Raw genomic sequence first — 144179 nt, forward strand, 5'->3', positions numbered from 1 at the left:
GGACTAAGTTCTATTGACTGACAGTTGCTTAATGGAAAGTATTTGAGAAAGACTAGAGGCCTAGGGCACTTTAATTGGATTAGTGACCCAAATTTTTGCCCCTCTCTCTAAGTATACTCTTTGCCCTAACATATTGCAGTGTCCTCCTACTCTTGAGGGAGCATTCTGCCCAATAGCATACTGGTAAATGTTTCTTAAAAAACTACTTTGTATATTATGTTATAAATTTTATTGAAAATATGTGTAGCACACATTGACAAATAAGAAAATATGCAATATTCTTTACTGTAAGTTCTATATAGCCAATTGATTCTTATCGAATGTTTTATTTGACTGTCACTAAATTTTCTTATCCATAGCCAATCTACAGTTGTAGTTCATGAGCAAGTGTAGTTCTGACATGAATGTTCATTGATATTCTCATAGTCAGTAAGAGGAAAGTGAAACAATAAAGAGGTAGTTGAAACTTCAGTTGTTTGTAAATGAGGTGACATCTTTGCAGAATTAGATAATAGTTTTCAAAAAACATTTCCTCATTTTTTTTTTTGTATTTGCAATGTAATGGCCGCAGATACAACATGCTTTTAGTTTAATCTGCATTAATGTTTTCTCTACCACTTTCTTAAGCCAGACAATTAACAAATCAACAAGCAACACTTCATTTGTAACTTCTATCAATTTCTATGGTACAAACACTCCAACAGTGACTGATTTCAAGCTGCTGGTTTGACACAACTGAAGCATGCGGTAGTGTTTCTACCAGAGACACTAGAAACAAACACCTTAAGAGGACAGACGATAGTAAAATGTAATAAAATAACTAGAAAGTCATGAGTTTTGAGTACCTATTATCTTTGTTTTAATGTACATTATTTGATTGCAAGTACATAATTTAATATTAAACAATGGCTGTGTTAGCAATCAGCTTGCCAAATTCCTGAAAATTAAAGAGTAGACCCATGGGCTGGTATGAGTTGCTTCCTAACACCACAGGTTCTACCCACCCCTTCACCTTAGGCTTGGAAAAGTGGTTGCATATTATTCTTTCTTGCTTGCTCTTATGCTGTAAACATGGGAACATTTCTGGGCTGGCCAGCTGAAGGATGAGACAGTGGAGAGCTGAGTAGTCCACCTGTCTCAGTCAAGACCATCCTAGACTAGTAGAGCAGCTGATCCTAGACATGTGCGAGATCCCAGCCAGGATAAGAAGAGCTAGACCCTGCAGCTGACTGGGTACAGGTGAGCCCAGCCAAGACCAGTAGAAATACTCACCTAACCCGCAGATTCATGAGCTAAACAAATGTTTATTTTTTGAAATCACTGGGTTGTAGGGTGTGTGTACATGTGTGTATCTACACACACATATAAATATATACACATATATATACACATACATACACACATATATGCTATATATGATGGTTAATATAGTTTCATCCCATAAGATTACCTCCTTGCAGTCACTGCTGGTAACTACTTCAGGGGTGTATGAGCACTTGTATTCTTTACTCTTTCAAAGCTCAAATACAGGACCTAGTCAAACTTGACTGCAGGCCACAGACAGAGTACTTCCTTAGTACGGCTATGTTTCCTTCCAAGTGTACCTGTAGACTTGCTTAATGTAGCCTCAGTTTGTCCTTCTTTTAAGATTGGCAAGAAGGGGTTACAAAACATGAACATTTTGGATTTTCCTTACCATTTCCCCAATCCTACATTCTCATCATTTGCCTCCCAAGACACAGCACATGAAAATGTGATCCATTGTTTTGCCATCACCTAATAAAGACCAACAGCTTTCTAGCCTCAACAAAGCCTGCAGCACCTACTGCTTGACTGTCTTCAACAAAGCAATGCCACATTTAAAATTTTTAAACATTTACCTTCCCAGTCCAAGTACCATGCTTTGTGTTACTTGTAGTCTCTCTCTCTCTCTCTCTCTCTCACACACACACACACACACACACAGAGGTAGGTAGTCCAGGGCTGGTATTGTCATTCCACATCTAGAATCCCGCTTTCAGGTCCACCCTCCCTGAGGAGTGGCTCTCATCTTCATAAACTAAAACGGCTGCTAGGGTGTTAGCCATCACATTTGCATTCCAGGCAGAAAAATGGAGAAAGAGGAAAAAGAAGGTAAAGGCAATGTTCTTACTATCTTTAATAGAATAGCTTCCTAACACTGCCACAGAAGATATCTGCTTGTATCTCACTGTTGAAAGTTCAGTCATCTGGCCACAATCTCAAGGAAGATTGGGGTACTTTAATCTTTATTGAGGGCAGTCATGTGCCCAGCTAAAAACCAGGGGTTCTATTACTAAGAAAGAGAGAATACAACTGCCCCCACCCCAAAACAATTCAATACAAATACAAATAAACAATATAGTGTAACAACTATTTTCATAGCATTTACACTACACTCATTATTATAAGTAATCTAGAGATGATTTGAAGTATATTGGAAGATGTGCAAAGGTTATATGCAAATACCGTAACAGTTTATATAAATGACCTGAACACCTGCAGATTTTGGTATTCCTGAGAGTTCTTGGAACCAATCCCCCTCAGATATTTGGTAGAGAACTAGTTGTCTCTGCCTAGTCTCCATTCTGGTCACTTCTTTAGTTTCCTAATTTCAGAGTAAAGGCCAGTCTCCTTCTGTGATGGTTGTGTCAACTTGAGTGAACTAAGGGATGCACAGATACCTGGTAAAACGTTATTTCCACATGTGTTGGTGAGGGTGTTTCTGGAAGTGATTGACATTTCTATTGGTAGACTGAGTAAAGATGATCCACCCTCACCAATGTGGATGGGCATCAGTCCATTCAGTGCCCCATATGAAACACAAAGGCAGAGGAAGGACAAAATCAGTCTCTGTGCTTATTCTGGGACATCTATTTTCTCCTGCTCTTGGATATTAGTACACTCGGTTCTCTGGCCATTGGACTTGACTGAATTACACCTCCAGCTTTCCTGATTCTCCAGCTTGCAGATGGCAGATCGTGGGACTTCTCAGCCTCCATAATCATATGAGCCAATTCCTACAATAAATCTCTCTGTCTCTCTCATTCTGTTTCTCTGGCAAACTCCAATATTCCCTCCTAGGGACAGGAATTTTATTACTCTGATACCTTATGTCTACTATTCATGGATATTTCTTATAGCTTTGATTTTCTTGCAGTGTATATCCTAGGTAAATACTTTTCTCTGCTATTGGAGTCCCCTTTCCTCCCCTTATTCTTGTTAACTTTTGGCTTGGATTGCATTTTATATGAAGTAGGCCTTACCAAAAAATTTGAAAAATGTCTGTCAGTGAGGAAAGGATAGGTCCAGTGTATAACTTAACAGATGCTATGAGGCAGAATTCTTTTTTTTTTTTTTTTTGAGACAGAGTCTCGCTCCATCGTCCAGGCTGGAATGCAGTGGCACCTCCTTGTTTCACTGCAACTTCTGCCTCCCGGGTTCAGGCGATTCTCTTGCCTCAGTCTCCCGAGTAGCTGGGATTGCAGGTGCGTACCACCATGCCCGGCTAATTTTGGTATTTTTAGTAGAGATGGGGTTTTTGCCATGTTGGCCAGGCTGGTCTTGAACTCCTGGCCTCGTGTGATCTGCCCACCTTGGCCTCCCAAAGTACTGGGATGTCAGGTGTGAGCCACTGTGCCCAGTCAGAATTCTTTTTTATTTTGATAGCTTTGACTGCTTTGATACTTCTTCATCAAGGAAACTGTTCAAAATGAAAAACAGAACATGTCTTATAGGAGGAATCTAAGTCCAATATTAGTGAAGACGATAAGGAGAATTTCTTCCTAGAAATAATGTATTTCTATCTTCAGCACAAGAGGAATGAATTCCACAGTGCTAATATAAACTGTTAATAGTGTAATATAAACTACATACAACAAAAATGAAAGCAAAACAGACTCCACAGGAGTATGTCAGAAATAAAAAAGAAATTCCTTAAACCCTCAAGCCACCATGCTTGATATAAATTTATACTTTTTTTTTTTTTTTTTTGAGATGGAGTTTTGCTCTTGTTGCCCAGGCTAGAGTGCAATGGCACAATCTCGGCTGACTGCACCCTCTGCCTCTGGGGTTCAAGCAATTCTCCTGCCTCAGCCTCCTGAATAGCTGGGATTACAGGCGTGCTCCACCATGCCCAGCTAAGTTTGTATTTTTAGTAGAGATGGGTTTATACATTTTTAAAAGATACTGATGCAGATGATTTGTGAGCATTTTGATGAGAAAGTGGTGATTAGAAGGATACAGCATAAATTTAATTGTAAATATGCTTATCTAGCTAACCTAATCTGTTTCTGTAGAATTACTGGCATGGGAGATTGGATAGATGCCTAATGTATCTCAATTTAAGTAATGTGAGCAAGTCTTTAAGGTATAACCAATGATAAAATGGAGAAACATGACCACATGATGATTAATTAGATGGATTTGTAGGTGGTTGAAATTGTATCCAAGCATAGCAATCTGGCCTCTGTCTACTCTTCAACAGCATCAATAATCATTCCACATCCCTCTGCTCCAACCATACTGAATTATTTGCAGTTCTCTAAAAACATCATATTCTTAAACCCCAGGGCTTTTGTACATACTATTCCTTTGCCTGAAGCAATGTTTTCCTCCTCCTTTACCTCATTCTTACTCATCCTTTGGATATCATCTTAAATTTCAGAAGTTGAAAATGCACTTAATACACCTACCCTACTGAACATTAGAGCTTAGTCTAACCTACCTTCAACCTGTTCAGAACACTTACATTAGCCTACAGTTAGCTGGGCAAAATTATATAACACAAAGTCTATAATAAAGAATAAGATATTAAATATCTTATATTCACTATGTAATTTCCTGAATATTATACTGAAAGTGAAAAGCCATGGTTTTGCACCATCATGAAGTCAAAAAATCATGTCATGGACTTTCTGTAGTTCTCAAGAGAAATTGGCAGCACCATTTGTCACACAGAGTTCACCCTAAATTCACCTGGTAATTTTAGTGACCCTCTGCTAGTTAGTTGCTTTGTTCAAGAGAAAAATAAATTTCTTGTATCTTTATGACAGAAGGTAGCTTTGTAATGGAGCAAGGTGCCTACTAAAGTTAGGCTTTTATGTTTCCAGGAAGCTGAAAGATAGGGCTACTATTTTTCTCAATGATTAAATTTCAGTGAGATAGCTCCCAGGTCCTTGAGGAATTCACATTCTTAGGTTGTAAAATTGGCAAAAGGCTAATTTAGTTTTTGGGAAGATTTACAGACATTTCAAAGAGGCACAGAGAAAGCTTACAATTAAGTTTCCTAAAGTAAATGACCAAAGAAAAGGATGTGGAGGGTAAAAGTCTCTTTCTCTCTTCTTTGCACCAGGCAGAATTAAATAGTTTTGTTTCTAATTTTTACTCACCGTTACACCAACAGTGTCAGCATCACCTAGAAACTTTTGTTAGAGATGCAAATCCTCAGATCACAATGTAGACTTACTCGATAAGAAACTCTGGGGACAGGGCCCAGAAATTTGAGTTTTTACATAAGCTCCCTAGGTGATGCTGAGAATCACTGTAGAGGATTTTTGATAGTAGGCCATGTGCAAAGCATCTGGGGAAGGCAAAGGATTTAATTTTGCTTTTTTTTTTGGGTAGTTTTTCAAATTTGTTTTTTAATTTGTAGTTATCTGAGGTTTGCATAAGTAGTTATCTGGTCTGCTAGTATGTTACCTTCAATTAATTGGCAAGAAATTAGGATATCAAAAATAAAGATATTAGATGAGCCTTAGTTTAGCCAAGACAGTCAAACCTCAATCATTTACACAATAGAGAACTAAAACAAAATGATTATTTTTAAACTGTGCTAATTTGGCTCTAGAGTTCATTCCCTAATTTACAAAGAGTCACCTGATCAAAATCATTAGAAAATCATTTGATTACTAAATCAAGTAAAGCCATAAAAGCCAAACCCAAGTGAAACTAGATAATTGTGCAATTTTCTTAGATGGACTCCTTAAGTTCATCTGGCTCTCTACTGGGGACCAAATCTTGTATTTCTCAATTATGTATGCAAACTGGTATCACCTGAAGATATGTTTAAAGACAAAAATTGCAGCAGAGAGGCTGAGAGCAGCCAGGGAAGGGGTACAGTGGATTCTTCCAGCGCATGAATTCACATGACTGCTTCCCCTTCTCAATAGGGGCCAGAGCCTGCCAGGACCTCAAAGAGGAGAGCTTCAGAGGCCCAGCTGACATACTAGACATAGGGGCCAAAGGGTCTACCTTGAGAAAGGTTTTTATATCTCAAATGTGACCCACTCTTGAATGACAGCTCTAAGAAATTGATTTCTCAGGCAACTGAGACAAACAGCATTTGTGATGCTACCACGCCTTCCTTAGGAAGTTGGCTTGAAGCAAAGCTGGTGGAATCTGATTTCCAGCGACTCCGGGTGTTCCTGTGATAGGACCTCCCTCATGTGTCCATTGGCCCCATTGTGGATATGCTGCAGTTTGGCCAGAAAGACCTGGATGTGGAGGTTAAAGTCACACAAATGGATAATCTGGAATTAAAAAGCATGGGGAGCTTTCCATGAAAAATGCCTGGAGATGGGGAAAATCATGAATGGGACTGTACCCCAGGTGATGGAGGTGGCTCAGAAACAGAGGAAGCTTGCCAAAGCTGAAATCCAGAAGGTTCTGAAAAAAAAAAAAATCACGATCAACTTACTAGACATGAACTCCATGAAAATAAAAAATCTCATCTTTTCAAGGGATTTGAGAAGCAGGAAGCTAGTGAAGGCTACTGCAAAAATGAATAATGGCTAAAATTATTATGCTGAGCATTACATATTAAGAATTAAAAAGGAAGACCAGAGATACCAAGCAATAAAAGCCTACACATTAAAATATAAACAGGTATGGATCCGTTCCCTTGAGGGCATTCAGCAGAAAATAAAAGACTAAAGGAAATGATAAACTGATCAAAATCTGTAATTACCTGTTTTCAGAAGTATAAAAACCTAAAATCACTGACCAGTGACCTTCTGTCCCTCCATGTAACTCCGTATCTATAAGCAAGCCTTGTGTACCTTCTCAAAAAAACAAACAAAAGACATCTCTATGAGATACTGACTTTCATGTTCTTACTTATAAAATGGTGAAGATCTTTCATTAGAAAATCCTTGTATTCTACCAAATGTATGCTCTTGTGAGGTTTATTGAAATTTTTTTTTTTTTTTTTTTTTTTTTTTTTTTTTTGGTGGTGGTATCCTGTAGGTTTTTTACTATGGGAAAAAAAAACGCTGCTTCGAAACTGTCAGCAAATAGGATCAAGACTTAATTTAAAAACAGGACTCAAGTGTTGTCCATATAAGGTCAAGTTAATGGGGAGTTCCTCAGGAACTTTTGTAATACTAACTGGCAATACCATAACTGCTACAACATGTCTTTATTTCGTCTTTGAAAAACAGTGTTTTTCCCCATCGTCTTTAGGTAGATAAACTGTCCACGAAGGGAAGAGTCATCAGTTTATCTTAACATAAAGATTTCTAACTAGGAATTCAAGAAGATATTTCAGTGGGACGATATCGATCATCAGAATGACAAACCCGTGAACATTTTAGGAAAGGAGGTTTCAGATTTTTCTCTTTCGAGGGTTTCAAGAAACCCCTTGAGAGGAGGGCACATATCCTCTTCTTACCTTCTTTGTTCCCATGAGAGACTCAAAGAATTGTGAACCAAACTTTAGTAATATAATGTCTCTAATTACATGAGAAAACTGCAGCCCAAAAATGTAAAGTGGCTTACCCAAAGCGAGGAAGTTAATACTATTCCTTTTAGTACAAGAGAATAATGCCAACTAGACATAGCTCAAAGACTGCACCATTCCCATTATTTTTTGCCATTAGTTATGTTTAATTTTAAATATACCAACTTTGGCAGCGAACATCAAAACTGCTCAAGCTGGGCTTTCTGTCTCCTTTCTAAATTGCATATATTAACATATATTAATACTTTAAAACTGTGGGGTGGAAAGTTTAAAATGCCGTAAGAATCATACATGCATTCTTTACACTCTAAAGCATTTTACATTAGAATCTGTATTCAGAATTCTTTCTCAGAACGTAAGTGTTCTTGAAGACATACATATTTCTCTTAATCTGTTTCTTCCAAGGACTACTGTATTGGGCATATGGTAAAGATACAGATTCAAGTTTTAAAAGTACTTTTTCCTGGTAGTGGCTAGGGCCTGGGTTCCTCAGACCAAAAGGCGCAAACTGACACTGCTGTGATTTCAGGAGAGAAGTGAAATGTATAAAACGAAGTAGTTTTGGGGAAGGAAAATGTCACAATTTTTCATCAGTGTTCTCTGGAACACTAACCCGGAAGCTGTCTCTGGGCCTAAACTATCCAAATCAGTGTCCGAGCTGTGCCAAATGCAAGCCCTTCCAAGTTTGACCCTGATTCTCAAAGGTGGTCAAAAGCCGTCTCTAGAAACGGCGGTGGCAGGAGCGTGATTCTGGGAGGTCCATTCCATTTTTAACAGGTCCTGGGCAGTGGCCGGGTTGCTGGGCAGTGCAAAGGCATAGAGACTGGCGAGAACAGGCGGCGATCAAGCTTCCCAGCGAGGGTCAGAGTCCAGCAGCTTGGAACTGGTGAGCCGGGCTTGTGGGAGTGAAGTGGCTCGCGCGGGCTCAGGCCGTAGCCGCTCCCCGGACCCTGGGGATCCAGCCCGACTCTTTCCTACCTATAACGGCCAGGGCCCGCTACAGCGCGTCCCCGAAGCCCTCGTACTGAGCCAGGAGGGGGCTCTGCCTCTCGATTTGGGGACTACCCACTGCTCCGCCAGCCGGTGAGGCAGCCAATTAAGAAAGCCGCCTTCAGGATGTCTTTCGAGAATCTAGCCTCGAAGAAAGTCATGTAAGAGAAAGCCTGCATCAAAAAGTTGGGAGGCAAGGCAGAGTCGCCGTTAAACGTCTCGGGAAAGCCCCCAGGTGGGCCGGCGAACGTCCCCGGGCCAGCAGGTAGGCTTTCTCGCACAGCAGCCGCCGGACCCGGTCCGCGAGCTCGTTGTTCTCCCTGCGCTGGGCATGGTTCTGGGTCAGCAGGTCCTGCATCATGACAGCCAACGCGTCCATCCCGCCCCGCACCGCAGGCCTCGCTCCCCGCCCGCTCCTTCCTGGCCGCGGGGTTGCCGGAAGTGCGTGTCAGCGCGGGGGCGGATCCCGGTGGCGGCGAGGGACCGACCCTGCGGACAAGGCCAGGCCTAGCTTCGAGCGCCGTCGGGCGGATGTGCCGGGATTGGATTAGTGGCCAGGAGAGCGAGAGCCCAGCGGGCTGGAGTCCGCGAGCGGGAGTGAAAGGAGAAAAGCTGGGGAGCGAAGGCAAAGCCGGAAGAGAGAGGGCTGCGCTCGGCGTAGGAATCTGCCTTTGCGGTGGCTGCGCCCACTTCCGGAGGGCTCCCTCCGCGGGGCGGGCCCGCAGGTGGTTAAAGGCAAAGCGTTCCGCTGCGCTGTGCATGAAGTTGGCTTTCTCCCCGCTAGGCCTCGCTCTCTTCCCCAAAATACCTCCTAGTCGTATGTTTCCATAGCCCCAGTTCTTATCTGTTTTGCCCAAGGTCTCATAGCTACAAGAAGGCGATTTCTAACGAAGCCCTCCGTGCCTTCCAAATGGATTATTTTGGCCACCTTCCACCCGGACAGGATGCCCACCGAATGGCTGGACCAGTGCACGGGAGCGGCTGTCATTTGCGGAGTGCCCCGTTGCGAGCTAGGCGCCTCACAGCGCAAATTATCCAGTAATTTGTCTGAAATCGATGCTGGTTTGTTTTCCGAAGGCAAATCAGCAGCTTATACAGACACTGGGGCCAGCAAGCCGGTGGAACAATGGGAGACAGCTTGCTGAGTGTCAGGTCTTCCAAGATGAGCTTAAACTTCGGGTGGTGGGCAGGCTCGGTAGGTGGCAAAGGCCCGTGTCCAGATGAATGCAGTCCATGTTTGTATTGATGAAAGGCATGCATACCATTTGGTCCAGCTCAGCCACTCTTACAGGTGCTGGCTGTGAGCACTGGTGTGTGTGTGCCTGCGTACAACCAGCAATGTGAGTGATGAGCAGCTGCGTGATACCTTAATTTGAGTGGACAAAGTCTGTCAAGAACCACTTTCAGGCTTCTGGGTCTCCAAGTCTTTGTCTCCCTGTATCCAAACGAGGCATTCAGAAGTTGACAGCATGGATCATTGCATGTCAGAAATACCCACGGTGAAACTGGGTAAGAAGCTTCAGGAGGTGACATTGATGTGTACAGTTTAGGAAATAAAACCCAACATTTACTTCAAAGAATGTAATTTGTGGCTTTTTAGAGATAAGGATACTTTGACAGAAGTTTTCATTTGTCGTTTACGTGTATATGGTACGTTTCATTCTGACTTAATTAATTTGTTATTTTACTATGGAAACAACTTTGTATTAATAAAATAATGTATTTCCAATGTTATAAATTGTGTTATAACAGTTTCAAAAGCCCAATAAACAAGATGCATTTTGGTATCAATTATTTAAAACGTGTATTTTGAAAAAGAACAAAGTCATACGCAAAAAAGTAGTTATCTTTGGATGGGGGATTGTGGAAAATTTTTACTTTACACATTTCTAGGTTTTTGAAGTGACTGTATTCGTTTTATAATTATAGAAACAAGACATTAAATCCAGAAAACAAAACTTAAGCTTAACCAACTAGAAACTGTCAACCAGCTTCTCACTAGGGGCTTTCCAATTTAACCAAATATTTTATTTGTTTTGTGTCTGCAAACACCTTAGAAAAGTTGTCCCTTTTTGCCTCCACAGTGGAGCCCTGAACTGCTTGTGGTGTAGTGCTGACTGATTCATGAATCACTAGATGCTCAAATAAGCTCTTTAAATTAAAAAAGACATTAAATGAAAGAAAAACTTAAGAAAATAGAAATGCTTTCAATTTTTTAACAAATGTTTAAATGGAAGAAAGGATACATGCAGAGGTTAAATAAGACTGCGCTTCAGATCCGAGGCTCCATCTGAAGAACATGTAGTATATGCTTGTTCCTTTATAGCTAGATGTTATTTTCTTTGCTGAGGAAAAAGGAACATGTCATTATATTCAACTCTTCTAAAAAAGGAAAGCCATCTACCGAGTCAGTATAGTTTATGGAATTTATCTCGAGCTAAAGGTAGTATCAAAATGCCATTTAAAGTTTCAAAGCCAAAATGAACTCTTACTTTGTCCTTTATAATTTATATGAATTTTATGAACCCAAATACAAGACTAGGCAGTCGTGCTCAAAACACTCAGGATGTGCCTGCCGTTGACTAATGATAGCTACATATATTATTTTGTAGGTATATATTAGAAAATAAAATTTTAAAACATGTTGCCAGATATATGACAGATCTTCAATAGATATGAAATGTCTGTTTTTAAGTAATGAAACATAATCAAACACTCCTGAATCTATGACCTATATGAAGACCTAGATTGTTGAACTTACTGTTATTCCCTTATCCCATCTTTACAGAGTTAACCACTAACCTGAGATTTGGGTTAATCATTATCATGTCTGTTTTATTTTTTAAGTGTAGTTTTATATCTGTTGATCAAGATACATACTTTTAAAAGTATGGTTTACATATAAATATAGCACATACACGTATGTGTGCTTAATGTTGCTTATTTCTGAGCTTTATAAAACTATGACTTTAAGATTTCCGCAGCTTGCTTCACTAATTCAAGATTGTTTCTATCATTCCTCCAAGTTATGCCATGTAGAATTAGTTCATTTCTTCTCACTGATATAATACTACTATGAATATACCATAGTTTATGTGCCTATTTTCCTGGTGTTTGTACTGTCTTTAACCTTTTGCTATTACAATGATATGATTATTCTTTATATGTCTCCTGGTGCACGTGTTAAGAATTTCTGTAGGGCATATATTTAGGAGTGGAATTGCTGGGTTAGGGGGCATGTGGCGATGCTACAGTGTTGTCTAAAATAGTTGTAGGAGTTTATACTTTTACCAACACTTGGTATTTTCAGAACTCTTAAATTTGCCAATCTAGTGGGAATAAAGCTATATCTAATGAGTTGTTTTAATTTGTACTTTCTTGATTATTAGTGTGGCTGAGCAGCTTTTCGTATGTCTTCATGTACTTCTTTTTTGTGCCATGCTTGTTCATGCATTTTATCTGTTTCATGGAGGTTTTTTGCCCCTAATCCATTTTCAAGAGTTCTTGGACATATCTTGGACATGAAACTTTTGTCAGTTTTATGGATTGAATATATGTTCTCCAGGGTTGTGGCTTTCCTTTCATATCTTTTGATGAGTAGAAATTACTTTGATTTAGTTGTATTTATCTATCTTCTCTTGTGTTTACCATTTTAAAAATGCCTTTAAACTCTTCCAACCTCAAAGTAAAAAAAAAAAAAATTCTGCATTTTTTAAAAGTTTTGAGGTATTGCCTTTTTAAGTCTTGGAATTAACATTTTGTGAGATCAGATCCAATTATTTTTTTTTTCTTCTTGTTTATTTTTGGAGACAGGGTCTCACTCTGTCACCTAGGCTGGAGGGCAATGGTGTGACCATGGCTTAATGCAGCCTTGACCTCTCAGGCTCAAATGATCCTGCCACCTGAACCTCCCAAGTAGCTGGGACTACAAGCATGTGCCACCACATCCAGATAATTTTTTCATTTGTGGAGACAGGGGTCTCACTATGTTGCCACGGCTGGTCTTGAATTCCTGGGTTCAAGTAATCCTCCCACCTTTGTCTTCCAAAGTATTGGGATTACAAGCATAAACCACCATGCCCCACCCAATTATTTTTTCCTTATGACTGAACATTTGTTCCAAGAATACTTATAAATAGTCTCTTCTTTATTCATTGATTGCTATGCCATCTTTCTCATGTATCAAGTTTCTATGTGTGTGTGAGTCTGAGGTTTCTATTCTGTTCTATTTATTTGCTTGTATTTCTATAAATACCAGGTTGTCTTAATTTATAGAGCTTTATGATAAATTAAGCAGAACAGTCTTCTGTCTTATTTGTCTCTTCAGGAGTGTCTTGGCTATTCTCAGGTCTTTGTTCTTCCATATACATTTTAGAATCAACTTGTTGAACTATTAGTCTAATTGTTTTATCCCCTTGCCTTTAAAAAAATATTTTCCTTGCCTTTGGGCTAAGTTTCACTACAAAGTGTCTAGAAGAGGATTTATTTGTATTTAGCTTGTTTAGTACATTTGTGTTTCCTGTATCTGTGGGTTTATGACTTTGCTTCTGAAAATATCCCAGCTGTTATATCTTCAAACGTAGCTTCTCTTTCATTCTTTCTATTTTCTCTGGCTGAAGCTCATATTAGCAGTACATTAGATCTTATTATTATTCCAGTCTGTCTTTCTGTTAATCTCCCACAGTTACTAGATCCTTATCTCTCTGCTGCTTTTGGGTAAATTATTTGAGCTATCTTTCATTTCAGTGATATTATCTATAGTTGCTTTAAATTTGCTGTTTGACCTATACATTGCATTCTTAATTTCAATAGTTATGTCTTTTATTTCTAGAAGCTTATGTATTTATTTTTAAAGTAAGTCTATCTGTTTTGTTAATCCTATGTCTCTTGCTCATTTATTTTTTTCATTTTATTAAACTTTTCACAGATAGTTATTTTATATTCTGCATCTGATCATTCTGAATCCTTGAGAATCAAAATCTATTGTTTCTGATGGCTCTCATAATGGCATGTTTCTTTGTGTGTATCACAAGTTTATATATATGAACAATTGTCTACTAAGTCTTTCACTGATATGGTATACACAAGTTATAATGATCAGCCATCCTCAGTTGCCTGGTCCATGTCACAGTTATTAAGTGGTAGAGCTCAGAATTAAATTCAGGTCCATCTGACTTCAAAAACAATTTTTACTCTCTTGGCCTTAGCACCATCTTCTTGAAAACCTCTGCACCATGAGAGCCAAGTGAAGAAAAAAGTGAATGCACAGGCTGAAACACAAAAGAAGAAAGGTGAGGCAGAGGTCCAAGTAAACTGCTAGCTTGTGTACCCGTGGAGGCCACAGCAGCAGAAACATGGAATGCCAGAGGCTGGGGATGCTGGCACAAGTTGTTGGACTGCATGCTACTATCTAGAGCTTGTCTCAGTGGATCTAGAACTTTCATTGCCATCTGATTGCTGAGACCACCTCTGAGACCCACCTTGCTCATAATCAAAACTGTCCGTCTTGGTCCTTTGCCCTGAACTGTGACATTCGGTACTACTTCTGTATTCACTTGTGGCCGAGTGTAACAACCATACAATAAATCACCTCTTCTGCTGCGTTAGCTGAAGAATTAGAAAAAAAAAAGAATACTTACCCAGGTGTCCCAAGGGCAAGTTTGCAACCTCCCTATAGGGCCACGCTGATATACTCTTGAAAGCACTACCTCCTGGCTGGAGGCCAACCAACACAAAACCAGTGCACTCAACAAAATCATAACCAAAGACCCTCATGGAGTCCACCTCACTCCCCTTTTACCTCTACCAGAGCAGGTGCTGGCATCCACAGCTGCGGGACCTGAAATTGGATCACATCACAGGCCTCTGCAGACATTCCCCAGTACCAGCCTAGAGCCTGGTAGCTCTGCTGGGTGGCTAGACCCAGAAGAGAAAAAAAACAGTCACTGCAGTTCGACTCTCAGGAAGTCCATTTCTAGGGGAAGCAGGAGAATACCACATCAAGGGAGCTCTTCATGGGACAAAAGAATCTGAATCAGCCCTGAATCCCAGATCTTCCCTCTAACATAGTCTACCCAAATGAGAAGGAACCAGAAAAACAATTATGGTAATATGACAGAACAAGGGTTTTTTTGGTTGTTGTTTGTTTTTTTACCACCCCCAAAACATCATACCAACTCACCAGCGTGGATCCAAACCAAGACTAAACCTCTTAATTGCCAGAAAAAGAATTCAGAGGGTAGATTATTAAGCTAATTAAGGAGGCACCAAAGGGTGAAGTCCAACTTAGGGTAATCAAAAACATGATACAGGATACGAAAGGAAAATTCTTTAGTGAAACAGTGAAACATAATTCTTCAGTGAAACAGTGAAACATAAATAAAAAACAATCACAACTTCTGGAAATCAAGGACACACTTAGGGAAATGCAAAATGCAATGGAAAGTCTCAGCAATCAAATTGAACAAGCAGAAGAAAACTTCAGAACTCGAAGACAAGCCTTTTGAATTAACCCAATCCAAGACAAAGAGGAAAGAATTTATAAAAAGGAACAAAGCCTCCAAGAAGTTTGAGACTATGTTAAACATCCAAACCTAAGAATAATTGGTGTTCCCAAGGAAGAAGAGAAATCTCAAAGTTTGGAAAACATATTTGAGGGAATAATTGAGGAAAACTTCTCCAACTTTGTTGAAGATCTACACATCCAAATACAAAAAGCTCAAAGAACACCTGGGAAATTCATCACAAAAAGATCATTGCCTAGGCAAATAGTCATCGCGTTATCTAAAGTCAAGACAAAAGAAAGAATCTTAAGAGCTGTGAGGCAAAAACATCAAGTAACCTATAAAGGAAAACCTATCAGATTAAGAGCAGATTCCTCAGCAGAAAACCTACAAGCTAGAGGGGAATGGGTACATATTTTTAGACTCCTTAAACAAATTAGTGAAGAATTTTCTATCCAGTGAAACTAAGCTTCATAAATGAAGGGAAGATACAGTATTTTCCAGACAAAGAAATGACGAGAGAATTTACCACACTGAGCCAGCACTACAAGAACTGCTAAAAGGAGATCTAAATCTTGAAACAAATCTTTGGAATACACCAAAATATAAACTCCTTAAAGTAGAAATCTCATAGGACCTATATAAAAATAACATGATGGAAAAACCCCAAGGTATTTGGGCAACAAGTAGCATGATGAATAGAATAGTACTTCACCTCTCAATATTAACATTGAATGTAAATGGACTAAATGCTCCACTTAAAAGATACAGAATGACAGAACAGACAAGAATTAAGGAACCAAGTTTCTGCTGTCTTCAGGAGACTTCCCTAACACATAAGGACTCACGTAAACTTAAGATAAAGGGCTGGAAAAACATATCCCATGCAAATGCACACCAAAAGCAGTAAGCAGGAGTAGTTATTCTTCTATCAGACAAAACAAACTTTAAAGCTACAACAGTTAAAATAGACAAAGAGGGACATTATATAATGGTAAAAGGGGGCTGGGCGCGGTGGCTTACGCCTATAATCCCAGCACTTTGGGAGGCTGAGGCGGGTGGATCACAAGGTCAGGAGATCGAGACCATCCTGGCAAACATGGTGAAACCCTGTCTCTACTAAAAATACAAAAAAATTAGCTGGGCGTGGTGGCAGGCACCTGTAGTCCCAGCTTCTTGGGAGACTGAGGCAGAAGAATGGTGTGAACCCGGGAGGCAGCGCTTGCAGTGAGCGGAGATTGCGCCACTGCACTCCAACCTGGGTGACAGAGCAAGACTCTGTCTCAAAAAAAAAAAAAAAAAAAAAAAATGGTAAAAGGACTAGTCCCGGCCGGGAAGGGACATTTCTTTCTGAAGTCTTCAATTTCTCTGAGAAGAAGGCAAGACCACTTGAGAGTGAGGAAGGCTTCTAGAACTCAAAGCAGTTAGAAGAACGTGAAAGTCGCTGACTAAAGAAACAATGGTCAGGGTTCTTTTGAGGTTAGCTATTATGAATCATCAGTAGGCATTTCTTCAGTTACCCAGGTAATTTCAGGAAGTAATAGGCTTTTTCTTTGATCAAGTAAAAATCACCAAGCAAAAGGTATTTAAGAGTGGCATTACTCAAGTGGCTAAATATCCAGTTCTCTCTCTTTCTCTTTTTTTCTGTTTTCTTTTTCTTTTTTTCTTTTTGTTTTCTTTTCTTTTCTTTTTTTTTTTTTTTTTTTCTTTTTAATTGGTCAACATTTGTTTTTTTTTTTTTTTTTTTGCTATATAATGGGTCAACAGATGCATGTGAAGAAAACAGAGGGGATAGTTTGGAGACAAACACTCTGGAAGACAGCTTAATGCTTTGTTTTGTTTCTTTTTCAGGAATGGATGAGACTGAATACCTTCTTCTCATAGATAAAGTCCTTCTTGGACTGCATGGGAATCAAGAGATCTCAGTCATAGTTCTGGTTCTGCCACTTGTTAGGTTTCTTTCTCTGGGTCTTAGTTTCCTCTTCACAAAGCTGTGGACAGATGGTCTTATTCTTCTTCCACTTTTAACGTCTCTGAGTCGATGGCATTCCGTCTCTTTTTTGGCTTCTGAGTGACAGGCAGGAATGTAAATCGTGGACTTCTTTTTAAAGTTGAAAGTATTCTTGCAGACCACAGGTATCTGAATTCATGCTCTAATATAGTGGGTTTTGAGGCAGCCTGATGAACTGTTGTCCTTGCTGGCCAGAGTTTTGAGCCAATCAGGAGATAAGGCAAAGGAGTCAGGCAGACAGGTGAAAACACTGTCTTTACTACTGGTAAATCTGATATTGGCGAATGTGTCTTAGAGCTGCAGACAAATGGGCTTTATAATACTGAATTCCAGAATGAGGCAGACTTACCCAGCAGAGTCACAGGCAGCACAGAAAATCAGAGGATTTGTTGCGCTATCTCTGGTAACTTTCACATAGGGAAGCAGAACAGAACACAGGCTTTCTGTAGGCAGCCATCTCCCTAAAGGCAAGGAGAGAAGAAGGAGTGGGGCAATCCATGATCAGGTTTTCCTCAAAACTTATCAGTGAATTAAGGTACTCCTTCTCAGGGCAGAAATAAGAAAGAAGCAGAGAGACAGAGAAATAAAAAAGAGACAGTAGTATTAAGCTACTTCATTGACTGCTTCTCCTGTCTCCTTTATTGGTTTCTCCTCATCTTCCTAATTTTCAAACACTGGAATATTTCAGATTCAATCCTTAAAACTCTTATTTGTCTTATTCTCTTCCCATTTGCTCTCCTGCAGTCTCATGGCCTTGTCTGTGATGATCCTCAAAGTTATATCTCCAGACTGAAATACTTCTTTGAACTCCAGAACTTCATATTCTTTTAGTTCTTTGCTCAAATGTCCTTTTCTCAGCTTTCCCTAACTATCTTATATAAAATATCTGGAACCCTCTACCCAGCACAGTGTATCTCTTTACTCTATTTTCCTCCATAGTACTCTTCACCCCCTGCCATAATATATGCCTACTACTTATTTATCCTCCATAGACAATGTCTGTATAATGAAAGTTTCATGAAGACAGGGTGTAGAATGTGCCTGGCATATGGTAGTCATTCAATTAATATTGGTTGGTTGACTAGATTAGTAAATGAAAGCTATGGTGCTTCTCCAACTATGAAGGAAACGTTAAGATTAGGGAAGATACATCCTCCCTCCCAACATCATACCCACAGGAGCCTAGGCTGCAAGGAAGTGACTGGGGTCTGGTTTGAATTGGGCATTGGGGTTGGGGAGAGACTTGTCCCAGGGGGAAGACAGCTGAGCACCAAGTGTTCAGGGGTGAGACTGAAGTTGAAAATCAGGTAATGGAAGGAGACTTCCGCTCAGGCTGGATCCAGGTACAAGGAAACAAAACACAGAGGTGCCTCTAGACACTATGCTCAAAGACCACCAGCTAAGACATTTTGGAGAGTTTTCCTTTTTCCTCCTTTTTTGCTTGAAGGGAAAAAAAAAAGAAAAAGAAAGAGTGGAACTATCCATGCTCAGGTCCTCACCTAAATTTACGACTCAACAAGTAAGTCGTCCCTTCTCATTTTGATGCCTCTGCCTTTGGGCATAGTAAATTATTTCACCACTTTATTGTGCTTATTATGCTGACATCATCATTCCCTTAAAGTCGCTCTCCTCCACCATGGGGTGAACTTCTTGAGTGCAGAGACTGCCTTATTTGCATTATTATTTCCAAGATTTAGCACAGAGATATTCACAAATATTTAAATGAATGAATTTTGGGGATTGTATGCTGGAGGGAGAAAAGGAAGGTAAAGGGCAGGAATAGCTCAATCTTGGGCTCAAAGCCTCTATGTGGAAATTCCCAAGAACACAGTAGACCTTTGATTTCCGTAACAGCTTGGCTTGCAGTTTAAGACTTTAGTTAAATTGAAGCATGGGACTGTTTACACAGACAGAGGGCCTGCAGAAGAGATGAGATGCAAAGTCCTATTTTAAAGACAGAATCTCATTGGTCTTTGAAAAGAATTATTATTAATATTGTTCCTTATTATTTTACCTCAATACAGATTGATTATCCCTTGTTCAAAATGCTTGGAACCATAACTGTTTCAGATTTTGGAATATTTTCATGAAAAATAATGCAATATCTTTTCATGTACATAATGAGATATTTTCATGTACATAATGAGATATCATTGGTGATATAAGACCCCAATGTAAACACCAAATTCATTTGTATTTCATATATATCTTATATATATACACCATTAAGATAATTTTTATGCAATGTTTTAAATAATTTCATGCATGAATCAAAGTTTGTGCTAATTCTACTTATGTGGAATTTTCTACTTGTGATGTCATGTGATATGGTTTGGCTGTGTCCCCACCAAATCTCAACTTGAATTGTATCTCAACAGAATTCTCAACCAAATATCTCAAGAATATCTCAACCAAAGCTCAACAGAATTCCCACATGTTGTGGGAGGGAGCCAGGGGGAGGTACTTGAATCATGGGGGCCGGTCTTTCCTGTGCTATTTTCTTGATAGTGAATAAGTCTCATGAGATCTTATGGGTTTATCAGGGGTTTCTGCTTTTGTGTATTCCTCATTTTCTCTTGCTGCCACCATGTAAGAAGACCCTTTCACCCCCCGCCCCCCACATCATGATTCTGAGGCCTCCCCAGCCATATGGAACTGTAAGTCCCATTTAACATCTTTTTCTTCTCAGTCTCAAGTATGTCTTTATCAGCAGCATGAAAATGGACTAACACCTCCTGTCAGTGCTCCGAAAGTTTCCATTTTAGAGCATTTTGGATTTTGAATTTTTGGATTAGGGATCATCAACCAGTAGTAGTTTTGGTAAATAGAGAATCTCCTTGATTGGGGGCTAGGATATGTTGTAGCTACAATAAGACATTGCTTGTAACGAGAATTTATTATCTCAAGAGTTCCAGTTGGGGGCCGGGGAGTGGATAATCAATGATGTACATACGTCTAACTCTAGGGATCCAGAGAGGTAGAAGACATTTAAAAGTTCTGTTATCAAAACACAGTGTCATCACAGCAAGATTATGGGAATGGACACTATCCTTTCCAAGATGGGCTAAAGATGAAGGTTGTGGTGGTGTAAATGTGAACTCCAAGCAATTGCTGTTCTCTGCCTGGCATCGCAAGACAGTCTTAAAAATATAACATATACTCATATAAGTATGTGTAGACCTGTGAGTTACAATATAGACTCAATAGAAAATAAAATTATGTTGTTCAAAACAAATACATGAAAAAGTTGGTGGTGTTCAGCTTTTCCTCTATGTTGGGCCGCTGTTCATTCAAAATCTTGAATATCAGGACCAGAGTCAAATCAAAAATTTTCCATGGACAAAGGCACATGTATCTATGGATATTTGTCTATTAAAGTAAACCTCTACACTTTTTTTTTTTTTTTTGCCTGTGATTCTCTAACTTAACTTATGTAAAACTCATTTGTATAAAATTGAAAGTAACCTGTCCATTGTTTGAATTCTATGGTCTTTCTTTACATGGTTATATGGCGTTTAATTCTATTGTGCCCTGCAACGTAGTGATTTATATGTATTTCTCTCTCCTTTATTAGATTTTAGTAGCCTTGAGGTCAGGGATCCTGTGATCCTGTGTTATTTTTGTATCTCATACAGCAATTAATCTTCTGCCCTGTATATAATAAATATTCAGTAAAGATGTGTCAAGTGAGTATTTAATGAATAATCCTAGACATCATTTATCCATACAATTTTAAAGTGATTACATATTCATTTAGGTTCAACTCATTTTTGTAAGAAGCAGAAAAAAACATTGCATAGATTTTTGGACTTGAGCCTGGTCATAAAACTTGATATTAAATAATAAAAACCACTACTATCTCTTCTATGCTACTAGTACTGCTGCCCCTAAGTGCTGTTCATTGAGTAAACACTATATTTTGTCATTTATTGCATCTTTTAATTTTCTTACAAACTCTATATGTTGGCTATTAATTTCCCAACTTTAGCATGTAGAAAATGGGGGCTCAGGAATATGCATTAATTCTCATAGCTAGATATTTAACCCTGTCTTACTCCAAAGTTCTCATTCTTCTATACTACATTGGCCTTTTCTAGTTTGTCATAAAACTAAAATTGTATTTTCAATGTGTGACTTCATAATGTGATAAATAATCAACAAATGCTCATTCAAAATGGAAATAAGGATAGTATCCTAAAGATAGGATAAAGTTCAGACCATAAGTATTGCTTTTCTTAAGCACAAAAACTATACTTATTAATATAAAAATATATATGTTATATTAAAATTTAGTTGAAACATATTTTAGGAAGTTACACAAAAACTTTGGTTTGGCATTTAAATGCTTAGATTAAAACCTGATCTTTGTTATACATTATATTAATTCAAAAGTAAACAAGTATTTCCTCATTGCCTAGAATGGTCTTGGAACCATGGCATCTGAGGAACATGAAAGAAGGTTCGTCAGATACTTTCTAGGAATTTATGATCTTGCCAAGGAGATGGGATTCAGACCCAAAAGCATGAGACAAGGAAGCATGAGACAAGGAATGGTGGTGTGATGGTTAGTTTCATGTGTCAACTTGACTGGGTTAAGGGATGCCTGGATAGCTGATGAAACATTGTTTCTGGGTGTGTCTGTGAGGGTGTTTCTGAAAGAGATGAACATTTGAATCAGTGGACTGAGTAAAGCAGATCCACCCTCACCAGCGTGGATGGGCATCATCCAGTCCACTGAGTTCCCAATAAAACAAAAAGGCAGAGGAAGGGAACACTGGTGCTCTGTATTTGAGCTGGGACATTCATCCACTCTTGCTTTTGGACATTGGCATTTCTGGTTCTCAGGCCTTGGAACTTGGACCAAGGCTTCACCATTGGCTCCCCTGGTTCTCAGGTCTTCAGGGCTGGACTGAATTATACCACTAGCTCTCCTGGGCCTCCAGCTTGCAGATAATAGATTGCAGGACTTCTCAACTTCTATAAGCATGTGAGAAAATTCCCTTAATAAACCTCTTTACATATATGCGTGTGTGTGTGTGTGTGTATATATAATTTTTCTTTTTCTCTGGAGAACCCTAATACATGGGGAGTAGTTAATCAAGTGCCCCAATGAGCCAATGTTCACAGGGCAATTACATTCTGGTCCCTGTTGGCAGGCAGCAATGTGGTCTGGAGTGTCTGCAAAAGGAATCTGAAGAACAGGTAGGATTGTAGTCCACTGGTTACCATGACTACTATTCCAATTCCTCTTGTTAAACATTTATTGTGTTTATTATATATATGTTTATATATTTTAGCACCTCATCATTTGGAGAGTCAGGGATAAAAGTATAAATATTCTAGGTAGTTAATTCTTACTTATACTTCAGATTTCAGACCAAATGTCAATTCTTCAGGTAAGACTTTTCAGTCCCATCTCTCTGTACCCTAGAACTAGGCCAGGTGTCTTGTAATAAGCTCTTATCAAATCCAGTGTATTTTCCTCCTACCACTTAATCATGATTTACATTGATATATCAAGATGTAAGCTCCCTTGATAGAATGCAAGTTCCACAAAGTCAGAGATCTTTACTTTCACTGATGAATACTAGATCAGTGCATATTACACAATAGGCACTCAAAAATGTTTGTAGAATAGAAAATAAAAGCACTGCTTACTCTCCAGATATCTTTCACCTTTGTATTGTTTTTATCTCAAATTGGCATGTTTTTATTAATAACTACACACTCTGGGGTTTTCAGACCAAGAAGAAAAAGAGACAAAGGCTCCTTTGGTACATGGGCCTTAAGCTAAGAAGTCACTCTTGGTTGTGTAAAAAGCCCTAGTAGTGAAGATGCTTTGTCCTGAGGCTTCATTCAGGACCAAGGCACTTTTCCTTCATCCCTTTCTTGTCCTCACTGTGAACCAAGGCCCCTTAAGCAACACATAGGGGAAAAGCAGATGAAACTAAGTGGCTGATGACTAAGGTAGGGCCAAGAAGTGGCAGGTCCTATTGAGAGACGAGGATACAATGTTCAGGACAGGAGTAATCCCTAAGTTGGGGATGAAGACTTTCAAAAGCAGGTGGTAAAAGGGTAATAGCATGGATAATCCATTCTCCTCACACTATTCAAGGTAGACACTGTATGGTTGCTAATAGGAAACTTGAACCTGAATTAACTGTTTTTCACATACTTCTGAATCATATGTGTGTAATAATCAGTCAGCTCACAGAAAACTTGTCCTCAGTAATGAATATGCCAGCCAAACTTCTGAAGTTAAAGGCAAGTTACAGGTGAAATCATACACTATCTTAGCTTTAAGCATACACTTCAATCTCTTTGTGCACTTCTGTCTTCGTTCGTCCTATGTTAGAGCATTGCATTAAGCAGTGAACAGTTTCATGCTGAATAGTCACAGCAAAGGTGCCAGATGCTTTGTGTCAGGGAAATGTGCATAGTCAGGATTTCCTATACAAATTTGAGAAACAAAGACACTCCAAATGTAAAAGCGTTAGAAGGTTTAGGAACTGACCAGTCTCGAACTATCCCCTATCTCTGCACATTACATGTGTGAATTGCTGACCAATCTGACATTTTTGGTTATTTTAGAGATAAAGAAGCAAGCATTAGAGGGTTGCACAAGCTGGCTCCCCAAGAGTACCAGAGACAGCTCTTGAGGCCCGTCCTTGTCTTCAAAGGGCCAGAATCCTATGACTGGTCTGCCAGCTCCTTGCACTATACACATTGTTCCCTGCATCAAGGGACCAGCCAGAGCTTTGAGCTTTTCTGGAGAGAAAACTCTCCCTAGGATGCAGGACAAAAAGGGAAGAGCATGTACAATTTTATCTTTGACCACTGTATCCCTGGACATACACTTCTGTTTCAAAAGCCTGGGTACTCGAAGTGTTTAATTTAACCAGGTATGTCTAAGTTAGGTAAGAAATGAGATACCAGTGATTGTTGAGAAAGCTAAGATTTTATCTGCCTGCTGGGCTTAGCCTGAGCCCATTCCGAGTGGAGAGAAGAATTCGTTCTACCTCTGCTGCTAGAGATGGCACGGATAGGAAGCATTCTGTCAAGGTTATCTGCAGGGTTTTTTTCCCCAGTGTAATCCATCCATGTCAAAAACCAAGAAACAGAGAAATGGTTGATGCATTAAGAAAAAATAACAACTCAATCTAGAAACCTGCTCAGTGAAACTGTTTTTCAAGAACAGTGGTGGAATAAAGACACTTTAGATAAACACAATCAAAGGATTTATTATGAAAGATCAAACTGAAGGAATTGTAAACGTGAGCTAGCTATTTGTATATAGGTTAATAAGCAAATGTTTATTCTATAAAAACTAGAATAATAACATCTAATTTGGGGGGAGAATAGCTAGAACTAAAATATTGGATACTAATATGTAAATGTTGAGAAGCGTGTGATCAGAGTTAAAGCATTTTGAGGACATGTTGTTGAGAAGAATAAAGACGCTAATGTTGATTACCTTTAGATACAATTAAGAATAATTTTTAGAGGCATGATAGTAGTGTGATTATATTTAAATATTTAAATCCTTAATTTTTAGAGATATGTACTGAAATAGTTTCAAGTGAAGTGGTGTAGTATCAGAGGTGCACTTCAAAATATCTGGGGGGTGGCAAGATTGGGTGTGGGTATGGGTATGGATGAAACAAGATTTGCCATAAAGTAGTAAATATCACCATTGTGTGAGTAGTCAATGGGGAGGGAGTTCATTATATTTTTTACTTTTGCTTATATTTGAAAATTTCCATAATAAAATTGTTTCAAATATACAATTTCTAATAATACATTGAAATATCACACATGCATGCACACATTATATATATAGATAATAAAACATGTGTTTCACAGAGACAATGCTATGTATTCACCAAGTCCTGTTTCATTTATATAAACTATCTTAAAAATAACTGTATTTAAATGGATTCATTAGAACATTCATGTATTCAATAAACATTTATTTTTAAAACATTTATAATTTTTATATGTGCTATAAAAAGTCCTGGGCATTGGATTGAAAAGACAAGACATAACAAACCTTTCCTTGAGGAACTCATAGTTTAATCAGGAAGGTAGCAGTTCATTATAGTCCAGTGCAGTATTCGCATAGACACGAACACAGGGATTCTTGCAAGACAGGGGAGGGACAGTTAACCCTGCATGGACCATGGAAAGCTTCCAGAAGGAGGCCTGGATCTTGCCTGGAGGAATAAGTAGGAATTAGCCAAGTGAAGAGGAAATGTGAGTAGGGAATTCCAGGCAGGAGGAAGATCATGGTTAAAGATACCAGACCAGGAACATCAGGTGCTGTGGAAACAGTCAGTGTTAGAGGAATATGACATGCAAGCAGGGAGTGGTGAGATGTAAAGTTAGACACGAGGCAGGGGCCAGATCAAATCTGTAGGGCATGTTTATGAGTCTGGATCTCTCATAGACAAGGATGGATATGACACTATAAATTTAGCAGGTGGTTTGGGCTTCCAGAAAAGGAGACTGTGGCTACATCCCAAACTTGGTCAGTTGCAGGAGAGGTGGGACCCTAAGGGGAAAATGACCAGAGACCCAGATGAATTTGGAGAAATCCCAAGACCTTCATCTCACTTCCAAGGATATATATAGCTCAGAAAGGCCTCTAACTTTTTGAAAAATGTCAAGTTGATGCTAGAGAGATAAAATGTCAGTAACAGAGTAGGATGTCTGGGCAGATGAACTGGAGGCCACCTTCTCGGTCCTTCTTAACTCCAGAGCAGAGCAAGAAAAGAATGCTCATAAACCTGGCAGGGCCTGGACTTGTGGCCAGTAGGGGTCTTGAGATCACAGTAGGAAGGGCTCTGAGGGATCAGGGACCAGGGTGAGATGTGGACATCTAGATGATAGAAAAGGAACCAAGTTCCACAAGCAAAGAACAGACAAAGTCACAGTCATACTGCAGTGAATGCCAGAGGAGAAAAGTGTCTCCAAATTGGTTGCTTCACCCCCTTGAGTTTAAATATAACCTCTGGGGAAAGGCATAAAGTGAAAAAAGAAAAAGAAAAAAAATAACTCTTGCCCTGAAGTACAGAATGAGTTTTCCAGCAAAATAAAACAGCAACAAAACATTTCCTTCCTCTATGGTAGAAAAACTGGCAATGCTTTTGTGACTTTTATCCCTTCACCTCTGCTTCTCTTTCACACTTTATATTTTGAGCTCTTGAGGTTAGGAATTAAAAAAACTTACCCACTCCTCCTATGGTCACACCACCTCTCACCCTGACTATTATGAAAAGCTTGCTGTTCAAGATTTTAGTCTGTGCTCCCGACTTCAAGCTCCTATTTTAAAATTCAGAAGCCAAAAATTTGAGTGTTTATTTTCTAAATCAAGCTCAGTCTCTTCCTGAAACAGTGCATTTCAACCTAGAAGTCTACTTGTCTACTATTGCTATGAAAACTGGTATGAAAAGGAGCTACTGATGATGAAAACCATCAATTTCAATTTCCAAACTTTATTGTGCTACATAAACATTGTTAGCTTATTCAAAACCCTTTTAACTATTTTTATCCTTAAATTTATCTGGCAGAAACTTAATATTTATAACTATCCTCCCCCACCTCCATTCATAGAAGAGGATGCTGTGTGTTTCACCATTCTCTCCTCCACCTCTGTGCCCACCCATTATTCGAGGTGACTCGACAGCTCCAACACTTCACTGTCATAGATCTTTTACTTCCAAGGCCACTCTCAAGACCTTATTGTCATCCAGAAGTGCTCTGCATCGGAAACTTTAAACTCAGAAATCCTGCGTGAAGTCCTGCCAGCCTTACTTCTTTGTTTTCATCAAGCTTAACTTTTGACATCACAACCTCTAGTCCAGAATGATCTTTTATTTTCTTCCTTTTTTAGAGCGTTCCTCTTGGCTGAATTTCCTTCTCTCCCAAGTTTGGATCTCTGTTACACTTTTCTTGCATTGTTATAAAGAAATACCTGAGACTGGGTAGTTTGTAAAGTAAAAAGGTTTAATTGGCTCACAGTTCTGCAGACTGTACAAGCATGGTGCCAGCATCTGCTGAGCTTCTGGGGAGGCCTCAGAGAGATGTTACTCATGGCAGAAGGTGAAACAGAAGCACCTCACATGGCAAAAGCAGGAGCAAGAGAGTTGAGGAGGTGCCACACACGTTTAAATAACCAGACTTCCTGAAAACTCACTCACCACCTTGAGGGCAATACCATGCCATGAGGGATCCATCCACCCCGTTGAACCAAATGCCTCCCTGCAGCCCCCATCTCCAACACTGGGGATGACAACTCAACATGAGATTTGGAGGGGACACAGATCCAAACTATATCAGGATCCCACGGGTTTAGTGGCATTCTCATCTGTACCCTGATTTCATGTGACCATGCCACCTGCCACCTCCGTAGATAAATATTTGCTGGCCTCAGCTGGGTCTCAGTGTTCTTCCCTCTCTGCTCTTCTCTCCTTCACTTTTTCTCCTGCCTGTTTTTTCCACTGGACTCAAAGCTACTTGAAAGTACATCTGCGTCTTATTCCTCCAAATCTTCAGTGTCTAATATTCTTTGTAGTATATAGTAGGGATCAATAAATGCTTGCTGAATAAATTAATGAAGGAAATGGTAATAATTAAGTTGCAACATATTATATCTATTTACTCATTTTCAATCATTCATATTGGCTAAATACAATAATTCAAAATGTTGAAGAGAAAATGCGAAATTATTTTAGATTAAAAAAATTTTTTTAATTAGGAAAAATCGAGTTAGCGTACCTTTACAATTAAGGTTAGCTCTCAAAATATTACGTTTTGGATATTTTCACCCGTATTTTTATTTCCAAAATATTATGCTGTTATAAACTTATTTTTAGATCAAATTCTATAGCAGTGTATTATATAAAGTAAAATGCTTCCATTATAAGTGTACAGTTCTATGAATTTTGATATATTTATACTCCCATATAACCACTAGTACAGTCAAGATATAGTACATTGCCATTATCTCAAAATGCTCCTTTATGTCTCTTTTTAATCAGTTCCAATATACCTTTCCAAATTTCCAAGCCCCAGATAATCAATGATTTGCTTTCTGTCAACAATAAGTTAGTTTTTCCTTTTGTAGAATGTCACATAAATTGAACTGTAGAACATGTACTGTACTCTGTTGTGTCTGGCTTCTTTTGCTCAGCATTCTTTCAATATTTATCTGTGTTGTTGCATGTATATGCCACAATATGAGTATCCATACACAGGTTGATGGACTTCCAAGTTGTTTTCACTTTTTGGCTCTAATGAATAGAGCTACTGTTACCCATTCATGTGTAAGTCTTTGTGTGGACATAGGTTTTCATTTCTCTTGGGTAACCACCCAGGAGTAGCACTAATGAGTCTTACGGGAAGTGTATATATAATGTTACAAGAAACTATAAACTTGTTTTCCAAAGTGCATGTAAACATTTTACATTCTTACCAGCAATGTAAATGACTTCTAGTTGCTCCATATCTCATCAACGCAACATTGTCGGTCTTTTTAACTCTTGCCATTCTCCTGAGTAGGTAGTTGATACTTTACTGTGGCTTTAATTTATATTTCTCTGATGGTTTATGATGTTGAGAAGTCTTCGTGTGCTTACAGGCCATTCATATTGTATTCCTCTTGTGAAGTGTTTGTTCAAATATTTTGGCAAGTTTTGATTTGGATTGTCATCTTATTGAGTTGCAAGAGTTACAAATATGTATGTCAGATATATGTATTGTGAATATTTCCTCCTAGTCTGTAGCTTGCCTTTTCACTTCCTTAGCAGCACTTTTCAAATAGCAGAAATTTTTAATTTTGATGAGGTTCAGTTTATCTATTATTTTCTTTTATGACCCATGCTATTTGTGTCTTATCTAGGAAATCTTTGCCTACCCCAAGGTTGCAAAGACTTTCAATGTTATCAGTTGATTTTTAATAGAAGCTTAAAAGTAACCAGTTAGTCACTATTACAATGATCTTAGCTATCATATTCTAAAGAACAATTCTTCTCCGACACTGAAATCCCTGTATAGAGTACCATGACCCTCACCAATTCTGAATGGAACCCTTGAATAAAGATGAAGAGCTTTCAACAATTGCTTTAAAATTAATAAGTGTTTCCAAAGGCAGTGATTAAATTTACTCTCAAACATACAGCCTAAGTGAGCAGGATATAAGAAGAGCATTCAGTTTCTCAATTTGGACTGTATTTAGGCTCTCCTCTTTGTGATATTTTAAAAAATTATCCTTTTTCTCTTTCTCCTATTTTTAAAAAATCTCTTCTGAGTGTCTCAATATGCATCTTTTCTGTCTTTTGTATATTTCTCCCTTATGTATGCTGTTCCTTATTTTTCTGTTTCCTGCCTCTTTTCATTCTCCTTTCCTTATTCCTTTTCCATCTTTTAATTTCTCTCTTTACTTCTTTTCTTTCCATTTTTCTCTTTCAATTTTTCCCATTGTTTCTTCTTAAATTGACTTAGTGTGGAAGCTATAAATAAACAGATAGATTTATACATTCAGAATTTATTGGATAAAAGTTTTATAATGTGTATTCACAATTTTGAATGTGAGTTGAAAGCTAAGTTAGTTGAATGCTTTATGCTTCTCCTTATAAACTAACCAAATAGGTTTTATTTTGAATGTTGTCTTCAACTAATCTTCCATCTCCTGTCATCTAATAGAATAAATAATATCATTTGGTGATTTGGGAAAAACTTTTCTACAGAAATGAACATGGATACATAGATCTTTGGTAGTGGAAAAGGTCTTCGAAGGCATTTTTTTTTTCAAGAAAATATTCATTTTGTGTAAACGTAATGCAAAATATTAACTATTCTAATGAAAATTTTTTCAATAAGAAAGTTTTGCTGATGTTTTACTTTCAGAAAATATAGCTGTTTTATATTCTCTTTTAAAGCATCCAGCAGGACTCATAAACTGCTTCATAAAATGCAAACCTACAGAGACATTGTCCTATATTCTTCAAGCCTGCAATATCCTTTAATATTTTCTATTTTTAATGTAGTAAGTTATTATTTTTATTCCCCATTCCTCTATATCCTACCTTCTATCTCTGTTTTTATTTTCTGTTCATGCCATTTCCCTCTCTATATATATTTTTACCTTACTTTCTTTAAGTCTTTATAGATTGAGTGGCACAAAGATTAGTTTTTCAATGTCTTCTTCCTTATTCAATTTTTCTATTTCCATCTCTCTGTATACCACATTCTCTCATTCGTTTTTTTATATTTCTGTTTTACTTCACTTCTGTGTCCTCCTTAGGCCCAATTCAACAACTTTCAGAAGCTTTTGGAAAAAGAAAATAGTTATTTTCGATCATTTTATTTCTGTAATCATTGAAACCTATAAGCCAAGACATTTTGGAAACAATTATAGTTTAATGCTTTATAATGAAAATGCCTCTTTTAAACCTATTTCAACTTCCTTAGGGATGCTAAAATTATTTTTAAATTTAGTAGATTGAATGATCTATTTAAAATAAGCATAAAGTGGAAAGTATCAGGGAATGGTTGGAGTCAAGGTATACTAAAAATAACTGGGGCAATTGGAATGTTTCAGGATGTGTTTTCAACATTTTTTATTTGCTTAAGCTCTAAAGAGAGAGTATAATAAATGAATGTTAGAGTGAATGGATACAGACTTGGGGAAATCTGAGAGTTATAGCTCTGATCTGCCTATGGTGATTTCTTTAGGGTCTCCAATTTAATGTTTATATATCATATGAATTTTTATTCTATTTTATAATGTATCCATGCTCACTTTTTAATTAAAAATTTTCCCAAATTTCCAAGTAAAATCATTAGTTCTACAGGAAACTTTTTCCTCCTGTGCCTTCTCATTCATTCAGTACCCTGTTAAGCATCTAGTGGATGCCCCAACTTTTTGTTTACTATCTTGCTTCCTATCACTATTCCCATAATTGACTAGATATGACAGTGCTAAAAGTCAGAATGGGGTACATGGTGATGGTAGCTGACTCTCTGACAAATGGCTGTCTTCAAATGCAATCAACTGTTTGAGTAGAGAGTGAGTCATTCTGAGTAGAGGTGTTTAAACAGAGAGCAAAATATTATTGAGAACCTCATTGTGGGGTAAAACTGGATAAATGGTCCATCAAAGAGAGTCTAGTTCTTATACTAGTAGAATAAAAGGAGGCTTTCATTTTCCTATCAGGCATTCTATTGTTAAACTGATCATTTACATTAAGATGTAAAGACATAAGAAAAAATCTAAGGCCTGGGGCAGTGGCTCACACTTGTAATCCCAGCACTTTGGGAGGCTGAGGCAGGTGGATGGCTTGAGCTCAGAAGTTCAAGACCATCCTGGGCAACATGGCAAAAGCCCATCTCTAAAAAATGCAAAAATTAGCTGGGCATGGTGGTGTGCACTTGTAGTCTCAGCTACTTGGGAGGCTGAGGTGGGAGGATCTCTTGAGCCTGGGAGGTGGAGGTTGCAGTGAGCCGAGATGGCACCACTGCACTCCAGCCTGGGCAATAGAATAAGAGCTTGTCTCAAAAAAAGTCTACTAGCATTATTGGGGTGTTTCAATAAAGCTAACAGAATAATGAGCCAAGTAGTAGTAAACATCGGAGATAGTATTGTTGACTGTAAAATTTACTGGTGAAATAAATGACAGTGCAAAATAGAAAAATCATTGAAGTGCCTTGGTTTTATTGGAAATAAAACAAAGGCTCTGACTAAAATATATGCACACAAAAACTGGATTGGGAATATATCATCCTCTGGCTAGTGGTGTTGGGTAGAAAAAAATGAAGGGATGATGGGAAGAAGAAGGGCAGGAAAGAGCTGAGGATGGGGCTGAGAAGAGTTGGGGTTTTTTTTCTCTGTTCTTGACCTCTTGAGCTGAATTCTTACTACCTCCTATTGCTGCTGAAGACTAATCACATAGCCCAAGGAGCCCCAGGACCATTTTCAGGCATTCTTTCTTTCTACTACCATCTTGGCTACTGTTTATCTTGGTAGTCTATGAGAATCCATCTGAGTTCCTTCTTTGTTTAAAACTCAAAAAGATAAGCTCTGAGGTTGGAAAGATACAAGTAATTTCCTTCCTTTTAAAAGACTGATGCCTCTGATACCTTGCTATCCAAGTTTACTCCATAGACCAGCAGCATGGACATTACCACGGAACTTGTTGGAAATTCAGAATCTCAGGACCTAACTGTTTGTATTAGTTTGTTTTCACTCTGCTGATAAAGACATACCTGAAACTGGAAACAAAATAAAGTTTAATTGGACTCACAGTTCCATATGGCTGAGGAGGCCTCAGAATCATGGCTGGAGGCGAAAGGTTCTTCTTACATGGCAGCGGCAAGGGAAAATGAGAGAGAAGCAAACGCGGAAACCCCTGATACTGATAAACCATCGTATCTCATGAGACTTATTTACTATCAGGAGATTAGCACAGGAAAGATCAGCCCCCATGATTGAATTACTTCGTCCTGGATTCCTCCCACAACACATGGGAATTCTGGGAGATACAATTCAAGTTGAGATTTCGTGAGGACACAGCCAAACCATATCACTGCTGAATCATAATCTTTTATTTTAAAAAGATCTCCATAGGATTCTTATGCACATTAATGTTTGAGAAACACTGATCTAACATATTTTGTTTGCTTTCCCATGGGGTGTACTCTACTCCCAGGGTGCCAGTGATTTCCTGGAATGAGTTTAATTGAGATTGTGCTCTCTCTTAATTAATCCATTAACCCATCTTACAGCTAATCCTTACAACAAATCTTCAAGATACCTTAATCCTTATATTGCAGATGAGATAGGACAGGTTAAGTAACTTATTTAATGTCATGCATCTAGTAAATGGTGAAGATGTGGTACCTGGGTCTCAGTCTGACTGATTCTCAAGTCTTTTGTTGTTGTGTTTCCTATACTATATTGCTTTTCCTTGAACTTGATCATGGGTAACTGTTTATGTATTGGGAGATGAAAGCCCATTTAAACATAAGGGCTAAAAGAGAGCACTTTTGAATGTGTTAAAAGAAAAACACCTTTCATCCAAAAATTATTTAAATACTGTTTTACACTTACCATGGGATGAAGAAGACAGAGTGAAGTATCACTGGAGAAACTTGGCAAAATGGGAGAACTCCATCCTGTCGTGCACACACTTCATCCTGCCCATCAGCTGACTTGCATCTTGTTGCTGCTGGGGTAGGACCCATATGTTCAAGCCTGTGTTGAGCCAGGTGCTAAAAGCAATACTGATTGTATTATGATGAGGCTGCCCATATGCCTCCATGCAAACTGTAGTTCAAAAGCTGTAAAACTATTTGCATTTTTAATCTATCAGATGGCTTTGAACAAAACCAGTGCCAATAAGGTTATTTGGATGCTTTACATTTGCCAAAAGACTCTAGAACTTATATCCATCAACCAATTATTAAGAGATACTTAATTTTCAGAATAGTTACATTTTCCAGGGATAGTTGCAAGTGAAGAAACCCCATAAAACACTGGGGATGACCTTGATTACCTTTGTTCTTGGAAAACCTTATTTAGCTGGAAAAATGGGGGAGAGGCTGGAGGATTCTGGGTGGCTTTAGCTTTGGGTTTGTAACCCACATGGACCTGTTTCAAGCTGGGTGACATCTAGTGTGGGCTGTTCACACTGCACAAACATTATTGGGGAATAGGTACCTAAAATGAGCAATGATTGGGAGCATGAAGTGAGCATAAGGCAGTCCCAGTACCTTTAAGGTAGAACTGGGTGTATGGGAGGGGGGATGCAGGCAGTTTTCAGCTGGGTGAGGATAGGAGAAGAACTGATGTTTCTTGATTGATCTCAGGGCTGTTCTCACACTTGCAGGGGGCTCTGTTGGCTCATCCTTGTAAAGGGTGTATGAGTTCTCTTTCCAGTGCCCTGGCAGGCCTTGCTTTTTCTAAAGTGATGACCTTGAGGACCTTCAAGCTTAGGAATTTTCAGAGCCGGATTTGCCACCTGGGAGCGGAACCTGACAGTGGCGCCCTCCTCGAGCGCTCCATAGTCACTCTGTCCTTCCCTCCTGCTCTCTTCTGACGTTAGCAGAGGACTGGGACTCGCAAGAGAGGACTCACGGACCTCTAGGACCTATTAACTTGACAGACCCGCCCCTCTGTTCAAGCCCAACTCGGAGAACTCAGCGTCATCCTCAAGAGTAAAGAAAGCTCTTAGAAGTGTTTTTTTTTTTCTTCTTTTTTTTCTTTTGACAAACCTGTCTTAAATGTCAGTCCAATATCCACGGGGGCGAGCCACAGCAGGTAATTAAAAGCAATTAGCTGTCCCCCTGCAGGGAAGTTTACCTCTCCCTCTCTTCGTCTTCCGTCCTTCCTCGTCGCGTGAAAGCGGTGGAAGTGCTTTGCTCTCTGAGCAGCAGTGTGCGCCGCCGAGCTGGCACAGGAATGAGGGATGGACTGAGCGGGGATTCACTCTCCTCCTCCCGCCGCCGCGGTGGCCGCGGGCGCAGCGGTGCATTGTGGAGGGAGAGCGCGCCGCGGCGGTTGGAGCTTCGGCCCCAGGAGCTAACGGCGGGAGCTGTCCGTGGTGCTGACCGTCCCGCCCGCCGTCCGCCCAGGGCGCCCTCCTGCGCCGGACCCCGCCAAGTCCGGCCTTCTTCCCATCCTCCGTCTGCCTGTCTTTCTCTCTTAACCTAGGGGCGTAGCGGCTGGAGGAAATCATGGTGTTCGCTCCAGGTACACCGCACCTTGCTTTTTCACCAGGTATCTAGTAGGGAAGGGGGGTAGAGGACGGAGAGGAGAGGGAGAAAAGGCCTCTTTACCTTGCGGCCCATCTGCGCCTGTTGGAGTTAACTGTCTGCGCTCAGGGGCCAGGGGAGTGCCTGGGCGCGTCGCCTTCGCTCCTCTCGCCAGTCCCGCCCCATCTGTCCTCTAACAATCTCCAGCCTTTCCTCGCCCCAGTCCCGCCGCTCCTCTTCCCACCTAGCTCCTCCACACCCATCCGAGCTCAGGCGCCTTAAGAACTGGGACTTTCGCCAGCAGCACCGGCACCTACACGGGCGAGAGAGTGGAGAGGTGTGGCGGAGAGTAGTGGGCTTCGGGCTACTTGCGTGGGAATCTCCTTCACTGCTACTTCCCCCTCCGCAGAATTGGCAAAGTGACCCGGGTCCTCCTGGCCTCCCGAGGAGAAGGAGGCGAAGTGGGCGAAGCCAAGGGGAGTAGGACGAAGGGCAGAGGAGCGATACTCCTTAAGGAATTAGACCTGAAACTCCGACCCGAGGCTGCAGCACAGAGGCAGCTACTGCGGCGCTGCTGGAGGTTGCAGTGTCTTTTTGGAGCAGGCGGTGAAGGACCTTGGTCCCTTTGCTGCTCTCCGTGGCTAATAGTTGGCGAAGAGTCAGATTTGTCTGCGGTTGACCGGCTTGCCGGCGTGTGCGTGCGTGTGCATTTGAGTCCGCCCCACTGGAGCAAGTGAGGCCGGGCTAAGCGAGGAAGCGGGGAAAAGCGTGGTCATTTTGAACGTCCGACGCTGTCTCTAGGGGTAGATCCAAAGTATTTCTCTCTCACACATTGTAGTGTCTGATTTCTTTAGAGACGGCCGTGGAAAACAGGGAGTGGGGAAGACTGGAGGGGCCTAGAACTCTAGCTTTGTTCCGAGGGTCTTTAACTTGAAAGACTGGTATGCATTTGCTGTGGTCATGGCTTCAGATGGCTGGGGAGAAAAGGCATAATGCATTTTTTTAAGGGAAGAATTGAGTCTTTTCTTCAGAAAATTCAATTAGCAAAACTTGAGAAGAGGAAGTCAGTCCCCTCCCCTTCCCCCTCAGAATGCTAGCTGGGAAGGGAGGGATGAGTTTCTGCAGGTTCTGGCTTTACCACAGGCAGTGGTTCTTAGAGGAAGGCCTTAAAGCAATGCCCAGGAGCTCTTCCTTTGCCCATCCTAAAAAACTCAAGGGAGGAAATTGTTCCATATAGTGAAGGACATTCAATCAATACTGGAGCAAGGAAGTTGGAAAACAGCTCTTTGCTGCATTTATACAGCACTTAACACTTTACAAAGCAGTTTCATGCTGCTATCTCATTTGATCTCCTAATTACCCTGAGAGTTAAGGAATACTACTCTACCTACTCTACCATCCCCAGGGAGGCTGGTTCCAGATAATCTTGCTAGTCTCAAATGGAGTTTTCTGACCTCACAATCTGTCTTTTTCTCCCACAATCTTTCTTCCCGACAAAATGTCTCGCTGGCTCCAGGGGTAGATGATTTTTGGTCCAAGGTCAGCTGTAGCCAGAGACTCAGCGTATCCTTTCCAAGGAGGGGAAGGACATGGTGTTGTCCAAGAGTTAGGGTTGTTGGATGATGTTAACTAGGCATTTTTCTAAAAGCGAGATCGTGAGTGATGGCTAGTGTAATGAACAGTGGGGAATTTCTGGAGTGGACTGGCTTGGTTTAAAGAGCCCACAATTTGGACAGAACTTTATTTTGCCATTTTGCTTTCAAGTTTTGTATTAGTGTTTTGTTCTGTGTGGAAAGTAGAAGTTATTCATAACTGTCCGAGATGGCATAAATTGACCTGGATAGGATAGATACAAAAACCTCTGGGGAAATATTGTTTGTTTGTTTGTTTGTTTTGTATCACTTCTTCAATTTTGGGGTTCTCTTGAAAAATCATAAGCATTTGGGACAATAAGAACAGGGTGCTAAAAATGTCAACTTACCTTCTCATTTATGGATCATTTGTTTTCTAATTCATATAGTGATGTGTATTATTCTGAAAGAAAAGCAGAACAATGAATTGCTTTTGAACTCCACCAGATTTTCAGCACTGCAACCTCATCTCTTGCCTATTGCTTTTCTAAATCTCTATAATAATCTGGGAATCCAGATGTTTTGTACTAGTTAAAGAAAATACACTCCCATCCCTTTTTTTCCAAGCTAACCTAACACTCAGAAAGGGAAGAAACAGGGTCATATGCTAAGATCACTCCAAAATTATTAAAAGCATGTTATGTAAGCCAAGATGAATATAACAATAAATTAACAAGGAGCTATTCATAAAATTGGGTCAGTGGGTACTGTGCCCTTCAAAGCACATTGTAGCTTTTTTGGATTTTAGCGCAGGAGGGCAAGAGCCCTGAGGTATAGTTCTGAACTTGCCTCAGCTGACTGGTCTGCCTTTGAATGATTCCCCTGGCTCTTTACCTTAAAGGCAAAGGTGAAAAGTGACAGATATTTGTAGAACAAGTTCTAGTCCAGAAGTACAATGGAATGAGGGAGAACTAGAATGAGACTTTATTAACCCCATTTAGGGTTCAGTTTTATATGCCATAAAATATTGTTATATTTTCTGGTTTCAGTTAGTCTATAGATTGTAAAGAGTATAGCTTAAGTTGAACAGGGTATTTGGGTTGTTTTTCACTTTGTGTGGGGCAGACAGTTCAATTCTATTTTATCCTCTCTCTCTTATTATTAATAGACTAACATTTAGGAGGGTTTTAATTTTGTGCATGTCAGTTTTCAAACCCCTTAAAGGTAAGGGGCATGACTACTAATTTTTTAAGGATTTAATTACTTGAAGCCCATCACTTATTTATGCTTCCCTCTAAAGGAAATATACAAAATTATTAACAGTTAAATGAGGTATAAAGTATACATATAAATTTCTCTGTAAGTACCATATATACCTAAATAGAAGTTGAGCTAGGCTACATGACTTAGGCTAAAGACCAAAATGAGGCCTCTTGCTTCCTTTTCCTAAATTGCTTTATTGCTCCCTCTCTCATCCCCATAAACTGAAGGTAGAAAATTTCAAGAGCAATATGAGAAAGCTAAGAAGCATACTACCAAGGCCAAAGGAAAGGGGATGACACAACCAATATGGAGAAATATATTTGTCCCATAATACTAAACTGATCCAGGTTATTTAGGCTGTGGCTATAGCAATATTTTACATTCGGGAGGAAAAACATTTATGGGAGGAGTTCTGTACTTCTAATACAGTGCTCTTCGTTTTGTGGGGAAATATCAAGGAATTATTACTAATTTGTAGACAAAGTCAAAGAGGAACAAGAAACAAAGACCACTGACCATTGGTATTAAATGTGACAAAGTACACAAGGGAATGTAGGATATTTCTGGCCTAATTCCAGGAAGAGAAAGAGGATATGTTCACAAATTCAAATGCCTTTTCAGTGCCATGGTTTCACCCAAAGAATTCCAGACTCTGAAAAATCAGGTTTCTTTTCCTAAATTGCTTCTTCCTTGAGGAAGAGCTAATAAGAAACAGAGGGTGAGGTAGAAAGTGAGGGCAGAAGTTACCTTATCCCTGGGCCATTCCCCACTTTCTTTCATGATTAGTATATAATTCAGGGATTAGTCTACCTTTCTTGTGAATAAGCCTAATATATACTTGATTTGCTTTAATTGCCTTCAAGTCAGGTGAATTGCCAACATAGAAATATTTCTTTTATTGCATAAAAAGTAGGCAAGGTTTGATAACAAGGATTTCATGGAGGAGTAAAAATGGTGTAATTGTAAGAAAAAGACAGCCAGTCTCTTGCCATCTAAGCTCCATCCGAAAAATATTTGGCACCAATATTTCTAGAAAGAACTTCCGAAGACATGTAAGAAAATATTTATTGCAGGGTATTTATAACTTTTATTAATTTATATAAACCTCTTAACAAATTCCCGACACATTGATAAATAAATAAATTATATATCTGACTGTCTTAACTGTGAGGCTTACAATCTGCCAACACAATAAATTCTTTTCTGTTAGCATAGTCTTTCAACTTCTATTTATGTATTATTTTAAAAATTTACATACAGTAAAATTGGCTTTTTTGGCATAGAGTTATATGAGTTTCAACATGTGTATAGATTCATGTAATGACCACATAACAGTTTCATTGCACCTAGTTTTTTCTTGTGCTACCCCTTTGTAGTCAAATCATTCCCCCTTCCCCCTCACCCCGCCTACCTCTGGTGACCACTGATCTCTTTTCTTTCCCCATGGATTTGCCTTCTCAGACTGTTGTATAAATGAAATCATACCAAGTTTTAGACCACTGGGACTGCTTCAACAAAATACCATAGACAGAATGGCTTATAAATGGCAGAAATTTATTTCTCACAGTTCCGGAGGCTGGAAGTCCAAGTCCAAGATGCTGGCAGATTCGGTGTGTGGAGAAGGCCCACTTTCTCACAGACAGCGCCTTCGGTAACCCCAGTACTTTGGGAGGCCAAGGCAGGAGAATTGTTTGAGGCCAGGGGTTGAGACCAGCCTAGAAAATTTAGAACATAGTGAGACCTTGTCTCTACCAAAAAAAAAGAAAGAAAGAAAGAGAAGAAAAATTGGCTGTATGTGGTTGTATATGCCTGTAGTTCCAGCTACTAGGGAGAATGAAGTGGGAGGATCCTTTTTGAGCTACGATTGAGCCACTGCACTCCAGACTGGAAGATAGAACAAGATCCTGTTTCTAAAAACAAACAAAAACAAAACCTAATTGACTATATTTATGAGCATCCATTTTAAAACCCTTTAGTCTGTTGAACTCATCCACATGTGTATCCTTTCATTAAGACCACACGGTCTTTGTCACTATAGGTTTACACATTTGGAGCATGCCTAATCCAAAAATCTGAAATCCCAAATACTCCAAAATCTGAAACTTTTTGAGCACTGACATAATGCCACAGATAGAAAACTCTACACATACTTAACATAGATTTTGTTTCATGCACAAAATTATTTAAAATATCATTTAAAGTTACCTTGTATGTGTATAAGATGTATATGAAATATATGTGTATAAGAAATATACGTGTATAGGCTATAGGCATAAGATAGATATATATGAAATGTGAATGAATTTTGTATTTAGACATGAGTCCCATTCACAAGATAGCTCATTATGTATGTGGAAAGATTCCAAAATCTGAAAAAAATCCCAAATCTAAAACACTTCTTGCTCTGAGCATTTTGGATAAGGGATACTCAACCTGCAGTAAGTCTTAAAACCAAATAGTGTAAATCCTCCAACTTTTCTTTTTTTTCAACATTGTTTTGGCTACTGTAGTTCCTTTACCTTTTCATCTAAATTTTAGAGTCAAGTTGCCTATATCTACATAAAATCCTGCCTAAATTTAGATGGAATTTCCTGAAATCTATGGATCAGTGTATGGAGAATGAACTTCTTGATTACGTTGAGCCCCAATTCATAAACAGATATGTCTCTTAATTTATTTAGCTCTTCCTTATTTCATCAGAATTTTGTAGCTTTCAGCATATAGATCTTGCATATTTTGCTATATTATACCTAAATGTATCTTTTGGGGGGTGCTATTGTACATGTAATTTAAAAACAATTTGATTTCCGCACATTCTTTGCTAGTATAAAGGTATGGTTCAGTTTCTCATGTTGACCTTTTCTATGTTCTTGCTTCACTGTCTTATTAGTTGTAAGAGATAAGTTGTAGATTCCTTAGGATTTTTAAATGTAGACAAGTACTTTGAAAAATGTTTTATTTTTTCTTTTCTAATTTTATGCCTTTTTGTAAACTAGTGCTTCTACTACAATACTAAATAGGAGTAATAAGAAGACATTATTTCCTTGTTTACAATCTTAGGGGAAAGCAAATTGACTATATTTGTCTTTTACCATTAAGCATTATATTAGCTATAGTTTTGTTTGTTGTAGACACTTTTTATTAGGTTAGAGAAGTTTCCTTCTATTCCTAGTTTGCTGAGAGATTTTATCATCAGTAGATGTTGAATATTTTCAAATGTTCCCTCATCACCAATTTACATATTGAAATCCTAACCTCCAATGTGATGGTAATTGCAATAGGGCCTTTGGAAGATAATTAGGGGTAAATGAGGTCATGGGGGTGGAACTCTCATAAATGGGACTAGTAACTTTATAGGAAGAAACATGAGAGATATTATCTCTTTCTCCACCATGTGGGAATACAGGAAGAAGGCATTCATATGCAAGTTAGGAAGAGAGCCACACACCAGGAACTGAATTGGCTGGCACCTTGATCTTGGACTTCCTACTTTCTAGAACTATGTAAAATAAATGTCTAAAGTTAAAGCTATCCAGTCTATGGTATTTTTCTTATAGTAGCACAGATTGGGCTACTATTCGAAAATGATGTGAATTTTTCAATTTTTTCTGCTCGTATAAGACAGATTGTATAATTTCTTCTTTAAATGTTTCCTTCACCAGTAAAACCATCTGGTTATAGAGTTTTGTTCATAGGGAGGTCATTAACCACGAATTCAATTTCTTTAATAGATATAGGACTATTTTGTTTATCTTGAGTGAACTTCGGTAGCTTTTTAGTAAATTGGCCTGTTTCATTTAATTTGTTGAATTTTCGTGAATAGTTGTTTGTAATGTTTTCTTATTTTCTATTTAATGTACATGGGTTCTATAGTAATAGCCCCTGCTATGATTTGAATGTCTCCTCCAAAACTCATGTTGAAATTTAGTTGCCATTATAACAATATTAAGAAGTGGACCTTTAAGAAGTGAAACCTTTAGGTCATTAGAATTCTCCCCGCGAGTGGAGTAATTCGTTATTGCAGAAGTGAGCTGATGACAAAGGGATGATTGCAGCCCCATTACTCCCTCTGTCTCACATACTTACTTTTGCCTTCCACCATGGGGTGACCCTTGCCAAATGTAAGCACCATACTCATGGGACTCCCTGGCATCCAGAATTGGGAGCCAAATAAACTTCTTTTCTGTATAAATCACTAAGTCTGTTGGATTTTGTTATGGCAACACAAAATGAACTAAGACAGAAAATTGATACTGAGAAGTCGGACTGTTGCTATAACAAATACCTGAAAATTTGGAAGCAACCTTGGAATTGAGTAATGAGTAGGAGCTTGGAGAATTTGGAGGAACAGACTAGAAAAGTCTCTATTGCTGTGAACAGAGCATTAAAGGTGATTCTTGCGGGGGCTCAGGAAAAAAAAGAGAGCTGTAGGAAAAGTCTGAAATTTCTGAGAAATTGTTTAAGTGGTTGTGACCAGAATGTTGGTAGAAATATGGATGATACAGGATAAGGCCTCAGATGAAAATGAAGAACAAGGGGTTGAAAAATTGGAGTAAAGGCTATCCTTGTTACAAAGTAGCAAGGACATTAACTGAATTGTGTCCGTGCCTGAGGGCTTTACAGAATACAGAGTTTAAGAGTGATGAATTAGGATATCTGGCATGGTTACTTTTAACGGCATGCAGTTAGACGTAAGAGGAAAGGAAAGACTTAAAGATAGAATTTATAATTAAAAGGGAAGCAGAGCAGAAAAATTTGAAACATTAAGAGCCTGGCTATATAAAGAGTGAAAAAATGTGTTTGTTAGAGAATGCTGAGGGCAGAATGCTGTGGCGAAGTCATCATTTGCTAAGGAGATTACAATGGATAGAAGGAAGCCAGGTGCTGTTCATAAAGACAATGGGAGAAAGATTACGAAGGCATTTCAAAGATCTTCCAGGTTGCCCCTCTTATCCCTGGCTCAGAACTTTAAGACGGCAGAATGGTTTTGGGGGATGGCGATGAGGTGCCCTCCAAAGGCTTGCTACCCAGAGTTGTCTTGGGTCTCTGCGCCCCGCATTTCAGCATAGCTCTCCTTGGCTGCTCCAGCCATGGCTCAAATGGGCTCAGGTGTAGCTCTACCTGCTGCTCTAAAAGGCACAAGTTGTAAGCCTTGGCGGCATCTACACGATGCTTATTCTGCGAGTGCCAGAATACAAAAGCTGTGAAGGCATGCCTTTTTCCACCTGGATTTCAAAGAAAGTCATAATTGTAAGGTCAGCCGAGAGAGAAAGGACAAGAGGGAGAGGAGACCCAAGTTCAGGCAAGCCTTTATTAAACTGCTGGCTGCCCTCTTAATAGTCAGAGGAGCAGTTCTGAGCTTATTAAATGACGGGTTTATATTGGGGAGGGGAGTTTGGGGGAGTTCTTGGGTATGGCCACATCCCGGGGTTGTTTGCTGGTTAATTTTGCCACGCATCAACTTGCAACATTTATGGTAGAATTTACAGGAGGCTGTAGGTAAAGTTTGTTTATGCTTCCCATGACATCCCCCTGTGCAGTGCTGATGGCTTGTAATTAGGGTTTGCTTATCACAGCAAGCCCTGATAGGTAAAGTCTGCTGGCTTCACTGTGGCACCTACATCAGAGCTTAGAAATGTAAAGGGGCTCAGTGGGGAGAGTAGGTGGCACAGGGAAGAGGTGCAGAGCATAATGGGGAGGGGTGGGCAGCACGGAGAGGTTTGGGGGAAGTGTCAGCAGTACCAAGAAGCTTTGTTGGGGCGATTCATCCCTAACAATAATCAGCCTTGGTGCCCAGGAAGAAACTTGCCTATGGGTGGAGCTACCATAGAATTCCTCAGTAGGGCAATGCCAAGTGGATCCATAGAAGTGAGGCCTCCCCTGAGACCACAGAACTGCAGAATTACCAGCGTAAAATGCCAGCCTGGGAAAGATGCAAGCAAAATACTTCAACCCAAGAGAGCTGACGCATGAACTGAGCCCACCAAAGCCATGAAGGAAAGGTTGTCCAAAGCCTTGAGGTCCAACTCTTGTCCCAGGGTACCTAGGATTCTGGACATTGAGTCAAAGAATATTATTCTTCAGCTTTAACATTCAATGTTGTTTTCTGTTGGGCTTTAGACTTACATGGGGGTCAGTTACCCCTTTTTTTCTGGCCTATTTCTCCCTTTTGGAATGGGAATGCCTATCCTATGCATGTCCCACCCTTGTATTTTAGAAGTAGGTAACTTGTTTTGATTTCACAGTTTCACAGCTAAAGGGAATTTGCCTCAGGGTAAATCACACCTTGAATCTCAGCTGTCTTTGATTTAGATGAGATGCTGGACTTTGAACTTTTGAATTGATGCTGGAATAAGTTAAAACTTTTGGGACTATTGGGATAAAATGAATATACTTTGCACTGTGAGAAGAACATGAGTTTTGAGGGGCTAGGGGTGGGATCCGGTAGTTTGGATGTCCCTCCAAAACTCATGTTTAAATTTAATTGCCATTGTAACAACCACATTAAGAGGCAGGACCTTTAACAGGTAATTAAGTTGTGAGGTTTCTGTCCTCACGAATAGGTTAATGCCATTATTGTAGGAGTGGGTTAGTTATTGCAGGAGTGGGCTCCTGACAAAAGAATAAGCTTGGCTCCATCTCTCTCTGTCTCATGTGCTTGCTTCTGCCTTCTGCCTTCCCACCACTGGATGATCCTCACCAGATGCCAGTGCCATGCTTTTGGACTTCCCAGCATCCAGAACCATAAACCAAATAATCTTATGTTCTTTGCAAATTACCAAGTCTGTAGATACTATGTTATAGCAGCAGAAAATGGACAAAGACATTTCCCTTTCATTCTGGATATTAGTAATTTGTGTCTTTTATTTAGTTTTGCTTGTCTGCTTGGCTACAGTTTTATTAGTTTTTAAAATCATTTCAAAGATACATCTTCTGGTTTCATTGATTTCTTTATTGTTTTTCCTGTTTTCAATTTTGTTGATTCCTGCTCTTTATTATTTCCTTTTTTCTTCTTGCTTTGACTTTGTTTTGCTCTTGTTTTTCTTGACTTAAGATAAAACTTATATTGTTTATATTAGATCATTCTGTTTTCTAAAATAAACATTTAATGCTATAAATTTCCAGCTAAGCATTGCTTTAGAGTATTCTAAAAATTTTGATATTGTATTTTCATTTTCATTCATTTCAAAATATTTTCTAATTTCCTTTGAAACCTCCTTATTGTTCTGTGGATTATTTAGAAGTGTATTCTTTAGCCCACAATAATTTGGGAATTCTCTGGGCATATTTTTGTTATTGATTTCTAGTTTCATTCTATTATGATCGGATAATAGACTTGCAGTTGTTTCAGTTGTTTTAAATTTGGTAAGGTATGTTTATAAGCCAGAATGTGGTCTGTCTTGGTGAATGTTTTACATGTCCTTTAAAACAATGTGTATTTTACTCTTTCAGGTGGAATGATCTATAAATGCCATTTTCATACAGTTAGTTGAAGGTGTTGTTTACATCTTTTATATCCTTACTGATATTCAGCCTACTTGGCCTATTAATTACTAGGAGAGGAGTACTAATGCCTATAGAAAAACTTGAGGATTTTTCCATTCCTCATTTTTGTTTACCACTTTTAGCTTTATATATTTTGAAGCTCTCTCATTAGATGCATGTACACTTGAGATTGTTATGTCTTCTTGGTTGAATTGGCCATTTTATTGTTACAGAGTGTCCCTCTTTGTTCCTAGTAACCTTATTCTGAAGGTTATTTAGACTGATAATAAATCCAGTGCTTTTTTTCAACTTTTATTTTAGGTTCAGGAGTACATGTTCAGGTTTGTTACATAGGTCAACTGCATTTCACGAGGCTTTGGTGTATAGATTATTTTGCCATCCAGGTAATAATCATAGTACTTGGTAAGCAGTTTTTTATACTCTCCCTCCTCCCACTCTCTACCCTCAAGTAGGCCCTGGTGTCTGTGGTTCCCTTCTTTGTGTCCACGTGTACTCAATGTTTAGCTCCCACTTATAACTGAGAACATGCAGTATTTGGTTTTCTGTTTCTGTGTTAGTTTGCTTATGATAATGGTCTCCAGCTCCATCCATGCATCTATGGAGTTCCAGCTCCTACAGCTCCAGCTGCATCCATGTTGCTGTACAGGACATGATGACATTCTTTTTTATGGCTGTGTAGTATTCCATGGTGTATATATACCATATTTTGTTTATCCAGTCTACTGTTGATGGGCATTTAGGTTGATTCCATGTCTTAGCTACTGTGAATAGTGCTGTAGTAAACATACACCTGCATGTGTCTTTATGGTAGAATGATTTATATTTCTTTGGGTATATACCCATCAATAGGATTGCTGGGTCGAATGGTAATTCTGTTTTAAGTTCTTTAAGAAATCACCAAACTACTTTCCACAATGGCTGAACTAATTTACACTCCTACCAGGAGTGTATGGGCATTCCCTTTTCTCTGAAACCTCACCAACAACTGTTATTTTTGTCTTTTTAAGAATAGTCACTTTGATTGTTGTGACATGGTATCTCACTGGTGTTTTAATTTTCATTTCTTTAGTGATTAGTGATGTTGAGCATTTTTTAATATGCTTATTGGCTACATGTATGTCTTCTTCTGAAAATTGTCTATTCATGTCCTTTGCCCACTTTTTAATGGGGTTGTTTATTTTTTGCTTGTGAATTTGTTTCAGTTCCTTGTAGATTCTGGATATTCGACCTTTTCATAGTTCGTAAGTATTTTTCTCCCATTTTGTAGGTTGTCTCTTTACTATGTTGATAGATTCTTTTGCTGTGTAGAAGCTCTTTAGTTTAATTAGGTCCTATTTGTCAGTTTTTGTTTTTTTTGCAATTGCTTTTGGCATCTTTTTCATGAAATCTTTGCCAGGGCCTATGTCCTGAATGGTATTTCCTAGGTTATTTTCCAGGGTTTTTATAGTTTTAAGTTTTACATTTAAGTCTTTAATCCATTTTGGGTTGATTTTTTATATAACACAAGGAAAGGGTCTGGTTTCAGTCTTCCACATATGACTAGCCAACTATCACAGCACCATTTATTGAATAGGAAGTACTTTCTCCCTGCTTGTTCTTGTCAACTTTGTTGAAGATCAGGTGGTGGTGCTGGGTGTGCAGTGATATTTCCGGGCTCTCTATTCTATTCCATTGGTCTATGTGTCTGTTTTGGTACCAGTATCATGCTGCTTTGATTACTGCAGCCTTGTATAGTTTGAAGTTGAGTAACTATACCTCCTGCTTTGTTCTTTTTGCTGAGGATTACCTTGGCTATTCAGGACCATTTTTTGGTTCCATATGAGTTTTAAAATAGTTTTTTCTAATTCTGTGAAGAATGTCGTTGGTAGTTTGATAGGAGTAGCGTTGAATCTGTAAATTGCTTTGGGCAATATGGCTATTTTAACAATATTGGTTCTTCCTATTCTTGAGCATGGAATGTTTTTCCATTTGTTTGTATCACCTTTGATTTCTTTGGGCAGTGTTTATGATTCTTATTGTAGAGATGTTTTATCTCCCTGGCTAGCTGTATTCCAAGGTATTTTATTCTTTTTTTGTGTCTATTGTGAATGGGATTGCATTCTCAATTTGGCTCTCGACTTCGAGGTTATTACTGTATAGAGATACTGCTGGTTTTCATACATGGATTTTGTATCCTGAACTTTGCTGAAGTTGTTTATCAGAACTAGAAGCATTTGGGCAGAGACTATGGGATTTTATAGGGATAGAATCATATTGTCTGCAAACAGAGAGAGTCCGACTTACTTTCCTCCTATTTGATGTCTTTTATTTCTTTCTCTTGCCTGCCTGTTCTGGCTGGGACTTCTAGTACTATGTTGACTAGGAGCAGCTTTCTTTTGATTAGTGTTTGAATGATATTGTAGATCCTTATTATTTGTGAATATCATATTTGCAAATTTGCCTACCCCCTAAAATTTATTTGTAACCCCCAAATCAGTGCAGCACTTTTGCTGTTATTGTGGGACATGTGCAGAGTGGCAAAAAAATTGAGCCACCTAACAGATTCCCAGCTAAGGTTGAACACTCTCTCTTCGTTCCAGCTCTGATACTATGAACAAATGTTCTTATGTGTTCTATTAGTGCCATGTGTTTCATATTTTTGTGCTTTTTGTTAGCGATTTCACTGTTTAAAATGACTCTTGAATGTAGTGCTGAAGTGCTCTATAGTGTTTCCAAGCACAAGAAGGTTGTGATGTGTCTTATAGAGAAAATACATGTGTTAGGTCAGCTTGATTCAGCTGTGAGTTATAGTATTATTGGTTGTGAAATCAATGTTAATGAATCAACAGCATATGTTAAGTAAGGTATCTTTAAACAGAAACACACATTAAACAAGGTTGTGTATTTACTGCTTAATTGTAAAACATGTTGTGATAGAGGCTCACAGGAAACTAACTCTGTATTTTTCCTAAGAGCAATGGTTTCATATGATCTAATTAAGTGTTTGCAGTAACTTTATAGGAAATAACTACTGTGAATAACAGGAATCAACATTGTAGCATTTTCCTTTGTTTTTACTTTTAAACTACCTTTTGCATTATATTCAACATCGGGGTTTTTTTTTTAAATCTTGCTTTTTAAATCAACTGCATAGAGTTTTAAAGGTGGTTTAAGTTGGCTACTGACTGCCTACACGTCTTTTTTCTCTAATTACTATATTTTCTGATTTCCCATTACCATTTAAAATTGAATTATATTTCATCATTTGAAAATTTTTGTTGTTACAGTTTCAGAAATTTTAGAAAGCATAACTAACCAAATTAAAAGACAAAAATCACTCATAGTATCATTCAACTAATCATTATTGATATGTTGAATATAATTTCCTATCCTTTGTCTGTATGAACATATCTTTTTCTTTTTGTAACAAAAATTTTATCCTGACATGCATATTATTTTTTGATGTGACTATTTACCCAGTGTACTCTTATCATTTTTTCATGTCACTCAGTTGTCTTTTATATATCATTTTTTAAAAAGACATAGAGCAAAAGGTGCCATTATTTATATTTTTCCTTTCAGATGATCAAAGTGAAGCTCTAAATGCCTGACCTATTTTAGGTTGCAGAACCAGGATTTGAAAGTTGGGCCACTTTTTTTATTCTGTGTACAACGCAGTTATTAAATAGGAGGCAACAAACAATTTGCATAATAGAGTTAGGGACAAAAAAAATATGTGCACTAGATAAAACTGGTCTCTTTAGAAAGAGTCTTCTGTATGTCCAGCACCTTTTCTTCAATGTTAGAGGATATAAGATGCTTTTCTCTCCTGCAGAGAAATGGACTCTGTCCTTGCACAGTTCCTAGGTTCTTCACGTACTCCTGGATGCTGCTGTCAGGGATGGAGAGTAAAAGAATAGACAGCCAGGACTGCCAAAACTTGTCTGGAAGATTAAGAAGACCTAATAAATTCACACCATGCCTTGTAGTTTTCAAAGCATTTATATTAACTAAGTGCCACATGCATGAGCTTTCTTGAGGTGAAAATCAGTGGAATTTGGCTAATTATAATCTCTCTTTCTCTATAAAACTGATCAGAATATTTCAGTTATTCCATAGCAATTCAAATATGAAGCAAAGTTGGTTGTTGCAGAAGCTTGGGTTTGGGGACAGATAGGTCAAGGTTCAAACAACTAATTTCTGTCACTTTCACATTTAGTGGCATTGGGTAAATTATCCAAGCTTGCTGATATGCCTATTTGAAAAACGAAGATGATAATATATGTTTTACAGAGTGGTAGTGAAAATAAAGATGAAATGCCTAGCCCACAGTAGGCTAAATGGAAGCTATTACTGATGTTATTGTTGTTTTAAAGAGGAATGAGTAATAATGTACATTTTACATACATTTGCATGTGGACGATCTCAACATTGGGCCATCAGTTGGGAGCTAAACAGTTGATTCTTTCTGTGGAAAAAGACTGATTTACTGAATCACAATGTTACCTGTGCAGACATTAAAACTTTAAAGCAAAATGCTACAGTAAGCCAGGCTGATGATCAAGCAGATGTCTGAGTGTATCCTGAGATGAATAAGTTATGAATCATGGAAAGTTGCTGTTTAAAGGCTAGCAGCTGCATGCTTGAAAGCAGATGGCCATCTTGCTGATCTGAATAATTTTGATCTCGTCTATATTTAAAAGCTGAATACGTTTAGGTATGAGGACGAACATGTAAGTACACTTGGTGGCCCTGAATGATGATTTTCTGGTGAGGGTATAGTGTATTATTTTTTTAAATACTTAACTACTTAGGTAGGGTCAATTTGTATTGTGAGGTATTAAGACCTACATTACCATCCTGTGGTCTTATGTCAGAGCCAGACACATATATTCCTGGATACTATTCTTTGACCATTATCTTTGGTCTTGAATGTTCTTAGGAAGAAGCCACAAACCTTGTTGACGAAACAACCATGCAGTCACTAGCTAGGCATTAGGAGAGGGTTGGAGTTTTCTTCAAAAGCACTGACTTGCTATGTGACTTTGAGTAAGTTAATATAACTGCTGTGCCTCTTTTAAAATCTTGTTCCACATCATCATCCTTAGCATCCTTGGAGGTTCAGCATCTTACTCTCACTAATGACCTTTACTGGGCAGATGAGATGAATGTAAGAAAAGGCAAGGGAGCTAACATTTGTAGAAGACCTACTCTGTGCCACATGTATCACATGCACTTATCAGCAAGGAACATCTTTATACAAGTAAATGCCAAACTAGAACTGTCTTTCTTTAACCTGTGACTAAAATGCTGTTCCATATTCCAAATAGTCACAGCTGATGGATTTGCTGCAATGAGCAGACAAAAGTAAAATGACTTCTCTCAATTCCTTTAAAAAATTTTATTTCTTTTATTTTCTTTTTGTGATGAGGTCTTACTTTGTCACCCAGGCTGGAGTGCAGTGGTGCAATCACAGTTTACTGCAGCCTCAACTTCCTAGTCTCAATCAGTCCTCTTACTTCAGTCTCCTGAGTAGCAGGGACTACAGCTACGTGCCACCATGCCCGGCTAAAGTTTACTTTTTTTTTTTTTAAGAGATGGGGTTTCACTCAGTGACCAGACTGGTCTTGAAGTCCTGGGCTTAAGGGATCCTCCCACTTCACCTTCCCAAATTGTTGCTATTATAGGCATGAGACACCGTACCTGGCTGTATTTTTTTTTTTTTTCAAACTTAGAGAAGTGTTGCTGTGGCACTCAAGAAATACAATGAAATTATGAATGTAGTATCTCTATTATGGACAAGTATGATGAGTTTGTTTGGCATTTAGACAGGAGGGCTCTATGGAAACCACATCTTGTGTTGCCTGAAAGAAGTTGTTAATTTTTATCTCCATGGAATTTATTTCTAACATTCTTGTGCACTTATTCCTGCCTTCCCATTTTATTTTTGCATTTTGGGGGGAATAAAAAAATGAAATTATGTGTTTATTGCCATACCGTAGATAAGATTTTAATCACTCTCCAACCAGGGAATTTAGAATAAAGTTCCCTACAGCCTTAATTGCAATCTGACTCATGCTTCAGAGTAGATTATTTCACCACCTACTTGATCAGGTCATGCTATACGAGTTAATAATTAATAGTTATTTTACTCTAAAAATAACTTACGTCAAGAAGGACAACATGTAAAGCTTCTCTTATCTTGCCATTCTTTGTTGTGCCTATAGGACAGTGCTAGTTGAGTGGAGCTGTTGGCCATCAGTAGAAAGAACCAGTATGACCACCCCTCCATGTACCTGCCTTAGACAGGGGCAGGTCTCTCCCCATGAATCTCTCAGTCACATGCACCTGGCCTGGGAAAAGAGAAAACAGCAGCCTTGGTGGGAATGGAGCTAAAGGTATCAGTTAAGGCCATAAATAGGTGGGCAGTATGGAGGATAAACACTTGTTATAATTTGATTCATTTATTTCACAAGCATTCGCTGCCTATCTTCTGTGAACTATGTGCTCTGCTAGGTAGTGGGCAGGACTTTAATATAAATAAGGACACTATAGTGTCAGAGTGCTGTGACTGAAGGGCAGAGAGCAAAGCAGGTTGGAGAGGAAGATGGGTCAATTCTTTTGGGAAGAAAGTGATTGTCTTGCTCTGGGTCTGAGTCCTCCTAGGAAACCTGCACTGGGGGTGGCTAAAGCTGTGCTCCAGTAAAGAAACCCTCTTCAACCGATAGTCCCTTAGCACCACTAGGCCAAGCATGGGGCTCCATTTGTGAGTGCTGGAGTGTGGGATGGGGACAGAGAAGCTACTGAGGGTGAAAGAGAGTCCTTTTGTCATGTACCTTATAAAGAAATGGTCTTTAGTGCCTTTAAACAATAAAGATGTCCTCGAGAGGAGGGAGCCTATTAAAGAACTGAAAAGAGACTTTCTAAGGGGAGCAGATGTATTTGATCTGGGTCCTAACTTGAGCCCATGAAGTTTATCTTCTACTTGACGTTATCTTCTTTCAATGACCACTGCCACCACCAGAACAGGATGAAGGTGTGCCAGGCTCCTGATTTCTCAAAGAACGAAAACTAGAACTACCATTAGTTCTAGCAATCCCACTACTGGGTATCTACCTGAAGGAAAATAAATCATTATAACAAAAAGATACCTGCATTCATATGTTTATTGCAGCACTATTCACAATAGCAAATATATGGAATCAACCTAAGTATCCATCAACAGATGATTGCATAAAGAAAATATGGTATACATATATATACACATATGTATACTCAACCATAAAAATGAATGAAATCATGTCTTTTGCGACAACGTGAATGGAACTAGAGGCCATTATCAAGTTAAACAACTCAGAAACAGAAAGTCAAATACCCCATGTTCTCACTTACAAATCAGAGCTAAATAATGTGTATGCATGGACACAAGGAGTGACGTAATAGATATTGGAGACTCACAAGGGTGGGAAGGCAGGAAGTGGGTGCAGGATAAGAAATTACTTAATGGGTACAATATACTATTCAGGTGATGGCTACACTCAAAGCCCAAACGTCACCACTAACCAATATATTCATGTAACAAAATTGCACTCTTATCCCCTTAGTCTATTAAAAAGATGGTGCTTTGAGCATGGTTGGACATATTTTTTTCCTTAGCGTCTCTAAGCATAGCTGAGGTTGACTTTTATTAAACGCGAAGGGAAAACCCAAAGAAAATTGGCATACCAATACCTTTAAAGGGTTAGGATTTTTATCTGATTGCAAATATATTTTACTTCTTAGTTCCTGTTCCAGCTCACCCCATTGCCATCTGTGCTTTGGCTCAGGGATTATCAGTGCTGGGTGCACCTGGGAAGCTCTGGGAAGCACCCAGGCTGGTCAAATAAAAATCTGTAGGAGAGTGTTCTAAGCATAAGGATTTTTAAAAGCTCTCCAGGCAGTTGATTGTGTGGTTGGGTTGAGAAGTTCAGATCTAACTTCTTAAGGACAGGCACAACAGGCAGGTGACTTGCCTGATTCTTTATTCTCCATCTCCTTGTGCATCTCCTCTTGGCACATACAAGTGCTCTGTACATGTAGTATAAATGAATGAGCAAATGATCATCTTTCTTTTTATCTCATAGTGTTCCAATTAAGTATAAACCAAGAGAAGATTCTAACTCTGCTGCTCACACAGGGGTCTTTCCCCTCAAGCCTAGCCCTGGTTTGAAGAATACACATTTCCGGTCATTGGCAGCTCTGCAGGATTGTCACTCTTTAGATACTGAGAGTGATCTTGATCTTGTCCCACTTCCTTTTTTTTTTTTTTGAGGTGGGGTCTTGCTATGTTGCCCAAGCTGGTATTGAACTCCTGGGCTCAAGGAATCCTCCTGCTTCAGCCTCCAGAATATTACAGGTTCCAGCCACCATCCATACCCGGGTTGACCCACTTCTTCATGGTGAAATCTTAATAATTCAATTACCATAGCATGCATATCAATAAGCAGGAGGGTCTGTCTGTCCTTAGGCAGATAAGTCCTACCATGGTTAGGCTAGGGGATGATGTACAGTTCTCCAAAACACAGGACAGAAAGCAGGAGCATGCAACCACCCAGAGCAACACCAACCTGGATGTGCACTGAGGACTTTAGGAACAGTCTTTCTTGCCTGGCTGTTTGCTTGCAGACGTGACTCTTAGATGGATAAAGAGTCACAGTTCAGGAAGGAATAAGACAGGGCCCACAACATTTGTGCTCAGGAATTCCTCAGGCAGTGTTGACACTATGTCTTTTCCAATGACGTTCTAAGCAACTTTTGATGTTCCTTCAGACAATCATCCAGGTCAAATGGAGAAATAGGGGCAGTGTTCTTAGTGCCACATTTCAGAAAGGCATGCCACTGCAAATTTCAAACAGAGGAAATTATTGAGGTAAGTATATTACCAAATTAGGTTCAAGGCTTCTATTTTTGTTATATGACTTAACTTAGAAGCAATTTATATATGGAAAATAAAAACAGCATTTTTATTATTTATAGAGTATTTATATAGTACATGAGTCTGAAAATAAATACTTAATGTTATTTAATGTGTTAAGTATCTTACTTTGTTTAGAGGGTTCTGGGATTGAATTGCCTAAATGTTTGTCAAACTTCTATGAAAAGTGATTATAGATATAGGTATATATATGTGTGTATATATATATGGAAAATAGAAAATACATAGGTAAAATGTCTTCATCTCTTAAAAAATAAGGTCAGTATACAGGAATCATGGCATAGGAAAACATTGCTTGACTTAAAATCAGAAACTCGGTTTTAATACAAGGTTTTTCTACTTACCTGCTATTTGATTTAAGGACAGTTACTTAGTCTTTCTGAATCTCAGTTTACTTAATTATAGAATAGTAATAATAATTTCTTTCTTATCATATAGGGTTACAATAATGATTTAAAGAGAAACATTATAAAATCTGCTTAGTAGACAATACATCACATATAAATTTGAGTTAAAATTTGCATTTAAGATTTTTAACTTTAATTGAAGGCTCACCTTGCATAAATCTGTAAGAAAGAGAATTCCATGATATCCTTAGGCGTTTTAATGAGCACTCTTACTGAGCCCACTGTTACCACTGAGCTAGCTGAGGTTGTGATTCCACTGGTTACTGGCCTTTGGGAACTGCTGTATTTCATTGCATCCCGAGACCTACATACGCTGAAGCCACAGTGGGTGTCTGAGTTAAACTATATGTACCCTTGGAAGTACACGAAGACTTTCCAAGCCGTATATAGGTGCAGGTAGAATTTTAAGGGAATTAGTTTTTCTTAGAATTAGAATTTCTTAGAATTAGAATTAGTTATTATCATGTTTTTTCTTAAAGTTGCTTGAGAAACACATACAGTTTTTACTATCTAGCCATTACTTTTCATAATTGCTCTTTTCTCTTTTTGTGAAAGAAAAAGACCATCGTTTTCTAATCTTACATTGTCCTAACAGAAAAACACCAAACACTGGGAGGCACCAAACATTCAGGAAATGATCTTAAATGTTGGCATTTTATCATAGAACTTGAATCCTACAGTGTCTACAGGATTTCAAACACTTGGCTTCCGTAACACTTTTTCATTTGAAGTTCTGTTGGTCTTTATTTACCAGTCTTTTCTTTTTTCTTTTTTCTTTTTTTTTTGAGACAGGGTCCCACTCTGTCACCCAGACTGGAGTGCAGTGTCACGATCTCAGCTCACTGCAATCTCCACCTCCCAGGCTCAAGCAATTCTCCTGACTCAGCCTGCTGATTAGCTGGAATTACAGGCATGTACCACTACCACCTGGCTAGTTTTTGCATTTTTAGTAGAGATGGGGTTTCACCATGTTGGCCAGGTTGGTCTTGAACTCCTGACCTCAAATGGTCCACCTGCCTCGACCTCCCGAAGTTCTGGGAGTACATGCGTGAGCCACCGTGCCCAACCTATTTACCAGTCTTTATTTGTCGGTTTGGTAAAGACTGTCTAGGGCAGTGGTTCTCAACCAGAGGTGATTTTGTTCCTCTCTCGCTTCCCCAGGGGACATTTGGCAATGCCATGACTAAGGAGTACTACTGGCAGGGCCAACTACATAATTTACAGGGCCCATTGCAAAATGGAAATGTGGGGCCTTTGTTCAAACAGCAGGACAAAATGTCATTAAATGCACTAAAATGTAAAGGTTTTCTTACTTCTGTTAATCTCTCTGTATCCTCTTATGGTGTTTTGAATTTGCTGTTTCATGTTTAACTAAGTTAAAAAAACTCTATAATTTAAAGTTATGAGCATGAATTTTATCATTCATTTTAATACTATGCAATGCTAGTTTCAAATATAAATTAAACTCATATGCTGAGTCAATAAAATTGTACAAGTTGAGTTTTATAGCTTGTACATGATTATGTATTTCTTACCAGAACAGTGGAAATGCTGCATAAACGTACTGAACTGTTTTTATTTTACTTCTGATATGCACATGTTCTACCAACATGCTCTACCTTTGGCTTACTGATGAGTTAGGAAGGGCTGAAAGGAAAAGGAACTAAGCGCTTCTCTGTCTTTCCCTTGCCTTCTATGTCACTGTTTTCAGTGTAAATTGTTGGCCAATACAGGGAAGTAACAAGAGCAAGAAAGAACATGATAGGGTCCCTTGGTTGTTTATGTTTCCTAGGATGCCATGATCTCTTTATGTGTTCTAAGCAAGATATAGTTCTAATAGAAAGCATGGCCTTCCACTTACCCACAACTCAGTTGTCGATGTCCTGTGCTTACCTTCTACTAACTTTGAGGCTTTAAGTCTCACTGAACTCACGTGCGTCCTGAGCCACCGTAATTCTGTGCTTGTGGGGCATTGCTAAGGCATTATGGGTATACAAACGGGGAGGCAAGGAATGACAAATTGTACGCATCTCTCTACAGGTGGGGTTCCATTGTTCCACTGAATTTCACTTACCAAATGCAGGCCTTGTGAAGATAAGATCATTAAGAATTTTAAGACAGCAATGGCAGAGCATTAAACCAAGCACAGAGTGCCTCTGAGTGTGAGGCCCTATGTGGCTACACTGGCTACCTACCCATGAAGCTGGCCCTGGCAATTGGTATCTAGTCAAAGGAGGCTAGGGATGCTGCTAAACCTCTTACAGCGCACAGGACAGTCCCTCAAATCAATGACAACCCTGGAAAGGTTAGTATTCTGTCTCTGGAGGGCATCTGAGGCCTGCACATGAGGCCAGTTTCCTCCTCATCAGTAGAGTTGTGTCCGTGGTGGAGTCTGCTCTGTTCTACAAATGTCACGGTCACTCCATCTGAGACAATTGCTTTCTGTCTTTTTTTTTTTTCTTTTTTTTTTTTTTGACAATCTCCCTCTGTTGCTCAGGCTGGAGTGGAGTAGCGTAGTCTCAGTTTACCGCAAACTTCACCTCCAGGCTTTAAGTGATTCTCGCGCCTCAGCCTCCCAGGTAGCTGGGACGATAGGAGCACACCGCCACGCTCGGCTAATTTTTGTATTTTTAGTACAGATAGAGTTTCGCCATGTTGGCCAGGTTGGTCTCGAACTCCTGGCCTCAAGTGATCCGCCCACCGCAGCCTCCCAAAGTTCTGGGATTACAGGGCTTTCTGCTCTTTGAGAGGCTGTTTACTCTGCAAAGTCAGGCCCATTCGGTGCTTTATACAAGTGGGCAATTTTGCTTATCACTCTTTGCCATCGATTTGCTGATAAGACCAGACAAGGTGGCCTAGCTTTCTAAGGTGCCCCTTGACTGCTCCTAGCTGAGGTAAGTGGTCCTCACAGTCCTTTAGGCACTATTCCCTTGAAAGGGAATTCTGTGAGCACTGCTCTTCCACAGCACAGGACTTAGGGAGATGCAGCCCTCAAGAGCTTGGACCTCCCTAGGCAATGGTCCTCCGGATTGTTATCACCAGCCTGGGTCATCTCCAACATCAAGTCCACAGCATGATGGCAACTTCCCTGCAAGTTTGAAAGTCTTAAAAAAGAATGCTGGCACAGGAGAAAAGCTGGCATAGGAAACCCAGGGCAGGGAGCAAAGAGCAGGTATGGAATGAATCCAAGGGGAGAGCTCTGGGGCAAGGGCTCAGAGCATCTTCCTTAGATTTTTGTTGTTACAAGCCAGAAAGAGTGCTGGAGTGGGTGAGCAAAGAGCCCAGCCAGCCCAGAGTTAATCTTCCACCCGCTTTTTGGGGCTTCGAATTCCATTTCTCGGTCTCTAATCGCGCACAGCAGATGGCCAAGGGGGGATCATGCCAAAGATGGCTCAGAGACAAGCACTTCCATAGCACTTAATGCTACGGGTGCTATCAATGCAATAGAGTGTTTAGAGATCACCAGCCCCACTGCACTTCTGCACTCCTAGAGGTCAAGATGATGCTTTGAACGTCATCTCCAAATTCTCAGCACTGAAACAGCTTGGTTCATATTAATTATTCATTAGGTAACCATTATGTGCCACACCTAGGCTAGTGCTAAACAGAGAGGACCCCTGCCCTCTGAGGCACTGAATGTATTCAGGCACAGACCCAAGAAAAACAACACCCCACCAGTTGTCTTGACTGTGTTTTTTCCTCCAAAGGAAAGCACATTATTTTATTCCAACTAGAATATAACAAAACTCAACCCCTGATTTCTGTTTTGGCTCCCGATAGAGCTGCCAGCTGTCTTTGTTGGGCTTTGAAGTCACTGATGGCTGTTCTTTTTGGACATGGGGAAAGTGTCAGTTTCTTGAATCAATGATTTGGAAAAAAATTACAGGAATTTGGAAGGTTATAAGATGTAACACACACAAAAAAACACCAATAGTGGCCCATGATTTGATATTTTTAAAGTTTCGTTTAATTCTACAAAAAGCTTTCAGCAATTGTGTTCAGTTAGTCGCGAGGAAATCTGCATATATTATGTAGCTGTGTGATGGTCAGTAAAAGCAAGTTATCTCCTGAGAAAGGATCTGAGCATTTTCATGGCCATTAGTAATTAGTACCGTTTATTAAGTTCTTTATTTTGCACATTACAATATCAGCTTGTGGGACTGCAACGATTCAATAATTTTTAACCAACTGTGAAATGAAATATTTCCCATGTATTGTAACTGAAACAATGTTTAAATAGAACTTTTAACCAAATCATTTATCTTGCTTCAAAGTATCTAATTATGCTGCAAACTTTAAAACAAAAAGTGTGTGATTTGGATTCCACACCTATTTTCTTCCACAATAATTCTTTTCTTCATTGGCAGAATGGTAATATTAAGTCTTAAAATGTTCCTTAGAGGGGGTTTTATAAATATGGTATAAATTAATTGAGTTAGGCTCCTTAGAAATTGCTTCCCCCAGCAGTAAAATTTCAATTTTTTAATATTTTTAATAAATATAAATAGCAGAGACCAAGAAACAAGTTATTTTCTGATATAGAACTTTATTCTTTCCTAAAATATGTTGTTAGCAATCATTTAGCCTTTGGTAACATAATTCTTAGAGACAAACACACATAGTTACATAAAAATTATGTAAAAATATATTTTAAGTCATTTGGTTAGATAAGATGCACATTGCAATGTCACAAGAAATCAATATGACTAATCATCAAAGATGAATCATTCTTTAAAATTTTTTTAAAAATTTTTAATTTTTGTGAGTACATAGCAGGTGCATATATTTATGGGGTACATGAGATATTTTGATACCAGCACACAATGGGTAATAATCACATCATGGGAAATGGGGTATCCATCCCTTAAGCATTTATCCTTTGTGTTTAAAACTTCTAAGTATACTCTTATTTTAAAATGTACAGATAAATTATTGCTGACTAAAGTCATCCTGTTTTAATTTTGTACCCATTAACCATCCCCACTTTCTCCCCACTCCCCACTCTCTTCCCAGCCTCTGGTAATGATCATTCTACTCTCTGTCTCCAAGAGTTCAACTGTTTTAATTTTTAGCTCTCCCAAATAAGTGAAAATACGTGAAGTTTGTCTTTCTGCGTCTGGCTTATTTCACTTAACACAATGTCCTCCAGTTCCATCCATGTTGTTGTAAATGACAGAATCTCATTCTTTTTGTGGCTGAATAGTACTCCATTATGTATGTGTACCACATTTTCTTTATCCATTCTTCTGTTGATGGACACTTAGGTTGCTTCCAAATCTTGGCTTTTGTGAATCGTGCTGTAATAAACATGGGAGTGCAGATATTTCTTCGATATACTGATTTTCTTTCTTTTGGGTATATAACCAGCAGTGGCATTGCTAAATCATGTGATACCTCTGTTTTTAGTTTTTTGAGGAACCTCCAAACTATTCTCCATAGTGGTTGTACTAACTTAATTCCCACCAAATATGAGAACAAAGGTTCCCTTTCTCCACATCCTCCTAGCATTTGTTATTGCCTGTCTTTTGGATCTAAACCATTTTAGCTTGGGTGAGATGATATTTCATTGTGGTTTTGATTTGCATTTCTCTGATGATCAGTGATATTGAGTACCTTTTCGTATGCCTGTTTGCAATTTGTATGTCTTCTTTTGAGAATTGTCTATTCAGATCTGTTGCCCATTTTTTATTGGATTATTAGATTTTTTTCCAGTAGTGTTATTTGAGCTCCTTATATATTAGGTATTAATCCATTGTCAGATTGCAAACATTTTCTTCCATTCTGTGGGTTGCCTCTTCACTTTGTTGATTGTTTCCTTTGCTGTGCAGAAACTTTTTAACTTGATGTAATTCCATTTGTCCATTTTTGTTTTGGTTGTCTGTGATTGTTGGGTATTACTCAAGAAATCCTTGCCCAGAATGTCTAATCACTCTTTTGATAATTACATATTAAATGGAAGTGTATAGCATATTGTTTAAGAGTTCAGCCTGTGGACTTTCTTTGTCTCAGTTTTCTCATGTGTAAAATGAAGAGAAAATACTACCAGTCTTGTTCTGTTACTGTATAGCAACCCACCACAAAACGTTGTGGCTTAACAACATGACCTCATTCTTTTGGGGTCATGAATCTTCAATTTGGAGGGCAGGGCTGGACAGGGATAGCTTGGTTCTGCTTCACTTGGCATCAGCTGGGATGACATGAATGCTGTGGTCTGGAGTCATCTGGAGGCTTGTTCACTCCTGTGACTGGTGGTTGATGCTGTTCATGAACCAGGATCTTAGCTGGGTTCTGTTGATGGGCACACTTGCATGTGGCATCCCCGTGTGGCCTAGGTCTCCTTGCATCTGTTGTCTGGCTTCTGAGGTAAGCCTCCCAAGGGAGAAAAAGCCAGGTATTTCTTTTTATGACGGATCCTTGTCATTTTTCTTGTACCGTATTCTATTGATTGAGGCAGTCACAAGTGCCCACACAGTTCAAGGCGAGGTGAAAGACACTTTGTTTCTTGATGAAGAATGGCAAGATTCTGAAGAAGATGGAGAAACAGACATATTTCTTTGGTCATTTTGAAAAACAATCTGCATACTATTGTTTTCATGAGAATTAAATGAGTCAACACACACATAAAATATAAGCGTCCTATTGTTATCAATGCAGATGTACAATGTGGTAGGGGACTGTACAATGTCTTTGCTTAGCAGAGACTCAAAATTCTAGGGTTTCCCCTTTATTTAAACATAAGGAAATTGGAATCCAGTGTTTAACTTGCTCAGTTATCCAATGAAAGAACTGGGGCCATGATATCAAAGTTGCGAATGCTTATTACAGGTCACATTATGGAATATGGAGGCATAGAGTTAGCAATCACATAAATAGACCCCTAAATAGTTAATTAAGACATGGAATGAAGGCCCTGTCTATGGAGATCCTTGGAACCTGATTCAAAGATAGATGTGAGTATAAAAGGATGAGTCTTTCCTCTTACTTGGAGTATATTTGTATTCTGTTGCAAAGTTGGTTTTTTGCCTTCATTTTGTGATTGATAGGATCTAATGAATTTCTGCCAAAATTTCTAGTGCCACATATTTTGCCACATCACAGATGATAGGCAGTATTTTTGTTAAAAATCAGAATATTTTTGAATATGCCAAATGTGTGAATTAGTAATACAGAAGGCATGCCAGTCTTACTGATAAGTATTATTGTACCCAGGGTAAAATTTCCAATGGTTATATTTATTAAAACTTTAGGCCATCACAGGCCTGAAAGGCTGCAGGTGAAGAGTAACTGCAACATGCCAGGCATTAGCTATAATGTTAGGTGTTTTATATAAACAGGTTTTAATGAGATAAGCATCATTTTGTTCCTAGACAATTATGTATGTAGATTATTATGAAGTTCTATCTTTTTGCACAGAAATATGTTAATTGGGACAAAATGCTTTTCTTGCTTTTAGTTTATCTAGATTTTCTAAAATCCATGTAAACCAGAAAACAGTAGTATTTTTTAAAATCCAGATAAACTAAGAGAGACTTCAGAGGAGACTGAGGCTGCCACATTAGTTGCTGGCCTCGTCAAACATGATCCGTGGTAATGGTACTGGACTACGTGGTCCAGACTATGGACAACTGGTAGATTTCAACTCCTCTTCCAATTGTGCTTGGATTTTTGGAGCTGAGCTGTGTAGAACTCACTGGAGAAGTGGGTCTTAGCTGATGAATGATGTCTGTTATGGTCTCAGGCAGAGAGGATGGATACATGTGCACGTGGTGTATTTGCTGTCCTTGCTGTGAATTTCACCTAACTTTCCTGTGATTGTGAATTTTGTGTCAACTTGGCTAGGCTCTGGTATCCAGTTGATTGGCCAAACACCTGTCTAGATGTTGCAGTAGGATATTTTTAAAGATATAATTCACATTAAAATTATTAGATCTTGAGTAAAGCATATGACTCTCCATAATGTGGGTGGTCTTATCCAGCCAGTTGTAGGCTTTAAGAGCAAAGACCGAGGTTTCCCAATAAAGAAGATTCTTTTAAGGCTGCAACATAGACTCTCTGCCTGATTTCCCAACGTGCTTCCCCGAGGAATTCAGACTCAAGACTGCAACATTAACTCTTCCCTGGGTATCCAGATGGCCAGCTGGCCCTGCATGTTTTAGACTTGCCATCCTTCACAAACACTTGAACCACTTCCATAAAACAAATATTTATCTCTCTATGCATTGATTCTGCTTTCCTGGTGAATCCTGACTAAAACACCTCCTTTAGGTCCCTTATGTAGCTCCCCCATCCCTTTTTGTTGTTGTTTTTGTTTGTTTGCTTGTTAGTTTTTTTTTTAAGGAAATGCCTTATATGAGGAGACAAGCACCTGTTTATTATGCATGTCATCCAAATGCCCCCGTTTATTATTATATTATGACCACTGTTGGGTAATGGTTTATGGGAGTCTGCCCTGTAAAACATCACCTCTGTTATAAACTTAAATGTTTTAAGCTCTTGAAGGGATGATATTACCTGGTGTATCTGCAAAGTTAACATTTGTGAGTCAAGATTTGGTGGCAGGATCCATAAAGAAGGGTTCACACTAAGACAAAGTTACAAAAAATTTATAGTAGGTTTGAAGGTAAAGCAACACTTTAAAACAGTATAAGGTATGGAAATATAAAGACATTGTGGTGCTGAGGAGGAAGGGGCATGAGTTTTGGATCTGAACTGTAATATGCAAATTAACTGGATATGTGACCTTTGGAAAGGTGTTTAGCTTTTCTGAGCTCCAGGTTTCTCCTTCTACAAAACAGTGGAAATAACATCCAACTTCTTTACAGGTAGTAGACAGTGTAGGTGCTCAAGCAATGGTAATGACTTTGGCTGTCCTTGTTATTAAGAAAGGTTACATTCAAGCCATGGCAAAATAATGAAGTAGTTATGTTTTTCTTTATCGCTTCCCTCTGCTGTGCTATAACTAGGTTTCCTTCAAGTTAACCTCCTCTCTTTACTTCACCCAATGCTGCTTGGAGACTATTCATTCACATCAAGATTTGTGATAAATAAAGTGTTCAGATGGGTTTGGGTGCAGGGAAAGGAAATGGTGGTTTCTTCCATAGCCAGCCCATGCACGTGTCTCATTCTACCACCTGCATGTAGGGGAAACAGCATGATTTCATAAGGCAATTTAGAGACATAGATGAGATAATTCATGAAAGAGTGTTAATCTGTGTCAGGAACATAGGAAGTGTTCAACAAAGGTTGCTTAGAAACATTAGCTCTTACGGCAGCAGCAAGGGCAGCACTAATTTTACTGCAAAGATTGGCATAGAGCACTGGAGGTGGGGTGAAAGTATGAAAAAAGGCTAGAGGAAAAAGTAAACATGGTGTCTATACTGGCACCAACTAGACTAGACTAGTGAAAAATAAAATATTTAAGATAGGGCCAGGATAATATCATAAAACTCAAAGCACTGTTACATAGCTATTATTACCATTGTTTGGTAATGGCTCATGAGAATCTGCCCTATTAAACATCACCTCTGTTATAAACTCAATTGTTTTAAGCTCTTGAGGGGATGATGTTACCCAGTATTTCTGCAAAGTTACCTGCATTGCTGTGGCATACACTAATGCTTGCTTTAACAACAGTCACTCCTCCTTTATTCATGTAGAAGAGTCCTGATTTTGTTTCATATCTACCTTTTGCCCATGTGACTCAGGCAGATGCTCACAGTCTAGGTTATAATGATGGTTACATTTCCATTGCCAGTGATTGGTTCAAGGGTGGCCGTACGATGGGAAGGGATATGAAAGGAAGCCTGCCGGCTGGGATGTGTATGTATTGGGGTCATTTCACATTTCACCATTCCCTGCTCCCTATCTGCAGTTAGAGATTTAACAATTTAAAAAAAAATCTATCTGACTCTTTTACATTTCTCTGCTCACTTGAACTGCCATATTTACCATATATCAAGTATCAGGCTTTTAAACCTGTTCCATTTATCCATCTGTGTCTGTTTTGGTGCTATCATCACACTGCTTTAATAATCATGTCGTTTTTAACACGTTGTAGTATGAGGAGTGAAAAATCACGAGTAATGTCCTTCATGTATCATTTACTATTCTAAGAGAAGGGAGACCATTCTTTAATAATGTGTGTTAGCCTAGCGGATTGCTAGTCACTGTCACCTAAGTCAACTATATGCAATATTTTGCAGATGGTGAAAAATGTTACGGAAGATGTGATTTTAGGAGCAGAAACATGTTTTAAAAAGTGTGTACAACTGATTCAAAAGGAGACAGATGCTCACATGTTTTTGTGAACTCTCATTTGGAGTTACTCAAGATGCTTACTGTGATTAACATTCTTGCAACCTTAAATCATGCTCTGCCAACTTCTAAGGAAACAGTTTCAAATGCCTTATTGAGTAATGGTGGAATAACAAGAACTAAATCAGGTTCTGACCTTCTTTTCCTGCATGTTGAGCAGACTGTCATATCTGAAATGGATTTTTATCAACAAACTTTGTTTTCTTCTGCATATTTATCATGAGATGTTCTTTAAAGATGGTTCTTATTTCATGAAGTATATAGAAGTATGGTGGCTCTGAGAATTGGATTTTCTGCTTTTGGACACAAAATGGGGCCTTGTTCTTTGAAAGAGCACTGGATGGTGGTCCATGTGCCTAAAAAGGGAGAGAGAGCACAGCAAAGACATTTTCTATGCCTCCTAAGGCAAAATGAGAGGGGAAAAGTTGGTAACTCACTAGTGCCTGAAGAGTCAAATTTATTAATTCAGAAAATAAAAATCCAAACACTTTGTTGTGACAAAACAGAAAAAAAATGCATTGCTCTAAGACTTGAACCTCTTAATTCCTGCCAATAATTAGTAATATAATAATGAATTAGAAGAAGACTTATACATAGATGATAATATGATATTTTAGGTAATTCTATATGTAATTTGGAGGACTTTCACACTAATAGATACTTATATTATTTCTGGATACTTTGTAATTAATTTGGCAGACATCAGGTAGATATACCTAAGGTAAATGATGAGTTAATGGGTGCAGCACACCAACATGGCACATGTATACATGTGTAACAAACCTGCACGTTGTGCACACGTACCCTAGAAATTAAAGTATAATAAAAAAAAAAGAGGAAAGCCATGAAAATAATAGCTTTTCACAATCATGCATAGCACATTTTAGAACTTTGAATATTAGAGGAATTTTTGCTTCCCAGAAAAGCTTGAACCCAGACATGACAAGTGAATGGCTGAAGTCACTTAGTAGGTTAGTGTTGAGGCTGGCTGCAAGTCTATAACTTTATTCTCAGCCCAGTGTGGGTTCCACCATACTAGGAACTGTAAAATGCTTTTCACTATGATCAGTGGGCAAAGGCCATTTAGAGAACTGTGTGAAGGATCCTGAGCCAAGTTCACTTTTAACAAGCAACAGGATGGATTAATAGTGCTTGCCTTAGAAAGAGGAGTGGTGATACATGAGGCCCACACCTGCTATCCTGATATCATGCCTTCCTTTTATTTTGAGACACCAGTTTGTACCTATTCTTAGCTTGTCTGTTAAGGATTCTTTTAGGCCATATTTGACATTTGAGTCAAGCTCTCTATTATCTGATTTTAGGACCAGACGTGAAGGTTGAACAAGTGATCATATTAGAACCCTGAGCATTTGCTTTGAAAACTCCCATCTGTACTCTGAAAACTGAGTGTGGTACAAGAGTGTCATTTTCTTACTGAGTTTATGGGTGTGAGTTCATATTATAATTACGAGGAGGATATGAGTGTGGCGAGGAGATGTTGCTGTTGCTGTTCTTTCTTACACCTTACTCATTGCCTCCTACCCTCTTTGGAGTTTTGACAGGCAGACCTTGCCACTCTCCAATTACAAGTTAAGCATGGGATAGAGTCAGTATCTGAGGGACCATTTTATCTGCTTTTATTAGCTACTAATTAAAGTCTTGAGTGATATCTCCCTTTGATAAGTAGAAGATACAGGTTGAAACATTCCAATAGAATGTTTGTCTGGGTTCATCTGTCTCTTTTAATGGGCCCTTGTACCAACCCATATTTCCTCAATTAGTTTTTATGTTCTACTACCTACTTGCCTGGCAGATTGGCATAAACAATAAGAGAGACACCAATTGTACACAGCAGGGAATAAAATAGAATGGAAAATTATTTATTTAATGGCCTAGGAAGGTAGCAGTAAATTCAAATCATAGAGGAAAATGTTATTTATACATTCAGTTACCTTTAGACATAATTGAATACACATTAGTGGCTTGTACTCCCAACTCTTTAATATTGATTTTAAAAGACCAGTGATGTGACAATTTTCCTTACCCATCATCACCAGAAATGCATTGTCTGCACCAATTTATTTTTACATTAAGTGGGGGTGATATAAATGTTATGAGCTGCCTTTGCATAGAGGATGACACTAGTGTAGTATGCATTACCTGTAAGGCAAGTACTGTAAATATTTTCAAATGTCACGATAAAATTTTGTTAAGCTACTCAATCAACTTCAACCACCCCTTCTCCCATGACCATAGGGGGATACACTGAGGACAGCTTGTGTGATAGAGATGTTATCTGTCTTCCTGGGAGGGACTCAGATTTCTGGCTCATTCTAGATTGTAGAAATGACCTTGACATTCTTAGCCCTATAAAAAACAGATGAGTTCATTGGTTAGAGATAATAGAGTAGAAATTACAACACATTTTTTACTTGCTTTTCTAGAGGTAAATTTAGTTTTCAGTGAATGAAACATTCTATTGGTAAAATAAATACAAAATTGTGATATATCTTCAATCCACCTGTGGTGCTAAGTTGTGTTAACCTTACCACAAGTCATAAGAAATGAATTGCTTACTCTTCTACTTTGCTGAATTCTGGCCTGTTAAGGCAAAAGAACTTTGTAATAAGTGAAGGGACTAATCTGTTTATTTTTCCTCCTTTTCCGTCTTTGTATCAATTTATCTGTTCCCCTGGGGTAACATAATTTTATACAAAATCATTTCTACATGCATTTTAAATTCAAACATCACGTGGGTTTTTTCACCGTACTTTTTTCATCTTGCTCTAGATATTTTGCACATGGTTAGAGAATTTTTTCCACATACAGGTGTAATATCTACCTATGATATATATTCAAAAGAGTAATGGTCATTTCTATTCATCTGATAGTTAGAATTACACCCTTTCCCCAGTTTTCTACAAAGACATAATAGTTGTATTATTCAATTTTTAAAATAAACTGCCCAGTACATGATGTGATTCACATAAGTATACCAGATGGATTCAAAAGATATTGACTCATATTGTTCAGACTTCTGAACACACATATTGATAATATTATTTGCCAGCATTTCCTTTTTGTCATTTGCAAATGTTCTACATTGATTCACCTGTTAATGCTTCATAAGGGTTGGAAGTGTATCTTCTGATTTTCTAACTTCTTGGAAGTCATTTCAATTCAGTCCTATTAACTCCAATTAAGTATTGAAATATATTGCTTGAAGGCTGCCAAGAGGACAACATGACTTTAACATACAAAGAATTTAAAGCATATATGGGAGGAAATGTTTCCATAGATAAGAGTTTGTAATTTGACAGTGTTTCTGACTGGTAATTTTTTGGCTTCATGATAAAGTAGAATTTGAACATTTTCCACTTGGTTTATTTCTCTCTCTCAACAAGCCAAAAATTATCAGAATAGCAGTTCCATTTCCCTTTAACAAAAAGGTATTTCTTATATTGCATACGAACCTGGGTGCTTTGTTACATTTAATATAATTAAAGAGGAAAACCCTGGAAACGATACTAATCTTCATAATCCTGGTTTGAGGCCTGGAGAGGGGATAGATACGTAATACCCAGAATTTTCAAACTAATGTTTAAAACCTTTTTGAAGACTAGTGCTTGACTCTTGTTTCTCCAAATGCAGTGCAGATTTGGCAATTAGCTGGTTAAGTACATGGAAAAGGCAGAACTTGCACTTTGGGACTTGAATCATCTGCTGGGTTGTGCCCATAATTAAATAGACCGTAAAATAGTCACTTAGCTACCAAATTTCCTCACAGTCTGAAGGTATAGGCTGAAGTTAGCATTGAAGAACAGGGCGGCTGCCTGAAACCTGCCCCAGAATTACCTGCAGTCATGGCTAAATATGCACATTCCTGAGCCGAATCCCAAACCTACTGAATTGGAATCTCTGTGGGTGGAGGCTGAGAATCTTCATTGTAACTATCAGTCCTAGGTGATTCTTATGGAAACTAGATTTTGAGAGTCACAAACCAACAAGAAGCTCCATGACCTGCCTGAGGCTGTCACTTAGACCTGACCTTTCCTGTAACTGGTCACCCTCTTTATCACTTTTCTCTTTGTTCTCTGCTTTCCAATGCCTATCCCGGGGCTGGGTGAGCCCTTTCCTCTTCACACTTCTGGCATTGCTTATTTATTTATTTATTTTTTATAAAGAGAAATATGCAAAATGAGCATTTGTAACTCACGGTCGATTTGAAATCAGCCCAGCAGCTACACACACACACATCCCATTGAACTCTTCATAGAGTTTGAATATGTACTACATATTTTAATCCTTATATTCATCCTAGGCATTTCTATTGTGATTGAAAGATGAGTTAAACTAGGCTGGGGAATTGAGACTTGCTCATAGTTCCCAGATATTCTGTGCCTTTGGTGAACATTTTGAGGACAAGGAAATGTGGATTTTCTCAATATCCCTAATGCCTAACACTTTGCCTGGCCTGTAGTAGACGGTGAATAGAAGTTGAAATGACTCCATGTATTATTTACCGCCTCTGGCAGATCCAACCCTCCAGGACATGGGCCAAGAAAGCAGTCAGAGCAGCAGGATGCCTAGCTTGCTCAGAATCCTTTCCTAGGGGACCAGAAGAGTGAGATCCACCTTTCCCAACTCTGGCTTCCTGATTTCTGGAGTTTTCTTTCTAAAAGAAGATTCTAGTAAATAGGCCAGGTGAGAAAATGTGGCCATGCAACTGTATCATTTATTATTTTCACTGATTTTGACCTAAGTCCTTATAATCTCTTTAACAGTATACAGACTCAAGTTAGCCCTTTTATACATAAATCCTTCTTTTATCAGTATCCATTACAGTATCAGTTGTTTTAGGTCTGTGGTACATTCCCCTCTCAGATTTCCCAAAAACCTTGAAGAGCTCCATCTTTTATTACTGTTTCCTTCATTTTCACGTGGCTATTAGCAAACAAATCCAGCAATCTATGACAAGAGTAATACATCACACCTGAGTGAATTGATCCAAAGAATTAAAGATTGGTTAGCATTAGAAAATTTGCCGGTGTGCTTTGCAATATTAATAAATTCCGTGAGATTAAATAACACATTTATCTCAGTGGATGTGAGGAAATGCTTGACAAAATTTGATAGGCATTTCTAATTAAAAAATAATTCTTAGGCAGCAAGAAATAAAAGGGAAATTCCTACACTGATGGAACCTACCAAAAGCTCCAGAAAATATCACACTTAATATTGGGATAGCAAAATCTTTTCCTTTGAGATTAAGAACAATATAGGAATTACCACGTTTTTTCAGTCTTTTACTAGAGGCTCCAACCAGCATAGAAAGGTGAATAAGTAAGTAAATACATAAATAGAGCTTAGAGAAATTAAAAGGAAGACAGCAAGTTGTCATCATTGGGAGATGCCATCATTGTATATGGAAGTTTCAACAGATTACTAGAATTAAGAGAAGTTGGCCGGACTCGGTGGCTCATGTCTGTAATCCTAGCACTTTGGGAGGCTGAGGCGGGCAGATCACGAGGTCAGGAGATCGAGACCATCCTGGCTAACACGGTGAAACCCCGACTCTACTAAAACTACGAAAAATTAGGCGTGGTGGTGGGTGCCTGTGGTCCCAGCTACTCGGGAGACTGAGGCAGGAGAATGGCTGAACCCGGGAGGCGGAGCTTGCGGTGAGCTGAGATGGCGGGCTGCACTCCCGCCTGGGCGACAGAACCAGACTCAGTCTCAAAAAAAAAAAAAAGTATATATATATATATATGAATTAAGAGAAGTTGGTGAGTTTTCTGAATTTAAAATCAATAATTAACCTAAAAGATTTATTTCATTTCTATACATTAACAATAAACACTTAGAAAATACAATTTAAAGAAAAATATAATTTACTATGATGTGAAGTACCTTGGAATAAATTTAACAAAAGATGTACAATACCTTTGTAAACATGATTTTTTTAAATTAAAGGAGACCTAAATAAATAGAGAGGTACACTATGGACATGGAGCAGAAATACAAAATATGGAAAGATCTAATTTTCCCAACTGAAGCCAGTGAAACTCCATGCAACTATGGAGTCCCAGCCACAATCCCAACAGACTTTTAAAGTTTTTGAACCTAATAAATTTTGATTGCCAAATTTACATAGGAATTCGAAGGGCCAAGATTAGCTAAGATATTATTCAATAAAAATAATGAGATGGAGAGACTTGTTGTTCCAGATATTAAGGCTTATAAAGTAGTAGTATTTAAGACAGAGAAATGGGTGCAAGTCAAGTAGTTCAATGGAAAAGAGTAAATAATTTAAAAACAGCCCCCAACATATATGGATACTTGGTTTATAATGAAGGAGCCATGGCAGGTCAGTAGGGAAAGGCCAAACGTCTCAAAACATTATTCTGTGGCAATTCACTATCCATATGAAAATACAGGAAATCAGGTTCTTACTTCACACCATGCACAAAAATCAATTCCAACTGGATTAAAGTCCCAAATGTAAAATCAAAATTGCAAAGTTTTCAAAAGACAATGGAAGAGAACAACTTCAAGAGCTCAGGATAGAGAGTTCAAGACCACAACAAACTGTTAACCAGAAACGAATTAAAAAAAATAGATTTGATTACATTAAAATAAACTTCTGTTCATTAAGAGAAACACAGAGGTTCGTTTTTTTAAGCCACAAAGAGGGCCATAGAAGTATCTGCTGCACATATAATTGACAAGGAATATGTATAAAAAAGTAAGAAAAAGGAAAACAACTCAGTAGAAAAGTGGGCAAATAACTTCAATGGGTACCTCATAAAAAGAGGAATCGTCATCATAAATCAATCTCTGAATAGATGTTCAACCTCATTAGTTATCTGGGAAATGCAAATAAAATCCATGAAATACAGTTGCATACTTACCAGGTTAAAACTTTTAAAATGATGACGCACACTAGGTATTGGTTCGAATTTTGAACGATGACAGGGTTTCTTGCTGATGAGAATGCAAATTTGCAGACCTCCTTTGGGTAACAGGTTGGCAATACTTAGCAAATTTGAGCATGCTTATTATTCTCTACAATACAGAAGACTACTCCTACTTCTAGATTCTGGAAGTTCCTGCACATGTGTAGGCAAGGACAAGAATGTTAGAATTATTAATAATAGCTAAAAAACTAGAATCAAACCAAATTCTATTACTGGTGGAATGGAAATATTTTGGTCTATTCATTAAATGGGACACTATATAGAAGTAAAAATGATCAAACCACAGATACAGACACCAATATAAATTTGTGACAGAATATTAAAGAAAAACACAGAAATGATTGTGAGAAAATTCTGGAGATGATTTATCTTTCGCAGGAGTAAGGGGACACGACTGGAGAGCAGCACTCAGATGGCGTCTAGGATCTGGCCGATGCCTAGTTCTTACATTGAGTGGTGGCTAAACAGACAAACCAACTAACAAATTATGTTAGAAGAGTTTGTGGCTGAAGAACTTAATGTTTCATGAAAAGATAAGATGAATAATTGAAAAAACGCAGATGTTTTCACTAAATAAGGCAAAAATGACAGCACAATGACAGTGTTGTCATTGTAAGTTCTTGCATCTTAAACTAGTCAGTTATTATGTCTTCTATAATTAATTTCTATTTACCATAGTTTGCTTGCTAGAAACTTTTAAGCCACTATCTACAATTTCAATTAGATAAAATGTAATTTAATTGTATTTGAAGGTAGCTAATTTGCATCCTCAAAGGTACTGTTTCACTTTTCCTCCCTTCCTCTAACTGTTCTTACCTCCCTTTCTTCTTGTCTCCATTTCTGGTTCTCAGACCAAAAGCTCAATACATTTGACTTGGAGTTTTTGAATGTAGCAACCAAGGTTCCCTGAGACACAGGGTGAAACACGTGACATTAATTTCCTGTCACACAGTTCTAACAAAAACTTCTGAAGTCTGGGTTTATTTTTCTTCAGCTTATTTTTTTCTTCTGAAATATCACTGGAAAAAAAAAAAGGACGTAAAACATCTGATCTTGTTCTTCACTTCCTTTTCTATTTCCAGCCACCTGTTCTCTCTTTCTAATTAACCCCAACACAGTAAAAAGAGCCAAGATTCTCATTCTCATGGTTATAGAAAAAAAGGTATAATAAAAGAAAAGCCACATATACTAGGATAAGGGAAACTCATGGCTGGAGGAAGATTTTTGTATTTCTTTATCCTATTTGTAGGTGAAGCAATGGTGACTCATATTCTCATTTATCTGCCTCAAAAATTAATCAGAAGTTTTCACCTGTATTTTGTAGTTTAGGTGTCAGAAAACCAAGGCTTGTTCAGGTGAACTCAAAAAGACCCTGAAATGGGATTCAAACCCAGTGCCTCTAAGACAAGGGCTTTCTCAGCGCAGGCTCATGACTACGGAGCCTTAGAGTGTTGGCAGGACTTGGTTCATTACATACCAATGTGTGCAGGGTTCAGGAAGTTTATAAGCTTGAGGAGAATGTTGTCATGGCAAATGGTTGACCAACAGGAACAAAATCATCTGGGAACATCACTGGACCCAACTGAAAAGAGCTTATTCCTTGTTCTGTAGTGTTTGAAACCAAATGCAGGGAGTGGAGAACTGACCCCCTTAGAAGTTTATAGGCATGCAAAGGGAAGAGGAGGGAGAAAACAAGAAGCTAAGAGATGGCAGAGATGAGCTGGGTATAAGATGTCGAAACTGCTCATTGGCCTAGCCATATGTGGCCTGGAAACTGGAGCAGCGTTTCTAATATTCACGCTCTAGTGTGTTTTCTGCAGCGTCTCTCATGCAGAGGGGCTGAGCTGGCACCAAAGGAGTGTCTCCTCAGCTGCTTCCTCCTGTGCCTTAACTCTCACTGCAGCGAATCAGCAAAACATAGCAAACCAGGCCAAGAGCAGAACATTAATGGGAGCAGAGAAAGTGGGGGAAGAAAGAACAGACTGGAAAACCGTGACTTTCACAGCCACTCATTGAACCATACTTACTGATTGTGCACTGGGCACACAGGGACAATGCTGAGTGAGAACAAAGGGGGTCATCCCCTTGAGAGCAGATGCTCCAGGGGATGCAGGCTGCAACAACCTTGTGAGGGCGTGCCGTTATTGTGCCCATTTTAGAGGTGAAGAAGCTGACTTGTTGAGGGTCCCACAGTAAGTTGTAACAGCTGGGCGTGGTGTCTCACACCTGTAATCCCAGTGCTTTGGGAAGTGGAAGGAGGAGGATCACTTGAGGCCAGGAGTTTGAGACCAGCCTGGGCAACATAGTGAGACCCCACCTTTGCAAAAAGATTAAAACTTTAAAAAATTAGCTGGTGGTAGTAGCATGCACCTGTAGTCCCAGCTACTCAGGAGTCTGAGGTGGCAGTTCAAGGCTGCAGTGAGCCGTTATCATGCCACTGCACTCCAGCCTGCATGACAGAGTGGGGCACCATCTTTGAAAAAATTTTAATAATTAAAAAAGTTTCTAAGTCAAAACGTTTTTAAGAAAATAAAATAAGTGGTAATGAGACATGCATACATGCATGACTAGATTTTATCTTTGATGAACTGAGTACAGAGTCATAGGAAAGTCCATGTCCGCTAAGTGAGAGGAGGGGTGAGGGCATGAGGCTGCACAAGAGACAGGGACTGGTCACGCAGGGCCCTGAGGCCCATGGCGAGAGGCTGAGCTTTCTTTCCAAATGCAATGGAAGGCCAAGGAAGAGTCTGTGCAGGTGCATGACAGATTGGATTTGCATTTTTTAAAAGTTACTCCAGCTGCTGTTTGAGACAGTGGAGCAAATGGAAGCACACACAGAAGTGAGGGGATACATTTATGTATTTTCCATTTTGTGCAGAGAAGGAAATAATCTTCGGGCTCTGTGTCTGGACACCGGCTCCTTGCTTTCCTTCCTTATCCTGCAGACGGAAGCTGCAGCAGGAAGGTGTCATGGAAGGGACTCTGGCCCAGGGTGTGCAGCACACAGATCTAATCCCGTGTGTGACTCCAAAGAATATCCTGAGCCTCCGGTTTTCCACTTAAAAAATAGAATTGATACTTCATTTTGGTTAATCATTTCACATCTTAAAATATTTCATGATACTTAAAAATTGTAAAAAATCTTAGTTATCACGTTGTTCCTGAAGGCGAAAACTCAGCCTGCCGTATGGAAACCTAGTGGTGTTGGATATTTAATTAATGTTTGTGAGTGACTATTTAGGAGAGGCCAGACATTGAGGAGACCTGGAGGAAGGCTTCTAGTTTCACACCATGCCCTGTCCCCTACCCCCATTACAGCCTTGAAAATTCACCATTAGGAATTAGTTTACAACATCTGCCTGCTTTTTATTGCTTCTTCTAACGCCTCCAGCCTGGTGTGAGAGCAAGAGAGACACCGAGGCCATGGAGCTACTTTAAAGCACAGCTATGCCTTATTTGCCTCTCAGAGTTTCTGCAGTCGGAATACACCGTCTCACAGAACTCCTGCCATTTTTCAAATGTACTGAATATGGAGGCTGTTGTAATTAATAGTATTAATCATCTAAAAGCATGACTGAATTCATAGCCTCCTCTTGTCATTGTGTCATGAAGGGCTATGGGAAATATTTTGACATTACAAAGCAATCATCTTCAAAAGGTTGGGAGCTGTTCTTTCAAGGAGAGTAGAAAGGATTTTGCTTTACGGCAGAGGAGACTCTTCCTCTGCTTAGCCCCCTGAGATTCTTGCTCTATACTCACTTCCTCCAGGGACTAAATATTACTTTTGAGAGATTATTTAGTTAACTTCTAGACTTGCACTTTCTGATGACTTGTCACATCTGGGAATTTGATTCCTTCTTTGGCAGAGAAATGGTGATTGTGAAGATTGCGTTGTTTATTTCAGGGAGGACAGTGGCATAGGGTGGGGGTGACTTTTGTTTTTGAAGATTCCTTTAAAATCACTCATAGTGCTCATATTGCTTCCCTCCCTCCTTCCTTCCCAGGAAAGGAGAGCATGTCCTCACCATGCCTGGGAACTGAGAATCTTTTTTAAAATATTTAAGAGATCTGGTAATACGGTCCAGTAATTCTTATCTGAATGGGGACAAGAAACCTCTGGACTCCATTTCCAGCTGCTTCAGAACTCTCCGGAGGATGAATCTATAAATGGCCCAGTAAGAGTTTTTGTTGTCCGAAAGTGCTGTGGATGTACTAGTTACTCTAAGTATGTTTGATAAAATAAAACCAGCCCTTGTCTCATGAGTCAAGGATTTTCCCTGTCTTCTTACCTCCAATGTCCTGGTCCCCCAGGAGGCCACCACTAGGACAAGGCAGAGACTATGGAAGGTCCTACAGTGGGGAAGAAAGTATGCGAGCCTCTGGCTTCCAAAATTTGCCTCTGTTCTATTAGGACCTTGGTGCTGTGGCTTCCTTTAGCACATGAGATCACAGTGTCTACTTTTGCTGCCCCTATAAATAGCAGGCTCCTACATCTGGAAGTCCTGAGTTCGGGCCAGCTTGGTGGTTTGGTGGTTCTGGATTGCTTTTCCTGAACTTTCTGTTTGTCAGCTGAAGAATGACGCGGTTCATACATTTGGAAAGGAGAGCTTGTTTCTCATAGAGGGCTGCAGCCTGCAGGGCGGCCATTCTGACCGGCTGGGCAGTGCAGCCGCGGATCACAGGTCAAACACAGACACTTCTGGGGAGGGCCACAGGGAACAAGAATTCTGGCTGAGCAGACCAGATATCCATATTCAATAAGCTACAGGAGGAGTCATGAATAGTTATGAAAAGAGAAACCTACGCATGCGCAATTGAGGTTCATACCTCCCCCTGGGTCCCGAGTTCAAAATACTGCCCAGGATGGAGTTTTCAGCCCCCTGACATCAAAAGATGAAGCAGAGGATGCAAAACCCTCACTGCACAGCCTGCATAGACTCACGGGAGCCACACCATGGTCGATGGTCTCTTATCCCAAAGGAAGGCTGTGGCCTGTGCAGTGGCTCACTCCTATAATCTCAATACTTTGGCAGGCTGAGGTGGGTGGATCGCTTGAGCCCAGGAGTTCGAGACTAGCCCGAGCAATGATGGGATAGGAGGTGGGAGAGACCTTGTTATACCTCCTCCTTCGCCAACCCCGTTAGGCTTTCTTCCCTAAGGGTTAAACAGAAACCAGCCCTGTGGTGTGATAAGACACCATCTCTACAAAAAATACAAAAAATTAGCTGGGCGTGGCGGTGGGCGCCTGTAGTCCCAGCTAGTTGGGAGGCTGAGGCAGGAGAATCGCTTGAGCCCAGGAGGTTGAGGCTGCAGTGAGCAGAGCTAGCGCCACTGAACTCCAACTTGGATGACAGGAGGAATGCTGGTTGGTTGTTTTGTTGAAAAGTAAAAGGGAGGGACAGCCTCAGGTGATTGATTGACATCAGCGTGGAGTCTCTTGAGAAGGCTAGTTTCTGTTTCACCCTTAGGGTTGGCGAGGGAGGAGAGAGAACAAGGCGTGTCCCACCTCCCATCCCGTCAGGGCTCAGAACTGTTTCCCAGGTTACTCTGGGGTCCCTTTGGCCAAGAAGAGGTCTGTTCAGTTGGGTGGGGGGCTTAGGATTTCATTCTTATTTCTCATTTCATAGATTTTCTAGAATTCCTAGTGACTCCAAGAAAGGAGACACCCTTGGGAGGAGTTTGATTTCTGAGTCTCTTGGGGGTGAAAGGAGGAAAACCTACGTTTCTGCTGAATTTTGCAGACATTTATTTGGTGGTCAGAACAGCCTTTTAAGTCTCTCTGAACTCGTAACACAGTCTTGGTTGTTATCTAAGTGCTCAGAAAAAGGAAATATTTAAAGGATTTCCAAGACAGTATTTTCATAAGCATTCTCTGTGCCTCTACCTCCAGTGAAAAGTCTTTTTCCAAGTGTGTATTTCCCTGGTCAAAACCACTTATTTTAATGTAGCCCAATTTGTCCAAGTTTTTCTTTATGGTTGTTACTTTTTGTGTCCCGTTTAAAAAATCGTTGTCCACTTCCAGGTCACAAAGATATTCTTCTAAAAGCTTGATTGTTTACTTTTTATAAATTTATTTTTTTTATTTTCCATAGAGATGGGGGTCTCACAATGTTACTTAGGCTGGTCTCAAACTCCCAGACTCAAGTGATCCTCCCGTCCCAGCCTCCCAAAGTGCTAGGCTTGCAGGTGTGAAGCAGTTTTAAGTTCATAGCAAAACGAAGCAGAAGGTACAGAGATTTCTTTTATGTCCCCTTCCCCCGCACATGCACAGCCTCCCCCTTTCTGCATCCCCCACAGAGTGGTGCATGTGTTACAGTTAAACCTACACTGACACATCATAATTACCCAAACTCCATAGTTCGTATTAGGGTTTACTCTTGGTGTTGTACATTCTATGGGTTTGGACAAATGTGCAATGATGTGTCCGTTGTTATAGCGTCTATCACACAGAGTCGTTTCACTGTCCTAAAAATCCTCTGTGCTCCAAATTATTTTACTTTTCAGATCTAGATATGAAATCCATTTGGAATTTTTTTGTGTATAGTATGAAGTAGGCACTTTCATTATTTTTCTATATGAGTAACTACTTGACCCAGCCCTAAAGATTGAAAATACTGTCTTTTTCCTACTATACAACAGTGTCATGTTTTCCATAAATCAGGTGTTCCATATATCTGTGTGGTTGTTTCTGGACTCTTTAATGTACTGGTCAATTTTTGTATCCCTGTACTATTATCACACATTTTTAATTGACATAGCTTTGTAACTGGTATTAATAGCTGGTAAATTAGGTCCTTCTTATTCCTTGTTTTGTTGTTTTTCTTTCCTTCAAAATTAACTTTGCTTTTTCTTGGCCAAAATAACTCAATAAGCATCTTGATTCCTAGAGTAAAATTGTCTTTTCCTTTTCAAGTTTTATTGGCACCATTTTTATGGCTTCCCTAAGGAATTACAATCCAGTAATATTGTATCATTTAAATTATGTTCTAAAATAATTCAGCAGCTCTGCACGTAAAAGCTTTCCATGACCCTGTTAGCCAGCCACTTGTCTGCCCTGCCCTTTAAGGCCAGGGAAAGAATTTGCTTCCTTTTCCCTTGGCCTTTCCAAAGTCCATCTGTGTTTCAAGGCCTTCTCTAAATCTTGCATATTTTTGCCTTAATTATGTAACTCTCCTCAGACTTCTAAAGCTACACTGGGTGGCACAGATATGAGGATACATGGCTGCTTTACTCTCAACAAAAGGCCCTGATACCTCCCCAGGACCCCAGGCCCAGGCTGGCCTCCTTTCTTCAACGTCATCGTCTCCCTCCCTCCCTGGTGGGCACCAGCCACTCAGGCTGCCTTCAGTTCCTCTCCGGCCTTGCTCTTGTTACACACATCAGGGACTTGCCACTCAGGGGTGGATCTTTTTGCCTGGAGTGTTCTTCCCTTCTTGCTCCCAGCACCTTCCTTTTACCAGTTAATGTTCATTAATCCTTAAGTCCCCTCTCTGGACATCTTTCCCTGACCCCTAAACTAGATTAGTTCCCTTTGTGGTATTGCAATCATAACAGGTTCATTGTCTGATGCACACAGCAAGTCAATACGTGGAGACACTGCGTTGCAACAGAGAAACAGGTTTAATCGTGCAGTAGCTGATGAGGAGATGGGAGGAAACCTCAAATCCATCTACCCAAGGAGACTGGGGCTATGGATTTTAAGGGTTTGGAGTGGGCTGAAGTGTGTGGAGATAGTTGATTGGTCGAAGAGTGCAGGGTGAAGTCCTGGGACAGCAGGATGAAGATGTTGCATTCTCATACTGATCCTGTTCTTCTGTGGGGTTTGGCATCCGCTGTTTTACTAGAATTTGGGTTCTGAAAAACTTCTTAAATGATCCTTAAACAAAAACCTCATGATTGTAATGTCAGCTATCCTGTCTATAGGAACAATGGGATGCACTGGCAGTATCTAGTGTTGAGTGACTTTCAGCAACAAGTAAGTGGGCCAGAGTGCAGTCTGACTGATGCTTAATTATAACTATATTTCTGTCCAGAGTGTGGCATTCAATTCCTGTCAACCTTGTGGGGATGATTTCAGTATGCTCCCCATGCTCCCTTCATAGCACATGCCATAGCTCCCAATTATAAACCCATTTGATTAGCTGGTGAACATCTGACTCTTCTAGATTGTAAGCTTACACAGGGCAAGGGCTATGACTGTTCTGCTCAACATTTTAGTCTCCAATACCTAGTCTAGTGTTTGTCATGTAGTAACGGCTTTGTAATTCTTTTATGAATGAATGTATGTATGAATGAAAGTGTGTATGAATGAAACATTTTGGCCTAGTGGCCTATGTTATTCTCCATAGTACCATGTATGTAGGTCCTCCATAAATATCTTTCTGATTCATGTCATCTTGTTGTCTAGGACATTTTAATAAAGAACTCCATATTATTTATAAGAGTAGCTGGCTACAATCTGAAATAATGTGACTGGCCATTGTAGGTAGAGTCAGGGGTAATTCTTAATTCCCTGTATCTGATTTGATAAGGGTGGTGGTGGTAATAGGCAGTATCACTCAAATATGACTTAGAAATGTCTATGGCTGCTGATAGCTGTCTTGCTTTCTGCATCTCAAATCTACCTAAAATGCTTCTGATTTGGTTACGGTGCATAGGGGAATAGCATGCTCAGTTGGGCTAGCAGCAAGTTGGAAACCCAGGGGCTGTGGCTTTTCATTGCTGGGAACTCATGTAACTTTAGCTTGTTTGGTAGCAAAGCAGGGCTCCTGGGTTTGCTTTATTTGCAGTTGGTGTAGATGAGTGAGATTTAACATCTGGTCCTTCATGGAAAATTCCTGTAGTTCCAGAGATGGAAGAAAAAAGCTATCATTCTATTATTAAAGGGCCCAGAATTAGCTCTTGTTCTCTGTGTTCCATATGCTTGTCATTGATAAATGACCACACTGTCTTTGCAGTCTCAAGCAATCAGAAGGGGAGATAAAATATCTGATCCCTGGTTACCAGCAGCAGCCCTGTGTATTCGAGTGTGTGCAGGGAGTGGTGTTGGAGTCCTGTCTTGCTCTGGTAGGGACTTCTGTAATTTGCATATTTAGTGAGTCAGTGGGGAGAGATGAGAGATAGAGATGCCATTTGTGATACAACCTCTGGTGCCCTATCTGTGCAAAAAATCACTAACCAGATTCTGTCTCAAAATGGAACACTGACCTTTTCCAAAACCCGCCTCACTGGAATATAACGGGGCTAATGTAATAGAAGTAAATGACACTTAGGTTCCAGGGGGAAAATTGATGTAAGTTTTTATCAGGAGGGTCATCCACAAGAAGCACAATTTTAATGACTATACATAAGAAATTAAGATCAATTATTAACCAGATTGCAATTGAGTTCCTTAGACACCTTCCACTGGGGAGGCATGAATGGGATATGGGGCAGAAAGTTCTGAGGGGCGTGGTGGGGAGCTGTAGAGCTCGCAGTGGTCTGTGGGAGGCTGGACCCCCCATGGGGGAGCACTCAGTGATCACAGATAAGCAGGACCATGTGGATGCCTGGGGTTGGGGAAAGGCGAGTAACAATAAGAGGTGGAAAGACACTGAAGACAAATTCAGTTACACCACATTCTTGATTTTGGTTTATTTGTATTGGGCATTGAAGAGTTTATAGCCAATTAAATCAACTCCTCAATTGTTTCGTGAAACACAAAAATGTTGTTGTAAATGCTAATTAGGCTAGAAGATGTTTGCATCATTTAAAACTAGACAACAGTCTGCCTACAACGCTAAGTGATTCATTACATTGAAGTGAATTCAGCGCATATAAGTCATTGGCGAGACTCGGAGGGTTTGGGTGGCTGGCCCTGCCTTCTGTTGGTTGTAATGTACTTCCTCACATGGTACTTGTATTATTATAAGAGTCTCCATCAGGAGTTTCCCAAATACCTTGCCCTTACAAGTGAATGCCATAGGAATGCCAGGAAGTATGAGTGTGATGCTGCACAAAGACTAACTTGTGAACACCTGCTCTCCAGGATGCTTTGCCAAGACAATGGGGTTAAGTGGTTCCTTCCTTCTAAGTAGCTGTGTTCTCACCTCTTGATGCGAATTTTTGGGCACAGCAGATTGGGCCAGAATAAACCTTGTTATTCAACCTATGGCTGGCTTAAGAAGTGGCCTGGAGCCTGGTGTGGTGGAGTGTGCCTGTAGTCCCAGGTCTGGGAGTCTGAGGCTGAAGGATTGCTTGAGCCCAGAAGTTTGAGACCAGGCTGGTCAACATAGTGAGACCCCATCAGAAAAGAATAAAAAACAAAACAAAAAAACACTGCCTGGTATAAAAGTGCTGCTTTATAAGGATAATGGTGATATGGAGAGTCTGTTGGGCTCTCTCTCACAGGAATTTCAACTGAAGATATGGCAAAGGTCAGTCAGTTGCAAGAACATGAGCCAGGACCTTAGCTGGAATGCCCTCAGAGGGAAGGAGACATGTACAGCCATGAAGCACTGCACATTGTGAATGTGCAGAAATAAGAGTGAATGAATGCATAAAGTCAGAGAGACTCCAGAAGAAGCGGAGAGGTGCTTGACTGGTTGCGGCAGATGGAAAGGTGAGGCTCACTCATGGCAGAGGATAACCTACGTGCTGCAATAACTGGAGCTATACTGGATTTTTTCCATTTCTGAGTTGTAATGTGAAGCTCAGCTGAACAGTTCCTGGACGCTTGGCTATGACATTTGTCTCTCTATTTTCATGGTCCCCTCCCCTCTACCATAGCTTAAGGTAATGGAAGAGAATATTATTCCTCGCATACCAAAGAGTCTAACCCACAAGTAGTATATGTGCTTTCTGCACCTTTTTATTTTGCATGTGTTGTCTGTTAAGTGCTCTGGGTGGCTTTTCTCCCCCCCTTAATCCTTCTCTTTCTCTGTTCCAGCCTTCGCTGCTGTCTTTGTCCCACAACCTCCACTGCAGGTAGATATGTATGACCCGAAATGAAGTGGTAATGAGGGCAGTGAGAGTTAACACGCATCTAGTTTGACTAAGATACTCTTTCTAGGAGCAAACCTAAATCTTTTGAAATTGTTTTTGTTTGTCCTCACACTTATGCACTGTATAGTGGTAGTAGACAGAGCAACCTGGGTTTCACATTTGTCCTGCTGCCAGTATATACTGTATTCTCCCTTTTCAATGTAGCCTTGGCTTTGCTTGGAAGTAATTTTTTTAAATCCGTAATGGCTTCTTTGTTTTAGCATTAGAACCTTCTTGAGTTTTATTTGTATTTCTTTTATTTTATTTTGCTTTTTTTTTTTTTTTTTTTTTTTTTTTTTTTTTTTTTTTTTTTTTTTTTTTTTTTTTTTTTTTTTTTTTGAGACAGAGTCTTACTCTGTCACCAGGCTGGAGTGCAGTGGCATGATCTCAGCTCACTGCAACCTCTGCCTCCCAGCTTCAAGCAACTGGGACTACAGGTGCTCACCACCATGCCAGACTAATTTTTTCGTATTTTAGTAGAGACAGGGTTTTGCCATGTTGGCCAGGCTGGTCTCAAACTTCTGAGCTCAAATGATTCACTCACGTCGGCCTCCCAAAGTGCTGGGATTACAGCTGTGAGTCACTGCGCCTGGCCCCTCCTTGAATTTCAGAAAGACATATGACTGCCTGGCCTATGAATATATTTCCTAGCCTCCCACACAGCTAGGTGTGGCCGTGTAATTAAGTTTCCCTGGATAGAATGTCAGTAGAGTGATGTTTGCAACCTTTATGACAATTCTTTAAAAGCAAATTGCTTGCCCTCCATTTTTTTTCGTTTTTGCTTTCTTTTGGTCCCACATGGGATATTGGTTAACCAGCTTCACTCAGGTAAATGAGGGCAATATTGTTAGAAAGGTTAAAGCAGTAAGATGTAAGGAAGTTAGAGTCCTTAGATAACCCATGCAGCAGAGCTACTGACACACTGGAGTACTTCTGAGCTGTTACACGAGAGAGCAATGAATATCTCTTGTGTGAGGTGTCCTCTTTTTGAGTTTCTCGGTTACAACAGCTTAGTCTGTTCCCTGATTAACACACAATGGTGGACACTTACAGATGCTTACTATGCGTTAGGGACCACACTGAGTGCTGAATACGCTTTGTGTTGGTTAACTCTCCAACAACCACCCTAAATTAATGCCACTTGCCCATTTTACAGATGTGCAAACAGGCTTACAGAGGTGAAGTATCTTGGCCAAGATTGCATGAATGCAAGTGGCAGAAAGGACCTGAAATCTCTGAAGTGATTCAAAACACGTATTCTTGATAGCTATACCCTCATGACTCTTCATATAGAAAAACTTCTATTCTTCTTGGCCACTTCACAGCTTCAGTCTATTGCAATTCATGTGTCTAGACTCGTCTGCTCAGTTTGGTGTACATTGATGGTTTTATCCTGTTTTTAAAAATACTGTTCTTTGCTCTGATAGATTTATCTCGCTTTGTTCACTAGATTGTAAATCCCTCAATGGATGGATAAAAATGCTCCATAAATGACGATTATATGACTAAATGAATAAGAACTGTCTGGTCTTCCAGAATTACTCAATATTATCTTTTGTGATGTTTCCTCATAGGTGTATACATTCTGTTGTTAATTAATCAACCCCAGTGAACGTCATCCCTCCAATTTTAAATACATCTTCTTGGTAGTGAGCATATTTGTGTAGAGGAAATATCCAAAAAGATGATTTTAAATAAGAAATTATGTCCATTCTGTTTACCACTATAAATATAAATAGGTGGGATTTAGGGTTTTCCAGATTGCACTTCAACCAAATGGTAGATTTATGATCAGTCTACCATGTATGAATTAGTATTACGTCTGCTGCACAATAGAAACAAATACAGAATAGCAGTTGCCTTAAACAAGGTATATTATTTTAATCTAACATAAAAAGAGGCCTGGAGGTGGGGATCTGAGAACTGGTATGGTGGCTTCTTGGTCATTGTATCCCAAGCTCCTTCTTTTTCTTCTGAAATCCCTGAAAACAGTTTCTATTCTAATGGTTCTAATGGCTCTGCCCCTTGTAATAACTATCAGGCCAGAGTTGCAGGCAATAGGATGGGTAGAGGATAAAAGGCCTTTATCTGACTTTACTCTTCTACATCCCTTTTCTAGGATTTTTATTAAATGAGCTTCCACTTCCACCAAGAATTTAGCTATACCTAGTTACATAACTACTCAAATAAAATTAAAATTGTGTTTTTACCTAAGAAAGAAAGTAGAGAATCAGCGCTGGGTAGACTGCCTAGCCTTCTAATTAGGAAGTTCCCACCATTCCAGATTAGGGGTTGACAAACTGGTCCACAGGCCAGTTCTGGCCTGTGGCCTGTTTTTTTGTAAATGAAGTTTTATTGAATGAAAGCCCTATGCACTCATCGATAGCTGATTTCATGCTACAACAGCAGAGTTGAGTGGTTGTTCCAGAAATTGTATGACCCATGAACTTAGACTATCTCTTAACTGGTTCTTTAAAGGAAAAGTTTGCCAATCCCTGCTCTAGATCCCAGGGGGCGGGAGCAGGGGGCAGGTTCTGATGAAAAAGTTTGCCAATGCCTGCTCTAGATCGCAGCGGGCAGCTTCTGATAGTTTCACTGGTTGTGATCCTATTATAGGAGCAAAGTTGACCTTGATATGGATTCAGTCATCATCTATTCTCCAGCCCCAGTGAGGTTATATACGCTATGCATGTGTTTGGGTGCAAGTAACATGAAACCTGAATAATACTCGGTTAAACAGAAAGGAATTATTTTCATCACATACGTGAATGCCCAGAAGGACATGGCCCAGGGCTGGTACAGATGCTCAGTGCTGCCTTCAAAATTAGGCTGCTGCTTTCTCCCCAGCCATGCCCAGAATGCTGACTTTCATCTTCACGCTTACTGGAAGATGATTGCAACACCTGAAGGCTTCTGTCTGCATTTCCTGAAGGAAGTGGGGAAGGTGCAAAAGGGCAAGGGTCTGTTCTTTTCTAGAAACTTTCCCAGAGGCCCTCATTGGCCAAAACTGTCTCTCTAGCAGCTGAGGATCCTAGGATTCAAACAACCGTGGAAGAAAAATATTGGGAAAAAAACCCAGTAAAAGAAATAACAGTACAGCACTGAAAAATAATACAATTTTTAAAATATAGTATAACAACTATTTACATTACATTTACATTATATTAGGTATTATAAGTAACTACAGATGACTTAAAGTGTATGGGAGGATGTGTGTAGATTATATGCAAACACTAGGTCATTTTATATCAAGGACTTTGGTATCCACAGCATGTCCTGAGACCAGTCCCCCAATTGTATGTGCTCTGGTGGTCTTCTCATAGTTAACTGGTCCACTCACTCTTCCGTCCTCTTTCTCCCCTACCCTTCCCTCTCACATTCCTGAAATTAATTTCTCTCCTTCTTCCCTCCTTTTCATGTTTTTGGCTAGGTGAGAAACCTGGAAATGAGCCTGAAGAGGTGAAGCTGCAGAATGCCAGCAAACAGATTGTGCAGAACGCAATCCTGCGAGCTGTGCAGCAAGTCTCCCAGGAGAGCCAGCGCAGGGAAGAGAGAATCAGTGACAACCAGGGCCACATCCAACTGGGCGTTGGGGAGTTAACCAAGAAGCACGAAAAGAAGTAACATGGTGGATTTTGCTCTTGACATGTGCTTGGTTTCTAGCCTTCCTCTTAGTATAGGACGCATCACCAAAATGTTGCCAATAAAGCCAACCGAAGTGTCACCGGCACCCAGCCGTGGAATGAATTCGCACAAGCCCCTGGCTGAGAAGCACTGTTGTGAAAAAGTGCATTAGGCCATTCTGTTCCTATTTATGCAGTGCCTCTGAGACACAGTGGGGCCATATATGACACTGTAATTGCAAAGTCATTTTGCAGGCCAATTTATTTTTAAAGTTCTTTTATTTGAAAACAAGAATTCTATGTCTCATTTATTTACTTCTGCCTTTTATGCATTCCTTCTGTGAATTTAACAAGCAATCTTTTTGCTGAAATACTGAGTACAGTACTGAGTGCTTTATAATATATTAAAAAGACATGCTAGAAAGGTGAGGGAATGGAGTTTTAGTTACCTTCAAATGTGAAATTGAGGCTTTTATAAGGTGGGTTCAGGTCAAAGATCAAATTAAGCAGAGGGAAATGCTAAGGCTGAGTCCCTCGGGATCATACCAAGGCATTTATTAATATTTATGTTATTTTAAGAAAGGGAGGAGTTTAAGCTTCTCAAGAACTCAGTCTTTTAGTCTCAATTCTCTGAATATTGCATAATTGGTGTTTATGCTCTGTGTAGAAGTATTTTGGGAATATTATGGATTTCTTGTCTGATCTCAAGATTAAATAAATAAGACAAGTGATTCTACACATGTGAGTTGCCAATGACTCAATTCCTTAGCAGCCTCGTGGAGAATGGCTAGAATTGTAGATTTCTTCAACAGCTGCCTATCATTAAGAGACTTACACTTGGGGCTGACTATGGGGTGTAACATCCTTGGAAGGGATTCTGGGGTCCTTACAAATGCTGTTTTGCCACCAGGCTATGCATTTGCATTAGGACCTTACTAACTTTTCCCATCCACACATTAAAATTATTTTTTTGAGATTATGAAAATCATACAGTTCAGGAATACATGAGAATACGATAGGGAGAGTAAAGTGACAGTGTTTTGAATGCAGTGACAGAGATATGTGTGTGTACATGTGTAATAAAGGTGTCTGTGCAGCAACAGCATTGATCCCTGCTCCACTTCTGTGAGAATAATGCACGTGTTTCTGGAGTATCTAGAGTCCCATTTCCTGGGCTTCACAAAAGTTATTGAATTGGTGCTACTGGGGACAGAGGAATAATTTGACCTTGGTTAAAAACCTTCTGGTTTCAGAGTATCAATATCTACGTTTGATTTTTTTTAAAGCAAAGTATTATGGTATAAAGTGTGACTGATATTAAGATATACTTCTAAAATTCCAATATGCTACAGTTTCTAGAATAAATCTTTGGATAATAGACAATGAATGAAAAAATATCTTATCAGTTTTGTTATGCTGTCCCCCACAGTGCACAGGTGGAATAAATTCACAGGAAACATGGATGGAGAAGGAAGCAGAAGGGCTTACAATTTAAAGATTGTTTACTCACAGGTGTTTCTTTTAGCAGAATTCATGCTAAGTGAAGAGTGAGTTTAAGTTGACCAAAGTTCATATAACTGATGTGATATAGTTGCATAGCATACATAATGAGAATGAAAGTATTCAGGGAAATTATTCAGGAGTGCCACAAATAAAATACATAAATAAATCTAATGCTTGTAGTTTGTAAGTGATCGGTACTATGTCTACTCAGATATTTGGATATGAGCAGCCTTTGTTTTTGCTGTCAAGTGACAGAAACATATAAACTTACTCTTTTTCCTCTCTGACGTGTCTGTACTAAAAAATTGGGAATTTTTGGAACATCTTACTGACCTCTGTATCTCAATGTTATTTATAAATAAAATATATACAGCTTTGAAATATTTTAGGCAAAGTTTTCTAGACTCTGCTGTTTGGCTCATTTTGTACGTGGATCTTACCATTATTTGGCACCACGAGGCTTCCAAGGCTATTTTCAAACCCCTAGATATCATGACCAGGGGAAGTGCTTCTTTAATGGGCCCTTCACTGTGACTGCGTGAGGACAGCCATGGGGTGGTGGGTCCTGAGGCTTGAAGAGAAAAGGTTGTATGCTAAGAAGTGGGCTTTTGATCTCAAGAATTCAAGGTAAGTGGGTCTGGAAGGTAGAGTGTCTGCCACAATCATGGAGATGGAAAATCAATAGCAAGGAACAGAGATATGACTAAGTTGTAGGAAGGACAAAAGGAAGTTTGGCAACCCCTGTGCTCAATAGGTAGGTGCCATACTGGCAAAATTCTAAGAAAGCTCAGTCATAAAAATAAATGAGTTAAAGACCTATAAACTCTTACAGATCTTTCAGTCTGAAGACAAAGTTACTAGATTTTACAAGGGGCCTATAGAACTTCATTTGACATAGGATTAAGGTGGATTTCCACTTGATTCTTATTGTAAACCAGATCACAGCTTTTAGTTTCAGAAATGAGTAGAACATTTACTTAGTGTCCTTTATCTTTCTGATTTACTACATACACAGGCTTCCCATCTCTGTGTGTTCAGCTATTCGTCTTTTCCGTTGCCTGCCCCTAGGGTGGAACTAAAGAAAGAAATCCTTTCATGTTACTTTGCTCTGCTGTAATCATCTGTTTAGTGCAAACAGTATTGTAAATTGATGCAAAATGACTAACTGGTTCCCTTCACTTCTTATTTATTTTTTAGCTGTTTAGGTTTCCTTTATGGTGGAATTTCAGGTTACAAAGAAATGAATCTATCATTTAAAAATAATCATTGAATTTATGCCATTCAGAGATGAGTAACTGGCTGTTTTCAAGGCTGTTTTGAGGTTTCTATGATAAAACAATACAAAAGAGAGGAACCTTTAATTTATCCACTGTAATAGCTCACTGTAGTAAAATACAGTAAAAAAATATATATATGAAAAATCTGAAACTAATTTAGCCCCTATAATACCAAAACAGATGTAGAGACAGGAAAGTGGAAATTACAGTAATAATATCTTTCTTGAGTGTGTGAAAGTTTTCAAAAGATATCAGTACACATTCCCTCATTTATTTCATTGCCACAACCTCAAAATAAGGTGTAACCTGAGAAAATCTTAATATGGTTTGGCTGTGTCTCCACCCAAAATTTCACCTTAAGTTGTAATCCCAACTATCCCCACATGTCAAGGGTGAGACCAGGTGGAGGTAATCAGATCGTGGGGGCGGTTTCTCCATGCTGTTCTCATCAAAGTGAATGAGTCTCACGAGATCTGAAGGTTTTATAAGCGTCTGGCATTTCCCCTGATTGCACTCGCTCCGTCTTGCTGCCCTGTGGCAAAGGTGACTGCTTCTCCTTTGCCTTCGGCCATGATTGTAAGTTTCCTGAGCCCTCCCCAGCAATGTGGAACCGTGAGTCAATTAAACCTCTTTCCTTTATAAATTACCCAGGCTCTGACAGTTCTTTACAGCAGTGCAAGAATGAACTAATACAGGTCTTACTCTCCTTTTGCAGATAAAGTCACATTGAGGCTCAGGGAAGATAAATATAACCTAGATGGAGAAAGTGAGCACATGAAATCAGTAATCTCAAAACCTGTGAGCATCAGAAAACAAAATTTAAGAGTATAAATTGTAGGGATTTTAAGAATATGAATTCTAGATATATCAGTGTTAAGATGTAAGAATGCAACTGCTTTAGATAAAACATTTCTGCATAAGAAATTTAACAAAAATAGTAAAGAGTCAGTGAAAATATTCAATAGAAAAAACTCAATGCCATTCAATTAAAACGTGGTAGCTAAGAAAAGAAACAAGAGACTTCAGAGGGAACAAAATAGAAGACCACAGTATGGTATGAGAAGACTACTAATCTTTCCTCCATTCCTCAGAAACCATATTAGTAAGTGCACAAAATCCTTATCCAGGTGTGAGAAAAACAAAGTGAGGGACTTTGTCTTCTGGTTACAGTGTAGTGGAAATGGCTGTTGGGAAGAAATAGGTGAGATAGGAGACAGGACTCCTCTCAGATGAAAGTGGTAACTTTGGCTAGGTGCAGTGGCTCATGCCTGTAATGCCAGCATTTTGGGAGGTGGAGGTGGGTGGATTACCTGAGGCCGGGAGTTCAAGACCAGCCTGACCAACATGGAGAAACCCCGTCTCTACTAAAAATACAAAATCAGCCAGGCATGGTGGCACATGCCTGTAATCTCAGCTACTCAGGAGGATGAGGCAGGAGAATCCCTTGAACCTGTGAGGTAGAGGTTGCAGTGAGCCGAGATCACACCACTGCACTCCAGCCTGGGCAATAAGAGCAAAACTCCATCTCAAAAACAAAAACAAACAAAAAAGTGGAAAACTTTCCCTTACAGAAATTAAGAAAAAGGAAGAAAATAGGGGAAGGAAGGAAGGGAGGAAAGAAGATAAATCCCCACAGCATATTCTAGGAAAATAGATATAAAATGCTCAGCAGCAATACTAGCAGAATAAAAGAAAAGTTTTTAAGTTCTGGGCTGCGAGCAAGTCATTTAGGATGGTAAATTTTCATGCTGGCATCAGATTACTTCATAGCAACATTGAATACTCTAATACAAGGGAGAAATGGCTATAAAGGAGCACTGAAGTAAGGAAAGTATGAGGGAAGGATATTATTCCCAGCCAAGGTGTCAATTAAGAATAAAGGTAAAAATTAAAACAAAACAAAACTTAAGCATTACTAGTACTCAAGATTTCTTTGTGAAAAATCTGCTTGACCATGAATTTCAGCCAACTAAAAAATGAATAAAAATAAAGACTTCAGGAAGGGAGAGGCTGCAACAAAAGGACTAGTGAAGAGCAGTATCTTCACCTAAATATAAAGTGAAGAATACATAATTGTGAAAATTGTGGCCGAAAAGAAGCATGTAAATTGTTATATCTTGCTAGCATGAAATATGACCAAAAAAATCAGGATGTAGGCAGGGAAAATGACATCAACCTAATGACTTTATCTGTCAGAGAGGAAAGATAATTTGTATGATCTCAAGTTGAATGCTTTAGTTAATGAACTCCAAGGATGCCAATCCCTTATTAGATTTTATAATTCCTCTTTTTAACCTTTGAGGAATATTTTAGAAACTAATATGACACAGAGTTATTTAAAGTTTAGCATTTTCTTTAGTTTCCACTTAGTATTTTTTTCTTTCATTAAATTAAAAAGAAATTAAGTATTCTACTGGTATCCTTTTTTTATTTTTATTTTTTTGAGACAGTGTTGCCCAGGCTGGAGTGCAATGGCTTGATCTCAGCTCACTGCAACCTCCCCATCCCGGGTTCAAGCAATGCTCCTGCCTCAGCCTCCTGAATAGCTGGGATTACAGGCACGCACCACCATATGCAGCTGATTTTTGTATATTTGTAGAGACGGGGTTTGCCATGTTGGCCAGGCTGGTCCCGACCTCCTGACCTCAAGCGATCCCCCCATCTTGGCCTCCCAAAGTACTGGGATTACAGGCATGAGCCACCACGGCTGGCCTTTTATCTATATATTTTTACTGTGTCCTTTTCCCCTGGAATAATCCTTTGACACCATATGTGTCCCACTGTTGGCTTATTCTTCCACTGAAGCTGACCAGGAGGACTCCTGCTGCATGTGAAGACCTAGAGTGACTTTCTTACTCAGAAAAGTAATTCCTTTGATCATTCAACTTAGGCCACAGGTTATACATAGTCTAAGTAAAAAGAGAACAAAAGAATCGCTTTATTCCTATGGTGTTTTTCCATTTTTAAAGCAAGTTACTATTCTTTTCTTAGCTGATTTCTACTTAATCCATTAACCAGTGCTTTCACCACATGCCTGACACTTGTGCCTAAGAATTGATGCTCTTGCATGAATGCTCCACTAGTTGAGTTATATGTGCAGCCATTGTTGTTGCCGCCCATCTGTATGCCCTCAGCAAGCATCATTTCCCTATTCACAGATGGCTTCTGGCTACAAATAGCTGTCACTTTTTGCCTGTGGGCCTTTTCTAGGTATATCTGTGTGCTCAGCCTACACAAGGGGCTGGCCAGAAGTACCGGGTAGCTAAGGGCCCAGGACAGCCTTCCAACAATAATGGATAGGAGATGGCACGTAAATACTTCAGCCTTCTCACTGCCCAGGTGGGCCAACTCTGAGGTGTGTCCCATGGTCTCCCATTGGTTGAAACCTGATGAAGTCCCTGGTGTGCAGCCCCTTCTCTCTTATTTCTCCACTTTCCTATTGATGCTTCCTATGAGCTACTTTCACTCAAATTCTTGTCTCAGGATCTATTTCTAAAGGGACCAAAATTAAGACAATGGTGTTACAGTGCTTCCTATCAAAGAAAACTGAGGTTACTAATTATTTGTATCTTGTTGCAGAAAAATTGGACCAGGCTTTCTGAAGAGACAATCTGCCTCAACCAGGTATGTCTTTCAAAACAAATGCCAAAGTAATTGACTGTGAGTTGGTTAAGAAATCAGATGTGTATTTTAATTTTATTATGGCTATCTTAGCTGGCTTGCGATTGATTTAATCTCAGTTCTGTTCCCCATTTCTTGTTTTTCTCAGGTTTGTCAAAGATCAGATGGCTGTAGATGTGTGGTATCATTTCTGAGGACTCTGTTCTGTTCCATTGGTCTATATCTCTGTTTTGGTACCAGTACCATGCTGTTTTGGTTACTGTAGCCTTGTAGTATAGTTTGAAGTCAGGTAGCGTGATGCCTCCAGCTTTGTTCTTTTGACTTAGGATTGTCTTGGCAATGCGGGCTCTTTTTCGGTTCCATATGAACTTTAAAGTAGTTTTTTCCAATTCTGTGAAGAAACTCATTGGTAGCTTGATGGGGATGGCATTGAATCTATAAATAACCTTGGGCAGTATGGCCATTTTCACGATATTGATTCTTCCTATCCATGAGCATGGTATGTTCTTCCATTTGTTTGTGTCCTCTTTTATTTCACTGAGTAGTGGTTTGTAGTTGTCCTTGAAGAGGTCCTTCACATCCCTTGTAAGTTGGATTCCTGGGTATTTTATTCTCTTTGAAGCTATTGTGAATGGGAGTTCATTCATGATTTGGCTCTCTGTTTGTCTGTTACTGGTGTATAAGAATGCTTGTGATTTTTGCATGTTGATTTTGTATCCTGAGACTGCTGAAGTTGCTTATCAGCTTCAGGAGATTTTGGGCTGAGACAATGGGGTTTTCTAAATATACAATCATGTCATCTGCTAAGAGGGACAATTTGACTTCTTCTTTTCCTAACTAAATACCCTTGATTTCTTTCTCTTGCCTGATTGCCCTAGCCAGAACTTCCAACACTATGTTGAATAGGAGTGGTGAGAGAGGGCATCCGTGTCTTCAAAGGGAATGCTTCCAGCTTTTCCCTATTCGGTATGATATTGGCTGTGGGTTTGTCATAAATAGCTCTTATTATTTTGAGATACGTTCCATCAGTACTGAATTTATTGAGAATTTTTAGCATGAAGGGCTGTTGAATTTTGTCAGAGGCCTCTTCTGCATCTATTGAGATAATCATGTGGTTTTTGTCTTTTGTTCTGTATATATGCTGGATTACGTTTATTGATTTGCGTATGTTGAACCAGCCTTGCATCCCAGGGATGAAGCCTACTTGATCATGGTGGATAAGCTTTTTGCTGTGCTGCTGGATTCAGTTTGCTAGTATTTTATTGAGGATTTTTGCATCGATGTTCATCAGGGATATTGGTCTAAAATTCTCTTTTTTTTGTTGTCTCTGCCAGGCTTTGGTATCAGGATGATGTTGGCCTCATAAAATGAGTTAGGGAGGATTCCCTCTTTTTCTATTGATTGGAAGAGTTTCAGAAGGAATGGTACCTGTGGTAGAATTCGGCTGTGAATTTGTCTGGTCCTGGACTTCTTTTGGTTGGTAGGCTATTAATTATTGCCTCAATTTCAGAGCCTGCTATTGGTCTATTCAGGGATTCACTTCTTCCTGGTTTAGTCTTGGGAGAGTGTAAGTGTCCAGGAAATTATCCATTTCTTCTAGATTTTCTAGTTTGTGTAGAGGTGTTAATAGTATTCTCTGATGGTAGTTGTATTTCTGTGGGGTCAGTGGTGATATCCTCTTTATCATTTTTTATTGCATCTCTTTGATTCTTCTCTCTTTTCTTCTTTATTTGTCTTGCTAGCAGTTTATCAATTTTGTTGATCTTTTCAAAAAACCAACTCCTGGATTCATCGATATTTTGGGTTTTGGGTTTTTTGTGTCTCTATCTCCTTCAGTTCTGCTCTGATCTTAGTTATTTCTTGCCTTCTGCTAGCTTTTGAATATATTTGCTCTTGCTTTTCTAGTTCTTTTAATTGTGATGTTAGGGTGTCAATTTTAGATCTTTTCTCTTTTCTCTTGTGGACATTTAGTGCTATAAATTTACCTCTACACACTGCTTTAAATGTGTTCCAGAGATTCTGGTATGTTGTATCTTTGTTCTCACTGGTTTCAAAGAACATCTTTATTTCCATCTTCATTTCGTTATGGACCCAGTAGTCATTCAGGAGCAGGTTGTTCAATTTCCATGTAGTTGAGCGGTTTTGATTGAGTTTCATAGTCCTGAGTTCTACTTTGATTGCCCTGTGGTCTGACAGACAGTTTGTTATAATTTCTGTTCTTTTACATTTACTGAAGACTGCTTTACTTCCAACTATGTGGTCAATTTTGGAATAAGTGCGATGTGGTGCTGAGAAGAATGTATATTCTGTTGACTTTGGGTGGAGAGTTCTGTAGATGTCTATTAGATCTGCTTGGTGCAGAGTTGAGTTCAATTCCTGGATATCCTTGTTAACTTCCTGTCTTGTTGATCTGTCTAATGTTGACAGTGGGCTGTTAAAGTCTCCCATTATTATTGTATGGGAGTCTAAGTCTCTTTGTAAGTCTCTAAGGACTTGCTTTATGAATCTGGGTGCTCCTGTATTGGGTGCATATATATTTATGATAGTTTGCTCTTCCTGATGAATTGATCCCTTTACCATTATGTAATGGCCTTCTTTGTCTCTTTTGATCTTTGATGGTTCAAAATCTGTTTTATCAGAGACTAGGATTGCAACCCCTGCTTTTTTTTGCTTTCCATTCGCTTGGTAGATCTTCCTCCATCCCTTTATTTTGAGCCTATGTGTGTCTCTGCATGTGAGATGGGTCTCCTGAATACAGCAAACTGATGGGTCTTGACTCTTTATCCAATTTGCCAGTCTGTGTCTTTTAATTGAACCATTTAGTCCATTTACATTTAAGGTTAATATTGTTATGTGTGAACTTGATCCTGTCATTGTGATATTAGTTGGTTATTTTGCTCGTTAGTTCATGCAGTTTCTTCCTAGCATTGACAGTCTTTACATTTTGGCATGTTTTCTCAATGACTGCTACCTGTTGTTCCTTTCCATGTTTAGTGCTTCCTTCAGGATCTCTTGTAGGGCAGGCCTGGTGGTGACAAAATCTCTAAGCATTTGCTTGTCTGTAAAGGATTTTATTTTTCCTTCACTTATGAAACTTAGTTTGGCTGGATATGAAATTTTGAGTTGAAAATTCTTTTCTTTAAGATTGTTGAATATTGGCCCCCACTCTCTTCTGGCTTGGAGAGTTTCTGCCAAGAGATCTGCTGTTAGTCTGATGGGCTTCCCTTTGTGGGTAAACTGACCTTTCCCTCTGGCTGCCCTTAATATTTTTTCCCTCATTTCAACTTTGGTGAATCTGACAGTTATGTGTCTTGGAGTTGCTCTTCTCAAGGAGTATCTTTGTGGCATTCTCTGTATTTCCTGAATTTGAATGTTGGCCTGCCTTTCTAGGTTTGGGAAGTTCTCCTGGATGATATCCTGCAGAGTGTTTTTCAACTTGGTTCCATTTTCCCGTCACTTTCAGGCACGCCAATCAGAGGTAGATTTGGTCTTTTCACATAATCCCACATTTCCCGGAGGCTTTGTTCATTTCTTTTTACTTCTGTACACTTCTCTTCTCACTTCATTTCATTCATTTGATCTTCAATCACAGATACTCTTTCTTCTAGTTGATTGAGTCAGTTACTGAAGTTGTGCATTTGTCACGTAGTTCTTGTGTCATGGTTTTCATCTCGATCAGTCCTTTTATGGTCTTCTCTGCATTGATTATTCTCATTATCCATTCATCCATTCTTTTTTCAAGGTTTTTAGTTCCTTTGCGCTGGTTATGTAGTTCCTCCTTTAGCTCTGAGAAGTTTGATCAACTGAAGCCTTCTTCTCTCAACTCCTCAAAGTCGTTCTCCGTCCAGCTTTGTTCCATTACTGGCGATGAGCTGCGTTCCTTTGGAGGGGGAGATGTGCTCTGACTTTTTGAATTTCCAACTTTTCTGCACTGCTTCTTCCCCATCTTTGTAGTTTTATCTGCCTTTGGTCTTTGGTGATGGTGATGTACTGATGGCGTTTTGGTGTCGGTGTCCTTTCTGTTTGTTAGTTTTCCTTCTAACAGTCAGGACCCTCAGCTGCAGGTCTGTTGGAGTTTGCTTGAGGTCCACTCCAGACCCTGTTTGCCTGGGTATCAGCAGCGGAGGCTGCAGAAGATAAAATATTGCTGAACAGTGAGTGTTGCTGTCTGATTCTTGCTCTGGAAGCTTCGTCTCAGAGGTGTACCCAGCCGTGTGACGTGTGAGGTGTTGGTCTGCACCTAGTGGGGGATATCTCCCAGTTAGGCTACTCAGGGGTCAGGGACCCACTTGAGCAGGCAGTCTGTCGGTTCTCAGATCTCAACCTCCATGCTGGGAGAACCACTGCTCTCTTCAAATCTGTCAGACAGGGACATTTAGATCTGCAGAGGTTTCTGCTGCTTTTTGTTTAGCTATGCCCTGTCCCCAGAGGTGGAGTCTACAGAGGCAGGCAGGCCTCCTTGAGCTGCGGTGGGTTTCACCCAGTTTGAGCTTCCAGGAGGCTTTGTTTACCTTCTTAAGCCTCAGCAATGGTGGGCACCCCTCCCCCAGCCTCGCTGCTGCCTTGCAGTTAGATCTCAGACTGCTGTGCTAGCAATGAGGGAGGCTCCATGGGCGTGGGACCCTCCGGTCCAGGTGTGGGATATAATCTCCTGGTGTGCTGTTTGCTAAGACCCTTGGTAAAATGCAGTATTAGGGTGGGAGTTACCTGATTTTCCAGGTGTTGTGTGTTTGTTTACCTCAGCTAGGAAAAGGAATTCCATTCCCGCTTGTGCTTCCCAGGTGAGGCAATGCCTTGCCCTACTTCAGTTCTCACTGGTTGGGCTGCACCTGCTGACCAGCACCGGCTGTCTGACACGCCCCAGTGAGATGAACCCTCAGTTGAAAATGCAGAAATCACCCATCTTCTGTGTCACTCACGCTGGGAGGTGGAGGCTGGAGCTGTTCCTATTCAGCCATCTTGGGTGCTCCCAGTGAAAGGGGAAATCTTATCCACTGTCGGAGGGAATGTAAATTGGTACAACTACTGTTAGTTGAAGTATGGAGGTTCCTCAAAAAACTAAAAACAGAACTACCATATGATCCAGCAATCTAACTGCTTGATATATATCCAAAACAATGGAAATCAGCATATTTGAAGCACTATCTACACTGTCATGTTTATTGCAGCACTATTCACAATAGCCAAGACATGCAGTCAACCTGTGTCCATCAGTGGATAGATGAATAAAGAAAATGTGGTGTATGTATGCAGTGAAATGTTATTCAGTGATAAAAATAATAAAATTTTGCTATTTAGAGCAAGATTGATGGCACTAGAAGGTATTACGTTAAACGAAATTAGCCAGGCACAGAAAAACACATATTACATGTTTTTACTCATATGTGGGAGCTTTTATAGCTTATACACTGTCGGAGGGAATGTGGGAGCTTTTATAGCTCCCACATAAGAGTGAAAAAAGTTGAAAAGTTGAAAAAAAAAGTTGATCTCATAGAGGTAGAGAGTAGAATGATGGTTACCAGTGGCTGGGAAGGTTAGGAGGAGTGCAGGGGTGAAGAAAAGTTGGTTAATGGGTATAAAAACATAGTTAGAAGTAATTTCTAGTGTTCAATAGCATAGTAGTGACTATAGTTAACAATAATTTAATGTATATTTCAAAGTAGCTAGAAGAGAAGAGTTGGAATATTCCCAAGACAAAGTAATTTCAATGTTTGAGGTTATGGATACCACAATTATTCTGATTTGATAATTATTTTATCCATGTATCAAAATGTCACATGAAATCCAGAAATAATATGTACAATCATTATGTATTAATCAAAACATGTATTTATTGGATGAGTAAATGCATTAACTAATATAATCTTTAATTCATTTATTTATTCACATTAAATTAATCCCCAAAACCCAAGGTTAGATGCACTAACCAGTTTAATTCTTATTTCTTTATAAAGCATGTACCACAGTGTGCCTATTTTACAGTTTTGAAAATTGAAATGTACAGAAGTTAAGTAACTTGCCCAAAGTCATCCCTCTAACAAACAGTGATATCAGAATATAAGGAAAGCATTCTGTGGCTTGCAGTCTGTGACCACAGCTTTATTGTGGTGCTGTGGGGGTAGGGGAGTCTGGGCAGGGGAGTAGGAGGCACCAGGAGGGTGGCTAGAAAGCAAAGTCCTAATTATTCCCTTCGCAGGACTTCTGACCTTTCCCTGCTTTAAAGTCCTCACTTGTCCATGTGGACAACATTCTCCCTGTCTATATGCTGGGTTATGGTGAGGATTGGATTTAAAAGTCAAATAGAAATCTCTAAAGTTATATACAAAACATACGTGAAATTAGCATTTAGAGGAATGTGATTATAAATTGGCCAAAAAGAAAGTATTTTTGAAATGCTGGGTAAATGCAGATGCAGAAGGTTTGGATGGAGAGGTTACCTTCTCTCAGAGTAAATGGAACTGAGGAACTCAAGGGCTTCAGGGAGCTTCAGATTTCTCTAGAAATCTTGGTCAGAGTCAGGGGAACTGGAAGTAAGATATGGGAGGAAGAGCAATTAAAAAAAACAACAGATGTATTGGCATTTGCAAAATCTATATATGTACATAGAGATCATAAATGTTAATTGGCCTTAGGAAAACTTGATCAATGTTATTTTGTATTTTTCTAATAAGCTTTAAAGCACATATTAGTAATTTAAATACTTATTGGAGGATGTTTATAGTTACAGAACAATATTTTCTGTTTGCTATTCCTTTTGCCCTGTCTCTGGAATATATCTCAGTGTTCCTTTCAAATATAAGATAAAGTTAAAAGGTTTTTTAAATCATCTAATTAAGAATGAAAGATTACTAACTGAATTATAAAGGGGCTGATCTCTCTCCATTCCCCACCCCATCCTCCTGCTTCTTTTATAAGTGAATTAACATGCAATTTAAATTGAATGAATTATAGCCTATCAGGAGATATACTTTAATAGCTCCTGAAACAAAAACCAGTAGGGAAATAAGCTTAACTGAAGTTAAAGTTGCCTTAAAATGTAGCTTGAAATTGGATTTTGAATTACTTAATATATAAATTCCAGAGTTCTGAAGCATGACATATTTTGGTTCTTACTGTTTTTATGTTCTTCATGTGAAAATTTGACACAACATTTCTAAACTATATACTTTGATTGTAACAATAATTGTCTTGATTTTAATAGTTTATAATTAACCATCTATAGGTATAAAATGCTAGAGCTGAGGGGGCTTTCAGCTTAGTATTTCTGAGAGTTCTTCAGAAGCCTAGTCTTGTAAGATGCACTGAAAATCAAAATTATTCTTCAGGCAATCAAGTTGAAAAATACTGCACACAGTGGCCCACTCTCAGAAACTTGCAATGGGCATGAACTTATTAAAGACTCTGATAAGTTTTCAATAACAAAAGCCTATCAGATTTTGTTCAACTGTTTTTCCAACATACTTCACCATAGATCCCTTCTGGACAAACAGCTATTAATGACTTTGTAATATTTAGTCCTAGGTCAAGTGACTTGCCCACGGATACACAAACGCAAAAATTCTGATTCTACAGCTAGCTGATGTCCTTTCCCCAAAGAAAAAATATATATCGTTATTATAGCCTATTTTCAGAGAACACATGCTTACTACTAGTGATTGTTTTAAAAATGTTCATAATCATCTCTTTAATAACCTGTTCTAAATGTTGCTGGTTATTAATATCAAGTTCATCAATCTGTAGTTACTACTTTTTGAAACTGAAGACATTTGCCAATCTTTAATTCTTTGATTTAAAAAGAATTTGTCTTGGTTTCCCAAATATTATTGATGATGGTTTTATAAACATGTATTCAAGGTTCGTATGATATAATTGTTCTGGTTTGGATATTTGAAATTCTTGAAAGCAACAAGTTATTCTCTTACAATTACCTCATATATCTTAAGTTTACTTTTCCCTTTAACCATTATTTTGACTTTTCAATTCTTCTCCTTCTTAAAGTAAAATAAATGGAATATTACTTTAATTTTTGCTTATGGCCAGCTCTATATAACATTAGTGGTATGTAATTTAATCCAATATATAATACTTATATATTGACTTTTGGAGCTTTAGATTTAATATATTAAATCTAGGAACTTTTTAGGAAATTTTCCTTATCATATGCCCATAATTTAAATTTAATCCTGGAGTATTTCTAGAATTTTCTCTGAAAATTAACTCATGTATTTGGATTAATTTCTGATTAATTAAAATATTGCTGCCTGTACCCACTGACAAAGAGGAAAACTGATATAATACTGAATGTCACCACCTGGGTCAAAAACAGGAACTATCTTTTCTATAAGTAGTAGTTGGTCCATATCCATGATACTCATGAAATTCTTAAGAAAAAACTTCCCTAAAGGCATACCAGGGTGTAGTCTACAGGCTTGACAATATAAAATAAGAGAGTTTGAAGGAACCAGCCTCAAATGACATTTACTAGAGTGAATTTATGAAGGGAGGGAAATACAATGTAAAATTCTGCGACTTGGAGGGGGCAAGTATGTATAATAGGTTCAGAATGTTCCCCCTGTGTAGGGACTACCATGGGAACAGTTACTATACTTTCTATTGATTGATGGTCAACCAATGGGTAAACTTTTCCTACAGAAAAGTTAAGAGCTTGACATCATGGAGGGCTCCATTTCATGTGAAGTGATGAGGCAAGGAAGTGAGGGAGACTGTTAAACCCACAAAACAAGCTGGTGGAAGAGTGGGGAAGACAATGGGTGTAAGATGTAGACTCAGCTTTCAACTAGCAATTGCTTAAGATCTATGGACTCTGAGGTATGATGCAAGGCACAACACCAACTCCAAGTAACATAACTACACAGTGATAAATAACATTTCCTGAGCTTCTGCTCTGTCCAGGTATTTTCAATTAGAATTTAGTTTGATTCTCAGTACAGCCGCAATCAATATTATAATTACTGTCTTGTGTAAATGTGAAAACTAAGGCTTAAGGAGTAAAGAAATTTGTTGAAGTTCCTAGAAAGTGTCAGGGCCAGACTTTACGTCTGAGTCTGTTGAGTTATCCATTCAGGACCTTGGCCAGGTCTTGGCTATACTGTCTACCAATAGAAGTGTCCAGGCAAGCAGTTGACCCTGATGTCCAGGATATCTGAACAGAAAATTAGTACATCAGGATAAACATTTGGCAAAACACTTACTCGGCCCCACGTTCCGACCTTTAAGGTTTGGTGTGAAGCACCATGGCTATAATGAATTAAATATAACCCTTGTTTTTCTCAGTCTAGTGTGTTTAAGACAAGTCTTTCCAAAGTGTTTTGATAGCTGCAGAGAGGACATGAAGCACTGGAATTTGAATGCTTTCTGCCAGGTGTGTACTCCTCAGATCCCCACAGCCTTCACTGCTTCCTACTGTTATTTGATTCACCCATTTTCAATATGTTCTGAACCCCTAAGATATTTGAGTTGATAACTTTGCTTCAGAATTTGTTGCACAGGGGAGGGAGGGGGGCAGTGTTCAAGTAGATGTACTTTTAGTGAGGCAATGAGTACGTAAACAAACAAACACCAAAAATGTGTAACATCCTTTATAAATTTGATATTTAGAAATTTCTTTCTACCTAATTATGTATAATTTTCCTCCTTGTTTTAGCAAAACCCAGTCATGCTTTCTTTTATTTATTTAAGTTATGTCCACGTGATACTATAGTGTCTTATTTATATATTTGCTTTTGGCTAAAAAGTTCGTAATTGTGTCTTTATTGAAAAAGTGTTTCATACTTACAAAAAGAGAAAAGGAAAAAAATTACCCTTAATCCTATTGCTACAGGGAAACACTGTTCCTGTTAACTTCTGGGGTTTTATGTACAAGTATACACATTTCTAAATTTTTTCACAAAATGAGACATTCTATATATGCTATTTGTAACTTATTTTTTTCCACTTAGCAGTATTTCATAAATGTTTTTTATATCATTAAACATACTAATTTTTGACTTACATAGACTTTGTTGAAAGGATATGTCATAATTTATTTAATTAATTTTCCATTGAAGGACATTTATTGACCTTTATATTAATATTTTTTATTTACTTTTAAGTTGAAATTTATAAGTAAATACCCAATGTTCATTTTCTGATTGTTAAGAAAGAGTTAAGTTTCTCCATGATTCTTAATGTTGTCAGTGCTTGTGACTTGAATAGAGCCACTTACAACTTCCTGTTAATGTTTCTGAGATGAGAGACAGCAAAGAAGGTCCATTTTAACTAACCCTTGGCAGAAGGATGCAAAGTAAATGAAGAAATGATTCATGTGACTCTAAACTTGAGACCTGACTTGCTTCTCTTGCTTGGCACTAGGTGGCACTTTAGCTATTGAAAATAAATGTCAGTTAATCTTTAGAAATGGAAGTTATTTGGGCTTGATTTCTGCCTAACTTTTCCAGTGATGATTACTTAGGTTCTTTCTGCTTTTTAAAATGTTTCTCCTGTATGATTACCCTTTTTGCAGTACCATTTGGTAGGGTTCATCAGACAGGAACAGTTCTGCCTTATTTTGTCCACTTTAAGACCTTCAAAATATTAGTTTTCCTCTCCCTCTTACTGGTTAGTCTGAAGTAAAATGCGAAACCAAAACCAAAAATAAACAAATTGGAAACTAATCAACTAACTAACCAAACAAACAACCTGGATTAAAAGTGCAATAGGATCTTAACTTTGAGGAGTCTCACTTCAGTTATAGCTCCCAGCATAAATAAATAAAATTTTTAGTTTTTCATGAAATAATGGAACATAAACTTTCAAAAACCATGCTTATAACTTGCTCAAGTGATGATGTGTGGGAAAGTGTTGAATCCTGGCTGAATTTTTTTCTACCATCATGTTAAGTGCCATACTCCCAGAATATGTTTGCATATATAAAGAAGAAAGTTTATATTAAGAACAAAATAAAAAGGCACAAGCTACATTAAATTCATTTGATTGCCACAACCGATTAATTTCTTGAATTATTAGATGGTTAGAATTATGATGTTGAGTCTTCTTTTCAAAAGGGCAGATCATTAGGAGTTCACCCATGCATTAGTAGGTCAATTTTGATTTTGATAGACGCAACAGTTCCCCAAACAGCCTGCTTGCTTCTCTTGTTAACACAACTAGATTAATTCTACTTTTTTAGGAAAATGAGTGTCTTTGTACTTAAAATTTTATTATTTTTTCAAATTCAGCTTATTTCCCAGGGATGAAGCCCCATAAATGAAATTACCAGTTTAAAAGGCATGCACATTTTAAAAGATATTAGTACATATCACCAAATTGATTTTGAAACAGATCAACAGGCTGTTAATATAGAAGGGCCACAAATTTGTTCTCCCATGATAAATTCTTACTTTATGTTTTAATTGCTCACATCACCATTTTAGAGATGCTTGAAGATTTTTCTCTTTTAATACTGATTTATGAGATAGAATCCTTTCTTTTAAAGAAAATTAAACCTCTTTACTCTGTGCAACTTGTAACTTTTAATGTGACTGTTTGAAATAAATTACAAGGCTTTGCTAGCCCCAGTTGCTAGTTTTCTTGCTATCTTGGGATATGTGCCACATGGACCCACTGGTTTTAAAGTGTATGATATTTTGCAAACATCCATGAAGACATTTTTGCTAGTATTTTCCTAACGTTGTCTCCTATGCGTTAAAGAGCAGACTTGGCATAATATTGAGATCAGCTTTTTAAATGGATTTAGTCTGTTTTTATTTCTTATTTAATTTAAGAAGAAGTTGAGAGTCAGACATTATTCTTGGTTTTCTAATAATCTTTCTGGATGAGCTCTGAAGTTGGCATCTTTGATACCTAATTAAAAATCTGGCTTATTCTTTTGATGCTTTTGAAGCATTTCTGAAAGATATCCTAACAGGATGCTACATACAGAAAATAAGAAAAGATGCAGCAGGCTAGTTAGAATATTTATTTATTTATTTACTGAGAAGGAGTTTCACTCTCGTCACACAAGATAGAGTGCAATGGTGTAATCTTGGCTCACTGCAACCTCCACAATTCTGTCTCAGCCTCCTGAGTAGCTGGGATTACAGACACCCGCCACCATGTCCGTCTAATTTTCGTATTTTCAGTAGAGACAGGATTTCACCATGTTGGCCAGGCTGGCCTTAAACTCCTGACCTTAGGTGATCTGCCTGCCTCAGCCTCCCAGTGTGCTGGGATTAGTCATGAGCCACTGTGCCCAGTCTAGAATTATTTAATAGTACTACTCTAACCAGAACTTAGATCTGCCTATATAATTATTTTAAGAATAGCTATTCTTATTCAATTACTGAAACAATATATATTTATAATAAAGTGTTGAGAAATAAAAAGTACAAAAAGATGTATTAGTCAGAATCTTTTGCTATTAGGTCATGAAAACCCATCCCAACTAATATGAACCAAGGAATAATTTGTTTGCTTACCTAAATAGAAAGTCAAGAGATTAGTGAAGTTCTAGGCAAATCTGGATCTAGTGGTTGTAGGGTTAGAGAGGGAAACCCTTCTCCTCTGTCCTCTGAAGGTTTGATGAAAATGAACGGGCAAAATCAGATTAGTAGGGGAGAATGGCATACAAAATTCAGGGGAATTGCAGAAGAATGATGACCTAATAACCCAATGAGGTTCGGATGTTTACATACCCTTCTTCAAAGGAGAAGAAAAGATGGGGTTGTGAGAGTAAATAGTTAAGGGGAAAAGACTGAGCCCGAAGAACAATGGCCTGGGACAAAATTCCTATAAGCTCTGGGGAAGGTGGTAGGAAGGTGAGGGGAGGAACTTCACTGTGAACAAAGGTTGTCTTGTTAGGCAGATGAAACCTCTTAGGTAATCTCTCAGAGCAGCCCTCAGAAGAATAAAAGAAAACTGTGTCTAGGTGTGGTGATGACTTCCAGTTTCTTCTCTTCTCTGGTGTTTCACCTTTTGTGGTTAATTGATGAGATTCTTAGGGAGGAGGTCTTAAGAAAACTATATTTCTGTTGGAAAATTTTCTTAGACAGCTCATCAGGTGCTTTGAGGGGAAAAAAGAGGATTAGAGAGACAGTGGAAGAGACAGGGGAAGGTCAGAGAAGTAACTTGGTTCTGATGTTGATTTCTGAGATTTTTCAACTTTCTTTAATTTAAAGCACTCAGCATGCCAAACTGTCATTTTTAAGAGTATCATTTTCTTTGCTCCAACATGGCAATGCTATATCTAATGATAAACTTATCTCTAGAGAGAATATTGATGGAGAAAATCTCTCCCTCCACCTCCATTTTATTTCTGCTTTCTTGTGTCTTGGTTTTGTGTCAAAAGGCTGTCTCCATGAGGTGGCAAAACAACAATAAGGAGTCACACTGGGAAGCCTAGGGCTAAGAATGGCTTATGCGGTAGCAGTGGCTCAAGCCTGTAATCCCAGCACTTTGGGGAGGCCGAGGCCAGTAGGATCCGCGAGGTCAGAGGCTCGAGACCATCCTGGCTAACATGGTGAAACCCCATCTCTACTAAAAAATACAAAAAACTAGCCGGGCGAGGTGGCAGGCACCTGTAGTCCCAGCTACTCCGGAGGCTGAGGCAGGAGAATGGCGTAAACCCGGGAGGCGGAGCTTGCAGTGAGCTGAGATCCGGCCACTGCACTCCAGCCTGGGCGACAGAGCCAGACTCCGTCTCAAAAAAAAAAAAAAAAAAAAAAGAATGGCTTGTCAGCTGATATGATCCCTACAGGGGAGTGAAAAAACCTCTTTCCTTCTATCTTTCTAGGTTCTCTAGCTGGGGCCCTCATTTATAGACAGACAAAGGAATTAGTACAACAAACACAAACAGAATTCTATTAACATATACATAATGCATACATAATGCTTTGGCCTTTATAGCGTCTAAGCAAAAGAACAATACATTTTGAGAGAAGTGACAAGACAAAGGAAAAAGACTTTGAGTTTCTAGGACAGCAAGTTGTGGAAATATATGGAGGAACAAATGAAAGATAAGGGTTAGTTAGTAAGGTTTGTTATACAGATGCCTCTGGTGCCATCTCCAGGCTGGTAAATGTTTAGAGTTGTCTCTGGTGATTAACTGTGGTTCTTTCTGTTGGGGGCAGGGGACATCTTTCCAAATTTATTTCCTGCTTTTAGGCAAATAGGGGGAGAGTAGAGAGCTTTTATTGTATCTGTTCTCAATTGGCTTCAGCTCAAAATAATCAGTATATCAAAGTGGCATATTTTTGGAGTGGCGTATTCTGCTACCCTTAATCCTTAGACCTCTTTTTTTTTTTTTTTTTTTTTTTTTTTTGCTGTTTCCAGGGAATATGCTAATGGGCCAAGCTCCAGTTCTGAATGAATTACTGTGACCAGAAGTTTACCAGAGCCTTCTGGCTGGGCCTAGGTCACATGCCCTTCTCATCACTCAGTGTTGAGAGGAGTCCAATTATCCAAAGGTCAGAGTAGGTTACCCATAAAGAAAAGATTCTGTGTTACACAGAAAAGTAGACAAATTTGTGTTCTGAGTAGGGAGAACCATAGGTGCTTCATTTATCTACAGAAGAAAATAAAATCTCCTAGAATGATATTGCTTGGAGATAATCACCAGTCACATTTTTAGGTGTATCCTTCCAATCCTAAAATAAATACTTTAAAAAAAAACTAAGCTCATCCTGTATTGCATGTGATGGTTTCCTACGTTTTCTTTTCATTTAACAATTTATTATCAACTTTGTTAGCATCATCTACTTGTACCTTTCCAATGCTGTTGATACCACCTAATTCATCCAAGACTACATTTTACATCTTAAAGTGAAGATGTTGTTTTATCCCCAGTCGAAATTTTAATAGTCAATGTAGCTATCTGTTTTGGGCTTCAAAACTTACTTTTCCCATACCTGCTTAAATCAGAGTTCTCCAACATTGTCTCCTGTTTTCCCTGCATCACATTATAATCATCATTATGCCTGGCTTGTGTGTTCATTGGCGGGGTCTTTCTCAGAGCTCTCTGGTTTCTTGACCAGTCCCAAACACCTCTCTCCCCCTCCAAGATGAGGTGTCCAGGGCAGGACTGAGGTGAGGCTAGAGCGGTTCTTGTCTTGTCCACCAAATCTAAAAGGGATGCCAAAAAACCTCAGTAATCAAAAGATAGAGTATTTTAATGAAATCGTTTAAAAATCCAAATTAATGGCCAGGCATGGTGACTCACACCTGTAATCCCAGCACTTTGGGAGACCGAGGTGGGTGGATCACAAGGTCAGGAAATCGAGATCATCCTGGCCAACATGGTGAAACCGTGTCTCTACCACTAATACAAAAATTAGCTGGGCATGGTGGCATATGCCTGTAGTCCCAGCTACTTGGGAGGCTGAGGCAGAAGAATTGCTTGAACCAGGGAGGTGGAGGTTGCAATGAGTTGAGATAGTGCCACTGCACTCCAGCCTGGTGACAGAGTGAGACTCTGCCTCAAAAAAATGCAAATTAATGCAAAAATTGATGATGAATTTTCAAGACTCTCTCCTTTGACGAAAACTTAAGTTGGGCTCCTCTGAGTCATTTTTGGCTATGTTCAACCTTGGGCTCTATTTCTATCCTTGTAGAATCCAGTTTGAGCAAGAGTCTTCCTAAGCCAGTTTTGTGAAAAGCCCCCACCATTGGTAATGACCACCTTAGATGGCTTATCCCACTAGCCTGCCTTCAGTAATAATCCTGTCAGGCCAGTTTAGTCAGAAACCCTGTGATTCTTGATGTTTCCTCTTAGTAATTTTTTTTTATCTCCCCACCCTGCTCCTTTGTTATAAATCCCCACTTATCTTTCTTGGAGTTGAACTGAGCCTGGTCTCTGTCCCCAGTGCAAGACCTCATTGCAATGGTTCCTATACCTATCACCATGACCCCCTTAGATATCTGCCTTACATTCTTTAATAAGTGATCATTAAATATTTTTTTCTTTAACATAAATAAAATAGCAAAATTTTATTTTATTTAGGGACAGAGTCTCACTGCATTCAAGATCAGTGTTACTGATTTTCCTTTTGCATCCAATATGGCTCAGCATGAAGCCGATCTTGATCGTCATTGCTGCCAAGGCACCCCCCTATCCTTCCTCCCCACAACTATGCATTGCAGTGTGGAGTTTCCTCTCCTTTGCTGACTAAACTGAGGGAAGGGGGTCTCCTATGACACCCATGATTAATTTTTGTGCACATAATCCATGCGTATGGTAAAATAATTAGAAAATACAAAAGGTAAAAGAAAATCACATATGACTCTGAGACAGGAATAATACAGGGTGGTCCCAAGAGAATACAAATTCCAGGCAGTAGTTTTATATGACTAGAGGCTATGGGTTGATAAACCAGTGTATGGGCCAAGCTGACTAAGACTGACTGGACCCAACATGGCACTGAATTTGATCTAGGTTTTGCCTAGGGCTTCATTATATGTTCATTAACACTAAATCACACAGACACCAGAGCTGTGGCAGTTCTGTGACCACCCATATTTGGTGTAGAAATAGGTGACACCACAGTTCTGAGAAATCTCCACCTTTTTTCAGGAATTTTATGAACATTCCACCCCTTGGTTAAAGAAACCCATAAAGGTAGAAACCCCAGGCTCCAGTGAGTGACTCTCTTCAGTACACCTGTACTCCCCTTCCTTGAGTGTGTACTTTTCCCTCTGCAATAAATCTCTGTACTTTCACTATTTTCTGACTCATCCTTGAATTCTCTCTCACAATGATGTTGTGGTCCCACCAGCATTTGAGGACCTGGAGTTGAGGTCTCACAGGCATTTGGGGAACTCCCCCAACCCACCAGGATCAATTCTACTATCAGAAATCACCATGTCTAATAAATTAGGAGTGCAGGAAATTTTATTTCTGAAGGAGCACAGGAAATTTCACCCCAAAATATGGCTCCCTGGTATAATGGGCATTTTGAATTAAAGACCTTAGAGATCAACAGGCCCTGGAAGAGACTCTCCCCCATCTAAGTAAAGATAGGAAGGACCTATCAAGGAGAACAATTGTTCCATTCCTTTCCCTGTTATCTCATTATTCATTGCAGAAAAGAAGACAAAGAATGTAATCACACATGAACAGATCCTTTCACAAGATTATGTTTGTCTCCAAGCATCATTCAACTTGCAAATAGAACTGTTTACAAGCTAATCTCTGTTCTTCCATCCAACAATTTTCCAGTTATTGCCCTTCAACAGAATTCCTCCTCTCACCCTCCCATAATCTGTTTTGCCAGGGTCCAAGCCCCCGTTCTTTCTGTAACCTCAGGAGGGTATAAAAGCTTCTGATCCCCATTGGGATATTAGGCAGTAACTCTGTGATTCCCCTTATGTGCAGGGTAGGAATATATTTGTAAACCCTTTTCTCTTATTAATCTACCTTTTTGTGAGTTCAGTCAACCTTCCAAGGGTGAAGGAAAAGCTCCTTCGCTCACGCAGTTCACATGTTGGAATACTCTTTCAGACTTTTCCCTATTTACATAGAATAGGTATATATGAATACATATACATAAACACACACACGGGATTATACTATACTACACTACATGCCATATGTACCAATACACGCTTTTCTCCCTTATAAATGTGTAGCAAACATCTTTTCATGTTAATAAATATGTATTAACACCTACATCTTCATTTTTAATTCTCCCTGATTCTTATAACCCTGCCTTTATGACCACCTTCTGCCAACATGGTTGTTTTCTGTGATATAGATGTGTTAGTCCTTTCTCACATTTCTATAAAGAACTACATAAGACTGGGTAACTTATTAAGAAAAGAAGTTTAATTGGCTCATGGTTCCACAGGCTCTACAGGAAGCATGACTGGGGAGGCCTAGGAAACTTACAATCATGGCAGAAAGTGAAGAAGAAGGAAGCACATCTTACATGGCTGCAGCAGGAGGAAGAGAGCTAAGAGGGAGATGCTACACAGTTTTAATCAGCCATATCTCATGAGAACTCACTATCACAAGAACAGCAAGGAGGAAATCTGGCCCCATGATCCAGTCACCTCCCACCAGGCCCCTTCTCCAACACTAGGGGTTACAATCAGATGTGAGATTTGGGCAGGGACACAAATCCAAACTATATTAATGGGTTATCCTAATCTCAATTGTAGCAAAGATCGGTTGTTTCTGGGTGGAGTGGAAAGGGTCTGGGGTGAGGTAGTAACATTTTTGCAAAGGCAGAGAGTGCCTTGACTTCAAAGGCCTAGGACCTGCCTTGGTCATAGGTCATAAAGGGGGAAATAGGGAGGAAATGATTCTTTAGACTTGAGCCATCCCCTGTATCCTGCCCATCCTCACTCATTTTATAGGTCCTTGAATGAAGTCTCTATTTTCATTCTTGAACATTTTGTAGATTCCACCTCGCAGCCAATTTGGGGTTAGACGGAGCCATAGGACATGCTTTGGCCATGGAAATATGGTTGGATGTTGTGGCTGTCACTACTGGGATACGGCAGTGTAAATCCCTGCACAATCCTCCAATCTCTTCCTGAATAGGGAAAAAAATTCTCTTGAAAGAACAAAGTCACAAAAGTGGTGTAGTCTGGAGGACAGCTTCAGATTTTACATGTGTGAGAAATACACCTTTAACAGGTTAAATCACTAAGATTTGGAGAGTTGTTTTCATCACAGCAGTCTATTCTAGCCTGAACGAATTCACTCCCCTTGATGGTATCACCTTGAATTATACTGATCTTGATCCTGACAAAGATAAGCAAAGCTGAACACTAAAGTGGTAAGGACAGATTTTAATCAGTGATAACTATTTCAATAGGGAAAAGAGTCCAGTGTGAACCAAATTCAACTTTGATTTGTACAGAGGTGACTGGGCATTTTAGGAGAAAGGAAGGAACGAGGGAGAGAGGAAAGTAGGGGCTCAGTTAGGAAAGTGAAAAATTCCCAAAAGTGGGAAAGCAGAGTTGGTCCATGTGAAACCATGTGGCTTTTTTAACTGGCACTTATCCAAGCTAGGCTCCTACCTTCCCACAGAGACTGGGACGTAGGGGCCTTATCTTCAGGTGATGGCTAGAAAAAACAGCAGATTCATTTGGCAGTCTTGAGTTTTCTCAGGCTGGCACTTTAAGGCTAGTGAAGAGCACCTTTGGGATGTGGGTTTGAGATGTTTGAAACTGTGTTAGTGTTTGTTTAAGTCTTTATAGACCAAGGTTGAGATCTAGTTGAGAAGAGAGCTCACAGGAGCCTGGGCAGAGTCTGGTGAAGGGGAGCATCTTCATCAGAATCAGTGGGAAATCATCCTGAAAGCTGATTTCTTGGAAGTTTACTAGTTCAAGAGCTTAGAGAGGCTTCAAGTAGATCTGTAGGCTCTTCCTGGTATAAGCTGGCCTGAAAACCTTCTTGAGAAGATTTTACAATTCTGAAGCTAATGAGAAAGAGAAAGGAGGAGTCTAGAAATACTGCTTTCTTGGGCAAGTTCTGTAGGTGGTGAAGAAAGGAGCTTGCTGCAGAACAGACATCTGAACATGAGAATGCAGTATTTTACATGTGTACCTGGAACACGTGAATAGCTGGTGCAAGTGGTTGCCTTTGACCCTTAGGTCTCAGGCACACTTATTGGAAACAGAGATGGGGTCACCAACAAATGTGTGCTCTTCTTTCTACCTCCCAACCATTAATCTTCCTTACCTCTAAAAGACCAAGACTCTGATTTTAGGGAAGAAAAACTAAAAGTTCTAGATTTTGAAAATCCTTAAGCCTAAATTGCAGACTGTAACTGGGTCTAGACAAAAGATAATGAAATATCATTAACGGAGGAAAAAAATTTCAATCAATCAAAGTTTATTAAGCCAATTTTAGGGCTTGAATGGTCAAAACACATTCCACAGATGCATCTACGGCCATTTTTCTGAAGAAGTTTTAGGGAGGTTTAGTATTTATACATTTCCTTTAAGAGGGGGAAGACATGTAGAAAAAGGGGCAGGTAGGTTGCAAGGCAAATTGTTACATTCCTGTGAGACTTTGTTTTCTGACCAGTGCATCTACATTTTACATATGATAAAGTGCATGTTTGAAGAGAAAAAGAGAGTAAAGGAAGAGTCAATTATGCAGACTTCTCTGGTAGATGGAGGAATGACTGATCGCCTCTTGTCTTTATTCTGCACCTGAGAAGATAAGCTTGTAATCAACATTATCAGTGTGGAACCCAACAGACTTCAATTTTAGGGGCTGGACTTACATTTGCAGACCTGCAGTTACAACTGCTGTGAATAAGTCATGGGATAGCCCTTCCTACATGCCTGATGCTTTTAACGTTTCCTGGGAATCTGGCTAATGCATAATGCTCCTAACAGCTGTGCATTTGGAAGAAGATATTGCCTGACTCAGCTTCTAGGCTTAACCTTCCCTTTTGCATGAGGAGTCTGGGGGTCCTGAGATTTTTTATTTTCCTTTATTGACATGAACAAGTGAAGGAAAATATTAGATTGTGCCAATCAACATTATAGATATTTGAGATATTTGAGAGTAGACACTTTTGTCATGGTCAGGCTGTAGGTCTCTTCAGGATAGGGATCTCTATGTCTTGTTCGGCAATGTCTTTAACTAGAACTTGACAATGCCTGGCAAGTTGTAGGTGCAGTTTAAAAAATTGAAATAATTTAAATAATTCTTGCTGGATACCTACTGCTGGAGGATACGAAATGTCAACCATTTCTCAAAGATTAATGACCCATAAACATTCATACTGTTTCAGCAAGGAAACAACTTCCTGCCCTGTGAGATCTTGGGCATTCCTCTACAGAGAATACTAGGGGCAGGTACTCCACAGAAACAGAAGGCCAAGTGTCATTTTCTCCCCCTCCCAGCTCCTGGAGCTTAACCTCTGTGAGTGGGTTGAATAATCTGGGTACTTTTGCTCTGGACTAAGTAATGGATCTTCTGCTGGTGAATTTTTTTTTTTTTTTTTTTTGGTAGTGGTGTTTGTGAGGAGGAGAAGATTTAAGAGTTAAGGTGAGAGAGGTTATTGGTTGAGGTATAGGAGGTGAAGGGAGGGAAGACTGAAGGAAAAGATCAGCGGAATAAGGAAGAAAAAGAGAAATCTTGTGCATTGTAGATGTAGATATTAGCTTATTTGTATGTCAGTAGAAATGTGGTCAAATTGTATGTTCAACTATTCCTATAAGTTTCATCTGGTCATTATTTCAATGACCCAATTTGGGTGGGGATGGGAAAAGACTTAAAATAATAGTAACTACAAAATTCGCTCTGTATTGAAATTCTTATTGTTGTGACAGGAGCAATTGTTTGCAAAAAATGGTGCCTCTCCAGCCCAGACTTAAAAGCATAAGTGTGCTCTGCTTGGTGAAATTTGTTCTTAATTAATCACAAAAGTCAGGCCGAGTCACCATTTAGAAAAAAAAGGCTCTTCTTTTGGAGCCCTGTGTGGTTGTTTGTGTTTAAGCCCGTGAAGATTTTAAAATTGTTTAAACTTTAAGGCAAGGAACTAATTCTCAAGAGTTGAATTTCTGCTTGTAGTAAAAAGATAATTTTTACTTGGGTACTCTTGTATTAATATTATTACTTTGCAAGACCGAAAACCTCATTATAGGCTGATCTGTGAGCTACTAGGCTGGGTATAACTGCTGTGGATATTAATGTTTAGTGAGTAAGCACATGGGAATTATATGATATATAAAACAATTCTTATGCTTACAATCTACTGTAGCAGCTACTTACTTCCAAGTGACTTTGGTTTATGAACACTATGTTATTGGTTTGTAAAACACCACAGGCAAGCTCATGTGAGACTCCATATCACTTCAGGGATTACTGAGAGTCCCCAGATGGTGTCTATATCCTCACCAACAAGACGGGTGAATCACCCCAGGAGACTGCTGGTAGCAACCTGCTATGTGCACCAGGCACCACTGCTTCTGTTGGGCATTGTAGCTGCCATTGGGTCTATTTCAGTAGCTCTTTAGTAGCATCCAGCCAAATTCTGAATCTAGATTGATAGGAATTAAAATGTAGGATCTGTTTTTGTAGATACCAGGTTTTAAATGAACTACCCAGTGCTGAATTCTAGACCTTGGACTTCCTCATTTCTTCCTCATTTTGGGCAGCAACACATCTCCGTTTTGTTACAAAATATACTCTTAGAGCTTGACCACAGGAGGATTGGATGAGGCCTTATGTTCTGTAAAGAAAACCCCCTGTTGATGCTCCTAATTCTGCCCTGCCCAGGTTAATTCTGTGAAAGGCTATTTTTCTTAATCTTTTAGTTTTATGAAATTATACCATTTTAAAGCCCTTCTAGTCATTTTTCTTTTTATTAAATTAATCTCTGTATCAGTCAAGGTTGTCCAGAGGAAAAACAGGCCAATATGACAGAAAGAGAGATTTGTTTTAAGCAATTGGCTAATGTGATTGTCCAAAGTCTGTAGAGCAGGCTAGAAAGTCAGGCAGGATTTATTTATTTTATTTTATTTATTTAGTTTTAGACAGATACTTACTATGTTGCTCAGGCTGATCTTGAGTTTCTGGCCTCAAGTGATCCTCCCACCTTGGCCCTCCCAAGTGCTTGAGACTGCAGCCATGAGTCACCGCACCCGGTCATCAGGCAGAATTTCATGTTACAGTCTTGAGGTAGAATTCCTTCTTCTCCAGGAAACCTTGGTCTCTGCTCTTAAGGCCTTTAGCTGATTAGATGAGGCCCAACCACGTTATAAAGGATAAACTCCTTTACTTAAATTCAATTGATTATAGATGTTAATCATATCTACAAGATGCCTTCACAGCAACATCTAGACTGCTATTTGTCCAAACAACTGAGCACCATGCCCTAGCCAAGTTGATACATGAAACTGGTCAACACAGTGTCCTGCTGGTATCTCTTTCCTCAGCAGGTTGCCTACCGTAAAGTTCTCTCAAGTGCAAGTTTATTTACTTCAGTCAGATATTATCCTTATTGTTTTGCTAAGCAATACCCAGGCTGTCATAAAATTAGCAGTCTCAAGTGCACATTTTAATTAACTCCATTCATATAACTTGTGGTCTTTCATGGAAAGAAGAAATGCTAGAACATATTAGTGAAGAAGTAATTTTTTCTTCAGAAGTATAAATAAAAAGGATGGATTTAAATTTGGAGACAACCGATGGATATCTCAGCTGGTTCATCTTACACAATGCTGACTAAAAAATTAAAGTCGGGCAAAGTTTCCTCTTGATGGGTGCCAAAACTGTTTAGCCCAGATCAGCTGGGAGACAAGGGCAGAGCTTTCAGTGGAAATTTTAAACAAATAGATCAAGATCCTGAAGCATTTCTTTGAAGAGTTGTATATAGGTGATGGAACACAGCTTTACTAGTACAATCCTGAAGACAAAGCACAATCAAAATAATGGCTACCAAGAGGTGAAAGTGGTCTTAGTCAAAACAAAAGTGGACCAGTCAAGAGCAAAGGTCATGGCAACATTACTTGGGGATGCTGAAGGCATTTTGCTTGTTGACTTTCCAGAGGACCAAAGAGTGATAACATCTGCTTATTATGAGAGTGTTTTGAGAAAGTCAGCCAAGGCTTTAGCTGAAAAACCCCCAGGAAAGTTTCATCAGAGAGTCTTCCTCCACCACCACAATGTTCCTACTCATTCCTCCCATCAAACAAGGGCACTTTTGTGAGCATTTCAATGAAAAAAATCATTAGGCATACACTTTACAGTCCTAATTTGGTTCCTTATGAATTCTTTTTGTTTTCTAATCTCAAAAAAAATTTAAAGGACACCCATTTTTCTTAGGTTAATAATGTAAAAAAACAAAAGACTACATTGACAAGGTTAAATTCCCAGGGCCCTCAGTTCTTTCATGGATGGACTACATGGCTAGTGTCATTGCTGACAAAAACGTCTTGGCATTGATGAAACTTATGTTGAAAAAGTTTATGTATTGTATTTGTATCTTTTAATTTTATTTTTCTCTGAATTTTTGAAGTCCTTTTGTTTATCCCACACCTCCCTTCCTCAGTATATTCCTGAAAATGAGATTATGGATTTACAGGATATGGGGAAAGAAAGATTCACCCAACAAGATGTCATTAGTGGTGGCACCCAAAATGTGGACAGGTGCTGTGACAGATGGTCCCAGGCAGCAGGGATGGAACCTCTAGGGTCCACAGTGAAGCACTGAGGGACTGCACCTCTTGCCAACATCTCATTTTCAAAATCATCTTCTCTCCTTGAATAAGCACACAACCCTTTTAAGAAAATAAAATATAATGAACAAAGAGAGGTAAAATACTTTTACCTAAGCCATTCTTATACCTCCAGGTTTTCATTTAGACTATGAATCAAGGAGATACAGATCTCAGTAAAATATTTTTTAATAAAACTAACTATACCCCTAGGATAGGATTTAAAATAAATTCTTCTTTGATGGCACACCAAAGTTCATTCAGTTTGGAATCTGGAATCTGGGAAGTTTCACATTCATTCTACATTTTACTTTTTCTTACCCCCTTAACTTTTTGTTCATTCTCTTGTCCTGTTTCCTATATGTGTTTCTTGTTTCATTCTAGATACAAGTCCGTTTGAGGATATGGTTGAACTATATTTGTTTTATTCAAAACAGTTTCTAGGTTGTTGGGTTTTTTTCGTTTTCTTTACTTTTTTTGAGATGGAGTCTCGCTCTGTTGCCCAGGCTGGAGTGCAATGGCACAACCTCGGCTCACTGAAACCTCTGCCTCCTGGGTTCAAGCAATTCTCTTACCTCAGCTTCCCGAGTATCTGAGATTACAGGTGTGTGCCACCATGCCTGGCTAATTTTTGTATTTTTAGTAGAGATGGGGTTTCACCATGTTGACCAAGCAGGTCTCAAACTCCTGACCTCAGGTGATCCACCTACCTTGGCCTCCCAAAGTGGTGGGATTACAGGCATGAGCCACTGTGCCTGGCCTGTTGTTTTCTTAATAAATACTAAATACAAATTTTGAAATAGACCTTCAAGTAAAAGGAAAATATGTATAAGTGATGAGTTGAACTTGTTAACTGCCTATTCAACAACCATCCCTCTCATTTTCCTTTCTGACAACACTACAGTTATTTTAAGAGTAGGGCAGTAATAGGCTCAGGAAAGATAGGTTCCTCTCTGGGGATACATTATGATTGGTTTAAACCAGTATTGGTGATCTCTTTCTTATTTACCAGTGACTGGCTTAAGAGTGGCATGTGGCCCAGTCCTAAGCCAATGAAACATGATGGAAACACAGCTGGGATTTCTGGAAGGCTCTTTCTTTTTTTCAAAAAGTGAAGCAAGCCAGACATGGTGGTACATGCCTAGAATCCTAGCTACTCGGGAAGTTGAGGTGGGAGAATTGCTTAAGCCCAGGAGTTCAAGACCTGCCTGTGAAATATAGCAAGACCCTTTCTCAAAAGAAAAAAACAAAAACAAAACACTCAAGCAGCTGAGGAGAAATCCTTTTCCCTCCTTGCCTTTAGACCTCCTCCTGTGAGGATGTGATGCTTGGAGTGATGGGATTTATTTTGTGACCATGAGGAGAAAGTTAAGGAATTTCAGAGAAGCATACTCAGAACCCTGACATCATAAGCTGCTGAGCTAACCAATGGTGGAAACTCCCACTACTGAATTTCTTTGTATGTGAGATAAATGCCACCATTGTTTAGGTCACTTTCAGTCTGGATTCCATAACTTGCATCCAAAAGAATTCAAACTGATACAGAAAAGTATTCAAGTACATTTTGTAATAGAAACCTAAATATCTTCTAGAAAGACGCTCCTGTGGGGAGCATTCCAAATCCCCCATGGGGAGTTCCAAGAGAATTCCAAACAGATAGACAACATCTCTACACTTCGCATTCTCCAAGACATGACATAGGGTCCTATCCATGCTCACATTGTTCATTCTGTTATTTGAATGGATAAAAGATTTATTATCAAATACCCACAGGCCTCATAATGACAAGTACCTCTCCAAGACTTTTTAATTACTGAGGACTGTTCTGCCCAGATCTCCCTTTCTTGAGGGAGTAGATTGTTTTTTTGTTTGTTTGTTTTGTTTTGTTTTGTTTTGTTTTGTTTTTAGATGGACTTTTGCTCTTGTCTCCCAGGCAGGAGTGCAATGGTGTGATCTCAGCTTACTGCAACCTCTGCTTCCTGGGTTTAAGTGATTCTCCTGTCTCAGCCTCCCGAATAGCTGGCATTACAAGCACCCATTACCACGCGGCAAATTTTTTCTTCTTCTAGTTTTAGTAGAGACAGGGTTTCACCATGTTGGCCAGGCTGGTCTCAAATTCCTAACCTCAAGTGATCCACCTGCCTCGGCCTCCCAAAGTGCTGGGATTACAAGAGTGAGCCACCATGCCTGGCCTATTGAGTGGATTTTTATCTGGCTGATATAAAATAGATATCAGATATAAAACCCAACAGATTGGATCTTATATCTGGCCAATGATGGTGTACAGGGAGGAAAAGTGTCTGGGTGGATTGCCACCAGCAAGGATGGTTTTTTGGAGAAATGACACTGTTTTTGCTATGCTTTTCTTATTCTTCCTCCAAAGCATTCCCTTATCTGTGTCTCTTAGATATTAATTCTGAACTTCGACATACCAAGGAGTCTTTCACCCCCTGAAATATTCTACTTTCCTTCCCCATCCCCATTATGCAGGAGGTAGAGTGGCAGCCACTGAGGATCCGGGGACCTACTGGGTGGCTTGGGCATCTGCCAAGTTCTGAATCCCTAACAGCCCATGAGCTCCCTTGTCTTGAACCCTAATCCTCTGCAGTGCTATAGAAACTGGTAGAAAGCAGCACCTCACAGCAGGCAAAATCAAATGGACTACACAAATGGTTAGCTGACTTTTCTTCTGTTGACACAGATTTTAATGCTTGTGGACCTTTGCTGCTGGAACCTGCAGGCTGTGACCTAAACAGTGTGGCTAAATTGCCATATCCATGAATTTCTGGTCTTTGGGAGCAGTAATTCTTTCTTGAGTTGGGACTGAAAATTTCAACGTTGTCTTTTCACTGGCAGCGCATTTTTCTTCTTACTCTCTCCAAACTTTTAGAAATGTGATGCCGAATGTCCTATTTGTTTGGGACAAAGGCCAAAGTGAATTGTTTCTCCATCAGTTATGCTAAGCAGGGAGTAATACAGTAGTGTGTATTGGGATAAATTGGCAAAACAGCCATGGCTGGTGATGTGATTCCAGCTTCAGAGCATGATAAGCTCCTTTGACCAAAGGATTGTCTCCTTTAGAAGCCCAACGTGCAAACACGTCCCTGCTAGCTGGCAGCTTGACTTCTTCTATTTCACACACACATACATCCTGTGGCATGGGTCATGCTGGTAGATGCACTGAGGCCCTGACCAGCAGAGGGCTTGCCCTTGAGCTCATAGATTCCTCATGCTCTTGAGCAACCCCTGCTTACCTGCTGTGTGAACTCACGTGGAACAGCTAGGGCTGCTTGTCTTAGCCTGGCTGGGAGCACATTTACACACAGTGCAAGTGAAACAGAGTACTTTCCTCACAAATCCACCCACTGCTCATCAGGAGAGAGACACAGGGCAAGACTGGGAAACGCAGGCCAAGTTCCTCTAACTAGAACACACAGAGTCATCGCGGTGATGTTCAGGGAAATGGAGCAGAAGATGATTCAGGCACGGCCTGCAGCCAGAAAGCCAACCACGCAGCAGCACAGAGCAATCCAAACTGTCCGAGGGACAAGGGCTTGGAAAGAAACAACTTCGAAAAGAATATTAAGAAACAAAAAGACTTTATTGTTTTCAAGTAGTTTTAGGGTCACAGAAAAACGGGCAGAAGGTAGAGATTTCTCATATGCCTCCTGCCCTTCCCCCAGCCTCCACCATGATCCGCACCCCCTAGCAGAGTGGAGCACTTGTTATCACTGATGAACTTACATGAACACATCAGAATCACCCTAATTCTTTTTTAAAAATGGATGCTTTTAACAATTCTTTTACTTTTTTTTCCAGAGACAGAGCTTCCCCTTTTGCCCAGGCTGGAGTGAAGTGGCATAAACACAGCTCACTGTAGCCTTCACCTCCTGGGCTCAAGGGATCTTCCCACCTCAGCTTACTCAGTAGCTGGGGCTACAAGCACATGCCACGACGCTCGGCTATTTTGCTTTTTATTTTTATTTATTTGCTTATTTAGTTTTAATTTTCTTTTTGTAGAGATGCTGTCACGCTATTTTCCCCGGGCTGGTCTCGAACTCTTAGGCTCAAGTGATCCTACTGTCTTAGCCTCCCGAAGTGCTGAAATTACAAGCATGAGCCACTGCCCCCAGCCTATTTTAACAATTCTTTAGTGGCTTGGATTTCTTTAGATTTGGGGAGAGAGTCCTAGAACTAGTTTCTTTTTTCCTCTTATTTTAGTCTTCATGGATTTTTCTGCCCTTTTTATTCACAACTAGCCCTCATCAAAGTACCTGTGACAGGATCCCAGTGTGTTTCCCTGAACACCTATGCAACTTAAAGGACCTGCTGCTTCATTCAGCAAGGCTGGAATGTTTACCGCTGTTTTATGTGCATTAGTCTTGGCTTTCCAGACGTATCATTAGCTCTTCAGGACAGGAACCATTTCTCAGGGCTGAGTTCACGTAGGTTCTCAATAAAGCAGGTGCTGATATACAGTAGATGTTTGTTTATTTCAGAGTACAAATACCCGAGGCATCCAAATGCTTGGGATAGTTCTGAAAGAATTTTGCTACCATGTTCATCCATTTTGTAATCACGTTGCCCCAGTAACGAAAGGACAGTCTCCTTTAGGGCATGACAATAGCGTAATAAGCCAGGCTGTGGAAATGGGGGATGTGTCCTAGTGGCCCAAGCTACATGATCCAGATAGTGCAGTGGGGTTTGAAATAGACATATGAAATATGACTCTGTCAGAAGCTGTTTGATGTTATGAAAATCTGATAAATTACATGGAACAAAGGTCATTTACTCCAGAGCAAGAGATATTTCGGAAGTATAGACAAGCACAATTTGTAAAGGAAGATGTAGCTAGAGCCAGCAGAGGATGTTGATGGATCTTTCCAAGGATCTCTTCTGATGGTGAGTGGGTTTTGTCGTACTCCTATCCACAGGTCAATAAAGATTTCCAGGAAAACAAATTTCCATACATACTTTACAGTTCTCTTTTAAAGGAAAGGACCATTTTAAAAGGAAATGGATATGTAATGCAATTTTTTTTTTTTTTTTTGATACAGAGTTTCTGTCTGTTGCCCTGGCTGGGGTGCAGTGGCATGATCTCAGCTCACTGCAACCTCTGCCTCCCGGGTTCAAGCGATTCTCTTGCCTCAGCCTCAAGTAGCTGCGATTACAGACGCACGCCACCACCTTCGCTATGTTGGCCAGGCTGGTCTTGAACTCTGGACCTCAGTTGATCTGTTCACCTCGGCCTCCCAAAGTGTTGGGATTACAGGTGTGAGCCACAGTGCCTGGCCAGCAATTTTTGATTTTTATGCCAAATTACGTTAAAGGTATTCATTGTGTTTATGGTATCAAATATCTGGAATATTATATGATTTGTTTTCATTTTCAGATAAAACTAAGTTGTTTTAACTGATATGAATTGATTATAGAGAATATATCTCCCAATTGATTTGCGCGAACCAAAAGACTCTAAATTTTACTTCATCCTTTCTATACTTTATCTCTCTCTCTCTCTCTTTTTTTTTTTTTTTTTTGTAGCATTATACTATGGGCTACATTTTTTAAAATTTTGTGTTGTTTTGAAATTAAGACTTCTAAACTTCAGAAATATTTTTTACCTGAATGCAATCAGTACTCTGATGTTATGGGTAAATTATCTGTGATAATTCTCTGGTTATCAGTAGATTTAAAAGTCACTTTGTCACCATCTCTAAAATTTTTTTACACTATCAATTTAATTAGGCAAACTTAAACTGAAACTCAGAACTTGTCCTTGACACATTGTTCTAAATTAACTCCAATTACCACGTCCTGTCAATTCAAATTTCTAAATACTCATCTTTCCACCTCTCTTCTTTTCTGTGAAGCCAGGCTCAGACAGCACCCTGGAGGTTTCCTTCATAGACCTGCAGTAGCCTCTACCCTCCCTGAGAGTGGGCACTGGGTCTTATCTTCTCCCTAAATCCCCAGCAGAGTGCCAGGCAAGTAATGGATACTGAATAAAAATCGGATGAATGAATGAATGAATGAAAACTTTACCTAGTTTGAATGATCCAGAGTTCTGAATTAGTAAACCCTAGTATATCAAGTTGATTTAAACATTACCAACAATTTATACGAGGCCGTGCCTGTCAAGGTTGCAAGCAATTCTCTAGGAATTGTTTTATGTGCCTGAATCACCTACTTTATAGATGCACTCTTTGGTTAAGGTTGTCAAGGTTCATGTTTTCCGAAACAAATGGTGTTGACTTGAAATGACTGTTATGTCAAGGCTGTGAGTATATAATATTTTCTCGCAAAGAAGAGGACAGCAACAATTGGCATCCATTTTGAAAACTAGACAATGAGGTAATAACATAGCAACTGGGTAATCTTTAAACCAGGAAAAGAGCTAATAATAAATTAAGCATGGGTATGCTAGAATCATCAAAATACATCCTGCAGGTGCAGTCACGTTGAAGACACAATCAAGGGGGTCTGTGGAGGTCATGGAAATTTGAGATTTCATTTGTCTTCCACCTTTGTCAATCCTGTGAAGAGTAGCTTGGAGAAAAGTTTGAAATGCAAAGGTCAGGTGTCCTTCATTCCTCATGGCAAATAAACACATGAATTTTTCTAGTGTGAGTGTGCATATGCGGGATCCAAAAGGGGACCTCAGGGATGTTAGGAATATGTTGCCACTGTCATTTTTGTTTTTATGACCATTTCTTTTTAAAATAGCTTCTCTATACATTTTATCTTTTTTTTTTTTTTGAGACAAAGTCTCATTCTGTCACCCAGGCTGGAATGCAGTGGCACAATCTCGGCTCACTACAATCTCTGCCTCCTAGGTTCAACCTATTCTCCTGCCTCAGCCTCCCGAGTAGCTGGGATTATGCCAGGCTCATTTTTTGTATTTTTAGTAGAGACAGGGTTTCACCGTGTTAGCCAGGGTGGTCTTGATCTCCTGATCTCGTGGTCCGCCCGCCTCGGCCTCCCAAAGTGCTGGGATTACAGGCGTGAGTCTCTGCGCCTAGCCACATTTTATCCATTTTTTTTTTTTTGATGTATTATATTCCTTTTCCTCAGGGCCTCCAGAGTTTTCATGTCTTTTTATAGGTAGAGTAAAAATTTCTCTGTGTTTAATACACTCCTTGTGTTATTAGAGGTGTATTCTTTGTCTTTGGTGCATTGTTGATTAACATTCTACAGTGAGATAAAATGCCTCTGAGGTTTTATTTCCCTTCTAATTACAGAAATCCTGCAGCTGAGAGCAGACATTCACAGTGGGACTTTTTATACAGCATTAATCTTGCGTCCACTTTCTCCTGGGTCACTGTACATGGTAGCGCCTGTTAACCTTAGCAGGAATTGGGTGGTCGCTGCAGAAACCCAGTGAATCTTGGGGCTTGGTGCTACTGGCTGCGGGTTAATGACAAACCCAAGTGACAGAGTCCCTGAAATCCTTGTTGCTGATGTGGTAAATGCCCGGATCTGGAGATTTTAGGTTCTAGACTTATTGAAAACAATAATGAATCTGGTGTTTGAACAAATGAATTGATCACTTCTCTGTGTTCAGAAAAGTTTCCTAGTGGGTAGAAAGTGTAGGCTCTTTGACAAGAGACATTTGATAATCTAATCAGAGTAAAAGTTGTTTGCACCATTTTGTCTGTATCAAGCTGAGAACACTCCCAATTTGAGGTAATAAGCCAAACCATTTTTAGTAGAAAAGTGGTATGTTTCTGAAATGACTAATCCTGAAGATCAAAACAGATGAAAATGCACATGTTTATCAATCCTTTGATTGACCTCAGCAGCAAAGCTGGACTGGGGCCTCTAAAGGCCATAAGCAGTCAAAGCATTTCTACACCCAACTCCAAGGCAGGTAATTTAGGATGTCTATTAAATGATAAAATACATGTGGGCCAGTCAAAGAGGTTCTGACTTTTCTTTCCCCAGAATGACCACTTTCAACATATATATTTTTAATTTGAATAATCAAATTATTTTAAAATAATTGGGAGAGGAGTGCAAGGATGTATGACTTTGTCTCAAGATATGTAAGATCTGTGTTTTGGGTAATTCAGTGCTAAACTGAAAGCCTCTAAGAGAAAGACACTTATTTTTGTAAAAAGCATGTGGGTGGAGTTACAGCATGGCAAAATCGGTCCTTGGGAACAATATCAAAATGAAGTGCAATGCTGTCACCTGGTGACCATGTTCTGAAATGACATAATATCATCCTTGAAGTCCGCTACCCTCCCTTTCCCACTTGCTCCTCCCCAACACTAGATGACATCATGGAATTTTAGAGCTAGAGAAATATGAGAACAAATTTCACTCAGCTTCTCCAGTTTACAGATGAGAAATGGAGACCTTGAGCGGTTAAAGCGAAACTGCCCTGGCCTATGCCTAGTTAATGGTGTCATTAGTGGTGAAAGAAGGTAGTTGGAGCCAGTCAAGTCAGATTTAAATGGCAGCTCTACAATATACTAGCTGTGAGATTATGGGCAAAGTATCAAATCTTGCTGAACATGTTTCCTCACGTGTGAAATGAGAATTCCATTAGAATAATGGGTTATTGGGAAGATTGGATGACATAATCTGTGAAATTTGTCTGATAAATTATTGGTTATTATTATCGTTGTTATGGTTGTTGTTGCTGCTATCATTAGTTTTGTTTACTGGCACCTCTTGGCTTCCGGAGCATCATTTCTATAAATCCAGTTGCTTTCAGGGGACCCATGTGAGTGGTCACTGCACAGAGGCAGAGAGCCAAACCAGTGGAAACTTAGCTGGAACACAGAATCTGGCCCAGGTGGAGGGAGCTGAGGTGACACTTAGGATTTGGGTTAAGACTGTTTTCTCTGGAGGGTGCTGATTAAGCCTCTGGCACATGAGGATGCGGAGAATACACATGAGCTTCGGGTGTCTCTGGGTGCTGCTGTTCCCTGAGGCTCCCTCAAAGGTACCCCCCAAATTAGGGGGCCATTTCTGCCTACATGGAGTGAGGAACCCACTAGGCCACAGGAGCCCAGGAACCATAGTTTCTCCTGATTTTCACTCCATTAGGCTGGGGCGGGCACTCCATGGCCTTCAGTTGTTACCCTCATGACTGTGTTATGTTTTCCTCAGAGTCCTTGGCCTTGTAGCAGGGCTGGCTGTGGGGATAGTGGGAGAGGAGGAGGAGGAGGAGGAGGAGGAGGAGGAGAGAGAGAGTGTCAGATGAAAGGCAGGAGAAAGTGGTCATTGGTCAAAAGTGCAGGTTCTTGAAATACATCCTCTATCACATACGGATTGGCTGTGTGGTGATCTGGGCAAGTTACTAACTTCTTTAAGATTTGGTTTCCTCATTTGTAAAATAGGATAAAATTATAATATTGCTTACCTTCTTGGAATGTTGTGAGGAGAAAATGAGATGAGTCCATGTATAGTAAACAGAACAGTGCCTTACGCACAATGCATACTGAAAAACTGTTGGCTCTCAATATATATATGTATGTATGTGTATGTATGTGTGTATAATTACATATAAAATAATCACATATATATATAACTGAGTGCTGAATCCACATTTATATCAGTGTCTAGGCAGTGCTCAATACGGCTCTAATCAAGTAATTATTTGTGATACTCAACGAAGCTCCCTTTGCCCATGACATACTATCACCTGTGGGTGTTTTTGGATGGCTTTATACTCTGCCTGTATTTTCTGAACCAAAAACACTGACACAATATGTGGTTTCTTTTAGGATAGGATATCTGAAAATGGAACAGCTCCTTAACCCCTGAGATATATGTTACAACTTCATTCTACATGCTTGCGTTCAAGTTACCAAAGTGATAAATAAGAACAAAAAATAAACCAGAAAAATCTCAGTATAACCCTGCAAATCTAAGACTTTCAAAGTCAGAGTAGCAGATTAATGTTTCCAGAGCATCTCCTCTTTATGGCTTCCCATTCCCGGGCTGTTATGAACTCATTTTCCTCAAACAGCCTTTCATAGAAACAGAAATTCAGAATCTTTTGGACTTCTCAAACTATCAGAAAAAGATTTAGGCTGATATTGGAGCAATAAAATATAGTGAAACTTGTTGTGTCCCTTAGGTTCTTGGTTGAATACAAGGTAAGCCAAATATGGCCAAATTAAGCAGAATGAAAAATTTCTTCTTTACATCAACAAAAGGGATGGTGAGGCAGTTCTGAATGGGCAGGCACAAGGGTTCTGGATGGCAGGGGCCTGGAGTCTGGCCAAGTAATTGTTTACTGCCCTCTCCAATGCTGTGCCCTCCCAGCCCTGCTTTCAGAGACTTTCAGAGATGCCACGAATTCACACTTTTTATCACCCTCTCCAGAAGCAAGCCCTGGACGAACCTGTGATTGGACTAGCCTAGCTCACATGTCACCCAATGGTAGGGAAGGAGAAACTGGGCCTTCTTCAGCAGAGGAAGCCTCTTATCAAGACTCACACAAAGGGGGCTTGCCCTGAAATGGCCAGCAAATCCTGATAAAACCCCCCTCCCCTTGTTAAAATAGATTCTGAGAACTCATGATGTTTGATCATTTTGCAAGTGGTGAGTGAAAATCCACCACTATACCAGAGGAGGGATCAATAGCATAGCAAGTGGAGTCTGTTGCTAAGTTACACACTTGTCACTAATGAACACCAAATTTTTTTTGGTTTTATTTTTATTTTAGAGACAGAGTCTGGATCTGTCACTCAGCCTGGAGTGTTGTGGTGTGATCCTAGTTCACTGCAGCTTTGACTTCCTGAGGTCAAGTGATCCTCTTGCCTCAGCCTCCTGAGTAGCTGGGTCTGCCAGGTTGCCCCACGACGCTGGGCTTGTTTTTATTTTTGTAGAGACGGGGTCTCGCTATGTTGCCCAGACTTGAGCATTAATTTTTATATTCATGAAAATGAAGACTCTCAGCACCTTAGTTAGAATCAAAGTTATTCTAATTGCACTCAACTCACTGTATTTTCCTGAATATATAAAACTTCAATATTTAAAAGTATTTAAACACGAGATCTCTCTTTTGTTACCAATTTGTTGAATAATCATTGCGTGAAGGTGCTGTGCTGAGCACTTTACACGTATCGTCTTATTTAGTCCTCATCACATTTTCAAGAGCTAGATTCTACCCTCATTCTCATCTTTAGAGGTGAAGAAATTGAAGCCTAGAGAACTATAGTTAGTAAGGTTGAAGTTAGGGCTTGAACTCAGACTTGTCTCGTCCTAAATAAAGCCCATGTTATTAACTGAGCTATGGTGTTTAATTCAGCCCAAACATTTTAATTATTTGTGACAGCTTTTAAAAGCAAAGGTATAATTATCTATGGAAAAAATAGAGTGTTGATAAAAATATTAGGGAACAAAAAAACAGAACACTACTGCAAAGGAGCCGTGGGTGTTTTGAGTAGACAAAACTCATTTAAGTGCTTCCTTTGCTGGCATCTGGGGACAAGACAGTTTATCCCCCTGAATTTAATTTTTCTTACTTTAAGGTGGTGTTAATCACTACCCACTCACCAGAATGGTTAAATAGAAAATACCAAGTGGTAAGTGTAGAACAACTGGAACCATCACACACAGCTGATGGTAGTGTAAGTTGGTATAGCTACTTTGCAAAACTGACAGTATCCACTAAAGCCAGATACCTGCATAACATATGGCCCAACAGTCATGCTTTCAGGCTGTCTCTGTTTTTTCTTTATTTGTCTATTTGTTTTGTTTTGCTTTTATGTGACTGTGGAATATTTTGTGTTTCATTTGTGAAATTTTGCCAAGCTTCACCATTAGAATGTAATATATGCACTTTTCTGTCAATAAAAAGTTTCAACAAATAGGAATGCAAAAAATGAACTTATAGTGTCATTGCAAAAGTGAAACATACTAAAGTTCCTGGGATAGAGCAGCCATTCAGTCAACACATTTCCCTTTGGTAAGCATTCTATGGCAGTAGTATGTGGGGAGACAGCCTGGAAGCTGGAGTCCACTGGAGTCATCCAGGTGAGAAATAAGATCCCAAGTGGCAGCAAGAGTGGAGTGGGAGAAACAGTGTCCCCAGAGCAGGAATGGCTGATAGAAGAGATCTAGGCTGGGGACTGATACAAGCCAGGGCCTGGGGGTGGGACCAGGCAGTCGAGGCCACCTTGGTCATGTCAAAGAGGCTGATCAGGGAGGTCAAAAGGCTATAATGTGGGCCCTGGGAGTGGGGGTGGTGAAGGAGATTGGAGCATCCAAAGCCAGATCAGGCAGGTAGAGGCTGGGAACAGAGGATGGAGGAGGAAACTGCTGGCTCATGATGAGCATGCATGGTATGCAGCAGAAGCTGAAGTCTACGCTGTTAAAAAACTACACCATTTTCTTGCCACTATCCTTCCTTTCCCTCCCATCTAAAATTTGGATAAAAAGCCTTTCTACTACATGTGCTTTAACATCACCTTTTTCATCCACATACAAAAGGCAAATGAAAACACAAGTTGGGGTGCAGAATTGGGATTACTATTTATGCTCCATGTGAATGAAGGAGTCATTCAACTGCACAGAGGCTGAGTGTTCTCAGCCAGCAAATGCATGATTCAGATGTGACCAGCAGAGAACAGATGTCAGAATAAGCATGATAATGGACTCAAGAGTGCCTTGAAAGTCTATAGAACTGCATAAATGTGGGATGGAATGATTCATGGTCAGTTGAAATCCAATGATGTAGAATTAAAAAAATGCTATTTCCCATTGTCTTCTCCTCCTTCAAAAAGACACCAGATTGCTCTTGATTCATTGTGCTGCTTTATTCTGTCTCTCTTAAGTTCTGAATCCATGCTTTGCAGAATTTCTTATGGAGACTCAACCGTTCAGACTAGCTAACGTGTCTGTTAGTTAACTGTTCACTGTTCTCTAAACTGAAATCTCTGTGAATTATTTTATTTGGATCGTGAAGTGCTAAGACAGAGTTACCGCCCCTGATGCTGAAGTTAGTAGCTCATTCAGCCTTGTTAGCATGAACAAATCCAACCAGGCATGGCATGTCAACGACGACCTGCTTTAAGCCTCCCCTGCATTTTGTGAGCTTGCGCAAATGTAGCCCAGAGAGGTCAGATATGGAAAGTCTAATCTAATCACCCAAGTTTGACATGTAATGAGGTTCCTTTTTTGTCTCATTGTTTCAAAGACTGGCCAGGCAGGTGATCTAATGTGTTTGATCCCTTTTCTACTTGTCAAGGCACCATGGAACATTCCAGGACTTATCTGAGTTTTTAAAATAACCTGTGTTCCTTTTTGTGGTTACCTCTAATGCCTGAAAATGAAAACTGTTTCACTCTTCAAGAATTGCCTAGGTAATTCGGTTTTGCAGAGGAATGCAGTGTGCATGCCAATTCAGATCCAACTACATTTATTGAGCACCAGCTACACATTAGCCATGGGCTAGGTGCATCATGTCCGTTACCTGGGGATTGGATAGGGCAGATGCTACAGCTGCTAACAGCTATTTTGAGTCTGCTTGACACAGAAAGAGTGTCTTAGTTAGTGTTTCCCCAAAAGCAGCCCATGAGATAAGGATTTGATTGCATGTTTTTTTGTTTGGGAGGTGATTTCAGTAAACAGCAGTAGGGCAGTGGAGAATGTAGACAGGGAAGACAAGGAAGCTGATAAAAGCTTCAATCAAACAAGTTCCAACTGTGAGCAAATGGAGCTTAATTCTGCTGGGGCCTCTGGGAAAGAGATTGTGTGCCTCAGAATGATCTCATCATCCATCAGACTATTCCATGGTGGCTGCTCCCAGGGATGAAGAGTCCCTCAATTTTGCCCTCAGGCAAAGATTGCAGTTCAAAGGCAGTTGAGCACACGTGGAAATGTAAGCACTTGGGCGATGTGGTTAGGGCTGCAACAGTGCATGCCACACAGAAAGAGGAAGACCAGAGCCACATCCTTTCGGGGTTCCTTACCCCTTTCAATCTGGAAATCTAAATTTAATGGAAGCAGATGGTGGGGGGAAATTCAAGATCAACGTTTCTATTTGGTGTATTTACCTTAGTGTGTTACGCAAGTCTAATATGTCACCTAGACGATATCCTTTTGTCAGTAGTGTCAGAGGACAAGAGATAATGTGCTGGAAACTGGAAGCTCAGGAGCCTGGACCACAGGTCCCTGAGGATAAGGAGCAGAGGGAATTTCCAAGCAATATTTGTTTTTATTATACAAAGCTGTTGTCCCATACCCGATGCCATTTCCTGAAGACCCAGGAGGGACCCTGTGGAGAGGGAAGACATCCAGATGAAAGGTTGACACAAGGTTCTCACCAAAAACAAACCATGGGCCTCCAGGACCTACTCCCTTATGCTGAATGTTCTGCAGTGATCAGGATCTATGCAAACCTACTCCCAAAGGCCAAGGAAACCAAGAGGCCAAAGAAAAAACTTGGTACATCCAGTTTCTCAGACAGAAACTTTTCATAGGGTCTTACTAACAGAAGCCATGCGTCACAGCAGTAAGACAAGATGGCGGATCCCTGTGCCATCATTCCTCAGTTCCACAGTGTATACACCAGAGGGAAGAAATGTGTAGGACAATTAAGTCGACCCCTCTGGGAAAGGCAAGAATGCTATGTGACTCTGCCTAAAGACAAGATTTATGGTCAAGGTTGTTTTGACCTAAAGGCAGGATTTATGGTAACAGTAGATAAAGTGGATATCTCAGAGGCATTGCCAGAACAGGAATCAATTAGAAGGCAACATGGTGGGTTAGCATCCAAGATAGAGTTGCTTTAGCCTCCACACTGAACCATAGATTTTATACCTCTGATAGTGAGGAAAGGTGACCAAGGCAAGTAAGTGAGGAAAGAGCCCTATATCCAATGCTGAAAGCCAAGCTGAGGCAACACAGAACCATTGGTTAGGGCTCGGGAGCCAGGCTGGTTCCTGATGGTGGCTCAGTCACTAAGTGGCTTTGAAGTGTTTAACTGCCTGTGACTTGGTTTTCTCATCACTAACTACCTCAGGACTGATGTGAGGATTGAAGGAGGTAAGTACTTAACAGATGCCTATAATGGGAGCCATTAGTGTGCAAGCTGCCTGTCACCAACAAGGGGCAGTCCCAGGGCCATCTTACTGTACCTCATTAAGGAAGACAAGAAAGAAGCAATTTAAAGACAGAAATCTAGAGTTAGTACAAGTGTCTAGCTCAGGATCAATAAGTCTTGATTTTGACCTATTTTTTGGAACAGTGAGAGAAGAAAAGGAGGCAGAGGAATAGAAAATGAAAGGAAAGTGGAGGAAGAGGAAAGGGGAAGAGAGGTGCTTAAATACTCATAGACTGGAATGTGCCAAGAAAAGTCTATTCCGATTTTCTTTTAGGGAGGGACAATTTTAACTGCACATTTATGAGGTGTTCTAAAGAAGTTTACAGTTTTTAAGTGCTTTTTCCCCCCAGCCTGGAAACATACTCATGGAGAATTCTTGCTTTCAATCAGTTCTCATCCTCCACTTCCCACTCCCACAGGTGACCACTTTTATGAGTCTGTTATTTATATCTCTAGAGTTTCTTCATGCAAATGCAAGCCAATATGAATATCTATTTTAAATTTTATCCCTCAAGAGATGTTTAAAATGGGTAAAAATAATAGTAAAAGCAAGTGACATTTTATTATTAATTATATACCAAGTACTCATTTTACATGTATTAGATTGATTTTATAGGTAAGGAAATTAAACACAGAGAGTTAAATAATTTTCCCAAGGGCATAGCGCAAGTAAATTAGGGAGACAAAATTTGAGCCCTCCTGGTGTCCAGAATCTGAGCTCTTAGCCATGATGCAATACCACCACTTAGAAAGTAATTGATGTCCTTAGTGAGAATATTCCTAGTATCTCTAAAGGGATCATCTTTCTATCTCTGCTCAGAAGCTATTCCTTTACAGTTACAACTCAATGCATTCTCTGGACTTAAGGATCAGTTGTAGACTGAGCAGTCCTTGTTCCCAGAATCCTCTGAGGGATTCATTTGGACCAGAGAGATGTGCCTATCTCTGTGTCAGACCAGAACTAGCTATGAGTTGTGATAAATATGTAAAGTAAGAACTTTACAGTGTGGCTGTATTATCTACCACAGAGTGTGTGTTAGTCTGTTCTTGAGTTGCTATAAAGGAATACCTGATACTGGGTGATTTATAAAGAAAATAAGTTTAATTGCCTCCTGGTTCTGCAGGCTATACAGGATGCATGGTACCAGCATCTGCTCGGCTTCTGAGGAGGCCTGAGGAAGCTTTTACTTATGGCAAAAGGCGAAGAGGGAATAGGCATCTCACAATGAAAGCAAGAGCAAGAGAGAGTGAGCAAGGGGAAGTGCCACACACTTTACACATCCAGATGTCATGAGCACTCACTATTACAAGGACAGCCCCAGTTGGATGGTGCCAAACCATTCCTGAGAAATCCACTCCCATGATCCAATCACCTCCCACCAGGCCCCACCTCCAACACTGGGGATTACATTTCAACATGAGATTTGGGGGTGAGGACAAATATCCAAACTATATAAAGATGAAAGCTAAATTCCTCAACTAAATCTAATCCTCTTTAACCACCAGCACATTGCGAAACATCATATTTTTATTCTCACAGCCTGCATAGCAATGTTCTTATGGCACCACCTGAATATTCCTTCCTATTTAAGGCTTCAGAAGCACCCGGGAATTATGGCGTCTTGCAAGAGAGTTATTTTTCCCAATCTGGTTGAGCAGAATCTTAGACATTATGATCTTGAAGCCAACAACAATAGACACTGTCACCTGAGAATGCAGAATCAAGTCTGTCAGCCTCACTTGGAACAAATTAATCCCCAGAGTACAAAGGTATTAGACTTGCTTTTGCCCTATTCAGACATACAGAGACCTTGCTTGCTGGCCTCTGTTAACTGTAGAATTTAGTAGCATCAGCTGGTTCTGGGGAGGTTTCTACTTAGAAGACTTCTCACAACTCTCTTGGTCCTCAGCTTTTCAAGAGGTTAGTTGTGCAAGGATCTAGAGTCATATGGATTCACAGTCGCCCTTTCATCCTTTCCCATATCACCCCCAAACCCAATTTGGTCAGCCATGACACTACTGCCAACTAAAGAAAAATATCAAGCTTTTAAATAATGAAAGTTAGTTTTATTCAGAAGTCTTACTGAGGACGATAGCCTGGGAGCAGCCATTTAGAGAAGTTGTATCAAACTAGTCCAAAAAGTGTTTCAGCTTACTGTTTATATACAGTTTGTGAGGGTTTAGTATGTGCAAAATCCTATCAATCCTTTTCAGAAGTTACATTGATGAGGAATCACAGCAAAGTTTGAGTATGAGAGTACAATTTGTTATAGATTACAGGGGTATAATCACTAACCCTGCCAGACATTATCATATGTGTAGGAAAAGGAAATAATTAGAGTCATTTATTTTCTAAGGAATTTAGTGATTCAGGCAAGAGACATGGTGGGGGCCATGGTCTCCATTCTGTTTTGTCCTCAAATCATCTTAGAGCTGCACATCGTAACAGAGTCAGGGGCTTTGTGAAACTATGCTGGCAAGCAGAAATGAGCAAACATGGCTTCTTACATACGCTTGTTACTTTTTCTCACAATAGCCTGCTCAGACCTCCTTTCAAGATAGAACCTTCTGTGAGCAATGCAGTGAGTTGATAACCTCCCGTTGATGCACCCATAACACCTGCCTCACTGAGGCCACACCTGGGCTCATACCATAGTCCAGGGCTGGGCCACGTGGAACACTAAACTCTGGCCATTTCTGCCTGGTGTGGGACTCCTGCAGTGGGCACTCTTATTCCGGGCATTCCCAATGGCCTCACTGAGACTTTCTTAGAGCTGCAGTACAGACTGAAGAACTTCCTGCCCAGTCCTCCTTCCCACTCCCTCTCCCTTCACAGGTTTCCCACCCATGTCACAGGCAGAGGCTCTTCCCCCAGTCAGACTCATCCTTCATCCCATCATCCCATCCTTCGTCCCACCCCAAATTTCTTGCTCTTCTAATTCCTTCTTGGGACATGCTTCTTCCAGGACTAGGATGGACACAAATCTCCATTGAAAGTTCTGCGGCAGACACTACAGGGGCCTCGTTGCCAAACCCAAAAGCCTTTTGCAGATCTTACTTCCCTTCACTTCTCCAGGTCATTTCTTCCCTGTGCCTTCAGTGCCCCTGCTGTCTCTTGAGTCCTTTTGCTCACCCCAACTGTCCTCTTCGGACTCTATGGGTGCTTCTCCCATGGCTCACTCCTTAAGTCCTTGGGCTTTTTGCTCAGTGGTCACACAATACCTTTGGTTGATTTATTCAATCCCTGATAAACTTATAATTTTCAAATTATCATGTCTCGTGCAAATCTCTTTCTTGAACTTGAAATTCCTTTATACAAACATCTGCTCCTCTATTTGGACTTTCCACAGCTATCTCAAACTTGAAATGTTTAATACGTATGTCTTAGTCAATTCAGGCTGCTGTAACACACAGCACCAGAGTCGGCATGGCTTAAACAGACACTTGTTTCCCACAGTTCTGTAGGCTGGGAAGTCCAAGATCAAGGTTCTGGAAGGATTCAGGCCGTGGTGAGGGCTCTTTTCTTGGCTTGCAGATAGCCACCTTCTCACAGTGTCCTCACATGGCCTTTCCTTGGTGTGTGCTTGTGAAGAGACAGTGTGAGCTCATGAAGAGATACCTTTCTTCCTTTTCTTATAAAGTCACTAATCCTATCACGAAGGCCCCGCCCTAATGAGCTCATCTCACCCTAATTACCTTCCAAAGGCCTTAACTTCAAATACCGTCGTATGTGAATTTGGGGTAAACACACGCATCCATTTTGCTCAGACACATGACTGAATCTCATAATCTCTACCTCTTATTTCCCCAGACTTTCCTGCATTTCTTACCCTTTGATGCCATAACCATCACTCCTGTCATTCAACCTTCCTTTGTCCTTACAGCTTCTGCTATCACAAGACCTATGGATTATATTTTTCAAGTAATCTTTAAACCTCTTTCTTTCTCTCCTCATGTTGTGGGTTGAATTATGTCCCCCACAAATTCATACGTTGAAATCCTGAACTCAAATACCTCAGAATGTGCCCTTATTTGGAGATATGTTCTTTACAGAGGTAAGTTAAAACCAGGTTACTATGGTGGGTTTCAATCCAGTATGACTATGTTTTTAGAAAAGGGGGAAACTTGGACACAGAGACAGACACATGTAGAGGGAAGAAGATGTAAGGAGATCCAGGGAGAAGACAGCCATCTATAAGCCAGGAAGAGAGGCCTGGAACAGAGCCTGCCCTAACAGCCCATGGAGGAAACCAATTCTGCTGACATCTTGATTTTAGACTTTCTAGCTCCAGAACTGTCAGACAATACATTTCTGTGGTTTAAGCCACTTGGTCTGTGGCACTTTGGCATAGAAACCTTATCCAAAAGAGACACCATCCTTGTTTCTAGTGTAATTGGTCAGTCTCTGTTGTTAATGGAGTTGCTGCAACAACCTCTGTAGTAGGCAGAGTAATGGGCCCCCAAAGATGCAAGTTCTAACCCCCAGCATCTGTGACTATGACACCTTACACGACTGTGCAGTTGTGATGAAGTGTCTTAAGCTGGGGGGATTATTCTAGATCAACTGGGTGGGCTGAATGTAATCACATGGGTCCATGTAACAGGGAGACAGGAGGGAGGTTCAGAGGCAGAGAAAGAAATGCAATGGTAGAAATAGAGGGGTGTGTGTGTGTGTGTGTGTGTGTGTGTGTGTGTGTGTGTGTTTATGAATGAGAGAGAGAGAGATCTGAAGATGCTCTGCTGCTGGCTTTGAAAATGGAAGAAGAGGCCACAAGTCAAAGAATGTAGGTGGGCTCTAGGAGTTAGGAAAGATGAGAGACAAATTCTCCTGCAGAGGCCCCAGAAGAAACACAGCCCTATCAACACCTTGACTTGAGAACCTCTGACCCCTAGATCTGAATGACAATAAATTTGTGTCACTTTAAGTCACTAAGTTTGTGGCAATTCATGACAGCAGCCATAGCAAACTAATGTAGTCACTAAAGTGCTCGCCTAAGCCTTTAATTTTTCCATCCTTTAACTTTATCATCCCCATGATTAGTTTTTCTCAACCACTCATAAGACCATATGACTGTAGCTATATAGATTTACTCATCATTCACCTTCTGATACACACTTCCAGAGATAGCCCAGGCAATTGTGTGATCTCTATTTGATTGTAATTTTTAAAAAAAATTTTTTTGAGACAGAGTGTTGCTCTGTCACCCAGGCTGGAGTGCAATGGTGCGATCTCAGCTCACTGCAACCTCTGCCTCCCAGGTTCAAGTGATTATCCTGCCTCAGCCTCCTAAGTAGTGGGATTACAGGCACCTGCCACCACACCTGGCTAATTTTTGTATTTTTAGTAGAGACAGGGTTTCACCTGTTGGCTGGGCTGGTCTCGAGCTCCTGATCTCGTGATCCACCCACCTCGGCCTCCCAAAGTGCTGGGATTGCAGGCATGAGCCACGGTGTCCAGCCCTTGATAGTAAACTTTTTTACACCAAAAACCTTAGACTTTTTTTTTTGTCATAAAAAAGGCTTAGCTTAGCAAATTTCCTTTCCCATAGAGGAAATTGGAAATTTTATATGGCACCTGTAAAGTGTGTTATATGGCATATGTAAGGCCTGTTATATGGCATATGTGAAGTGTGCTATATGGTACGTGTGAAGTATTTTTAGATGGTACATATAAAGCCTGTTACATGGCACATGTAAAGCATGTTATATGGCACATGTAAGGTGTTTAGATAATATACGTAAAGTGTGTTACATGGCACATGTGAAGTATGTTCTATGGCACATTAAAGCTCTTCATTTCCCTCTTCTACTTCCTTAGAATGGAATCACATTACATCTATTAGATTCCATAAGTCACACACACACATATATCCATATATCAAATTAACCATATGCAAGCTATGTGCGTGTATTTGCAGAACTAGGTAGAAAATGTGATATTCTTTTCACTCAAGAGGAGGATATGTGTTCTGATAATATCACATATTGGGTTTACTATTCAGGGAGCTATTTTAGAAAGAAATTTTATGAAAGTAAACACCCCATTTAAGCCGTTTATACAAAGAGCAAATCACGCAAAAGATAAAAACTGTTGTGCTTATGTCATCAATTGAAAATAGCAAAAAATGAAAAAGAGGTGATTGGCGAAACAAAATGCTTTTCCAATCTTGGCTTGATCAAGCCAGAGTATCATTACTAATGTTGAATGATTATTTACCCAATGTTAGCACGAAACGAGGTTAGGAGTTTATTTCTGAATTTTAAGCATACAGAAAGAACATTTGATTTCATTTTTGCTGCAAACTAGCAAAACTGAGATGGTTTTGCTGGTTTAAAGCACCTTCTACTTCTATTGCGCATCAAAGTGAGTGGTCAGTGGGTGTATCAGTCGGGGTCCTTGAATCCAAACCAGCAGGGCACCTGCTTTTGTAAATAAAGTTTTATTGGAACATGGCCACACTCATTTATTTACATATTGTCTGTGGCTGTTTTTGTGGTACGACGGCAGTTGAGTAATTGTAGCAGAGACCATATGGCAGGCAGAACCTAAAATAGTTACTCCCTGGCCCTCTACAGAAAACATTTGCTGACCTTGTTCCAGAAGGAAACAGAAGGCACACTCCAGAGGGTTTAATAAAATTATTCAGTGATGGAACTATTTACAGAGGTGTGGACGGGTTTACGGGAACCGCGAAGGACTGGGGTACACTGGGACTAATAGCAGGGAGTGATAGCAGGGAGCAATTTCCTCTTCCAGGCCTTCCAAGCTGGGAGGAAGCTGTGTACCGGAACTAGGCAGAGCTGCAGGCATGAAAGAAGGGCCCGGGAGGGAAGAGAAGAATATACAACGCAGCCTCGTGTCTTAGTCGGCTCAGGCTGCTGCAACAAAAAGCCACAGACTGGGTGACTTCAACAACAGAAATTTACTTGTTCATATTTCCGGAGGCTGGAAGTCCAAAATCAAGGTCCAGCAGGGCTCAGCCTCTGGGGAGCATTCTCTTCCTGGCTTGCAGACAGTTGCTTTGTCCTTACATGACCTCTCCTCTGAGCTGTGTGTGGTGAGGCAGGGAGGGAGGAAGGAAGAGAGAGAGTGAGGCAGAAAGAGAAACAGGGAGAAGGATAGAGACAGATCTCGTCCTCCTCTCCTAGAGCCAGCAATCTCGTAGCATTAGGGACCGGCCCTTATAACCTCATTTAACCTAAGTTACTTCCTGACTCCAAGTACAGCCGTACTGGGGGTGACAGCTTGAACATACGAGTTTTGAGGGGACACATATTTTTAGTCCATAACACCTCTTTACCCCTTATCTCCTGAGGGTGTTTTCCCATCTCATGGCCCAACCCAACAGGAAGCCAGAGGGTAGGGAGCCAAGATGACGCCGTCTGCATAGAGCAGCATCTGGCCGCAGAGTGGTGAAGAGAAAGCTGTACTATGGATGGGAGGTGGGGAAGGGCAGGGAGGCAAACAGAGAGCAATCAAGACAAGGGATAAGTGCAGAAAATGGAGCTGAAGAGAAAGAAAAAAAAGTTGCTCATAGAACTGTCCATGAGGAAAATGAGAATATGCCTTGTTTTAAAACCTCAAAGGACTGATTCACACTCTTATTTAATGGAAATACATCAAGAGACAGCAAGCTTAACTTTCTCGCAAACACATACATCTAAAAATAGCCTTTTGGAATCTAATTTACTGGTAAGCAAAGGATTGCAGCATTTGACTTACAATTAAGATGTCACCTCCCAGTTAATCATAGGTCCATGGTTTGAACAGCTTAAATTCTCAACTTCCCAGAACATTTACTAAGCGCTTGTGAAAAAGCATGGTGCTAAGAGCTCTGCAGGATAGAAGGGTTTATAGAAGATGTTGTGAGACTGGTACCCAAATGCCTTCATCAGGATCAGTATGGAGCAAACCCTCAGGACTGCGGAAGCAGGATCAATTCCTTTTGACACGGCATGACGCAAAAGGCAGCATTTAAGGTAGTTTTGTTTTTCACTAAGGGAACAAAGTCCTTTGATCCTTAAGGGGGTTTTGAGCTCAGCCTCGGTGTGGTTACCACCTATATCCACAAGATGGCAGGCACGACCTGGGAAGAACCTGCAGTAGCCACCTCTGGATTTCAAGGTCTCCAGGCTCAGCCAGCTGGTGAGGTCTCCTGAGTCTCAAGAGAGGTTAGTGGGCAACCGCTTAGAAGCTGGAATTCAGCTAGTAGCTTTTCCTATGTGGGAAAAAGCATCAGATCAGAGGACAATAAAGTAGCTAGGGGAAGTCATGAGGACCTGAGAAAGGAGGTAAGCAAATATAAGCAAAATCTGGATAGAGGAAGTAGGGTCATTTTAATAGAGTTGTTGCATGGGGAAAAAATCACAGGGACAGGCAGAAGATCGGAGGAGCCAGAACGCCAGGTTGGAAAGTGAAAGGCTAAGAGATAAACCAGGCAGCAGAATGGAGGAAGTAGGGAAGAGGAGAAGGGCATGTCAGGACAGTCAGAGGAGGTCTGAGCTTACAGTGCTATTCCTGCCCTCCTGTCCACATCCCTTGGTAATGTCAAGGAGGGTTGACTGCTAGGATGGATTCTGACTTACTGGATCTTGGAGGAGGAGCAGGAAGTAGAAGACACAGAAAAAGCCAAATCCACAGCCAATTCAGAGAATGGCAAACACTTCATTTTGTAAAAATTTAGATTCAAGAGCCACATGCACAGGTTTGTATTATACTGCATTATGCTGGGGTTTGGACTTCTAGAGAATCCATCACGCAAACAGTGAACATAGTGCCCAGTAGGTAGTTTTTCATCCCTTTCCCCTCCTCTGTGTCCCCATTTTTGGAATCCCCAGTGTCTATGTTTCCATATTTATGTTCATGTGTGCCCATTGTTTAGCTCCCATTTGTAAGTAAGAAAATGTGATATTTGATTTTCTGTTTCTGTGTTAATTCACTTAGGATAATGCCTCCAGCTGCACCAGTGTTGCTACAAAGGACATGATTTCCTTCTTTTTGTGGCTACATGATTTCCATGGTGTATATGAAATTTTCTTTATCCAACCCACCATTGATGGCCGCTTAGGTTGATTCCCTGACTTTACTTTTGTGAATAGTGCTGTCATAAACGTAAGAGTGTAGATGTCTTTTTGACAGAACTATTTATTTTCCTTTAGTAGATACCCAGTAGTGAGATTCCTGGGTTGAATGATAGTTCTGCTTTAGTTTAGTTTTAGTTTAGTTTATGGAGATTTTGAGAAATCTCCTTACTATTTGCATAGAGGTTGTACTAATTCACATTCCCACCAACAGTGTGTAAGAGTTCCCTCTACCACTGCTTTTCTCTAAAGCACAGATATAACTATCTCACTCCAAATATTTTACTTTTTTTAATCTTTAAGGTCCAAGGTCTTGCTCTGTCACTCAGGGTGGAATGCAGTGTGAAATTATAGCTCACTACACTGCAACATTGATCTCCTGGGCTTAAGTGATTTTCCTGCCTCAGCCTCTTTAGTAGCTGGGACTATAGGCATACACTACCTTGACGAGGTATTTTTAAAATTATTTTTAAAAAGTTTTAAAATAATTTTAAACTGTATTGCCCAGGTTGGTCTTCAACTTCTGGTCTCTAGTGATTTTCCTGCTTTAGCTTCTGAAAGTGCTGGGATTTCAGGTGTGAGCCATCATGCCCAGCCTCAAATGTTTTATTTTATAATCAGCCTCCAGGAATGTATACATGGCCCTGGCTTACTTCAGGGTTTCAATGTAGTTTAGAGGTGTTTGCATCGTTAGAATCCCCCAGACATCTTAGACATCTACTTACCCTCAGTACAAATGGAGCCCTGCCTCAACCCAGAGTGTGACCCACCCTGCCAGTCTTCTTCTGACCACTTTAAAGAATGTACCAAAACAAATGCACTGGGAAGTGTCAAAGAAACACAACTGGACATTAATTAAGTTGATGAAAAAAGATTGTATTCAGTAACTACTGACAGCATTAGTTTGTTTCCTAATCAGAAGTACACTCATGTTTCTCTATTAAATGATTATCAGTGTTGACAAGGGGTGGGTTGGGCTAGTCACAGTCATTTCTAAAATTATAAAAAGCCACAGGGATATAGTTTTAGAAGTACATCTAGAATCTGTATGACATTGAATCTCTAAGGAATCTCTGAAGTTCTCTAGTATAGTCTAATCCTTTCTGAATAGCATTGGCTTCCCCAAGAGCACGTATCTATTAGGCGCAGAATGGGATGTGGTGGAAGTCTGGTTTTGATAGCCACCTTGACACAATGCCCATGGTCCATAAAGAGCGCTGTTCTTTGGTAATGAACACACGGAAGAACACAGGTATTCTGACATGTTGGCCAGGGCGATCTGCCACTTCATCATACTGTGGGTAGGAGTTTGAAATATCCACTGCTGAACATTTTGAGGTTTTAAAATTAGACAGAAACCGAGTTTTCTATCAGCGGAATATATTCTTCCAGAAACTGAGCTTCACATTCTTGCTTCCAAGTCTCTGCTCCATCCCTTTTGTCACCACTGCTTCTCTTTGAGGCTTTCTTTCTTTCTTTTTTGGCTCTTGAGACATCTGCCACACTCTTACCACTCTGTTAGCCTCTGACTGCTCCCTGCAGTCCACTTTCCGCTGGGCCATGGCCTGCAATTCATTCCGACCTTCCTCTTCTCTGAGGCTTTTCATATCTCACTTGATATTCAATGCCGTAGATTATATTTGCATTTTTTTCTCCTCTTAACATAAGGGGTCCTTTCCTTCAGATCCAATTAGTGGAAGAGTATAGCTATATCATAACAAGTCTGTTATAAGACCAAGAAAATAGAAATAACTAGAAACACTTAGATGGAGATGCAGTTCTGGATTAGCCCAAGGGAGCTACATTTTACCAAAGCAGTGTCTGCTCTTAACCTTTGTAGTGGTTGCAAAATTCCTACTTTCTTCTGCTTTGACCTTCTTGATGCTAAACTTTCCTTTTGGGATGCAGGTAGTAGAGAGGGAAATTAGGGCAGAATGATCATCTTGCATAATGTGACAAAGGAAGAGTATGAATAGCAACAACGCTCAGTGTTATAAAACTGTCATTGGTCATTTATTTTTATAATCCTAATTAATTTCCATGGGGAATTTTTTATGTTATCTAAAAAGAAAAGCAAAGGTTAAACCTTGGGAAAGTATGCTAATAATTTAGCTACAAGAAAGCTGAGAAGGAAGCACACCTAAGACTGTTAAAACTCTAGGCTCAGGATCCACTGATTCTAATTTTGTGATAATTCCCGCAGGATTTGATTGAATTTAAGCAAACTCATTCATGGTTGACAAAGGCTCAGGGTTGTTTACTAGCAGGGTCATTTATATACATAATTGACAAGCACTAATCATAAAGGAGTATATGTCTGTCTGTTGTAGGAGATTTTCTAAAGGTCTCTGCCAGCGGCCTTTTGCTAGTTTAGTTCCAGTTGCTGTCTGTATCTGAGAATAGTGGCTGCTTTTCCTTGAAGATATTTTGTTTATTTATTATTTCATCAAATAAACATTTGACTACTTACAAGTAAATTTATTAATTTAGAGTTTTCTAATTAGCAAAATATTATAAAATTTACTGAGTTTAGGCGAATGTAAGTCACTAGGTTAATTCGCTGTAGGGTATTAAAAATAACGTTACCTGGGTTTTTGTACTGAGTGCACAATTTATTAGTTGGGTGACTGTGGGCAAGTCACCTAAGTAGTCTCTTCCTTAGTTTGCTTAGTTGTAAAATGAGGACATTATCTACCTGCTTTCCATCTTAGGATTTTGGCAAGGATAAAAAGAAATAATTTAGCCTTGCATAGTAGCTCATGCCTATAATCCCAGCACTTTTGGAGGTTGAGGTGGGAGGATTTTCTGA

At 39.6% G+C, this 144179-nt stretch overlaps 2 protein-coding genes and 1 long non-coding RNA gene across 6 annotated transcripts; 1 reads left to right on the plus strand and 2 right to left on the minus strand.

The window, feature by feature from the left end:
* Window positions 1-7878: 7878 nt before the first annotated feature.
* LOC116271451 lies at window positions 7879-35005 on the minus strand. 2 transcript variants are annotated; one of them, XM_031658724.1, is made up of 4 exons: window positions 34620-35005; window positions 33369-33483; window positions 17610-17721; window positions 7879-11091 (listed from the first exon to the last, which is right to left on the minus strand). In XM_031658724.1, exons 1-3 carry the CDS (start codon window positions 34993-34995, stop codon window positions 17655-17657), a joined length of 558 nt encoding a protein of 185 aa, XP_031514584.1. In that variant the 5' UTR covers window positions 34996-35005; the 3' UTR covers window positions 7879-11091; window positions 17610-17654. The 2 variants fall into 2 exon arrangements, with proteins under 2 accessions (XP_031514584.1, XP_031514585.1); XM_031658725.1 differs by lacking the exons at window positions 7879-11091; window positions 17610-17721 and adding an exon at window positions 27346-29769 and having other exon boundaries at window positions 33369-33486.
* On the plus strand, window positions 34264-88533 carry AKAIN1 (A-kinase anchor inhibitor 1). 3 transcript variants are annotated; one of them, XM_009192456.3, is made up of 2 exons: window positions 34264-34577; window positions 86455-88533. In XM_009192456.3, the coding sequence occupies exons 1-2, from the start codon at window positions 34541-34543 to the stop codon at window positions 86646-86648; spliced, it is 231 nt and encodes a 76-aa protein (XP_009190720.1). In that variant the 5' UTR covers window positions 34264-34540; the 3' UTR covers window positions 86649-88533. The 3 variants fall into 3 exon arrangements, with proteins under 3 accessions (XP_009190720.1, XP_003914233.1, XP_009190719.1); XM_003914184.5 differs by lacking the exon at window positions 34264-34577 and adding an exon at window positions 34793-35009 and having other exon boundaries at window positions 86455-88531; XM_009192455.4 differs by lacking the exon at window positions 34264-34577 and adding an exon at window positions 34983-35036 and having other exon boundaries at window positions 86455-88531.
* On the minus strand, window positions 66885-72989 carry LOC103879575. Its single transcript, XR_640263.4, has 4 exons — window positions 72819-72989; window positions 71937-72134; window positions 68138-68252; window positions 66885-67392 (listed from the first exon to the last, which is right to left on the minus strand). It is a non-coding gene; the product is annotated as an uncharacterized LOC103879575 (long non-coding RNA).
* Window positions 88534-144179: the final 55646 nt, after the last annotated feature.

Source organism: Papio anubis, chromosome 19, assembly GCF_008728515.1.
Source record: "Papio anubis isolate 15944 chromosome 19, Panubis1.0, whole genome shotgun sequence".
In the NCBI taxonomy this organism is placed as follows: domain Eukaryota; kingdom Metazoa; phylum Chordata; class Mammalia; order Primates; family Cercopithecidae; genus Papio; species Papio anubis.

Excerpts from the sequence above, each read along its gene's own strand:
- AKAIN1 (XM_009192455.4), top strand. The coding sequence starts at position 34,994 with ATGGTGTTCGCTCCAGGTACACCGCACCTTGCTTTTTCACCAG. Across the intron at positions 35,037-86,454 it reads GCACCTTGCTTTTTCACCAG|GTGAGAAACCTGGAAATGAG; the intron begins GTATCTAGTAGG and ends GTTTTTGGCTAG.
- LOC116271451 (XM_031658724.1), bottom strand. The coding sequence starts at position 34,995 with ATGATTTCCTCCAGCCGCTACGCCCCTAGGTTAAGAGAGAAAGACAGG. Across the intron at positions 33,484-34,619 it reads GAAGACGAAGAGAGGGAGAG|CAACAAGATGCAAGTCAGCT; the intron begins GTAAACTTCCCT and ends CTACCCCAGCAG. Across the intron at positions 17,722-33,368 it reads TCTGTCTTCTTCATCCCATG|GGAGATGGCTGCCTACAGAA; the intron begins GTAAGTGTAAAA and ends CCTTGCCTTTAG.